Here is a 134,939-nt window from a genome sequence, read left to right as displayed (position 1 = left end):
CCAGCATGGTGAGGGGGAACAGGGTGCATTTTCAGGGGCTGGGACAGGGAAGTGACAGGGTAGACCCTGGGGCTGAGTCTTCTTCATGTGCAACTTTAAGGTGATTAAAACAGACTGTGCTCTCTGCTGCCCAAGGAAGAGGGACCCATGATGGTTATCTTACTTTGTGCTGCCTCAAAGATGTAGAACTTCCTACCAAGTTTTCCATCTGTGTTTCTTTTTCCTCTTTTATTTTTTGTTTTACCTTTTTTTTTTTAAAAAGCAGTTTGTTAAAATTCATTAAAAATACTGTATAGTTTAACTTGATGTCATACTGAATCTTTAAAAAGCAAAAGAGATGTGGTAACTTGGATTTTTAAAGAGCTCTTTAGTTCTAGGTAACTGGTTTTTGCTGTTTAATATGTAGTAAGTTCAGTGTATGCTTTACTGTAGGAGTAAAAGAGAGTCCAAACAAAGGAAGGCTAATCCTGTCTTTGCAGAAGGGCTTGGTGGTGATGGAGGCTGCAAATGTGGGACCAGATGAGGACTGTGGCACTCACCTGAACCCTTGCTCTGTTCCTGCCTTGGGCCATGGTTCCTCTGCTCTTTGCCAGCACAGCTGCCAGGGGATCAGTGGTCACTGGCAGCCAGGATCAGTGCCCAGGGCTCAGAGCTTGCAGAGAGGCTCAGCTTTGCTAGGAGGGCATTGTGAGATGGAGTCAGCTGCAGCCTCCATGGGCTGTTGTGGCTCTGCTGTTTCTTTCTGGAGCAGCAGAGGAGGGTTTGGAGAAATCATCAGCTGGATGTGCCCTGCTCTCTTCCCTCCCAAGAGCCTGGGGAACTGCCTGGGTGACTGCCTGGCACTTGGAGCAGAGGAGGGTGGTGCTGAGCCCCAGACACAGCTCCACACTTTGCAGAGCCTTGGTACAGCTGGACACAGGGACTGTTGGGGGGTGTTTCTCTTCTGCTGAGCAGCTGGGAAAGCCCTGGATATCCCAGTGAGGCTCTGCCTAGGATGTGGCAATGGCCAAGCAGTGCCCTGGGCAGAGAGACTCATCTGGGCTGTGTGCATGGGACCCATGCCAGGGAGAGAGGGGAGAGCTTGGCAGGGGTGAGCCCAGGTCCAGGTCATCAGCTGGTGAATAGGGGCCTCCAGGTTCAAAAACATCATGGTGCAGGATTAGAACATCATTATTAGGCCTGGCTGTGAGTCCATGGTGGCTCAGTCTCTTGTTTCATTTGCTGCCCTGCAGGAGCCCAAATCCAGCTGAAGCCCATGGAGAACATGCAGCTGGAGCACATTGCTGTGTGGGGTGGGCACTGAGTGGCCACAGAGAGCTTTGGGTATATTTTTATAGGAGCATTTTCTAGCTGGAAGCAGCAGTGTTGCCTACAGGGCTGGGGGAAGCAGGTCCATCTCCATTGCTGTGCCTTTAGGTCAGGTTGTGTCAGTGAGGTGGGAGGAGGTGGAAGCAGCAGGAGGCACAGGAGGGTCAGGAGCACTGTGCTGCTGTGTGGGGAGGCACAGGCTGCCCTGGGAGCTGGTGTCCCTGGGACATCACACTGCAGGGCTCTGCTCACTGCTGGTGTTTCCTTTCCAAACCAAAGAGCAGCTGGGGCCAAAGCCCTCTGGGGAGTAAACCATGTCTCTACTCTGTGCCTGTTGCACTTCACTTCTGGTGTTTATTTCGAGCAACTTTCAGGCTCCAGCCTCTGCTTGGCCCCTTGCATTCCTCAGTGCCCTGCAGCACCCCAGAGAGCTGCTGTGCTGGAGCTGGTGTGCCATCAGCCCCGTGGCAAGTGCTCCAGGAGTTCAGGACCTGGCTGCAGCCCACCTGAAGATGCTGAGGGGCTGGGTAGGGGGGTCCCTCCCAAAGGGTGGCTCTCCTTGGCAGGCAGTCTGAGTAGGTGGAGAGGAGGGTTAAGTTGGGCAGAGGTTGTGTGGGTGTTCTCCAGGACGTAAGTCCTGCTCTCTAGGGCTGTTGTTCCTCTGGCTTCCTGGGTCCAGGAAAAGGTAGTCTGTAACCTGGGCTTTTATTGATCTTCACTTCCCCTGACCCTACCTACAGGATGCCTTTAGCTGTCTCAGCTCTTTCCCTTCCACAGCTTATACTTTTAAAAGACATTCTCAGCTTCTTTTCTTTGTTCAGTTCTTTATTTGTAAGCAGTGGTTTGTTTTTCATTCCTTCTTCCACACTGATTGTGAAGTCCCTTCCTTCCTTCCCACCTCCCTCTGCTCTCCCCAGCCCCAAATTCCTTTCCCAGGCTGAGGCTGGATCCCAGTGATACCAAACCACTGATGGTGAGATCAGGTGTTTAGGACCTGAGTCTTGCTGGAATGCAGTGGTCCTTCCCCCCAGCAGGCCATCCATTTCACTGGGCATGGGCAATGCCTGTGACCTGGCAGCTTGGCATGGGGTCCTGCCCATGCTCTGACAAGTGAATCCAAGCCAGGACCAAGAGCCAGAGCAGAGCTGTAGGAAATGGAGACTGGGATGGGAGCTGCCATTTCCATCTCCAAGGCTGGGGATTAGGTCAGGGAAGGACTGTCAGCATTCCTGGGAGGTGTCCTGGCACTGGGGTGGGCTCAGGCAGTGCAGTTGGTTCCCCTGGGAGTGCTGTGGAGCAGCTGTGTGCATCAAGCAGGCAGCTGAGCTGAGTTAGCTGTGGCAGGGACACCCCTGGGACCAGGGGCATGCTCAGGTGGCCATGCCAGCTCTCTGGTGAGCAGATGCCATCTCTGCAGTCTGGGTGGGAAGATGTTCATGCTCTGATCTTGGGGCCCATGTGCTGGACTGGGGGACAAAGAGGAAAGCATCCTCTGACTGAGTTTTGGGACCATCTCTGGGCACTCAAGCCTGCTCTTGCAGGGAGGAGGGAGGAGAACACTTTCTGCACTTCCCTTGGGTATTTACCATCAACTCCAGGCTGCAGCTGAAGCCTGGCCATTACAAAATAGGCAAAACCCTCTTGTTTATCTTGTTATAATTCAGAGTTTGACTCTCTCCATTGGGTGGTGAGTTCACCTGTGGGAAGGTTCCTGTGCATGCAGGTGAAATGCTGAGGTTCAGTAAGGGCAGGCCAGTGAGGTTTGGGGCTGCAGCTCCCCCCAGGCCCAGGTGAGGACCCAGCTTCTCCCCAGCTTCCTCTGCAGCATCTCCTGGCAGCTGCCCCTGGCACTTTGTGGATGTGAAGATGCTGCTCTCACAGCGTGCCTGGGATGCTCAGTGGGGAGAGCAGGACCACAGGTGGCAGCTGGACCGTGGGCTTGTTTCTGAGTGCCTCCAAGCCGTGGATCTGAGGGACTTCATGGTCAGGGAGATTCCTGGGCACCTCCCAACCTGTGCTCATGACTCCAGCGGAGTTTCTGGGGCTGTCAGGAGTCACAGCCAAGGTTGCTGAGGTTTGTGTGGCTTGCAGTGCCTTTAACACTGCTCTCCATGTGTTTCTAAGATGATACTCCATGTATGTGTGTATATATATTGTAATAACACATCCCGCTCTTCTGTGTGAGTGTCAAATGGTTTTGCTTTACTAATAAATTTATAGTTATTTATACCTTCCTGTGGGTGTGTAAGGTTTCTGGAGAGGTGGCCCTGTGCCAAGCACTGCCTCCTCATCTGTCTTTATGCTCTGTCTGGCTCTGCTTGGGGTTTTTTTTCATGTTTTCTTTCTTTCCCCTGAACTTTTTCAAAGTAGAATTGATGGTTCATCTTCCTGGTAACCAGAAGATGCAGGGTATGAGCAGGCTCCCTGGGGCTGAAAGCAAACACAAGCAGAGTATGCTGAGTGGTTTTGCCCCTGCTAGAACTGGAATGATCCCTCCCCAGGTCAAAACTCCTCCCTGGGAGCTTCAGGGCAGGAGCAGGCAGGAGTCTCTTCCTGCCAGAAGGGAGCAGCTGTTCATGGGGCAGAAACTGCTGCGTGCTGTGCTCTGGGATCCCAGCCCCACATCCAACTGTTCAAGCTTTTCCTGAGGGTTTGTTCTGCATCCCTCATCCTGTGACAGCAGGAGAGGAGCCTGCTACAGAGCTCTGGGGCTAGGCAGGATGGGTACTCGTTGCCCACCCATGGAGCCAGGGAAGGAGGAAGCAGGTCAGGAAGCTCTGGGCGTGCAGAAACATGCTGGACATGGGCACAGAAGCCATGTTGGCACCTGGGTTCCAGGGTGTCATTGTGGCCAAGATTAGGGGCAGTGGGAAAGGCTGGCAGTCGTGCAGGGCTGGAGGTAAACGGATCAAGCAGCAATTGGCAGGCTCAGCAAGGGCAGGCTTAGCCCAGCCCAGCGCAGATTTGCTGTGGTTGCTCAGGAGCTGGGGCAGAGCTGTGGGTGGAGCACCCTTGGCACATCACCTTGTGTCACCCCACGGGGTTTCAGCAGCTCCAGTGCTGCTCCTCTGCACATCCCTGCACCCCCTGCCCATGGGTGAGACTCCTGCCTTCCCCACATCACTGCTGGTGAGTGCCTGGGGTACCTTTGGGATTTTGAGAGCGCTCAAACCTGTTTGATTTTGGGTTTGTTGTTTAGTTTTTTTTTTCAGCACCCTGCTGCACCGAAGGCAGGCAGGCTGCTGGAAGCCGGGGCACTCAGGACAGCTGGGTGGCAGTAATCCCATTTGCAGGCAGCACAGGGCTAATCCCCGCAGAGCCCTGAGCCGATCGGGGTGGCTGGGGGGGCAGTGGCGAGCTGCAGTGGTCAGGGGAGCCCTCCGACCCAGCGTGGCTGCCCAGGGAGGCAGTGCTGAGCCCGCGGGGGTAAGTGGCAGCCAGGGAGGCGAGGGAGGCTCTGCAGGGCCACCTCTGCCATCCCAGGGGGTTTGGGGATCTGAAACAGCCGGGGGAGGAGCTGTGCTGGTCCATGGGGAGTGATGCTGCGAGGGCTGGGTGGTATGGAGATTTCATCAGCTGCTGGGGGGGAAGGAAAGGCCACGGTGCTCCCTGCTCCAAATGGGGCTGTGGGTCTGTGCCCTTCTTGCTCTTAGAAATGAGACCAAGGCCCTTTGCTGGCTGGCAAAAGAGGCTGCCACAACAGGTGGTGGCACCGCTGGGTGCCTGCAATGCAGGGTGCAGAAGGCTGCCGACTCTTTCATGTCACTGAAGGCAAATCCTGGCTCCTTATTCCTATTTCTTTCAGCAGCTAGTTTTGCGGGGACCCACAAATGTTTCTGCCCATTTCTTGTTCAGATCTGGCAGAGGAACAGACTCTGCCCTCCACTTTCTCTCCCAGACCAAGGACAGGGATATGGTCCAGGCTTTTACAGCTGCACAAACTCATGGTGAGGGAGGAGGAGCCCTTGGCTGACAAGGGGGGCACTCTGCAGCCTCAGGGGACTTTCTCCAGGATTGTTTGGGCTCAGTTGTGCCCATGGACCCTGGGCTTCTTTGGAACCAAAACATGGGTGGAAATGCCTCTGCTGCAGGCACTGGCAGCTTTTCCTTCCCAGGGTGTTCACAGCTCCTTAATCCCTTGTACCCAGTGAGATACAAGGTGATTTAATTGATTTCTGGCTGTCAGGCCTCAGGAGGTGTTTTACAGCCACTCTGTCCAGCTGTGGGGTCTGGGGGTCTCTGAGAGACTGCATGGAGTTGCAGGCAAGCAAAGGGCTGCGGGCACACATCACCCTTCCTGCAAACCCCAGCCTGGAGTTTGGCTTTGGAGAGCCCCCAGTGAGCCATCTCAAGGGAACTGAAGATGTCCTGCAGGCCTGAAAGCTGCATGAGGGGTTAATTCAAAGAGCCCAGTGCTGAGCAGCTTCCAGCCTCTTCCTGCTGCATGTGGGACTGGGATTGAAACTCCTGTGCAGTCTCCTGGCCAGGCTGGAAGGAGCTCAGGGCTCTGCTTCCTTTTGCCCTTCACAGGTATCACCTGGGGCTGTCTGAGGTGCTCCTGAGCCCTTCATTTTGGGCAGAGTGGGGTATCTTTAGAGGGGCATTTTGGGCAAAGCACGACCCTCCAGACAGACAACAAGAGGTGACACCCCCAGTTTGAGCTGGCTGAGAGCCCCCAGCTCTTGTGCAGCATCACTTGGCTCTGTATCCTGGCCTGGCTTCACAAAGGGAAGGAAGGGACCCAAAAAGACCAAGCAGCCAGAGCTTGGACAGCTCTGCAAAATCTCACTTTTCCCTGCCCTATCAACATCACAGCAGCCAGTGCTGGGTGCCTTTGCTGCCTTTGCCAGAGCACCCAGCAGGTGCCCCAGCAGCCACCAAGTCCCTGGGGTGTGGCTGAAAGGTGGTGGAGCAGAGTTGTTTAGCAGGGACAGAAAGAGGGGATTTGTGTGTTGTAACATGAACTTCCTCATAAAAAACATCTTCAAATTACTGTTCAGCTTCCCTCAAATGAAAAATGATGGGGAGAGTAGGGCAGAGCATCACAGCTTCTGTGATCTATCTGCAATGGCTTCCTAGTCAGGACAGGTGTGAAAATAAAACATCTAACTGAGGAGCTACCTTCAGGAAAAGCAAGTTTAACTGAGATGGTGAGAATAAAAGAGTGTTTATTTTGCTCCCAATAGCAGTGAGGGATGAGGGTTGAGCTGGGGTTTGCTCTGGCTGTGCTGCAGTGCCGTGTTTCCCACGCAGGACCTGGAGGCAGAGGGACACCAAGGACCTTCTCGGGCTGCTCAGGAGACAGCCCAGTGAGTGGCTGGTGTTCCTGGGCAGTGTGCACCCCCGTGCTGGGCTCCTGCCAGCTGGAGAGCCCGGGCAGTGCCCACAGCCAGCGGGATGATGGGCTGGATTGACCGGGTGGTGCCCCAGCCCCCCGTGCCCCACGTGGCAGAGGAGACCCCTGTGCAGCCAGCCAAGGTGAGCAGGGAGCCAGCCTGGGGGTGATGGGGACACCATGAGCATGGTGAGAGGTGCCTGGTGCCTCTGCGTCCATCCCCAGCACTGCAGCATCCCCAGCAGGGAAGGGGGCTGGGATGCATTCCTGCAGGAGCACGGGGAGTCCCTGGGGTTTGCAGCCACCTTTGAGCAGGGACAGTGTCCCCTGTGCCTCATTCTCTGCCACCTCCTGCCTTTTGTCCTGAAGGCACCGACAGAAAAAGCTGCTGGCCCCACAGATGCTGCTGAGCGGGCACGCACGGAGGGTAAGCCCCACATGGCTCAGGCTGCACATCAGTGCTCCTTTACCCTCCTGTCCCACTCCTGCCTGGCCTCCTGGGGCTGCCAGAGTGGTGATAGGAGCTTGTCTTATTTTCCCCTGCTGCTATTGAAGAAATAGAAAAGAAAGTGACCTTTGTGGCTTCTGAGGAATCAAGTTCTGTGTTTGACAGGTACAGCTCCTGCACCCTTTGTGCAGCATGATTTCTTGGGATTTTGCTTTTTGTTGGGGATGCCTTGGATGGTGTTCCCAGCTTGACTCACCCGTTTCCCTGGCAGTGTGGGGAGCAGTGTGCTCTCCTGGCTCTCCCATGGGCTGGAGAAGGTGATTCCCCAGCCAGCCCCAGCCCCAGGGCTGCAGGCACTCGGGAAGAGCTTCGAGACAAGTATTGACATTGCTGATGAGGTAGGAAACAGATCTGGGAAATGATTTGGTATATTTGAGCTTCTGCCTCTTTTTACCTTTTCTTCTTTTTTCCTTCTTATCACTCTCCCGGTGCTAACTGGGAGCACTAAACCTGCCCTGCATGGGTTTCTACCTTCATCCATCCCTGGGGAAAGGGCAGGTTTTCCCCTTCTTGGGCTGTCAGGTTTTCAGACAATATGTTTGGCTTTTCAGACAGAGGTCCAGGTCATTGGAGATGAGGATGACGATGGTCTGGGTAAGGAGATCTGGGGGTTTGTAGTGTGCAGCATCCTGGGACTCCCCATCCCACTCCCCGGCTGGTGACGCCGGCCCTATTGTCCCCTTGCGCTGGCTGATGGGGACACCTGAAGCTGCCAGCAGTGCAATTCCCCATGGCCACAGCAGTGCTCTCCTTGCAGAGATAACTCCCTTCGATGCCGAGGAGGACGTGTCCGAGGGGGAGCCGGAGAGCACCCCGGAGCAGTGGTGGGTGCCCGGCCGGGCCGGGGAGATGCGGGAGGGCAGGAGGGAGCAGGATGAGCTCCCCGGAGCAGTGGTGGGTGCCCGGTGGGTGCCCGGCCGGGCCGGGGGGTGTGGGAGGGCAGGAGGGAGCAGGATGAGCTCCCCGAGCGCGGCGCTCTCCCCGCAGGGCAGGACAACGAGTGCTCAGCTGGCTCTCACAGGGCTTCGAGAGGATTTTGCCGCAGCCAGAGGGGATGAAAAAGCCGGAGGTGAGCGCTGCCTAGCTCGGGAGGAGCGGGGGCTACCGGGCAGAGAGGAGAATGGGGCGAGCTCCCTGCCTTCATCCTCTGCACACCCCAGCTGGGACCCTGGGGAGGAAAACCCAAGGGAATTCCGCAGAGCAAAAAGAGACCTTTGGTGCTGTCCCGGTGTTCCTCCACCCTGATGCAGGGAGGATCCTTCCTTTGGGACTGACGGGCTGGGGTCAGCAGGGTTGGTGTCTGGGTTAACTGCTTGTTGTCAGGACAGTGGGGCTGAAACCAGAACGGGCGGTGTGTGGGGCTGAGCATGAGGAGCTGAGCGTGTGGGCATGAGCATGTGGGGATGAGCATGTGGGGCTGAGCATGAGGGGCTGAGCATGTGGGGATGAGCATGAGGGGATGAGCATGGGGGGGTGAGCATGTGGGGATGAGCATGTGGGGATGAGCATGTAGGGATGAGCATGTGGGGCTGAGCATGAGGGGCTGAGCATGTGGGGATGAGCATGAGGGGATGAGCATGGGGGGGTGAGCATGTGGGGATGAGCACGAGGGTCCTGTTGCACCGGGGACATGTCCACCTGGGGTGGCCTGAGGCCGTGGGCAGTGCTTTGCCATGTTCATCCGTCCCTCTGTCCCTCTGCAGACAGAGCCGAAGGAGAAGAGCGAAGGCACAGTGGAAGGTGAGCGATCCGATCCGATCTGATCCGATCCGATCCGCGACCGCGGCTGGGCCGGGCTGGGCCGGGCCGGGCTGGCCTCGTCTCCAGGATTCCCTCTGTGCCAGGAGGGGTGGGGACATGGGTCCCAGGGGTGGGGACAAAGGTCCTGCCATCCTGGCACAGCCCTCCACAGCCTGTGTCCCCATCTGTCCCCATGTCCTCGCCCTAGGCAGGCTGCCAGGGGAGCCCTCGAGGCCTGTCCCTCTGCGGGACAGGGCGACCCTTCCTGGCTTGCTCCACTTACCAACAATTTATGACAGCTCCATTGCCAATCCTCCTTCTTTCCAATAAACCTGAGCAGGCACAGAAGGGACTAAAACCCAGGAGAAGTCTAAACCCAGCGCTCCAGGCGCTCCAAGCACCACAGCGGCAGCGAAGGCAGCGGCAGCCCAGGGCCAGCCGGAGCCAGGGGCTGCCCTGAGCCCCCAGCCCGGGGCTGGGGATGGCACCAGGTAACCACGGGGGCACCTTCTGCCAGGCTCTGCTGGCCACAGGGACGGCTGGTGCTGGAGAAAGGCTCTGGCTGCCAGCCCCACCAGGGGTTTCTTGTCTGCAGGATGTTCAGCTGGTTTATCCAGGGGCTGGAGAAGGTGATGCCGCAGCCGGTGACCAGGGAGAAGCAGGACACACAGGTAGGCTGCCTGATGGACAGGGAAAGAGCACGGGAACACCACATCCCTGATGAGCAGGGCGTCCCCTGCCCTGCAGATGCCATTAGATCAGTGCTGGGACCTGCTTTGGGCTGTCACCCAGTTCTGTCGGGAGAACAAGTCCCCATGACCTGCTTAGCTGATGGAAGCCAATGTTTGGCTTCTGAGCAGCAGGAGATCCTGTAGCATGTGCTTTCTTTACTGTTCCCTTGCCTTTCTGTGCAGCACTGGCTGGTGTCCAGGCTCTGGCATCTCGTGCAGGTGTGGTCCCAGCTCTAAGGAGAAGCACCAGTAGCTTTACAGAGTTCTCCTTTCCTTCCCTGGCCCCCAGGCAAACTCCTGCTCTGTACCATTGAGTGTGGGGATGCTTGTGCCCCATCCAACTTGCCACAAAAATGGGGTATTTAGAGTAAAAGGGCTACCTGCACTGAAAGGGGCATTGAGGGTAAAAAATTAAGGGTTATTGAAAATGAGCGGTGTCTCATGGTTCCCTTCTCCCCTTGACAGGGAGTGGCCACAGCAACCTCGAGTCCTGTGGAACAAAGTAAGTGATGGCTCCATTTCTTCATGGTGGTTTGACTGCCAAGCTCTTTATTGGCTTTGGTTACTGGGAAGAGGGGGTCACTGGCATCTTTATCCCCTGGTCTGCCCTGGGTGCCAGCTCAGGAGCCCCTGGAAAGCCATGGGAGGCTGTTGACACTTGAGAAGAGGGAGCTATTGCTGAGCTGTGTTGTGGGCTTGGTAAAACTCAGGCTGAGGGAGTCTCCAAGTGCAGCATGCCACAGCCTCAGGTCCTGGGTTTTCAGGTTAGTGCTGAAATCAGGGTCTGTCCTGAGCTGTGCTGGAGCTGGAGGGATTTGATCAAAGAATTACAAGGGAATTCAAACCTGATGCTTTCTTTCTCTCCTTTGGTGTTTGCCAGACCTGGTGTGAGATGTCTAGGAAGGTACCCCAGGAAAGCAAAATGCTGGGGTTAGATGTCTTAGAATGGAATCTGCATGGTTGTGGGAAAACCTGCAGGGTTCACACTGCTGCACGCCCATGGAGGGCATCAAGCACCAGCTCTGCAGGCAGGGGGGGCTTGGCTCCACTTTGGGGGATGCTGGACAAAATGCAGAGCCACAGCTGCCTCTGTGGATGGTCTGAGCAGGGTTACACACCCCTGTGCAAGTGCTGTCCCTTGAAAGGAGTGGCTGGTTGGGCTGTGGGAGCTGCTGATGGCAGCAGGGACAGTTGAGGCACATGGAAAATGCACACCCCCAGGGATATGCTGGGAGATTGCTCCCGAAGGCCAAGAGCCCCTTAGCAGAAGCTGAGAGAGGGAAATCCTGGGGGAAGGCATTTCTCCATGTGTTTGTACAAACTGGAGCTGTGTGCTGCCATGGAGCTCGGGAAGAGGCAGAGCCAGGGATGCTGCTGGGTGAGCACAGCCCTGGTGCCCAGCTGGCTTTGGTGCCTTGAGGCATCTCCAGGTCACTTAACCTGCCCAAGGAAGGGAATTATTGAGTCAAGCAAGAGATCTGCCCTGGCACCAGACTGCCAGCACGCTCATTAATGTTTTCCTTCTCCTTTTGTTTCAGGGGGCAAAGGGGCTTAGCGCCTCTGAAACAAACGGAAAATGAAGACCCAGCAAACCAGCCCTTCCCACACCCCAAAGAGACCAACCTGAGGAGAAAGCACAGCTGGGGAGGAAAAGCAAAGGGGAATCTGCAAATGGTGTCCAGCTCCTTCCCAGCTGGGGCAGTGGGGACCCAAGGCTGGCACAGGGACCCAGCCCCAGGGCTGTCCCACTTGGCTCCCTCTTTGCTCTGGGAATTGGAGCTGCTGTTTTTGCAGGATGGTGTCTGTGAGATGGGAGCTATAATTTACAGGATGGTAGAAAAGCATCACTCAGGACACCTCAGTGGCAGAAAGCCTCTTGCTGCAGTCTCCCAGCACCCCTGGCCCTCTCAATGCCCCCACATCTGAATATTCACCCCAAGACCCCCAGCTGAAATCTCCAGGCTTCTTTGAGTCAACTTCTGCCTCTGAGGTGTAATGTTATAAACCTCTTGAAGCTCTTGTCAGCTCCTTGTTGCTTTTCTTCCATAACTGAGTGTTTCCTCCCAGCAAGTGGAAAGGGGTCTGATTTGCAGCAGCAAATCAGGAGGGTGAGGTTATCTCTAGGTGAATAGGTTGGAGTTCATGGTTAAACATATTTGCCCAGGCTCTTCTTCTGAGAGAACTTACCCCAAACTCTCCTTACTCCCAGCTATGGCTGCTCCCTCCTGAAGCTCTCAGCTCCATGGATGCAGCAGCAGGAATGTCCCAGCAGGGAGGGGATTCCAGGGGCTGTCTCCAGCCCAGAGGTTGCAGGCAGGCATGGCCAGGGCAGGCACGCTGGGCTCAGGGCAGTGGGAGCCCCAGGTTTTGGATACAGACCTTGGAGTAGCAGTCTGGTTTGGGTTGTGAGTGACCTTTGAAGATGATCTGGTCCAACTTCCCTGTCCATTGGACAAAGTTGCTCCAGGCCCTGTCCGACCTGGCCTTGAACACTTCCAGCATGGGGCAGCCACAGCACACTATTCCTTCCTTTTGTCCAATATGAATGTCCCTCTTTCAGTTTAAAACTGTTGCCCCTTGTCCTTACAGACCTTGGTAAAAAGCCTTTTTCCATATTTTGAATAAGCCCCCTGATGTATTGATAGGCCAGGTTAAGATCTCCCACTGCTGCATCTCTCAAGGACCATCCAGGCAATTCTAACAATGAGTTGTGAGCCAGGAGACCCCTTGAGATCCACCCCCTGTGTTTAAAATTAATCTTGCTTGTACCAGGACACAGTTTTAGTATTTACCACATTTTCATATAATGTATCCAAAAGCCATGGTGTGCTTTAAAAGCCATTTCCGTGATTGCTGCCCCATGTTTTAATTAATGGAAATCCAGAGGGAATGGGCTAAAGGCATTGTGGACACCATGGGGTGGGTAAATAAGCCACAGATATGACACTGCACAGGTTTCCTGCCTTTCTGTAGTTCACTTTGCACATTTCCTATTAGCTTTGCTGTGGACATGTAAGTTTTGCTGTCAGGCAGACCTCAAAATAAACTGGTTTTCCAGCGAGCGGATGTGCTTCCTCCTCCTGTTTGTCTGGTGTGAGCCTGATGTGGCAGGATGGGCACCCCTGGGACAGGGAGAGGGCTCCTCATGGGTCAGACTCCTCACTCTGCAGCTGCCTAAACCCAGTAACCTGCTGTGGGTTTTGCCCCAGAGATGCTGGGAAGTGCTGTGGGATGTTCCCTGGGGAGGGTGCTCAGAGCAGGCAGGACATGGTGCTCAAGTGCTGTGATGTGGGCTCTGGGTTGGGTCTTGCAGACCCAGGGCCCTTGGGCTGTGCTAGGGCAGAAATTCACAGAGGGGAAAGGCTTTGGGCTCTTCCAGATTGCAAGGAGGGTGAAAACATGGCCTGGAGGTGGGCCAGGACACTGCTGGTGGAGGAGGCTGCACGTGCAGGGCAGCCAGCACTCATCTGTGTGCACAGGATTGTGGCTTTCATAGACTCACAGCATGGTTTGGGTTGGCAGGGCCCTTAAAGCTGAACCAGTTCCACCCCCCTTGCTGTGGGCAGGGACATTTCCACTAGATCAGGTTGCTCAAGGCCTTTGTGGGGTTTTGGCTGTGCTTGGCAGAAAATGGTGAATTTTCTTCTTCCTTCTGACAAAGGAGCCCAAGGCACCTGGGCAGCCCAGCTCAGGGGTGATGCTGTTGAGTCAGGGACAGAAAGAAAGACTCCAGTCTTCAGGTGGATCAGAAGGTCCCTTTAGTGAAAGTTGTGGGTCTTTTTATCATGTGGCTCACTAAGGTGATCCTTGACTGGTCTCAAAGTAGAAGCATCTCACTCACACTATTGGCATACTTTGAACAGCACACTTTGGAGAACCATAACTGTAAACAATGGTTACAGAAAGAGAGATAATAATTGTTTTAATTCTTTTCCTCTAAGATTCCCAGGCTCTCCCAGCCTGGGAGAAATTGTCTCTGTTCTTTCTTGGACTGAACTGGGAATATCCACACAGGGGCAGCAGGGCTGCCCAGCTCTGGCCGGCTGAGAGCTGCTTCAGCACTGCCCCACTGAGCAAAGCAAACCTGGGCCCTGCCCTGGCTCTGGAGAAGCTGCTGCTGTCCCTGTCCCTTCATCACCTCCCTCTCCCCGTTCCTGTTTCAGTTCATGCAGCCCCTGGGCAGCAGGAGGAAACCCATCTCATCCTGGAAGAGATGGAGGATGGCCAGATGAATGAAGAGATGACAGCCTGGGCTCAGGAGGCTGAGCTGCAGGCAGATCCTCATTCCCTTCCCACCATACAGGAGGAGCCTCAGGAAGAAGAACCCAGGTAGGGGAAGGGAGATGCTGTTGATGGGCAGGTCTGTGTGCTCTCCAGCCACCAGTGTGGTGCCCATGGGAGGGGACAAGCCTGTCCCTGGGCATCCATCCTTGCAAGGGCTGGTGCTGGCAGCCAAGGTGCCTGTTTCCAAAAAGGAGGACATCCCCCAGCAGGATCCAAAAGGTGCTTGATCAAATATCTTTTTCTCCTGGTGTCTCAGGTTAGTGCAGAGCCACGGGAGCAATGCTCACAGTGCCTTGCAGGGGACAGGTGAGGGAGGCTCTGCTTGGGCTCCTGTGAGTAGAATTTGGCCCCAGGGCAAGAGGCTTTGTTCCAGCAGTGGTGCATGCAGCTGGAATGCCATTCAGAAATGGAAGCTGTCTCTGTATAATTCATCCTTGCTTCTGCCATAGAAACCATGCTGGGGTCTGCCCAAGGGCTGGGCAGTGTGTTCAGAGCTGGGGGGCTTCAACTCATGAGCTTCTCCTTTCCAGAATCTGTTTGTGCTCCCCAAACACTGTCAAGGGGGATGAAGAAAAGGAGGAGGAGGAGAAGAAAGAGGAGGAGGAGGAGGAAGAGAGGAAGAAAGAGGAAGAGGAAAGGAAGAAAGAAGAAGAGGAGAGGAAAAAAGAGGAGATGAAGCAAGAGGAAGAGGAGAGGAAAGAAGAGATGAAGCAAGAGAAAGACAGGAAAGAGGAAGAGGACAGGAGAAAGGAGGAAAAGGAGAGGAAGCAACAGGAGGAGGACAGGAAAGAGGAGGAAGAAGAGAGGAGGAAAGAGGAAGAGGACAGGAAAAATGAGGAAGAGGAGATGAAGCAAGAGGAGGAGGAGAAGATGAAGCAAGAGGAGGAAGACCGGAAAAAAGAGGAAGAGGAGAGGAAAAAAGAGAAGGAGGAGAACAGGGAAAATGGGGAAGAGGAGAGGAAGATAGAGGAGGAGGACAGGAAGAAAGAGGAAGAGGAGAGGAGGAAAGAGGAAGAGGAAAGGAAGATAGAGGAGGACAGAAAGGAAGAGGAGAGGAAGGAGGAGGTGAAGAAGAAAGAAGAGAAGAGGAAGAAGGAGGAGGTGAAGAAGAAAGAGGAGAAGAGGAAGAAAGAGAAGGAGAGGAAAAAAGAGAAGGAGAAGAAGAAAGAGGAAAAGAAGAAAGAAGAAGAAGAAGAAGAAGAAGATAAGAAAGAGGAGGAGCAGCAGGAGAGTGCAGAGTGAGTGGCTCCCGTTGCCTTTAGGGCTTTGTTGGAAACGAGCGTGATTGCAGCTTTTGTTTCAAGTGCGTTCACCAGCTGGAGAGGCTGAAACACCCACGGCAGAGCAGAGCTCCCAGCCTGGCAGGCTGGGCAGGGATGGCTGTGCTGGGCAGGGATGGCTGTGCTGGGCAGGGATGGCAGGCAGGAGGGATAGCAGCAGAGAGGGATGGCAGCAGAGAGGGATGGCAGGCAGGAGGGACGGCACGCAGAAAGGATGCTTTGGCCACCGGCTGCCCCAGGGCTCGCTGCTGACGCGGCACCTGGTGACAGGAGCGTCTCCTGGTGACTCGGGCTCCATCTCCATCGCGGCCGCCCGTAGCAACCGCAGCCCCTCCTGCGCCTTTGGGAGGCGGGAGCTGCCAGCTCCGGGAGATGGGCCGTGCTGTTTAAACCGTGCCCATTAATTCAAGGCACTCGAGATTATTTTGAGTGCTACAGAGCTGAATGTAAAGACAGGATTGTGTGTTGATGCTGCTTCATACAAGTAGGTACAATTTTTCATTTTTTCCTGTTGTAGAAAATAGCCGAGGTCTAGTGGAAGGTGGTGACTTTGGTCTGGATGCTATTGGGAGACATCTTTCTGCTCAGATTAGTAGTTTGCTCTGATTTCACATGAGATAAACATTTAGGGATTTATTACCTAGCACTACAATATTATTCTGTGTTAATTCCTCTAAAGTAGCTAGATTTTCAGGAAGGAGCTGAAAACACATGATTACTCACTGTTAAACCCATATGTTTGTATTTCATCAAAATCTGTTCCTGGAGCTTCATTGTAGAAACTTGAGCTTCAGTTGTGGGGTGAATGAGATGCTACTCCATCCTTCAATGTGTTTGTTTACTGGGAAAAGAGAGACCAACAGGTCTCCCTTGGTCTAGTTTAGGAAGGAAAGATTTTTTTTTTTTTTAGTTTAGATTTTCTAGTTTAGGATGGAAAGATTTGTGACCACATTTGAAGGGAGCATAATTTCAAATATGAAGGGGGGAAATTATTCAAAATAACAAAACAAATATTTTCATGCATTTAGCTGTCATAAAATTCTCATTATGCCAAATCCCTGCTTTGCATTTCTTGCCAGGAAAGAGCAAATCAAGAGGTAAATGCACAGAGCAACATTTGAGGTGCTTTTATTTCAGTTATGAAGTTATATTAAAGCAACAAAATCAGTCTTGAGAGCCCCTTTGTCAGAATGGTGGAGCTGAGGCCTGTGCTTGCTTAGGAAGGAAAATGAGAATTATGTGTCCTGGTGGTGTCTTGCACAGGCAAACGTGGGATTTGAATAGTGCTTGTGGGAAAGCCTTACTGGAAATTAGATTTTGGCTTTTTATTTGTCCCATTTTAATTATATGAGAAATGATGCACAGGAGGAGAAACATTCTGCCTGGATCTTTCTGCCTGTGCAGGTTTTGCCCATGCCCATGCAATGCCCTGATTTATTTATCACCTCTCACCTGGTCTCCCATGCAGTATTTTTTCTCTCCCTTCCAGACCCCTGCTGCAGCCTCCTTGTCCCCCTGCTGATGAGGATGTGGATGAAGCCTGCCTTGCCCAGGAGGCCCTCAGGGCTGAGCAGCTGGAGGAAGTTGAGATAAGTAATCTGCAAGGTGCCCTCGTGCAGGTACAGCACCGCTCCCTGCTTGGCTCCCTGCACTGGGCTCCTGCTCTGCCCGGGGGCTCAGAGCTTCTCTGAGGGATGCAGTGCCCTGGCAGGAGCAGGCTGGGCTGGGCACAGGCCATGCTGCCCACCAGGGTGGCCCCATCCCTGAAGCTGGGCCAGCAGAAGTGGCTGTGGGTGGAGGGAAGGCTCCTCTCACCCTCCAGAGTGGGCACTGAACAGGCTGAGAGTCTGAGCAGGAGGGACATGGGGCAGCCAGTCAAGCTGCAAAGGCTGCTCTTGCACTGACAGAATGGGCTTTTTCTCCTTAAAATGGCTTTCTTTTTCATTTTGAAGGTGGAAGAGGAGACAGCTGAAGCTGCTGAAACTGATGCTGAAGGTACAAGGTGTATGGTGCCAGACTGGGATGGAGTGAGGCAGGGATGGGGGGAGAACCCAGCTTCTCCTCTCCTGCTGGCAGGGAGCAGGGAGCTGACTTCTCTGCAGCCTGCAGGGCCAGTCAGGGCTGTTCACAGGGCAAAACATCCTGTGGGCACAGCACAATGGCAATATTGGCATTGTCTGGAGCTAGCTCTGAATGTACAATGCTTAGTCCTGTTGATTCAGCAATCCCTGATATGAAATAAGGGTTTCTCCTTCAGCTGGAGGATGTACAGGGATAAAAGGTATTTTCTCTACCATTTTTCTCCCTTTGGGAAATAACCAGTGGCATAAAACACATTTTAATATAACATTTTAGGAAGCAACAGTTGGTAATGAAAATTAGGTGGTGAGTTCCCATTGCAGCCTGACTGAGCAGAGGCACATCCTGGCAGAACTCCACTGGCATCAGGAAGTTGCAGAGGGAATGGCTTGCCCTCACCCCTGAGATTCTCTGCATGCAGCCCTTGCAGAGGGACAATGATGCTGGAAAATGCTGATTTGTCAGGAACTGTAGTGATAGGACAAGGAGTAATGGGTACAAAGTGAAAGAGGGGGAATGTAAGTTAAATTATTAGGAAGAAATTCTTCCCAGTGAGGGTGGTGAGATACAGAAACATGTTGCCCAGGGAAGTTGTGGATGCCCCAAGCTCAAGGCCAGGCTGGATAAGACCTTGACCAGCCTGGAGTAGCAGATGTCCCTGCCCATGGGACACGACCTTTAATGTCCCTTCCACCCCTTCACCTTCTATGACTCCATGAAAAACACGTGCTGGGATGCCCAGCACTGCCACCAGCCCCTGTGAGCAGCAGCAGCAGCCCCAAACCCGGGTCAGCCCCACATCCCTGCCGTGCCACATCCCTCCCTTCTCACACCACTCTGTTCTGTTGCAGCTGCAGATGCCTTGTCCCTTGCTTGAAGCTCCCAGCAGCCGCTAGCAGCATGGCCAGGCGGGCCCAGGACGTCGAGCTCTTCCAGCTGGTGCATGACAAGCCCTGGGCTGGCAGAGCCCCCCCCCCTGCTGGCCACGGGGCTCTAGAGCAGCTGCCCAATGTCCCCAATGTCCCCAATGTCCCCAATGTCCCCAGCTGCCGAGTCCCTGCTGCCACCCCTGTCCTTGCCACCAGCAAGCTAAAGGCTGGAGTTGTCAACCCCAATTTTTGCACTGAGGAGCACTCCCCACTAGGTATTAGAGATGTTGGCTTTGATGCCTTGTGTAGCTAGAGGGGTGCAGGGGGGGGTCCTGGAGTAGTTGCTTTTTTTGTTGCTTTCTGGGAGGGGGGGGGAAGAATTAAAAAAAAAAAAATAAAAGCATGCTTCATGTTGCAGCACAGAGGCTGGGGAACAAAACCCACGTGTTTGTCTGCTTCTGCCTCATCACTATGTGCCTTTTTAGCCAAGCCTAGAGAGTGTCTGCAAATGCTGTGTGTTTAGAGCTGCTCAGAAAAGCTCTCCTGAAGGAGCTGCAGGCAGAGGGTGCAATATCACCACACACAGTTTTCTCTCCAGCATTTGTGCAGCCTGCTCATGCTAATGGGAGAGGAAGGTGGAGGTTTGCTGCTCATGGCTTTCTGCCTTTTCTGCAGCTTTGCTTTGCTTTGTTTTTCACCAGCAAGCTGAATTCTGCTGCTTTTCCTGACATGCAACAGGATTTTAACTTTGCTACCCAAACAGGCTTTTTCTCAGGCATTTAATCCAGCCACACTGATCCCCTAGCTTCACATCAGTGTGAGGTAGGAGGAGGTGCATGCGGTCTCTCAGATGTGTGAAAAGAAAGAAATCCTGCAGGAATTAATTTTATTTTGTTGAATAGGTAAGAGAGACATCACACTTCACAGCCAAGTGACTGTGGGGTCTGGCCAAGGTAGCCCCAGTGCCTTTCTCCTTTGGACAACTGGCGTCTTTCTTTACCCACTATAAACATCCAACCTTCCTGCTTCTGACCTTGCCTGTGGCAGGAAGCAGTTATTACCTCTGCAGAAGAAAGAAACCATAAATGCTTATTGAAATAGTGCCTTATTCTGCATGAAAAGCAAACACTGTGTGGTTCAGGGCTGTCACAATCCATGTGTTTGCATTCAGAAGAACCAGGAGAATCTCTACACCCTGGGAGGCAGGTTTGCTCCTGGAAATCCTGGGTTCCTGCATGGCACCTGCAGCTGGGAATCCTAATTTCCATGGTTTTCCAAACCACAGGAGCCCAACACTCAGATGGAGTAGCTGCAATCACTGCAAGCTGGGCAAGCAGAAGGGCAGCAGATGGCAGTTCTTAGACTGTTAAAAACCGGGGAAAAAAAAAAAAAAAAAAAGATAAAGAAGTGCTCCAAATGCTTAGGAGAAAGGAGAGCCAGGCAAGAAGGGAAGGGAGGGAGAAGGAGAGTCCTTCCCACACTCTGCAGGGCCTGGGGGCAGCTCTGGGCTCTGGGGAGCCATCCTGGCTGCAGGGGGGCCCTGTGCCCCCCTCACCTGCCATTATTGTCCTTCCCCACGGAGCAGGTCATCCCCCCACCGTGGAGATCAAGGATGTGGACAGCCCAGAGCGTGCTGTGGAGATCCACGGCACCTATGGAGAGCTGCCTGCTGCCGGCGCTCCCAACCTGCTGGCCGTGCCCGGCGCTGCATCCCCCAGGTACGGCTCTGCTGGGGCTGCATCCCCCAGGCACAGCATCCCCCAGGTACAGCATCCCCCAGGTACGGCTCTGCTGGGGCTGCATCCCCCAGGCACAGCATCCCCCAGGTACGGCTCTGCAGGGGCTGCATCCCCCAGGTACAACATCCCCCAGGTACAGCATCCCCCAGGTACGGCTCTGCAGGGGCTGCATCCCCCAGGTACAGCATCCCCCAGGTACAGCATCCCCCAGGTACGGCTCTGCAGGGGCTGCATCCCCCAGGCACAGCATCCCCCAGGTACGGCTCTGCAGGGCACAGCATCCCCCAGGTACGGCTCTGCAGGGCACAGCATCCCCGAGGCACAGCATCCCCCAGGTACGGCTCTGCAGGGGCTGCATCCCCCAGGTACAGCATCCCCCAGGTACGGCTCTGCAGGGCTCAGCATCCCCCAGGTACAGCATCCCCCAGGTACAGCTCTGCAGGGCTCAGCATCCCCCAGGTATGGCTCTGCAGGGCACAGCATCCCCCAGGTACAGCATCCCCAGGTACAGCTCTGCAGGGTACAGCATCCCCCAGGTACGACTCTGCAGGGGCTGCATCCCCCAGGTATGGCTCTGTAGGGCACAGCATCCCCCAGGTACGGCTCTGCAGGGCACAGCATCCCCCAGGTATGGCTCTGTAGGGCACAGCATCCCCCAGGTACGGCTCTGCAGGGCACAGCATCCCCCAGGTACAGCATCCCCAGGCACAGCTCTGCCCAGCACAGCATCCCACAGGTACAGCCCTGCTGGGCACAGCATCCCCCAGGTCCAGCATCCCCAGGTACGGCTCTGCCTGGTGGTCCCAGCTCCCCCTGAGGCTGCCAGCACAGGAACATTTATTATCCACATTTTTCCATGTGGAGATGCTCATTCCCAGCAGATTTGGAGAGTGCTGTGTGTGCAGTGGGTGTCACCCCAGTGCACAGCAGAGGAGATGGCCAAAGCCTTGCCTCTTGTTTACATTTTTAAATTACATTTTGTTTAAAGCTTCTGTGGTCAGGGACAGCCCTGTCTGTGTGTCCTCCTGGAGATGGGCTGAATCCCCAGGCCATGGGCAAATCCCATTTGTCTCTGTTCCCAAATTTAGAGCACAGAGGGTCTATGTGCTCGATATGAGCTTGCATCTTAAAAATAATCCATCTTCTTCTTGTATTTTTGCTGCAAGGGTTTGCAGCATGTCCCCCCTGGGTTTGAGCTTTCAGAGGAGTGGTGGAAACTCCATCCTGCAAAGTGCTTCAGGCCAGGTTGGATGGGGCTTGGAGCTACCTGGTCTAGTTGGAAGGTGTCCCTTCCAAGCCACATCATTCAGTGATTCTATGCTTGGAGAGAGGGAGGATTAAAACTGAGCTTTAAAATTTAGGCTGGAGGAAGCTGATGGATTTTCTTCTGTGACGGCACTAGGCTTTTTTGAGGCTCACCCTTGCTGAGGATTCAAAATAAAAGCTAAAGTAGGATTCTTTTCTGTGCTGTAATCCAGGTGCTGTAGTCATTCTCACTTAATAGTTTGGATCTTTTAGTTTTTGCTCCTGGAGGAGCAAAAAAAAAAAAAAAGCAAAAATGTCCACAATCTGGTTTGTTGAACAGCTTAAAAAAATGGCAAAAATGTCCACAATCCCGTTGAACAGCTAAAAAAAATGACAAAAATGTCCACAATCCATTTGAACAGCTATTTATACTGGGACAGCAGAGCCCAAGGCTTCATGTAAAATACCTGCAGTGAAAATATTGCCAGCATTAAACATATTTGCAGTTACACATGTGAGCATATAAACCCTTCTGCTGGGTCTCCAGGGAGTGTCTCAAAACAACACTGGGTATTTTGAAAAGCAAGGAACTCCTGTTCTCCTACATAAAGAAATAAAAATTAATTCTTGTGAGCCAGAAGGAAAATGCTCATGTCCTGCTGGTGTTTCCAGAGGAAGAAGACATAACTGCACTGAGCAGTCACCCAGCATCTCTAAATCCCTTCCACTGGCCACAGCCTGGAGTGATTTCCTACATGGCTCTGGCAGGGCCCATTTCTTGGGAAATGAAGGTTCATCAGTCTTGTTCACCTGCTCACCTCCCAGCAGGACACACCTGGGAGCCAGAGAGGCTGAAGGTGGTGGGTTCCCAGCATTTGAATCCCATTTGACTCCCATTTCTTTGGGAGACTTGTGCTGGCAGGATGACCTCCCTCAGCACCCTGCCTTCTCCTGCCCCACACACAGCACTGAGACATTCTGTGCCATGGCCAGTGGGATCTGCACTTGTGGTGGCTGGAGACAATTCCCTCATCACAGCTGAAGTTCTGGGCTTGCCTGCCGGTTTGCAAACCAGTCTAGATTTTTGCTGGGAGTGCTATCTTCATATTCAGCTTCCCTTCTGACACCTTTTGTGCCCACATGTAAGGAATTCACCTGAGAAACCCATCTGTGCCAAAGGGAGCCCCGGCTGTGGTAGGACACAAGCTCTGGGTGCTCTGACATTGCATTTTCCTTGCCCCTTGAAGTGCAGTGATGTGGAGCTGTGGCACTGGGGGCAAGCACAGGATGATGCCTGCCCTCTGTGCCTGTTGCCAGCCACCCAAACTGAGTTGGAAAATGGGCCAGGTGGCTGCATGTGCATGGAGCCAAGGGCTCCCTGGTGCTCAGGGAGAAGCAGGGCCTCAGCAGGAAAGGAGCAGGGGGCTCACTCCCAACTACCCCAGGCAATGGCAAAAATTAGGGGAAACTGACCCCAGTAGGAGAAGGGGGAATGGAAAACAGGTCACACCTGGGAGGAGGAGGAGGAGGAGTGAGAGGAGCCAAGCCAACCCTTGGTCTCTGTGTTTGTGTCTGCAGGAGGAAGCAACTGCTCCCAGAGGATGCTCTGGACAAGGGGCTGGTGAGCCAATCCCCCAGCCAAGGGCTGGGCTGGGACCAGGAGCAGAGGGAAAGGTGAGAAATGGGCCCAGGGGCTCCAGATCAGCCAGGGGTTCACATCCTGGGGTTCACATCCTGGGGCTTGGGTGGAAATAGCAAACACCCCAAATATCCTTTGGGATACCAAAGGGAGAGGGAGCCATGCCAGTTTGTGTTCTTCTCAGTACACAATGCCCAAACAAACACAGGTAAATCCTAATTCAGATGCTGCAGGTTAGAGAATGGGTGATGACTGGGTCATGGTTCAAGGCCAGGTTGGATGGGGCTGGGAGCAGCCTGGTCTAGTGGAAGATGTCCCTGCCCACGGCAGAGAGGCTGGAACGAGATGAGCTTTAAGGTCCCTTATAACCCAAACCATTCCAGGTTTCTATGACCCTGTGAACCTGCCCTGGCCTTCCCTTTCCCTTCTAACTCAAACCATTCCAGGTTTCTATGACCCCAATAACCTGTCCTGGCCTTTCCTACCTCCATGCAATGCCCTCTGGTGTCCCCCAGCCTCCCTGAGCGCATCGGCTCGGCCTCGAGCCTGAGCAGTGCCATCATCAACACCCGGCTCCAGGAGCTGGTGAGGCTCTTCAAAGAGAGGACTGAGAAGGTGAAGGAGAAGCTGATTGACTCTGATGTCACCTCAGATGATGAGAGCCCCGTGGCATGTGAGTCCAGGTGGGGCTGGGAATGTTTCCCTGGTGGGTCCCCATACACGCCGTGTTTTCTGGGAGGCAGCTGTTTTATTAACAGTTCAAAGACCTTAAGAAAAACTGGCATAAGAAGATTTTTTCTTCCCTTTGAAATAACTGTGTGGCCTCTCCCAGCTCCCACCAAGCCAGCACCTGCAGCAGCAGCAGTGCCTGCCCCAGGAGGGGAGCTGGAAGGGGACAAACCTTTGGGGGATGACCACTACTGCGAGATGCTGTGCTGCACGTTCAAGCGCCGGCCCTGGCTGGAGCACCTGAAAAGTTACCAGTTCCCCAGCAGCATTGACCCCCTGACCAGTGAGTGATGGAGCACAGCCTGGGCTGGGGGCACGCTGGTGGGACTGGGGAGAGAGGGTGATGGGGTGGGGGGAGAAAAACTAAGCAAGAAGAAACTTAGTTTTTTCACTAAAGCTCAGATTTTTAAATTTCTCTGCAAGGCAAAGGCTTTCCTAAATAATTCCAGCTGTGGGTGTCAGCAGCAGGACTGGGCATTCTGCTTTCCTTGTGGTGTGGATACCCTCCCAAAAAATTAAAACCACAAAAGAAGATTCTGTGTGGCCACCCCACTGAAGCCCAGCTCTTTCCTTAGTCTTTCATATTCCTCAGTCCTTTGGAAGCCTCTGGGCTCAGGCAGCCAGCCACTAGCTCAGCATGGCTGGAGGGTAAAAACAAAAACAGGGAAATTGCAGTTGTGAGAGCAGAGCAAAAGCAAATATAGCTGAATGAGCAAAGTTAGAAGAAGCTTCCTGCTAAAACGTGGTATGTTCTGTGACCAGGGGTGTTCACTCTGTGCTAGAGATCAAACACTGTCACCAAGAGGCTTCCTGCAGGTTTTCCTTTGTGCTGAGGGCAGGTCAGGGGATGGAAGCTCCCATCCGAGAGGTGGGATGTGTTTCCAGCTGATGGTGGTGCTGTTCCCTGTGTGCAGATCTGATGTACGTGCTGTGGCTGTTCTTCGTGGTCATGGCCTGGAACTGGAACTGCTGGCTGATCCCTGTCCGTTGGGCCTTCCCCTACCAGACCCCAGCCAACATCCACTACTGGCTGCTGGTGGATTACCTCTGTGACCTCATTTACCTGCTGGACATCCTCATCTTCCAGACCCGGCTGCAGTTCGTGAAGGGGGGAGACATCATTGTGAGTGGCAGGGCACTGCATCCAGCACTGGGCACCAGCTGGGGCACCCCCACCCCATCACCCTGAGGGTGCTGCTGGACCCTGAACTGAGCCCTCTCACCATGGCCATGGCCGTCAGGTGCTGCTGGACCCTGAACTGAGCCCTCTCACCATGGCCATGGCCGTCAGGGCTCTGTCCAGTCCCAGACACCACGAGCATCTCTCCTGACACTGACTGGATAAGCCAGCAGTCTTTTTATCTGCCCAACACACTGTTTTCCCCTATGAAATCAGTTCCATCCTATCCAGTACTGTGTGGCATTCCTGTTGCTGGGCAGGGATGCCTGCAGGGTGCTGCTCCAAGGGGTGGCTCTGCCCATGGTGAGGGGCTCACTGACTGGCCCTGGCACAGCCGTGTGGTGCCAACCTTGGGCATGGGTGTAACAAACTCTGGGGTTAATTTTCAGGAGCACACCAGGCAGGATGTGTTAGCAATTGCAATCTGAACACACAGATCACTCCCTTGAGATAAGGGAAGCCCTGGATTTCATTTCCATATTCAATTAAACAAACTGAAAAACCACACCTTGAGGGTGCAGCCTTCCCATGCCCATGCAGATGCTCAGACAGGCAGTTTCCCCTGCAAATGCTGATTTTGTGGTGCTGGCACTGTGATGTGCTTTTCCTGGGATGCAAAATCAACACAGGATGTCCCAAGGTAGGATGGGAAGATGGCATACAGCCAGGGCTTCTCTGCTTGCTCTTCTCCCCTTTCCAGGCACAAAGGGAGCATCTTCCCTGTGGTGGTGCAGAGGAGGAAAGCCAGGCATGACCACACTGGCCCTAGCTTTCCTTTCTCTAAGCAATAATCAATATTCTTCTCTCTCTCCCCTTCCTGTTCCCCCCAGACTGACAAAAAGGCCATGAAAGAGAACTACCTGCGATCACAGCGCTTCAAGGTTTGTCAGCACTGTCCTTATTCACCTGAATCTTTCCCCTGCCCTGTGGTTTCAGCCCCACCTCAGGGCTCCTGCAGCTCCCCACAGAGGTGTCTCCCTGTGTGGATTTCAGATGGATGTGCTGTGCCTGCTGCCCCTGGATTTACTCTACTTCAAAGTGGGTGTGAACCCCCTGCTGCGCTTCCCCCGCTGTCTGAAGGTGAGCCAGGGCTCACAGAGCCAGAGCAGCACAGGGCACAGAGGGGTCCTCTGCTGCCTGGGTGAGCTCTGCCTGCTCAGACCCATCCATGATGACAGGAGGATTACAAAATGGAGGGGAGTTTTGTCCCAAAGGCTTTGCAGGTCACACACTTAATTTCGATCCTAAACCACTCACGTTTGACTAGAAGGGCACTGAAGGATGGAGACAAATCTGCCTGTGGCAGTCCATGCTGCAGAGGGGCTGCAGCAGGGAAATGAGGGGGGTTTTATGGGGAGGGGATTCTCCCAGGGGAACCTGGAACCTGCAGCTCTCCTTCTCCTCCCAGTACATGGCCTTCTTCGAGTTCAACAACCGCCTGGAGGCCATCCTGACCAAGGCATACATCTACAGGTGAGGGTCCTGGGGGGAAGGAGGGAGCGTGGAACTGCTCTTTGCCACTGGGGAGGAATGTTCCCTTCATTCTGCACTGTTCTGGCCCTTGATTTCTTTCCCTGCTGTGCCTGGGCTGGCTGACATGGACTTTGGCTGATGTGGTGGGACATGAGGCTGCCAAAGCCTGCATGGGTAGGAACACCTCTCTCCAGCCCACAGGGACAGGGGTGCTGGCAGTGAAAGAGAGCCATCAGCAGATAAACTGCTTTTCCTGGCACTTCTGGAGCTGCAGGAGGCAGCAGCAGGGTTGGGATGCTCTGTCACCTGTATGGTCACCGCTTCAAGGCCTGGCAGGCCTCATGTCCCTTCCTGCTCTCTCCTGGGTTTTTCTGCAGAGTGATTCGCACCACTGCCTACTTGCTGTACAGCCTGCATGTGAACTCCTGCCTCTACTACTGGGCATCAGCCTATGAAGGACTGGGCTCCACCACCTGGGTCTATGATGGGGAAGGAAACAGGTACAGGCCAGGGCTGGGGGTCTCACACATCACAGCCTGCTGGAGCTGGAGCAATAGGGAGGTGTTGGGATGCAGCTGGATTCATGAAAACCCCTGAAGCAAAGGGTTGGGAGTGCCAGGAGATGATGTGGAGCCAGGGAGAATGGCAAGGACAGCAGGGATGGGATGTGCAGTAATACACAGTGCTGCAAGATGAGGCTGCAGCTGGGCAGAGGTGGAAAGCAGCTGCAGGTTGAAGGGGCTGGGATCCTGGTGCTGGGAAGCAAAGAAATGCTCCCTGGTCAACCAGGAGACATTCAAAGCATGAATCCTGCTCCTGTCTGTGCTGACTGTTGCCAGGCTGGGATGGAGGAGGGTCCCTGTGTGTCCCTGTGCCCTGTGCCAGGCCCCCCAGACCTGTGGGTCTCTCTCAGAGTGTGAGATGGGGACAGTGGCCAGCCCTTCCCCTCACCATGGCAATACCTGTGTTAAATGTCCTCTGTGCAGTCAGTGATTGATGCCACAGGCAGAGTCCTTGGCTCACAAGCTGAATGCCCACACCTGTGGGTGCTGCTAGAGAGTTATTTTGTATGATGCACAAATCTGTGTCCATCTTCAGGTGGAAACAAAACACCCAAGGGAATGCCCAAGACCAGGGAACCAGGAATTCACTTGGCTTCTCTTAAATGCTATTCCAACAATTTGTTCACAAACATGTTTTTCCCCCTGATCATTTCTAAAAGTGTAAATTTGGCTGAAAATATGTTGCTGCTTTATGGCAGAGGAGCAGAAACCCAGAGTATCCAGAGCTGAGCCTCCCAGGTGGAGGTTCCTGGAGGGACCATAGGTTCCCCTGCTCCTGTAGCATCTCCAGAAGCACCTGCTGGTGTGGTGGGGAGTCTGAAGCCCTTCAGTTTTTCCTTTTGTCATCCATAATTACTCTCAGCAGGCTCTGGCTTGCCATGGCCAGAGGCTGTGAGCTCAGTGCTGAGGGGTGAAACAGAAATGCCCTCAGAGCTGCCTCCTCTCCTCCCTTCTCCTCCTCTCCTCCCAGCTACATCCGCTGTTACTACTGGGCAGTGAAAACCCTCATCACCATTGGGGGCCTGCCAGACCCCAAGACCCTGTTTGAGATCGTCTTCCAGCTGCTGAATTACTTCACAGGGGTCTTTGCTTTCTCTGTCATGATAGGGCAGGTGAGTTGGAGTCAGGGGGGATTTACAGCCTCAGGTGGGGGTGGTTTTGGTGGGTTTGATCCACAGGTTTGCCTCTCTGGGTTTGTTTTCCCCATGGGAGGACAAAAAGGGTTTGGCAGATGCTGGTAGGGCTCAGCTTACGTCCTTAACCTGCTGATGGATAAGTGACAGCAACCTAAAGTTCTCCTCCACCTCTTCCTTTCAGATGAGAGATGTGGTTGGTGCCGCTACTGCAGGACAAACGTACTATCGGAGCTGCATGGACAGCACCATTAAATACATGAACTTCTACAGGATCCCCAGGGCAGTGCAGAACAGGGTGAAGACGTGGTACGAGTACACATGGCACTCCCAAGGCATGCTAGGTGAGATCCAGCCACTGCAGGGCTGAATGCTTGAATCTCGTGTTTTATCTCGTGTGGTTATTCTGCAGAGCTGAAATGTTACTGCCAAACAGCACTACAGTTTGGGGGTGGAGGGTGGCTTATTGTAATCTTCAGTGTAGGGGCTGGTTTGCCCGCCCATGGAGCTTACAGACTGCCACTGGGTCACAGCAGCACTTTGGTGACCTGGCATCACCCACAGCACATTGAGTCCCGTGTCCCAGGTGCCCTGGAGAGAGGACAGTGACTGTCCATCAGTGGCCAGAGTGTGCCCAGCAGCAAAGCCTCCAGCTCACCCTACAGTGAGTCATCAGGCAGGACCAGAACCTCTGTGCCCATCCTCCTGGATAAGGAAAATGCTGATTTGGGCTTGGTGGTCTGTTTCTGAGAGCCATCAGGGCAGGGATAATGCAAGGGTGATTTTCCATCACACTTCAGATTTAGACCTGCAAGTTGCTGGGTGGGCAGAGGCTCCTGCCCTCTGCCACCACAATGTGGGCTGCTTCCCCACTGCCCCACGAAGGACACATTCCCAAATCCAGCGCTGGAAGCAGCCACTTTTCTGTTCTGTCTCACAGATGAGTCAGAGCTGCTGGTGCAGCTGCCAGACAAGATGAGGCTGGACATCGCCATCGACGTGAACTACAACATCGTGAGCAAAGTGGCCCTTTTCCAGGTACCCTCTGCAGCACAGCCCTGCCTGGCACAGCCTGCCATGCCAGCACACACTGAGGCTGGCATGTTTTGGCTCTGTTTGGGCCCAGGGCTGTGACAGACAGATGATCTTTGACATGCTGAAGCGGCTCAGATCGGTGGTGTACCTGCCCAACGACTACGTGTGCAAGAAGGTAAGGGGATGCTTGGGAGTCACAGCCAGGCTGTGCAGGGCACAGGGAGAGCCAGGCCTGGCCCATCACCCTGCTGAGCCACCTCACAGGGAGGGAATTTGGAGCAAAAACACCCTCAGTGGCAGGTGGCCTTGTACAAAGCAGTTCTGAACAGCAGGGGAAAGCTTGTTGGGTGTGGTGGTGTTCATAGGGGTCCTAGGAAGAGGGAAGAGATGAGGATCTGACTCCATGTTTCAGAAGGCTTCATTTATTATTTTATTATATATATTATATTAAAACTATACTAAAAGAAGACAAGAAAGGATTTCATCAGAAGGCCAGCAAGCAAGAAGAAGAATGATAACAAAAGCTTGTGTCTGACCGAGACAGTCTGGACAGCTGGGCCGTGATTGGCCATTAATTAGAAACAACCAACATGGACCAATCACAGATGAATCTGTTGCATTCCACAGCAGCAGATAATCGTTTGCATTTTGTTCCTGAGGCCTCTCAGCTTCTCAGGAGAAAAATTCCTAAGGAAAGGATTTTTCATAAAACATCATGGCTACAGTTGGGGTCTTGGGGATGCTGAGATGAGGATGCTCAGGGGTGAGCACCATCAAGATATTTTGGGAGCTTGGAGAGGGCAGTATGGCCATGGGGATTCCCAGCAGGGTGCTCCTTAGGGCATCCCTGAGGTGTCCCTGTTTCTGGGCACCCCAGGCAGCTCCCCCTTCCTTGCAGGGAGAGATCGGCCGGGAGATGTACATCATCCAGGCGGGACAGGTGCAGGTGCTGGGGGGACCCGACGGCAAATCCGTGCTGGTGACTCTGAAAGCTGGATCTGTCTTTGGGGAAATCAGGTGAGAGAAGCATTGCCAGGGAGCTGGGGAAACACAGCCTGTGGGTGAGCAGGGTGGGAAGTGGAGGGATCAGCAGCATCCCAATTAATCTTTGTGACTGAGAGCCATGAATGCTGGGCAGAGGCTGAGACACAAATCACAGCTTTCCTGCTGTTTCTGTCATCGTGTTGTCTTCTGCCTGGGGAGCTGGTGATGGTAAACAGGGGAATATGGATGGAGGAATGGGAAAATTGATCAGAAAAGGTGTTTCACAAATACAGTCTCCCAGCCCTTCCACGGGAATGAAAAGCCCTGCACCGGTTGGTAACACAGCAATACTGCTGCCTCCCCACAGCCCAGTATTGTGTAAAACGCAATATTTAACCCTTCAAACCCACAAATAATATTTTATATAGTACTCCATGCAAGGTTTCCCTTTATCATTCTTTAAAAACAGCACGATAAATCCCATCAGGAGTGAAAATTAAAGTCTGAGTCCCCTGAAAGAGAGAGGTGCAGACGTGTAAAGGAGATTTGCAGTTCCGAGCCTGTCAACAGAGGTGTTGATGTCTCGCATTGTCTCTCCCAGCCTGCTGGCAGCAGGAGGGGGAAATCGCCGCACAGCAAACGTCGTGGCCCACGGCTTCGCCAACCTTTTTATTTTGGAGAAGAAAGACTTGAACGAGATTTTGGTGCATTACCCGGAGTCTCAGAAGCTGCTGCGCAAGAAAGCCAAGTGCGTGCTTGGGCTGCTGCTCTCTGGGGTGTAAAACCAGCAGAGCCGGGGCTTCGCAGTCTCGGGGGGTTTTTCTCTCTGTGTGAAGCCCTGGGATGCTCCTGTGCGGAGCCCCCGCTCCCGCCGTCCCTCGGCAGAGGGCACCCGGCCCCCGGCGCTGCTCCGGAGCCTCCGCCGGCCAAAATCCGCCTGGCACAGCGGCCGGAGCTGGGCAAGGAGCGTGGCCAAAGTGCCTTCGCTTAAAAACCCCTGTAAAGGTTCGGTTTGGTTTTTAGCATCGCTTAGATTTGTTGTTCTGTCCTCCCTAAGACACACAAAGCTCCTTGTTCTTTTAACGCCTGGGTTCTCTGCATTATAAAATCCAGCTAACAGAATGCTCCCGGGCTGACATCACCTCTCCCTTTCCGTGCTGCAGGAAAATGCTGAGAAGCAACAACAAACCCAAAGATGAGAAGGGAGGCCCCGGAGATGCCCTGGTCATCCCCCCGAAAGCTGAGACCCCAAAGCTGTTCAGGGCTGCCCTGGCGGCCACGGGGAGGATGGGGGGCAAGGGGCCCCTGGGGCGGCTCCGCTGGAGGCTGCGGGAGCTGCAGGAGCTGCAGGCGATGCAGGAGGCGCAGGCGATGCAGGAGGCGCAGGTCAGCACGGGGAGCACAGAGATGCGGCTTTGCTTCCCTTGGTGCCAAAAGTGCCCTCCCCACCAGCTCTGGAGTGGTTCAGGCGCCTTAGAGGACCGAGCTCAGGATGTTGGGGTCTGTCAGAGCGTGGGCAGACAGGAAGGGGTGACCCAGCATCTTGCACAGGGCTTTGGTGGAGTGCCAGTGTCCCATGTTTTGCTATACAAAAGGGAAATACATTAAATTTTTGCCTGCCTGCGCTAAGCCTGAGTCCAATTTCTAGCTGGGCTATAGCCATAGATGAATGAATGTCTTTTCTATCCTGCAGAGACAGGATAATTAGTCATAATTAATAATTATGATTAATAATTAATCAATTAATCAATGTACTGGCACCCACAGCCCAGCTGATGTCCCAAATCTTTCCCCAGGTGGCCAGGACAGGGGTGCCCACAGCCTGCAATGCCATCCTGCCACCTCTGCGGGAACCCCCTTGCTTTTTGCCATGGGCAGCTGAAAAGGAAAATGGCCCTGTCCTTTTTTCCCCCTTTTTTATTTCCAGCTGTCTCAACTAAACTTGTAAGGAAAGTTTTGTCTCCGTGCAGCCCCTGCTGTTGTTATTCTCAGCATGGAGCCAGGCACACTTATCACATGTGGATGTGCACAGGGAGGGCAGTGACCTTGAGGCTGGGTAAACACCAGGCTGATGCCAAGCACAGCTGCAATTCTGCAGCCCTCCAGAGGCTTGAGAAGCTTCAAACCATGTGGTGTTTAACATTAATCCATGACCAGCAGTGAGCAGTGGCAATGAGGGCTCTGAATGAGGGAAAAGAAGCCCTGAAACAAGTGCTGAAGGGTGAATGAACTGGGAACTGACCCGACTGGTGGGTGAGCAGGACCTGCTGACATCTCTCTCCTTGGCACATCCCTGGGGCTGGCCTCGAATGCTCCCCTCCAAAGGAGGACAGGGCAGGCTGGGCTGCTCCCTCACAGCAGCTCTAGGGCCAGGTGTGGCCAAGACCAGCCCCTCCAGAAGCTTCAGGAGCAAACCAAGAGTTAGTGCAGAGGTGGGAGAGCTCTGCTGTGCTCCTCTCTCTGTGCTGCTCTAGACAGGCAGGATGGAATCCAGCAGCCCCTCTTGCAGGGAGCAGCTCTGGCATCAAGCTGGCATCCCAGGGTGGAGATCCTGTGGTGGAACCACAAACTCCTGTCCAGCTTTGCCATGTCAGGGGTAGTGGGCAAGGATCTGCTAAGGTTGTTTTTGCCTCTTTTTTAACTTTTCATTGCAGGGTTCCAGTGTCAGCCCAACCCCACCGAAGTCACCAGTGCACCAGAGATCTCCTGTCACATCCCGCAGAGCACAAACCCGCCCGGGAGAGGAAATATCCTCAGAATCTTCTGATCATTCAGTCACCATTCGTGTGATTTCCACAGCAAAAGAGGATGAGGAAATCCTTGCTGCTGAGATTTCAGAGAAAGATGAAAAGAAAGAAGAGCAATGAAACAGCAGCAGGGCCCAGGGCAGGCGTAGGAGTCAGGCAAATGCCTGGGCCAGCAGATTTTTGTTGTAAATGATTTCCATGCAGTGGCTGTAGGTTTTGCTATGTGCTGTGGGTAGGATCTGCCTCTTTCTTCTGCCCAGACCCTCAATCACTGCTGATAAAACCCTCTGCCATTTGACCCAGAACCATGTAAGGTTCCTCCACTCTGCAGATCTATTGAGCACCTTTATGAATTCCCCACTAAATCTCAGGTCAGCCCTCTTGCTTTGAAATCTGGCCTTGTGGAAGGAGAGCTATGTAAAAATTGCTTTTTATGGCGCTGGATGGTTAATGAGTGTTCAGACAAAGCATGAAGAGTTATTCACCTCTGACAGCTGAGTCACCACTTGGCTAGAAACAACCAAGGGGAAAAAAAACACAACAAGGTTTCTCTGTTGGGCTCCTCAAGGTTGACAGCAGCAGTGGGGAGTGATTCATCTGAAAAGGATGTGGGCTATGCTCACAGGCCAAGCTTGATTTGCTCACAGATCAAGCTGTGATGAGAATGCCAAGCTCTGTCCCCAAGTGCACAGACTGCAAGATGCCTGAGGGTCCCCTCGTGGTGCCAGGACCACCTTGGCTTTGCCACTGGGAAGAATTCCTGCTGGGAAGGTGGTGGGCTCTCCATTACTGGGGGCTCTTTTGGGGAGATTTGATGAGCATCTTTCAAGGATAGAGAAGCACAATCCTGGATGAGATGGATGTTCCTGGAGTTCTTTTCCAAACTTGGGATTTTTCTGTGCTGCCACTGCTGGCAGTGATAAACAGAGAGCAGGAAGGGAGAAGCAGAGTTGGCTCCCAGCTGAGAGGGGAAAGAGCAGTGTAGAAAGAGCCCTCCTGTCCCAGACAGTGCTTCAGAGTCAGCTCTGAGCCTGCCATGTGCCCTCAAGCATGCATGAGCATGCAGGGGCTCCCCTGCACTCCGTGCTGGACCTCAGTGGCATCCTGTTATAGGAGCCCCTCGAGCCAGGTCTCACCAGCTCTCAGAGGTCTATAACACTCCCAAGATAGCTCAGCTACCTTTGGAGGCATAAAAATCAGCAGGATGGCTTCTGTTGCAGTGTTGGAAACAAAAAGGTTTAATAAAAGGCAAAAAAAATAACAAACAGAGAAAAACCAAGCCAGGTGCAAGAGGTTCTTGTTCCTCATAAAACACCTCACAAGAGCAATTACTTTCTCTGTTCACTTCTTTTTCTAGTCAATTGCCCAAGTGAGACTTTTTGGCTTCTGTCCAATTAGCTATCCTTGAGTTTGGGGTGAAGTCCCCTAAGCCCATGAGGTGGCTTTTCACCTCATTGAGGAGAGAAACTTCTGGGCTTCTTTCCTTTTTGAGGGGACAAAGGAAAATTTTGCCACTCCATCAACAGGGGTCACATTCCCACAGCATCCCCATTTCCAGCAGGCAATTCCCAGCCCTTCAGCCCCCTCAGGCTGGCTGCTGGCCACATTTCCCAGGGGAGAGAAGCCACCCTGGTGCTGCTCAGCTCTGAAGTCATGAAGCCACTGTCCCACTGTGCTGGGGCCGGGTGCTGGAGGGGAAGGCAAACACCTGCTCAGCACCCAGCTCATGGCTCAAGGTGCCCCAGCTCCCTCCTCATCCTCCTGCAAGGCAGCGCCCAGCAGAGTGAGCTGAGAGGTGGTGAGGAGCAGTGCATGAGGTGGTGCTGGGTGAGGTTTGCAGATCCTCCCCAAGGTTTTGGCTGTCCATGTTCCCACAGAGGGGAGCCACTTTCCATCCTCGGGAGGAGAAGCTGGGGCAGGTTTAGCTGCAGGGAGCAGCCCTGTCACCGTGGCCAAGGCGCTCCCCAGGTGTTCAGCAAACGCAGGGAGCAGTGCTGCAGGTTCCACAGGTCTGGCTGGGACACAGGGAAGGGTGGCAGGGCTGCTGGCACCCCCTGGCTGATCCCTCTTCCCATCCAGGGCTGACCTTCCCCTCCTTTGGGATCTCCTTTTGCTGCTTTTTCCTCCCTCTCTTGCAAAGTGTATGGGTTTCTGTGGCAAAAAATAAAGGCAGAATAGGTGTTAGCATTAGTTAATAATGCCTTGCTTTCTTTTTAAACAAATTTAATGAGCTCCATTGTACTGCAGGAGGGTCTGAAGGATCACATTGCAGGGGAGGGCCTGCACTCACCCAAACCTCCCTGAATATTTCTCATCCTCAGACATTTGCAAGTGGTTTCCTGCCAGCTAGAAGATTTTGATGGGGAGTGAAAAGTTGTGGGTTTTTTACACTCTTTAAATATTTATATAATCAAGCCAGGAAACGTGCAAAAATCGCACTGGGGCTCTGATTTACTTCTGTGATTTAATATTCTTTAGAAAAAGCATTTAAATAAATAGTGGGCTGTAATTGCTCTCATAATTCACTGTATCTACAATAAACACCATGTAGATTACCATTTATTTGGTGTGGATTTATTTCAACATTCCAGCTGTTATTTTGACTTCTTGCTCACTCATGCACTGACAGAGCCAGAAAATCCTCACATGCAGTTCAGATTTCCCAATAAATAATTGAGAGGCTCAGGAGGTCACATAATATTGGTAGTAGGATTGTAATTTGTCTTTAATCACCAATAGGAGGGGGAAAAAACTTTCTTAAATAGAAAAGATTGCTTGAAGATCTTAGTTTTCAGCAGGCAGCATGAGGTGGTGATGGATACACAACTGGTAATTCTGGAACCATGGGGAGATCTGAAATTATCCTTCTCTGTGATCTGTTTATGGCTTTAGTTCTTTGGAGAGATTATTCTCCAGGTAATAATTAAGGTCAAGGTAGGGCTAGACTTGCAGGCTGGGCTGGGAGTTGAGCTCAGGTCTGTTTGCTCTGCTCTGTTTAGAGATGACAGAGGACAGAGACTTCAGTGCCTCTTGTTTGGGGGTTGCCATGGCTTGGATTTCTTCTGTTGCATTTTTAAATTCCATTCATTTACCAGTTTTGCTGTGTTTGCAATGGGCTTCCTTTGCACTGCCTCCAATAAATACCTTGCAGAGGGCACTCATCACTCAGTGTTCCCTCCACTGCCCTTGGAACATTCCTGATGGCTTTGGTAACACTCCATGTACCTTTACTGCATTTCTTATTAGCTTTTGCTCATTCCTCTTGGTGTCCTCAAGTCTGGGGTCAATCTGATATGAGATCCTCTCTTCTATTAATGCAGCACTTAGGGAATCTTGACAGGCAGCTGCTTATTGCCATAGAAACCAGGTTTTCTTGCAGTGATATTTTAGCTGTTGCAGCTTTTTAGTGAAATGAGTGGAATAGAGAAGTGCTGAAGGAAGAAGAAGAGCTTGTCTTTGGAGCTGTAGGAATGTGGAAGGTTTTGCATCACTGTCACCAGTAGCATATATATGCTGTTTATATTTTTATATATGGAATTTTTTTATATATATACTGGGGGTGTATTCATATTCCTTGTGGCCTGTGTCTTTCAGAGAATTGACACTGATTCAATGTTCTGTAGGAAGTTAGAGAAGACAAATGTCTCCCATTAGAAAAATCAGCTGACAGAAGGAATAGTACAACCCACCACAGACACCTGGCAGTGAGGGAGGTTATTTTCCCCTGGACAGAAACAGGGCAGGTAGCTTCTCTGTATTTATAGCCAGAGAAATCTTTTAAAAGGATTAAGTGCAATTGCAGGTTAATCACTGATAAGGTTGTAACGAAAGTAAAAGCAAATAAGCAGGTTTGGGGATTAGACTCAGGTCCAGAAAGAAATTGCAGGATAAATGGAAAGCCCAGTTAAATGGTGTTTAATTAGGAAGCTTGAAATAAAATTAAGCACTTCAACCTTGAAACCTGCAGACCTTAGCCAGCAGGACACTCCTAGTTTGGGAACAGTCTGTAACCCACTTTTTCTGTCTATATATATTTTTTTCCTTTGTGTAGCTCTGCTTTGAGTGACACTTGCATATAAATCTGTCTGAATCCCTTTTGCCTTCCCCTGAAATGGAGCTGATACAAGTCTGGTTTTCTCTGCTCCGAGCACACAGCTCCTTTTTAGTGCAGTAATGGTCCCACTGGAGTTAGCACCCTGAAAAAACACCAGACCACCTTTTGGAAAGGGGCCATACAGAGGCTCACAACCAATAGATGCCCATGGCAGCTCCTGTTAGCAGCAGCTGAGGCTGAGCTCAGGCTCAATGACCTTTCCTTTTCTCATTCTTTCCTCATTTACCTGTTCTGGTTTTGGGATGAAACTTGCCCGCTTTGGTTCATGCCCTAGGGTGAATGTCTAAGGGGGATCTGTGCAGTATCAGGGTTTGGTCATCTGAAGAATTGAAGACTAGAAACCTTTGTTCTTTCATGCAGTTTTCCCTGCTCTTAGAAGTTCCTTGAGGCATGAGAAGAGCTGGAAGTGGAACAGTTAAAGGCTCAAAACTGTTTTCTTGGATAAACTGGAAGAAATTTGAGAAGAAATGTAAACAACTGGGGGAGTGAGATAAATCAGGTCGTGGGGATGCCAGGGAGCACCCCTGCAGCTCTGGGCTGTGACATCCTGGGGACAGCCAGCATGGCCCAGATGGCTTCCCAGGGTTTGCAGATGCTCGTTTTGCAAAGCTGAGCCCAGCAGGACGATCCCTGCTCCCTCCCCTGCTCTGTTTGCCAGCAGTGGTGGGGAGGGCTGGCTCTGCCTCCCGCAGTGGGGTCGATTCTGGGGCTGGGGAGCACCCGGGGCATCCTGGAGCCCCCAGGGATGATCTGGATGTGTCCCAGGGGAGCATCGCCGGGACGGCCCGAATTGGCCCCATGGTGAGCATCCCATGAGCTGCCCCACGATGCCTCAGCAATAAGCAGAGGAATGAAGACCAGCCAGAGCAGTCACTCATTCTAGATAAGAGGCTCTTTTGTGCTGCAGAAATGCCAAAATCACGTGCAAATCCCTCCGCTGCCATGGTTACTGGCCACCGGCAGAGCCGCGGGCAGGCGAGAGAGGCTGTGGCATTGACAGGGCTCCTGCTCCTCCCTTTATAGGGGAAAACCCATAAAAGCTGCATTCTGCCCCCAAAGGGAGGGGAGGTGGCATTGACAGGGCTCCTGCTCCTCCCTTTATAGGGGAAAATCCATAAAAGCTGCATTCTGCCCCAAAAGGGAGGGGAGGCGGCACTGACAGGGCTCCTGCTCTTCCCTTCATAAGTGAAAACCCATAAAAGCTGCATTCTGCCCCAAAAGGGAGGGGAGGTGGCACTGACAGGGCTCCTGCTCTTCCCCTCATAGGTGAAACCCCACAAAGCTGCATTCTGCCCCCAAAGGGAGGGGAGGCGGCTGCAGGGAGCCCTCTCCTCACCTGGCATCCCGATGCTCAGAGCTGCCGATGGAGGCTCTGCCCGGCCGCTGGGCTTTACACTCTGGGTTTTCTGAATTCCTCACTCACAGCCTGAGATATTACTAAAAAAATGAGAAATTGGTGCTGCGGCTTGGGTGGGCAGAGATCAGCTGTGCCCCATTTCCTGTTTTTCTGGCATTAGGAACAGCTTGACCTCTTGGCACTCTTGCTTTTTGCACTAATGCTCTTCTCATTAAAGTGCTTTCCTGAGCACTAATTAGGGCGGTTTTCCTTTTGTAAATTAGCCTGATACGATCTGTGTGTCTTGGCAGACACCCTCGGAGCAGGAACCCAGGGCTTTGCGTTTGATCGCTGTTTATTTTGCAAATCTCCCCAGTTTCAATGTTCTTAACTGCCTTCTAGAAAGTGCTGGCAGGTGGAGATAATTGGGAGGGAAATGGGGCTTTCCAGCTGGCCTGCCTTGAGAAACAGGAGATTTTTTGGTGCTACAGGGGCCTTCCAGTGGGTGGCTGGGTTAATGGGGTGCTGTGGGCACCCAGAAGCTCCTTCCCATCCCATCTTGGCATCCTTGTGCAGGAGGAGCAGGGCTGCAAGGAGAGGCACTGCCTGAACCAACCTCTTAACAGGCAATAGGAAAAAGAAAATCAAATTAACACATTCATTTTCTGCAGTTAAAGCACTTCTTGTGACCACAGGAAACGCTCAGACCCCAAAGCAACCCCAAACCCATCTAGCACTGGGTGTCTGTGGGCAGAGGGAAGTCCACCTGGCCGCCACTGCCCCCACATTGTGGTGTCAGCAATTTGCTGGGACCAATGGTGCTCGGGAGGGGATGGACTTTAATCAGCTCTCGTTTTCCTAATGCGCTGGCAGATGGGAGCAGAGGGCACAGAGCTCTCCCTGTCTCTGGCCACGGATGGGACAGAGCACAAGAGATGGGCTGAGCAATTCAGTGGGGAAGGCAAGGCTGGGTGCAGAAGCCATCCTCTGGCCTGGCTTGCTGGGGAGGCTGGAGCATCCCTGGGCAGCGCCACCACCCTGTCTGCACCAGCACTGGGACCCTCCTGGGACCAGGCACCGTTAGGGACCATCTGCACCACAGCATTTACTGGTCCCCAGTAGGGAGGAACTGCAGGGGGCTGCACTCAGAGACCCCTGAGGCTGGGACAGAGCCAACAAAGCCCCTGATGAAAAGCCAGCGATTTTCCAGTGCTGCTGTGCCAGCCCTGTGGCACCAGGTGTGGGAAAGCACAGGGAAGGATCCCACCCCAGGGAGCTGCTGCCAGCATCAGCCAGCCCAGCTCGCTCCTGGTGCCTGAGAGGGGCTGCCCACAGACCAGACCCCGAGCTCAGGGCCCCTTCCCAGGCTGTGCTGAGCCATGCACACCCTGTGGGTGCTGGCAGGACTGTCCATGCAGGGCTGGAGCAGCAGGAGGAGCAGGATGCAGGCTGTGGAGAGCATCCCTGCCCACGGCGAGGAGCACTGCAGACCCATGGGCACCATGAGGACACTCACCTGTGCAGGAGGATGCTTCCAGAAAAAGTGCCCAGGACCAGGGTTGGCCTGGATGGCTCCACAGGTGAGAGCAGTGGTGGGCGCTGGGGGCAAGCAGGGCATTGTCTGTGTCAAAATCAAAGGCTGGGGATGAAAACCAGCACAATGCCTTTGGGTTGGAGTTGTTTCCATGGAACATGCCTGGATGTTTGCACACAGGCTCTGTGTTTATTTTGCTGTTGCTTCCTGGGGGGTTAATTCAGCTGCACATTTTGTCTGGTGGGCTAAAGATGAAGGTAAGTGAATAGAGATGCCTGAGCCCCAGAGAGCCCTGGTCCCACCTCTGCTGAGGTGGGAGCCCTGGTCCCACCTCTCCCACCCTGAGCCCCAGGGTGCCCTGGCCATGCCTTGCTCCCACCTTGTGTCCCATTTCCTTCTCCATCTCACCCCTCTTGGATGTGCAAACAGATGTGGAAGCCCAGGAAGCTGGCAGCTATTCATTCCACCTCAGCCTGCACAAACCCTGCCTGCACTGCCAGCTTTTCCTTGATGTCTCCTTGTTTTTCCAGTTGGGAGTGATTGCTGAAGGGATCCCCTGGCAGAGAAGACTCAGGTTCACCCTTCACATCCCGTTCACCTCTGAGGCACATGCATGAAAATCTGGGTGTGGGTCTGCTCCTCTCCATGAGGAGGAATTAAATCAGCTCAGGCAGCAGAGTGAAGCGTGTGGCTCTTTAATATTCATTGGGCGTAGATGTAAAACTTTTCTGTTCTAAAATAGCCTTGCACAGCACTGTGCTGCTCCTTCCTCCCTAAACCACAGCAGGAGGCTGGAATTCAGTGTTTCCTTTGCTTGTCTTCTCCAGTTTTCCCTGGCTCAGCCAGGAGGCAGAAGACCCTTACTGGGTGTAAAGCCTGCTTTGAGGACAGATCCCAGCACTGTGGGTGCAGTTTGTAATTCTAGAGTCTGCTGGGAAAGAAGCTTTGAAGCACCAACACAGGAACAAGAAATTTTGCTTTTGTTTTGTAACAGGATGAGTGGCCGTGGTAGTTATGGATCTATTTTTGTGTTAACAAGAAAACATAGTTTTTCCTGTAAAATTTTGGCAGGTAGATTCATGGATCTCTTTGGTGACTCACTCAACTGAGTGCAGTTTTCTTCACCATCTCAATTGCACATTAGAATTAAAAATAAAAAAAACTAAAATTTGGTCACAGTTAGGTCCATAATAATTAAATTACCACGAAATATCCTCCAGTAAGTTAAACTGGAAAAACCTCAGCCTTTTTCCTTGGTGAGTGGGAAGCTGTGATAGCATGGGGTGGGCTGGAATGCTGCAGCTCAGTGTAGATAAAAGCAGGGCCGAGATCACCCAGCAGTGAGTGGAGGCAGTGGGAGCATTCCCCTGGAAATGGGGACTGGATGGAAATGGATTCAGTGCAGTACAACAGACCCTGGGCAGGGCAGGGCAGGGCCCAGGCCGTGGTGCAGGATCTCTGCGGGTGCCCCACTGCTGCCAAGGGGCTCCCTTGTGAGCTCTCTGTGAGCACTGGGACGTTCATTGTCCCCAGCGGGTGTGGGTGATCCAGGGAGGATCCTGATTCCATGCCCCTGGTGCCAGAGCTGCAGAGCAGGGTCGGTCCAGCATCCCAGGGCACAGCCCAGCCCGGGGCCCTGCTGAGCATCCCTGGGGCACGCAAAGGTGACACGGAGCGAGCCCGGGACCCGCGTGCTGTGCCCGTGCCAGGATGGCCTCTCAGGGGGATTCTGCAGAGAGCTGGATATCGAGCAGGCAAAGCCGGTTAGCAGCAAAGCTGTTTAATTCCGCCGGTGAATATCCCCCCTCGTTTGCATATTCATTCCTTTGTTGGGCGCAGCTCTCGCGATGCAGCCGGGATGCAGCTGAGCCCATCGCTCATCACGTTATTTTCCTTTGCATGGCTGCATTTGCTTTATGACCACAGGGACATTTCCCTATTCCCTGCAGAGGCTCTCACTGATTTACCTCTGCCCATGCCTGGATGTTATTAGCAAGCCCTGCATTCCTCCAGCCCCTGCCCCAGCGTAGCACAGCCATTTACTACAGCCCCAAAACTCTGTTTCCTAAATTATTCAGAATTACTGTTTGCTTCGTTCCTTCTCCAAAGACAAGCACACTTTGGAGGGCACTAAAAATAAATGGGTTTGCTGAGAACTGAATCTATTTCTTAAAGAGATGGCTCCCCTCCTTTCTGACTGTGCAGAGGGAAGCCTCCCTTTGCACACCTTGTCACCAGTGTCACCCAGCCAGGGGAACAGGCTCAGTGGCATTGTGGGGGCTTGGCTTCAAGGAGAAAATGAGCACCAGAAGTGGTAAAATTCTTAAAAGGTTCCAATTGCCCACCTGCAGCTTCTATCTTCAGATATTTATTTAGTTAGAAAGAACTGCAGAAAGCACCCAAGGTCCCAAGTGAGGGTCCCAAGGATGCCCTGTAAGCACTGGCTGGGGGAGTGCTGGTGGGCTTCTTCCAGACCAGGAGGAGCAGGATCTCCTCCTGACATGCAGCCATCTTTCCAGTACAGCCAGAATTTTCATTTGCAGGTTGAAACAGCCTGGATGGAATTCACTTGGTGTCAAGCTGCTCCCTCTCTGGGTCTGCTCCAGCCAGCAGGGGCATCCCCCAGCCAGCAGAGAGGGTTTAGCCTCAGCAAGGACACCTCGTGCTTATTCTTAGCCTTGTTTCTAAGAAGTGCTTTATAAGCAGGAGCCTGTGTTGATTAATGCCATGAAACATTAATGACTTAGGAGGTGAGCTGCAGTCCTCCCACAGAGCAGCTCCCCATCCCCAGCAGCCACAGAGGCACAGGATGAGCCCAGAACTGCTCTGCTTAGGCAAGGCCCAGGCATTAAAGCCAAACCCAAGTTGTTCCTGAAGCCAGCTGAAAAATATGACAAAGATAAAAGGTAGGTGAAAGGGAGAAGGAGGCTGAGGTTTGGTTAGATGGTGTGTGTGCACTGAAGTCCGAGATAAGAAATTTGGAAGGGTGAAAGAGTCACCCTCCCAAAGGCTGCTACATCTCACATGGCACTGCCCTGGCTGCCAGCACAGCAGAGCCTTTGTCTGCCTGAATGCAGCAGGTTGAAAAAGGTGTTGCTTTTGCCATTTGCTTGATCTAGAGGAGATTTGCATGGGGCACAGGGGCAGAGCTGAGCCAGGCATGCAGCAGCTCCCAGCTGGAGCAGCCAGATCCTTGGCTGTGGACGGGCTCTGGGCTGCCCTGGGCTGCCCAAACCCAGCCCAACTGGCTCGAGGGGCTTGGCCAAGGTGCTGAGCTGCAGAGACAGCACCACCAGCCGAGGCAGCACCCCAGTGTGTTGGATTTTGGCAGCGATCCTTGGAACACCCCTGCCCAGCTCCTGCTCTCCACCCAGTTCCACACAACCCTATCGCCAGGATCAGGGCCTCGGGGTTGAATTAATGCAACTAGGGAGCTTTAAAATGAGTATTAAATTTCTCAGGAGCATGCTAAGACTTAATTAAAACTCCTGTCATTGTGTGAAATGGCAATGTAGGAATGTAGGAATGTAGGAATGTAGGAATGCAGGGGGCTCTTCCTGCTTTGCAAAGCATTTCATGTCGGCTTGGCAAAGCCGAGAAATCCCCTCACCTCCTCGAGGAGGAGCAAAATTAGAATAATGAGCTGGTTTATAATTAATTGTGCTCTGGGGACACTTTCTCACGCTGTCTGATGCTTCTGGTGGGAATTTTCTACAGGGAGCATCCCAACAGACAATAGGTTTCAGGTATCAGGTGTGCTCTCTCGCCTGCATTCCTAGACCAGGTTATCAGGTTGCTCCAAGGGAGAGTAGGAGGAGTTACATTTTTTCTGGCATTCGGGGGATTTTTTAGCTGTCTTACAGATGTAGGTTAAATATTTGCTCAGGGCAGAACAAACACCCAATACAAAGGGCCCCATTCGGTGATGTGTTTCGATCGCTGGAGCTTCCCTCCATCCAAGTAAAAGGCAAATTAACCTGCCTGACTTCACCACACCACGGCAGCGATGCTTTTCAGCTACAGCACAGGGGCTGGGCTAAAAGCAGAGCTAAACCCGAGCCAAGGTCACTGTCCCCGGGCAGGGTGGTGCTGTCCAGGCAGGGCAGATGTTTTAGCCCTGCTGGTCACGGGTGTTTCGAGCCCTCCCTCTACCTGCTGGCTGTGGCAGGAGGTGCTGCTGGGCCAGCCCCGCTCCTCGGTGCCGCTCCTCTGCCTGCCTGCAAAGCGGCATTTCTAAAAATACCTCCGGCGATGTCGTCAGCCGGTGCTCGCTCAGGTCACGGAGACGTGACAGCCAAGGGAAGGAGGATGGGAGAGCATCGCTGGGGACCAGGCTGAGCTTATCCCAGCCAGCGTGGGTGAATCCCTGCAGAGAGGGGGCACGGGCAGGGCACCTGCTGCCTGCAGCCCCCCAGAATGTCCAGCAGCAAGTGGGCATCCCCTGGATCCACAGTGCTGCCTTGAGCCAAAGAGTGCAGGGAAAGGGAGCTGGTACCCGGCCGGCAGCCAGAGTAACCCCACCTCTGGATCCCTGGAGAGCCTGCTCCTGGTGTGCTGGGCCTGCCAGAGAGCCACGCTGCCCTTGCCAAAGACAGCCCAGCAGCTGGGAGGGCTGGGTTTTGTACTGCTCACAGGTGACTGTTTGAATAGGGCTGTTGGCACGGAACCCTTCCTGCAGCTCAGATTTTGTTCCATGCTTATTCATTGAGTTATTCTTCTAAACTGAGGAATTCATGCATGTGCCTGCTTAATGTAGACTCACTTGATGTAATTGATACAACTTATGTGCTTTGCATAATTGCAATACCATTAAAAACCTGAAGCATTCAAAAGCCAGGAAATTACTTCCCAGTTAAAGTAAATTACATAAACATTTATTTTACTCTTTACAGCTCATAAATGAAGTCAGCCATGATATGGCTTTACAGTTGCTATCAGAAAGGGGAAAGTAACTTTCTGTGTGTCAATATTATCCCCAAACCAGCCTCAGGAGCTGCACAGATAATGGGTTACTCATGCAAATTAGACACTGCTTAGGGCCTCTGTGGGTAAATGTATGTGGATATGGCTGTGTGTCTATAGGCACACACACCTCTATCCATCCATGCCAGGATCCATGCTGGGAATGCCAATAAACCTCTGATGAAGAGGGGGAGGCTGGGAGGTTTTCACTGGCTGCAGGGGAATGGCAAATGCAGTGCAGAGCTGGAGGCAGCTGCCAGGCCAGGATGGCATTGGCTTCTCAGGGGCAAGTTTCTGTGCCAGGGGCATGGGGACATGGAGGTGACCCTTCACAGCGCCCTCTCTCTGGGCTGAGTGCCTAGAGCAGCCTGTCCCCCCCAACACCAGTGGCTGCTTGTCACCCCTCACCACGGGGCTGGCTGGTGACAGGGAGTGGAGCTGTGTCTCCTGGGGGGTCTCTGAGCTTGTCCAAGAGGGACAGGCAGGATGAAAGGACAAGGTTGAATCCTGCTCCAAACCTGGCCAGGAGTGAGCAAAAGGCTGGGACTGAGCGTGGTGAGATCAGAGGTGCAGAACACGTGGTCTGAGGGGAGCACAGCACGGGGCTGGCATCAAACCCTCCTTTCCCAAGGGACACCACTCCTGCGTGCCCAGACCCACGTGGGACACAGGTCTGGCTGCCATCAGGTGTGCAGATGTGAGCCATGGGCACGGGGCACCTGCTGCCACCACCAAGGATGCCAAGTTCAGCTCTGGTATGGGGAATATCCAGTACTGCCAGTTCATTACCCTGAACCAGTCATGAGTGACTCGTGTCACCCAAACCAGCCATTACTGCGAGGGCTGTGTGTGCAATACAGGGAGGCAGGTACAAATCACACCCTAAAAATTCATATATGTTATATTTAAAACAGGATCTTCTGTTGCCTTTCCGACACCAGGGTTTTTGTAGAGGTCTTGGCACACGAGGCTGTTCTCTCCATGCCTCTGGGTTAGAAAAGGGTTGTTTTTCATGTGATATCCGTGTCCCTGAGCCCAAAGAGCCTGGGGTGCCAGCTGGCATTGCTCCCCGGGGATGTTTGGGAGCAGTGGGGAGGTGGCAGAGTGTCAGGGGGGCATAGTTTGGGTAGGCAGGTCCTTGGTGTGTAGGACATCAGCACCACTGTCCCCATGGTCCCCCAAGGTCCCCGAGATGAGTGATGCCAGGAGGGGTGCACAGGTGGGGGGCAGTTACACTGGGACTCCCTGGAGAGCTCGGGCTTGGGGTGGGAATGGCAGAGACACACGGGGAGTACCCGGGGCACACCGGGAGTACCCGGGGCACACCGGGAGTACCCGGGGCACACCGGGAGCCCCAGCGCTATAGCAAGGGAGGCTCAGGGGAGCACGGCCGGGGCGGGCTGCCCTGAGAAGGGCCCGGGGAGCACCGGGGCTCCCCTGTGCTGCCAGGGTTCCGGCCAGAGGGGCCGGGGTGCCCCGGGGACGCGCCGGGAGCCCACGGCAGCCGCCCGGGCCGCGCTCCCGGAGCCGGTGCGGGAAGGGGAGCCCCGCCTCCGCCGCCGTCGGGGGTTTCACGCGTTTCCGTGGTAACGGGTGCGGGGCGGAGCTCGGCGCTTCCGTTACCGAAGCGCCCGGGAAGGCGGGGACGGGCCGGGGCTGTGCCGGGTGCCCCGCTGCTGCCGCCGCCGCCGCCCCGCGCCCGGTGAGTGGCCCCGCGGGGCGGCACCGGCACCGCCGGCACCGGGGAACCGGGCTGGACCGGGCAGGACCGGGGCTCCCTTTGTCTGCGGGCTGGGAGCGCTGGCACGGAGCGCGGCGAGAGCGCGGCTCCCGTTAACCCGCGGCGGGCGGCGCCACCGGCACCGGGACCGGGGCTGCGCGGAACGGGGCTGCGCCTCCGGCACCGGGACCGGGGCTGCGCGGAGCGGGGCTGCGCCTCCGGGACCGGCACCGGGACCGCCCCGCTGCAGGTCCCGCCCGCCCGGAGCCGCCGGTCGGGAGAACAAGGGACCCCACGGTGGGCTGGGCGGCTCCCCGTCCCGTTCCCCGCCGGAGCGGCCCCGGTGAGGAGCGGCGAGTGCGGAGCGGAGCGGGCGGTGCCGTGCGGGGCATTGTGTGCACCGAGATGCGGTGGGTGCGGTGCCGCCCGGCTGCGGGGCTGCCCCTGGTCCCGGAGTTCCTAACTCCCTAAAGTCAGCCCCAGCCCGAGGTTAGGAGGGGCCTGGAGAGGCTTCAGGAGTGAGTAAATTAATTACAGACACCGTTTATGTCACATCCGCTGGGAGCACGGAGGGAGCCCGGGGCTGTCGCCTTTTCGGGAGCAAAAAACGGGATTGATGCAACTTCCTGCGGGTTTCGGGAGTCGGAGCTGGTGTTACCGCCGTGTTTTGCTCCAGAACGTCCCGCTGGGATTTACAGCTGGACACTGAGACCGGCTGAGATGTCCGTCCTTGCGCTTCTCCGCAGAGGTGCTGCTGTGCTCGGGACCCCCGTGCCATGATCACATCCCGCTCCGCCTGGCACCTGGGATCCGGGCCCTCCGCCGGAGCCGCCTGGAACACCAAGGACCTTGCCCCGGACGGTGAGTACAGCACGGTGGCTTGTCCCTTGTCCTCGCCCCTTGGGGCTCAGCCTGCTGCACTCACGCCCTGCTCGCTGGGGAAGGAGAGGCTGGGAACAGGCCAGCCTGCATTTTTCACATTTCTTTCCGGATGAAGGTCAAGATTTGAGAAACGGGGACTCAGAAGCAGGCACAAAGCTCTGGGCAGCCTGCTGGTGAGAGGAGAGGGCTGCCTCCATCTCCCTGCTGGCCCTTCTGAGCGGGAATCGTAGGGAGAAAGGTTAAAATTTAACATGTAAGACAGAAAACAGAGTGATCTGCATGACCTGCCTGAATGCAGGCCCTTTGCCTTTTCCCAGCCTTGGCTCCTTGGAAAGGTTCCTTGTCCCTCCTTGGCACATGGACCCCATGGGTGAGTTTAGCTGGAGTTTGCTCTGTGGAGGCTGAGCTGCTTTGCAGGCAGCTCAGCCTGCAGCTGCCTGCCCCAACCTGCAGCCACTTGCTGGGAAACAGCCCTTCCCTTCCCATCTCCCTCACCAATGGTGCTGAATGGGGCTTGGCAAAGGGGGAGGCTGAACCCCCCGATTTGAACTTCTTTTGCTCTTGGCTTCAGCATTTGCCTTCATCCCTCCGTGCTGGCAGACACTTCTCTGGGCACAGCTTCTTCTCTGGCACTCAGGCCAGTCCAGCCAAATGCTGGTTGGCACCAAAGCCTCCAAAACCAGGGTTTTCAGCTCATTTCTGTGCCCAACGGCTGCTGCTGCCCGTGCCAGGATGGGGAAATCACCTCCTGTTATCCAGCACTTTGGAAATGCTCGATTTTCATGGCGTGTGCAAAATGTTATGAATAATTAGAGGCTGGGAAGAAGTCCAGAGTGGTGGACTAACTTCATAAGGGCACATCTCCCTCTGGACATTGGTTCCACCTTTGGCCCAACTTCCTCTGTGTGGTTTTAGGGGGAAAAAGGCTGCATTATTGAGGTTTGATTTGTGAGCGATTGATTTTTTCCCTGCCAGCTGGAGAAGAGATTTGGCCACCCGCAATGGTCACAGCACTTGTGGCAGACAGGCTGGGGGGCAGAGGGTCCCCAAGCAGTGGGATGGAGCCCTTGCCACCTGCTTTGCCTGTAGCAGAAGAGGGGACAGCCATGGGAGAAGGCTCCTTGGGTTGCTGTTTCCTTCTGTGTGGCTCAGCAGGACAGGGAAGTGCTGCCCTGGCTGCTTTCGGGTTTGGCTGCCTGACAAATGAAGGAAATATTTGGGGGCAGTGGAGGGAGGTGAAGCCGCCAGGGTCCGTCTGTCTGGTTTTGGTGATGCAAGCTGGCTTTGGCAGCTTTGCCAAGATAGGATCGTAGGAAGTGGAGCAGCTTGGCCAGGGGTAGAGCTGGGATATCCCTGGTGGGGGCACGGACCTGGTCCTGCCAAGGCAGACGGAAGCTACACCCTGAATTCTCATTACTAGTCATTGGCAACCAGTCTCCGCCCCCCGGAGGGCTAATTTTTCAAATTAACATAATTAACATTTTTAATAAAAGTCATGCGCTGTCTCTGCCACGCTGGTGTGGTGGCAGCAGCAGGGAGGAGGAGGGTTTGCTGAGCTGGCCGAAGGCTGTGTCTGTGCTGGGCTCCCAGGTGGATCCAGTGATGCTCTTTGCTCCCTCTCAGGCCGTGGGCAGGACAGGCTCGGCGCTGGGGGCGGAGCAGGCGCCGCTCCCCGGGCTCCTCTGCTGCCGGCGCTGCTTCACCATAAAATCCTCAGCGTGAGCTGGCCGGACACTGCAAACCCCCGTGGGCTCTGCCGGGTACTGCAGGTGAGGAATGTCGAGCCAGCCATGGCATGTACGGGGAGGGCAGTTTTAGGGTGATGGGGAGGGTGCCCTGCACCCATCTGGGCCGTCCAGGTGGGAGCCAGCTTGTTCCCTCCCTCACCACAACCAGGTTGTGTCTGGAGGCCAGCAGCGTGTGCCTGGGTGGAGGGAAAAGCATCTCTGGGGAGTGAAAAGGCATCAATGGGGAACACTGCTCATAACAGAATAGCATTTCTGGGTCACTTATGGGTCATGCTGGCAGGAGAGCTCAAGGCAGAGGTGGGATAAGAAAATGCAGGGCCATGAGGTGGTGTTTGCCAGTGGGATGGAGGAGAAGGAGGTGGCAGGGTGCCACGGCCAGGGACAGTGTCGGGACACCACGTACTGGTGTAGCTGCCACGAGTTCATTCCAGGCTTCAGGCAAATCATTCAAATTCCCCTTCTTTGAAAAGAAGGAAAACACCTTCTTATCACACGGCAGCCTCAATGAATTCCCTTCGGCAAAACCCCTCTGGAGTCTCAGATGCAGAGGCACCGCAGACACGCAACTTCTCCAGGAGGATGCTGCCACCTCCTTCCAAATTACTCCCAAATTACTGGCATGTACCAAGTATCTGCCCCTCTGCTGGAACGAGGTTTCCCCAGCATCGCTGGCCTGTGGGGTGATGCCACAGGCTCTGAGATAAGATTTGAGAAAGAAAAGGCATTATTGAGCAGGGTGAGCTTGGCTGATCATCCCCTTTTATAGCAGCCTTATGAAAGCTCCTTTCAGATTTCTTCTGATTTTTTTTGAGTTCCATCACAAGGCATGAGCCATGCCTCCAAGTCAGAGTCTCTTTCTTTTGAAGGCCATAGGGAGAAAAATAAGAAATATTCAGTACAGGTGTGTGGCCAGGCTGAGCAAAGTTTTTTATGTGGAGAACTAAAAACATGATAAGTTCATCGTGGCAGCTTCCCAACACAGAGCTCCCTTGGAGGGAGGGTTTCCCCAAGCTCTGCTGTTCTGTCTTCTGCACTTCCCGCCCTGCTCACTCCTCCTGGCCAGCCCTGGGTGGTGCCAGCTGCTGGCACCGTGTCCAGCCCGGTGTGGCTGTCACTGTCTCAGCTCCCTGACCTGTTTGTGCCACAGGCCCTGCGGGACACGACGTGCAAGCGGCGGGAGGAGCCGCGGCACCGGGCCCCGGCCACGGCCACGGAGGAGGAGCCGCCCGCAGCCCCCCGTGAGCCAGGGGCGGTGCAGGCAGCCTCCACCATGAACCTGGAGAAAACAGGTGAGGGGAGAGCAGGGATGCAGTGCTGGGTGCTCAGGGCCTGGAGGGATGGGATGGAATGGGATGGGATGGGATGGGATGGGATGGAAGGAGGGCTTGGTATCTGCCTGTGGGTATCGAGGAAACCTCTCCTCTGTTGGGGTGCATGTAGATGTGTGGCTGAGCTCACTGTGGGAACAGGGCACAGGAGAAATCCAACACCAGCCAGCTGCTGGCTGCTGACAGGGACTGATGAATTATTGAGCTGGATGAACAGAGCAGGTGAGCTCTGATGAACCTGCTGCTGTTTCCTCCTTCTTAAGGAAAATGTAACGTGTGTGGAAACGCTTGCAGCGTGCGTGGCTGTGCCAGGATGGGGAAATCCCAAAGTCCCATAGTCTCCTGTCTTTTTTGGTCAGGATTGGATTGTGTGAGATTGTCAGGACACATCTCGGGAGCTGCTCCTGGCCTGGTCCCCAGCTGCATCCCAGAGCAGCTCCTGAGGTGGGGTAGTGGCTGGGAAGGGGCAGGGGTGCAGGAGAAAGGGGGTCAGGGTCTGATTGGCAGTGGTAACAGGGCAGAGCTGAGGAACAGGTGTCTTTCCGAATTTTGCAAATTTCTGCATTTTGGAAAGCAGGAGGGTCACTGTGCTCCCTGCCTGCCACGCTCAGACCACCCATGGCCACCAGCACATCTGCCCAGGGGGAGATGTAACACAGAGCTGGTCGGCATCTCCTCTCCCATGATGCTGTCACAGGAAGAAGGTGCTGGAGTGTGGAGGAAGGCATGATCTGAGGGGGATTTTCCTGCCTGGCAGTTTGACTTGCAGCTGAGTGTTGCAGCTCTCAACCTGGCTCTGCCTTGGGTCTCAGCCCAGGATTAGTGTGAATGATGTGTGCAGACATGCAGTGTGTCCACAGGAGCCTGGTGCTTCCTGGAATTTTGTCTTACCCCTGCACACTCCCCAGGGGATGAAAGCTGGTGTTCCTGGCAACTTTGGAGATTTTGGGGTGGGACTTTTGGTTTTTGTTTGGGATTTTTATGTGTTGATTTTAAAGAGAAGACCACGGTCCTCTGCCTGAGCTGGGCTGAGCTTCCAGCATGGAAAGAAAGAAAAGCCAGCAGTGCTGTTTTAGGGTGTCCAGCCCATGGCAGGAAGACAAAACCTGTTGATCACTTCTGCAACCACTGCTGGATAAGTCCCATGGCATGCAGTCAGCAGCAGAGTTGTGGTTTGGTCCCAGCACTTCATCTTTTTGCAGGTTATGCTGCCTCCTTAACTCCATTTAGGGGTAGAAAATCTGACTCACAGACAAAAAAATCTCTTTTTGCATTCAGGACGTTTCCCATGAAGCAGGCAGCATCTCCCCACAGGCAGCACAAGCGATTCCCAGCAGCAGCTCCTGCCTGTGAAACCTCAGGTTTCTGGTGGCAGCAGCTGAAATCCACAGCAGGCAGGGAAGGGCGCCGGGCAGCCGGGATCCTGTCCGTCAGTCCTGCCGCCTCATCCCACACTGGGGATGAGTCACGCCAGCTCATTGCTTCTTGGGAACTACCAGGTCATTTGGTAGGCTCTGATGTACGGCCAGGTTGGCTTCTGTCAGCACTGGTGGCTCTATTAACATGCAGAAAGTGATGTTTAAAATAATACTAGGAAGGTTAGAAAGCCAAACACACAAGGATTAGGCAATATGGCCATTCAGGGTACCTGTATAATTTAAATTTTGCTTCCATTATGTTTGTGTGTAATGACGCAGACGTTAATGACATGATCACACACTGCTTTTCCACGGGCACCTGCTCATTCAGAAGAAAGGATGCTGGGGTGAATCAGCGTCCTGCTGAGGGCAGTTGTTATCTGAGCGAGGCAGCAGCATTGCAGTGTGTGATGGGGCTGGGTCACGCTGCACTGCTGTGGGCAGCTGCTCTGTGCTGTGGCCTGGGATGCTCTGCTGGCACCAGCAAATCCCTCTGGCTCCCACCCAGCTGGACCCCAGTGCTGGCCAGGCCTGCTCTGGTGAGCACCTTGGCACTCAGGATGCACCTCTGACACGTCACTGCGTTCTCTGGGACCTGTGCAAGTCCAGTTTCCTGCGTTCCCATCTGCAGCTCAGCCCCTGGGGACTCCCATGGCTGGCATTCTGCTCCCCAGCGAGGTGGCTGTGTCCTGACCAGCTCCATCTTTGCTCATGCTGCAGGAGGGAGGCTCTGTGGTGGGAAACGTGCCAGCCTGTCCACGGCCCGGCCCTTCCCCGTGATCCAGGAGGTGATGGCCTCCATGGCACATCTGCAGAAGGAGAAGCTGCGGCTGCAGGAGGAGCTGCTGGAGCTGCAGGAGAAACTCACTGCCCAGGAGAACAACGAGCTCTCCCTCTCTCTCCAGCTGCAAGGCCAGGTATGAAGGGGACAGGGTGACACAAGGGGGTTCATCAAGGTTTTCAGCCTCAGGCTGTGGCTTGGCTGGAGCTCTGTGGCAGTTGGTGATGGCTGCACTTGGAAGGAGCATAGGATCTCCATCATTGAGCATCTTCTTCACTGGGTGCCCCTGAGCACCAGCTTTGGCTGTGCCTCCCTTGGGATGCTTGCAGTCCCCAGTGACACTGCAATAGTGCTGACAAGGCTGTGTGGCTCTGTGGACATGACATGGCCAGGAGGGCTTTGAGCATCAGGATGCAGCTCTGCAGTAGTCATCCATCCACTTAGCACAGGACGGCTGCCATGGGGTCTGCTTGTTAGCCTGACCTAGAAGTTTAATTCTAGGGACTTTCAGCAGGTGGAAAGTGAATGTGAAGGCACAGAATTGTCTGATGAAGGTTCAGGTTTTGGCCACTGTGACACACTCCCCCAAAACCACCTCCTGCACTGATGCAGGCGCATCCTCAGCACAAGTACTTGGGTCGTCTCAGGGACATGGAAATTTTGGCTGCTCGTAAAGAGATTTGCATGTGGCTGTTGTGGAAGCTGTTACAGTCAGGTTCTGCTTGTTCCACGGGTGTCAAAAGGAGGAGGTAATTGTCCTGCATTTGGTTGGCATCCTCTGCATGACACAAGCGTGAGCGCAGCGGGATCTGGCCCTGCGCTCACCACTTCGGCAGCAGGCGCAGCCGGCGCCAGCCGGAGCCAAGAGCTGCCCCAAACTTCCAAAGCTCTGGGATGGCCGGGCCACGGCTCGAGCCAGACCCAGCTGCCAAAGAGTCCCTGTCACGTCCAGAGAGCAGGATGCAGCTGGAGATGCCCGAGCAGGTAGGGGAAGGAGGAACATTGACGGCACAGGGGATGGTGGGCAGGCTGCGGCGTGTGTGCCGGCTGATCGGGCTGGCGGCTTTCCCGGAACAAGCCGCGACTCTTTTCTTCTCAGTACCTCCCCTCCCTTAAAAATACTTATAAAAATAGCTTAATAATCTCCTTCAGTGGATATGGAGATGGGGTTTTCCCACTCAGGCGCTCACTCGGCCCCCAGCCAGAGCCAGGGAGATTTGCTGTGGAAGGAGCGGGATCCCGATCCTGGCTGGGAGCGGTTGCTGTTCCCCACCTGTAGCTGGGGTGCTCCAGCTCCCAGCTGTGCCAAATGCAGGGCACACAGAGGGGCTGCCCACTCTGCTGCCATCTCTGCAAGGGTGTGGCTGAATAATTTACCAGATTAATTACAGCCCCATGTCAGCACATCTGCATTGGTTATTAATCAGCAGTTCCTAAATTATGGTCCATGGAGAGCCAGTTGCTGGCTGGTTATTGGGATGGGGCAATACCCAGGCGTGTCCCAGAGAGGGCTTTGGTGGCTTTCTGGAGTGGGGAAACTGGGAGCTGGGCTGGGATCTGGGGGATGGTGGTCAAGTGAGGGACAGAGCAGGTGGGTAAACCCCACTATGACACAGCCCATGAGACTGCTGGCTTTACCATGCACTCACTGCTGCTGTTTATTCCAATAACTGCAGATTTTGGGAGAGCTTCACTGGTCTCTGCACAAAAAAAGGTTGAAGATTTTTGAGATCCATTTGGTTTTGCAGGGAGGGCAGCCTGGTTACATGAGATGGGCAGATGCCCAGATGGGGGTTGATGGAGAGCTTCATCCCATGGGACTCAGACATGTGGCCTTCTTGAAGAGCTCTTGCTCCCTCTTTGTACCAAGATAACTTTCCTAGAAAGAAAAATAGAGAAGGTAGAGCAAAGCTGGTTGTGAGGGCAGGACAAGGCACTTCTGGCTCTTCAAGCACAGTTATGGATGGGTTTGTTTTTTCCCTTCTCCGAAGACGATGCCTTTTTATTTTTTTAATAATTGTTTCTGCTAGTGCTCAACATGGACAAATTATACCCGTGGTTGAACAAGGTCAAAGCAAAGCTTTCATTAATGCTCATTTTAATCTGCTCGTGTGAATCAGGTGCTCAGAGCCAGGTGGAAAATTAAAGCATAACAAAAGTGTGAGCCAGACTGGACATGTGTGGCTGGGGCAGCACCGCAGGGTCTCCTCCAGAAGCTGCTGAGGTGCCTCCTGGTTAACCTGGTCTGTGTTGACAGGTGGAAACTCTGAAGGAAAAGCTCCTGGAGCAGGCACAGGAGATCAGCCGGCTGCGCTCGGAGCTGGTGAGCTGCCACTGGGATGGGACTGAGCCACCCCTGCCCTGAGGGACGCTGGAGCTCTGGGTCACTGAGAGGAAGAGGGAACACGGGGTGGGCAGAGAAGGATTAAACCTCCCCAGGGTCACAGTTTGGACCATGCAGGCCAAGAGACACTGAGGAACAAAAATGTGGGATTTTCTGTGCAATGCAATGCGGCACTGGTGACCCTGGGGCTCTCACCCTGTGGGTGGGAATTGAAAGCCCCTCTGTGGGTTGGGGCTCCCTGGGGGCAGCAGGAGGCTCATCAATGCAGCAGGCTGAGTGATTCCCAAAGGGCAGGCAGGGACTCCCAGGGAATGGCACACTGGGGGCTGGAGGATCCCTGGGGGCAGCTGGCTGGGGTGCGTGGCGATTCCATGTCCTCTCCCATCCACTCCAGGGTGGCACCGATGCGGAGAAGCACCGGGACTTGCTGGCGGCCGAGAACGAGCGCCTGCGGCAGGAGATGAAAGCGCTGGAGGGGGAGCTGCAGCGGCAGCAGCAGGCACCGTGCCGCGACTGCCCCCACCTGCAGGTGACTCGCCGGTGGTGGCAGTGGTGGTGGCAGGGTGACGGGCACCTGTGGGTGACACGGCCCTGGCTGTCCTGTCCTTGCCAGGAGAACGCTGAGCTGCAGGAGCAGCTGTCCCAGCTGCAGCGGGAGGCAGAGGAGACGCGGGCCAGGCTGGTGGAGCTGGACCTGGAGGTGCAGCAGAAGACGAACCGCCTGGCTGAGGTGGAGCTGCGCCTCAAGGACTCCCTGGCTGAGAGAGCCGAGGAGGAGGAGAGGCTCAGCCGGCGGCTGCGGGACAGCCAGGAGACCATTGCCAGCCTCAAGTCCCAGCCCCAGCAGATTAAGGTGAGCTCTCCATTTTTCCTGGTTGGGCTGGATGCTTTGCAGTGCCCGGTAGGTGCCCTGCAAGTGCCACCTGTCTTTCTACCCTGAGCGCATCAGCATAGCACCATGATTTTCTAAATTATCTCCCCCTGGGCCAGCAACAGTTCCATCCCAGGCCCTTCAGGTGCTGTTTCCCCAGCACACCCCATCTGTGGGCGCTTTCCCCTGCAGTACATCATCAAGACGGTGGAGGTGGAGTCAGCCAAGGTAAAACAAGCCCTGTGCGAGACCCAGTCCCGAAACCAGTACCTGCAGGAGCAGGTGGGGATGCAGAAGCAGGTGTTGAAGGAGATGGAGCAGCAGCTGCAGAGCTCCCAGAAGACAGAGGCTCAGCTCCGAGCTCAGGTCTGAGTGTGACTCCCCCCTCATTCTCTGCCTGCCTGGTGCTTGCCAGGTTATACGGTGTGGCAGTGGGTGGGTGCTCACTCAGTGTCATCCCCCACTGCTCCTCTCCCAGATCATGATGTATGAGGCTGAGCTGGAGCGAGCCCATGGGCAGATGCTGGAGGAGATGCAGGCGATGGAGGACGAGAAGAACCATGCCATTGAAGAGGCATTTTCCCGTGCGCAGGTGGAGATGAAGGCGGTGCATGAGAACCTGGCAGGTGAGGAGGGTGCAAGGGGCTGGCAGGGTTGCCTGACTGGTGTTGGGGTGTCACCATCTGCCCCTCACCCTGCCTCACACCCGCAGGTGTCCGGACCAACCTGCTGACGCTGCAGCCGGCGCTGCGCACCCTCACCCACGACTACAACAGCCTGAAGCGTCAGGTCCGCGACTTCCCCCTGCTTCTCCAGGAGACCCTGCGCAGTGCCAGGGCCGAGGTGAGCCCCCCAGGACCACCACCCAGCACCCTCCATGCAGGTGGAGGTGCTGGGGGCTCACTGAGCCTCTGTTCTCCGCTGTCCCCAGATTAGCCAGGCCATCGAGGAGGTGCACAGCACCAACCGGGAGCTGCTGCGCAAGTACCGGCGGGAGCTGCAGCTCCGCAAGAAGTGTCACAACGAGCTGGTGCGGCTCAAAGGTGTGCGGGGTGTGGTGTCCCTGAGGTGGGACAGCAGGGACACAGGAGTGTCCCCATAAGCTGGTTGGGTTGGCTGCAGGATGCTTCAGCCCACCCCGTGTTTGATGGCTGACTCCCTGCTTCTCTCCTCCAAGGAAACATCCGTGTTTTTGGGAGAGTCCGCCCCATCACAAAAGAGGATGGGGAGGGCCCCGAGGCAGCCAATGCTGTGACCTTTGATGCTGACGATGACGCTGTCCTGCACCTCCTGCACAAGGGGAAGCAGGTGTCCTTTGAGCTGGATAAGGTCTTCCCCCCACAAGCGTCCCAGGAGGAGGTGGGTGCTACTGTCCACTGCTGGTGTGAGGGGGGCAGGCAGCCACCTTCTCCTCACTCTCCCCTGTCTCCCCCAGGTGTTTCAGGAGGTTCAAGCCCTGGTCACCTCCTGCATTGATGGCTACAATGTCTGCATCTTTGCCTATGGGCAGACAGGGGCAGGAAAAACCTACACAATGGAGGTGAGTTTGCTTGGCTTTGTTTCCAGCTTCTTGCTTGGCTTCCCACCCTGCAGTGCCCAGTCTCCATCACCGAGGCTGGTGGTCAGCTCAGACCTGGTGTGCTCTGGTGATGGTCACTGCTGCTCTACATCATCCCCCTGGGCTTTGCTTCTGCTCAGAAAAAATACAGAATAAAATGCCAAAGGGTGTTTTTTCCCTGTTTGTCACCTCAATTCTTCAGGGGACGGCTGCAAACCCAGGGATCAACCAGCGGGCCCTGCAGCTCCTCTTCTCTGAGGTGCGGGGCAAAGCGGCCGACTGGGACTACACCATCACCGTCAGCGCCGCCGAGATCTACAACGAGGCACTCAGGTACGGGGACGGGCAAGAAGCTTTTTGGACATCACCCCACGCTGCTCTCCCCCACATCCCTCCACCCCTTCCTAGGCCTCACAGCTTGTCCCAGGGCACTGCATTTGGCCCTGCAAGGATTTATTTTTAATTTATTTGGTGCACACTGCCCTTCCCATGAGCTCCATCGCTTGCACAGGCTCCCAGCTGTGCCATCACTCCCACTCTCTGACCCTGATGCAGTGGTGGGGGCATCTCCTTCTCCTCCCTTTCCCTGCCCACAGACACTATATTTAGGAATTTGTAACTGGGAGCTGAAAGCATGAGAAATATTTTCCTTCCTAGTCCAGCCACAGGAGGGGAGGAGCCTGGGTTCTCATCCATGAGAGTAACTGGGAACAGGGATGGGAGTGGGGTCTGAGCTGGGTGAGAGGAGGCACATGGGAGCCAAGAGAGTTGAGGTCTGTAAATAGGATGTGCAGCTTTCCCGGGAAGAGATGGCTGCTCTGGCAGTGCTGGCACACAGCCCTGAGCCATGGAATGGATGCCAGCACTCCCTTGGGATGGGAATGATAACGAGTGCCCCTTTGCCCAGGGACTTGCTGGGGAAGGAGCCGCAGGAGAAGCTGGAGATCAAGCTGTGCCCTGATGGCAGCGGGCAGCTCTACGTGCCCGGGCTCACCGAGTTCAGGGTGCAGAGCGTGGAGGACATCAACAAGGTGTGGGGACATGGGGGCAGCGGGCACAGGAGGGTGCCAGCAGGGGTGCAGTGAACTGGGGAGGGGTCTTTGGTGTGTGACTCCTGGATTTGGGAGCATTTCTGAAGCCATGGGGAGCAACAGAGACCAAAATAGGTCCCTGGGTGTGATGTGACGGTCACTGTCCCATGGGATGAGCCACAGGGGGTTAAAAATAAAAGCGTGGGGCCCAGAGAGTTCCTGAGGGATTAGTGGGGTGCGGCTGTCACCGCAGTGCCCTGCCTGTCACCCCTGCCTTTGGTGCATCACCCAGGCTGAGACCTGACAGGGGTCATTACCCTGCTGGCCCAGCACCCCGTGGGGGGCTGATGCTCAGGTTACATCCCTGGATCACAGGGGATTTGTGGTGGGGCTGAGGCGGGTTGGCCTCACCCCCTCAACTCCCCGGGCTCCCTCAGGTCTTCGAGTTTGGCCACATCAAGCGGGTGACGGAGTGCACCAACCTGAACGAGCACAGCTCTCGCTCCCACGCCCTCCTCATCGTCACCGTCCGCGGCCTGGACCGCAGCACGGGGCTCCGCACCACAGGTGGGTGTCCCACAGCAAACCCTCACCAGGGCACCTGGGCTGTGCCATCCCAGGGGTCTGTAGGGCTGGGTGCCAGCGATGGGGTTTGGCTGTGTGCCCTCAGGGAAGCTGAACCTGGTGGACCTGGCGGGCTCGGAGCGGGTCGGGCGGTCGGGCGCGGAGGGCAGCCGGCTCCGCGAGGCGCAGCACATCAACAAGTCCCTGTCAGCGCTGGGCGATGTCATCTATGCCCTGCGCTCCCGCCAGGGCCACGTGCCCTTCCGCAACTCCAAGCTGACCTACCTGCTGCAGGACTCGCTCAGCGGTGACAGCAAGACCCTCATGATGGTGCAGGTAGGGGCTGTGACTATCCCCACAGGCAGTCACTGATTTCTGAGCCCCTTCTCGCCCCAGTGGGAGGGAGGCTGGAATCAAGGGATGGGCCTCACCCATGGTGAGCAGTCTGCAATCATGGTGCCAGTGAAAGCTCTCTCCCTGTCTCTGCACCCTAGACAAGGCCAAGGAGTGGGGAATTAACTCAGAGGTCCACAATCCTGCCCTCCCTGCCTGCATGTGGATGCTATCCCTATGGGCAGCATTATACAACCTCTTCCTATATTGCCATCTCCCCATCCCCTCTCTTTCTGAGAGGATTTTAAGCTCTGGTAGCTTCTCCAGCCCTGCCCTGTGACCCCCCACTCCCAGCTGCTGGGACCCACACTGAGCCCTGGAGGGCTGCCTGAGCCCCTGCACCTGCCACAGCTATTCCTGGCTGCCCCTCACACTGGGGCAGTTGGTGACAGGGAATCCAGCTGGCTCAGACACCAGGGATGGACGGGGCTAGCCTGGGAGGGGCAGGTTAATAATAGCATCTCACCGGCCAGCAGCAGCAGGTTTTGCAGGGGGGAGCCCCCGGGGTGCACAGGCAGCTGCCAGGGTGACTTCGTGTCTCTCCCCCCTGAGCACAGGTCTCCCCTGCTGAGAAGAACACCAGTGAGACGCTGTGCTCCCTCAAGTTTGCCGAGAGGGTTCGCTCTGTGGAGCTGGGTCCTGTCTCCCGCAAGGCTGAGCTGGGCTCCTGGCCCAGCCAGGAGCACCTGGAGGTACTCAAGATATGCTGGTGCCCTTCACCCTCACCCCAGGGATTGCCCCTGTTTTGGTCCCACATGTCATCCCCAGAGTGTTGGATTTTCCCCTAGAGCCACCCCCATTGGGGACAATCACTTGGTGGGATGCAGGTTGTCCCCACACTGCAGTGTCCAGCCAATGCTGCCACCTTGGTTGTTCCAAGCCCTGTTTTGCAGCAGCCCCATGGTACCCCCTGAGAACATTTGGGCACCACTACCCAGGCATGAACTATCTGCCTGTGAGCCCATGCCCATTCCTTCCCTCTGGGGCCTGGCCTGGGCTGACCCTGGGGCTGTGTCCCCTCTCCTCCCAGGGTGACTCGCCGGGTTCCTCAGCACCTGCAGGCCGGGGCCATGCATCCCCCAGCCCAGGGCAGCTCTCCAGTCGCTCTGCCTCCATCCGCAGGAAGCTCCACACCTCAGGTGGGTGGTGGGACAGCTTGAGAGCCCAGACAGAGTCCCTCTGTCCCAGGAGGCTCCAGCCAACAGCCCATGGCAAAGCCTGCAGTGGGGAGTACAGAGCAGCTCTACAGAGCTCTCTAGTTAATAGCTAGCTCATTAGTTAATAGCTAATTAGCCATGGTTAGCACTTCCCCAAGAGTGCCCTGGTTCAAAGGCACTGCTGATGGCTCGGGGGGGGGGCAAGGGGAGGGCAATGCCAGCAGGCTGAACCTCTTTCCCCTTCGATTTCAGCCTGACTTAGGGGCAGCCGTGGCTGCCAGGTGAGTGCCTGCCGCTGGTGCTGGTGGAGGGCTCTGCTTTCACCCCGCTCCCCACACAGGGCAGGGCTGCTGGACTGTGCAGGGATGTTCCTGGGAATGCTTGTGGTACCACCTCCTGCTACAATGCCACCAGACAGGCCTGGGGCACTGGTGGCTGTGCCCCTGCCTGCTGTCACCTATACATCTCTCTCCTCAGGGAAGCTGAGGCCCATCCCCCTGTGATGAGTGCCAGCCATGGCATCCAACCTGCTGCAGGACCCAGCCCCTCACAGTGACACAGAGACGGCTACTGGAAGACATGAAGGCTTTGGTGCTGTTCCCTTGGCCACCAGGACCCATGACCAGAGGGTGATGGCACCTCTTACCATGAGCAGCACGGGGTCAGGGTCTCCCAGCAGCCATGCCCCCCTCTAAGGGTAGGGGACAGTGGTGCTGGGCAGAGATCTGCCCCCTCGGATGCTCAGCTGTGTGAGTTTATTTTTGCTGGACAGATGTTTTTAGCCAGAGCAGGGAGCTGCTGGGTGCTCCCTCCATCTCTCCAGCTTTGCTTTTACAATGAGATCTAGCTGGAACGGGTGCACAGAGCCAGACCAGTCCCTGGTCCTGCCTCTGCTACTGCCACAGGCCCATCCTGGCCACAGCTCCTGCAAGACTGCATCTGGACAGCTGCCCAGTGTCTTTCACAGCACTTCCTCCAAGTTAAGAAATCCCAGCAGCTCTGTTCCCTGTCAGTGTCTCAAGCCCTGTTGTTGCATGAAGGCCCCCGGTGCTGTGCATGAGCTGAGCTGCTGCCAGGGCCCCACGCTGGCTGCCTGTGGTACCTGGCACCAGGGGGGATGGAGCAGTCTCAAATGAAGCTATTGTAAAGTTATTTACCAGTTGTCTTGTCAAGAGAGATCACAGTGTGGTCGAGATGAAAGTGTTTGAAATATTTATACTTGTTTACATGGTCTTGGAATGGAAAAGTAGTGGAAAACAAACAAAAAGACCCCAAACCTCCAGTCCAAAAGCCTCTTGGCTTATGTATGGGGATGGTGGTTGGCAGGGGCATGGGAGGGGATGACACTGCCCTTGGACCTCTCAAGACCCACTGTGGGTACATTTCCTCCTGCTGCAAGCCCCTGCTGGATGCACTGATGGCTCTTTCCACCACTCTCTCCTCTCGCGCTTCCACAGCGTATTCTATTTAAAAACAAAAAAGGGAAAAATAAATTTAGCCTTTTGTAAGATTAGATGTTTCTATGTATTTTAATAATTAAAAAATACCCTGTTTTGTAACAAAACTTATTTTAAATAAACTCTTAAAGCTAGTCCTCCTGTGCTGCACTGTTCTTGAACCCTGCTTGAGGAGGGGTGGGTGCTTCTTCCCTCCTCCCATAGGACTGGAAAAGCCCATCATATCTTTCTCCTTGCAGCTGCTCCTGGGGCCAGCCTGGCAGCACAGTCCCCACCCCAATTTGCAGCTATCAGGCTCCTGCAATTAGTGGGAGAGCAGTGGTTAAATCCAAAGTGAGTCCCAATGTGCCCATGTCCTGCCCCACCTTGTGCTGCCCCACCTCACATCCCAGCAATAGGCTGGTGGCTGGCAGAGTCTTTTCACACCTCATGGGGGTCCAGGCATGGGATTATCACCAGATAAAGCAGGAAGCAGCTGCAGAGCAGGAGGACACACACCCTGTGAGTGTCCTGGTGCTCGAAGCAGGCAGCACTCACCGTCAGTCCTGATGTGGCTCAGTGCAAGGGCCTCTTGCTGTACAAGCCACTTTTGGAGCCACCTCCTCCAGAGCCACAGAGCAGAGCAGGCACTCCCCTTTGTTCCCAAAAGGTGACTGTTTGGATGAAGCATCAGCAATGTGGGGACTGGCTTTAGCTTTCCTGATGGCCCCACTCCAGCTCCCCAGAACAGCCTTCCAAACGAGCTCCCCGGCTCAGAGCTCATTGCCACTCTGCCCAGATCCACAGGAGAGCCAGGGGAGGGAGATCTGTGTGCAGCCAGGGAGAAAGATGAGCCCTAAATGATGACACTGCTCCTTGGGCTGGGAATGACCCAGCAGAGTGAAACTGCCCCTGGGTTTTCCACAAGCCACCTGGCAAGTGCTGGCTCTCCTGTTGTTCACCACAGCCTCCCAGGAGGAAGGGTGAGAATGGTCAGCTTCCTCTGGGACAGGCAGGGAACACAGCCCTACTTTTCCTGGGCACTCCCAGCCAGGAGCCATGCCAAGGTGAAGAGCACTTCAAGAGATTCAGGCATTTAACACAACTTTAAAAAAAATTACAAATATTTTAATAAAATTCATTATAAGTTACAGATTCCTGGAGAACAGGCTCCAGTGTATAAAATGGGAGACAGGCTGGGAAGAGCAGGGAAAGCACCAAGAGGAACCTCTTTCCCCAGAGGAAAGAAGAAAGAGGAACAGAAAGGTTCTGACAGACATTTATTGGGGGAAAAAACCAAAAACAAACCTCTAAGAATGGTCCAGTGGATGTAGAAAGACATAACTCAGTCCATGTCCCTCTGTTCCTCCACCCTTCCAAATCCTCACCCCCAAAGGCAAGCACATACGCCGAGTCCTGTTTAAGTCACATGTTTTACCAGGTCCAGGTAGACCTCAGATCCAAGGACAGTCTGAAGATAGTGATCCTCTGCAGCCCTGGCTGCCAGCAGGGATGGCTGAGAAGCCAAGAGAAAATCTCTCGGTTCAGGTCCTTGAGATGCACCAGCACAGTGGCACAGTGTCCTTGCCCATGTCAGATGAAGCCAAAGGGGCAGATCCCCCATGGCAGTTGAAGTCCCTTCTGTATGGAAAGGGCATCACCCCACAGCAGGCGTTTGAGGGGTGGTGCCTGCAGTCCTCAGCAGCTGCACAGCGAGAGCAGGGCCCTGACCCACAGGGCCAGGCAACAAGAACTGACAGCACGAGCGGGAAGGAGGGGTGACAGCAGGCTCAGAGCCCTCCTGCAGGGACAGGCCAGCACACAGAGCAGCCCAGAGCTTGATGCTGAGATGAAGAGCTGAAATGAAGCAGCTTCCCTACAGGACTCTGTGGGGCCCTCCACCCGCCAGGGCCCCTCCCACAGCACACACATCTCTCCACTGGGGTCCTCCATCCAGCCCCTAAGGCACCAGGGCTGGCTGGGCGACCAGCCAGGCAGATTGCACTTCCCTACCATGCTGGAGAGGGGCAGGGGGAAAGGACGGACACACGGAGAGATCTGAAATCCAGCCAGACCACGAGCAGGGGAAGCTTGGCCACCTGTATTTGTACATGAGGAGGTGGTGGCTGTTAGTCCAGGACAGCCATGAGGAGCAGCAGTTCCCGAAAGGCACTACCATGGCGGCCACTGAGCCCAGACTTGTTCTTGACAACGTTGCTGATGTTCTTCAGTTGCTTGTAGCACAGCTTGCATTTGTGAAGCCTGGAAAAAAAGGACAGCAGACACAGCATGAATCCCTAGTTCCCTGAGGTGTGGCAGTTCCTGCAGTGCCAGAGAGGCAACTCAAGCAGGAGAGAAAAGCCCTGAAAATGGCCTGGAAGAGGGTGAAATATGAGCACAGCTCTGCAAAAACACCAAGCAATTCAGCCCACGTCCTGACGAGACAGGAGAACAGCATCCACATAAGGGCTCTTTCAGCCCTCCTCCCCCTTTGGCAGTACAGTCTGGGGAAAAAGACAGTGCTATTTTCCAAAAGCCAATTCCCAGAGAGGAGCTATCCTGTGAATGAACTCAAAATCCAGGGCCTGGCTACCAAATCATGTTTCTCGTGAGGCAGAGGGGAAAAGCACAGGGTGGTTTAACTCCCGATACTTTGTTTATGTATGACTCAATGCACAGAGGCAAAAGGCAGTCCTTTTCCTCTGAGCACGAGGGATTGGTGCTTGCAGACAAAGGGAAGGCATGTCCAGTCTGGTAGCAGAGCCCTGATGGCAAGGGCAAAGCTCACCCAAGAGAAAGGCTGGTCCCAGGAGGGAGCAAAAGAAGTGTGTGCCTCACCTTTCCTCTCTGCTGATGTCCACTCCAACAGATGGTGGTGCAGCGAGGATGTCTGTGATGAGTGGCAGGAATCTCTGGAGAATGAGTTTCAAGGATGTGCAGCCAGTCTGCACGTAACTGAAAACAGAGAATCAGGTCCCACTTGAATGCCATTCCTGTCCCCCCAGCACACAGCCCCCAAACAACTCCACTCCACCACCTGTAACCAGGGAAGGAGAGCAACAGCCAAGTACCAACAGCACATCTCAGTTCCAAAGCTTTCACAAAGCAAGTCTGTTCCAAAGGTCCTGGCACATACCCCACCCAAGTGGGACCTCTCTGCTCAAGGGCAGAGATGTCCTGCCAAGGGAACCTGGCAGGAACCTCTCTCCCAGAAGAAAGGAAGAGTAGAAACTCCATCCTAAGACAGGCTGCAATTTTTCCCCCTACAGATGAGTCCCCAGGGCTGTTGCAGGACTTCCTTCCTTGTCCCAAGCTGACAGCTTCACTCCCAGCAGTGGGCAAATTCCCATTTGTTTTACATGACCCCTCCTGGCTGCCAGAGCTGTCTTAAACCAAAATCTAGGACAAATCCCACTATCCTGTTTTTCCTGCCCATGCATACTTTCTGTATCTTTTCCCACACACACCTGGCAACTCTATCATTCTTTTTCAGGCATCATATCAGCATGAGACTGTATCTGCAGTGATTTCTCAGGATTTTCCTTCAGGTACAAAATACCCAGCACAGCTCCCCTATCACTACCTACACCCTGTCCCTCAAGCACACTATGTTCTTGAGGCCTCACCTTTCATATTTACTTTGGAGTAGTTTTTCTATCTGTGGCAGGACTATAGTACACAAATCCAGCTTCCAGAGAGACCTGAAAAGAAAAGGACATATCCTGAGACTGGAAACAGGCTTTACAAAGCCAAAGTGACACAATAAGAATTCCTGGCAAATGCCCAGACAGACACACTCAGGTTCAGAGAGCAAGTTCACTGACTCCCCCTCGTGAGAGAAAGTGGAAGGTTCGGACATATTTCTTTGTCAGCAGAATCACTTTATGAAGCTCCAAGACTGACTTTGATTTTCCTTGGCCCCAAATAATTCCAGCAGTTACTGCCACTGCAGGCCTGAAGATGTGACTACAAGCACATGAATTTCATGCTGCCACAGCCCACTGGACATGGGGCAGGTACAAGGCAGAGCTCCCAACTCCCAACCAGGCAGCTCTGGCACATCCCAGGGGCTGACCCCATCCAGGACTCACGCTTTTTGGTTGACAATATTCAAGAGATCCACGACAACAGACAGATCATTGATAGCCACTGCAGAGTCCAGAGAGTTCTGAGAGAGAAGGGGAAGGAAAAGGTCATCTATTGCAGAGGTCAAACTGGTTAGGCTAATGCAAATTAGTATCTAGTGCTGCTTTTCCAAAACAAGGTAGAGGAAACATGAAGTTGGCCAGGGAAGAGAACTCTCTCATGGGAAAGTCTTCTCCATGTGAGTTTCTTTGTGACCATTCAGCTGCAGCACTCTGTGGTGCATGCCTGGGGACAAAAGCTGCAAGACCCCTGTTTTGTATGAGGCAGAACCAGCCCCAGAGAAGCAGAGAGAGCTGCTCAGCTGCTCCCTTTATGAGCCTCAGGCACGTCCCCATGCTTGCCTTGATGTCACTGGTGCTCCACACGGCGCGCACGGCGTCCAGGTTCTTGTGGCGGCTGGTGAGCACCACACACATGGTCTCGTGGCCTTTCCTGATCTGGGACATGGCCTCCTCATCCACCAGCTCTGTCTGGCTTTGGTTCTTCACAGCCTGCAAGTACAGACACCACGAACAGAGCAGGATGGCACAGAAGGTGGGAGCATTCTCTGGCCTAGGTGAGAGCCAATTTTGGTGCAGAGATTGTCAGTGAAGACTGACTTCCTTGCAGATGGCTGTAAAAACCTTTTGAAATGGAAATGCTCAATTTGTTCTGATTTCAGTTACTTATTTCCTGCTTTTTTCTACTACATCAATCACAAACATGTTTAAAGCTTTGGGAAAACTCTCAAAAAAGGTGAATTTAAAGTAAGTTTTCAAAACCAGTATGTGTTAATGAAGAAACGTTTTCACACAAACCCAATTTTTTTATGTGAAACACTTGTCTGGGAACTGCAAGTTTTATTTCAAAGCCAAAATCTTACATAATTCATTAGACTCTCAATTTGCTTCCTGCCCAAGCCATGACAGAATCACTAATTCCTTTACTCACATTTAGTTTGACATCATCAGGATGCTCTGGTCTTTCCCCCTTTTTAGAACAAGGGAAGACCCTCCCCAAGAGAGACCAAGAAGCCTCCAAGATGCAAGAGGCAGAGATTCCTGTGAAATTATTATGTAATGGCAAACACCAATTTTTAAAATTAATCACTGTCTGGTGCATAGAATAGTTCAGTGACTGTCTCACCTCTTGCTCTCTGCTTTGCTAAGAGCAGGGCTCAACTGCTGTATTCATACCTATCACAATGGGGCACCCCATTTCTGATGCCACCCAACACAGACATTGGCTGGAAAACATTGTCCAGAGACACTTACTGGGAGAAAGTCAGAGGCCTTCAGGCCAATGGGCTCATTCCTGGCTGCAGGAATCACTGATGGCTCTGTTCTGCTCAAAGAAGTTGAGGAGGCATTCATTGGCCTCTGGACTGGATCAGGCTGCAGGAGAAATTGGGATAAAAGCTCTAGCAGGAACAGTTTGGCCCTAGTCTGATGACCTTTATTTCTGACCTGCTTTCTTCTCACAGCAGGGCCCTAACACAGAAGCAGTCTGCAGTTTGCTAGCATAATTTAAGAGGCAATAAAGTGACTCTCAGGTACACACCACGATGTAATTAAGGTTTGTAAAGAACATGGAGATGCCCCAGCAGAAGTGCCAAGTGCTCTTATTGTTATCTGAAATTAGGGCAATGGGCTGTGGCCAGCCTGAAGGCTAAGGGAGAATTCTAAAGAAGGCAGTAAAATGAATACTGGCCCATCAGCTACTTGCACTTTTGGCAACAAAACAGCCTCTGTTCAAGCACTGGTAGAAACCTGGCACTTGATTCTCTGAGTGCCCCAATTATGAGATGCAAGGAGAAGCACCACTGCAAGCACAAGCAGCAAACAAAAACAACAGGCCTTAGTTTCACTGCTAAGGCAAGACACTTGGCAGCACAAAGCCTGGAGCTGCACTTTTACTGTCCTGCAGTGAAGGAATCAGCCTGAGCAGAAATCACAAATTCTCCAGCTCTGCACATCCCTCACAGAGCACACAGAACGTACGAGCTCCTGCTTTGGCAGCGAGGTCTGGACATCCACAGCTTGGCTGGGCTTCACTGCTTCCTTTGCAGTTCCAGGCTCTACCAAGAGGGAGAGAAGTGGGAAAGCAGAAACTGATTGTTACTTTCAAGAGTTGAGAGCAACGGTTCTGTTTAGCAAGGGGTAATTTCTGCCTTCAGGCAGCTCTCCCTCTTTGAGGGCCATTATCCCCATCCCCACCAAGGGGTCATTTCCACACTCACCATCCTCAGGAGGGGCAGGAAAGGGCTCATTTCGAGGAGGAGTTCGACCTACAGAAAAAGATTTAAATAATAAACAAATGAAGGAGCATCCAAGGCTACAGATAAGTGGTAAGTCAACCTTGGAGCAGTGAAATCTTCAACAACTCCACACATGAGGGTAATCAGTGATACAACAAGCAGAGTTATCTCTTTTGGACCTTGACACTATTGTTGAGCTTAACTAAAAGCTTTCAGCCTTCATGGATAGAAGGGACAAAACTGACCCCTGTGGTTCACTGCTGCTGTAGAGGTGTGAAGCATGAGACAAGGCACTGTCACAACAAATGATATTAGGCAAAATCCACCTCCTGTTATTGATTTTTATAAGTAAATAAAAATAATGCAATTAATTCCTCAGAAAGAGTATCTCATTTTTATCATTTGCATAAAAATGAGATACAGACACTGCACAATGCCTCCTAAACAACAGTCTTTGCTTTAACAAAACTTTTGCCTTTCCTTCTTTAAAGAAGACTGCTGATCTTATACGTATCAAAATTCTAAGCTAATAAAATTCATTAACACTCTAATCAGAACAGGCAGGCAGCACATTTACAATGAAGCTCTGGATTCTGAGCCAGGCTTCAAATAGACATCACTGTACCCTAGTAAATGTGCCTCCTATAAGTCATTTACCAACACGATCTGTGCATCAGTGTCCCAGCACAGAATATTAAAGAAAAGCTTTCTAAACTCTCCAGTCACAGGTGAAGCCTCTGTTACAGTAAGCCAAAGGTCAGTTCTATCGAATCACTTTAGCTCCCTGATCTCAAACCCAAATACTACTCAAAAGCACTATAAACCCTGGTACTGACAGATTGCATTCTTGGGCTGGAAGATCTCTTTGTAATCCTCCTGGTTCTGGATCTCAGCCTTTGATTCCTTCTCATCCCGGTCATCTTCACTGCTAGGACTGTGCCTCTCACTCTCAGAGTTGTGCTTCACTCTGCTGTGGAAAAAGAGTTGCTGTCAGGGGAAGCCATATTGTCAGAGAGAGAGAGAACACTGAGTGTGAGGGATATTTCCTTAAAATCTGGAAACTCAACAAGCCAGCAGACTGCCTCACCTCTGGGGCTTGCTGCAGCTCGTTGAGGGCCTGTCATAGATGCGGCGAAGGGAGGACCCTGTGGGGGTAGGTGGCACAAGAGGCTGGTCGTCCCTGATCAACCCTTGAGGAACAGAATCTGACTTTGGGACTCTGCTGAGATCCACAACGAAGGAAGAGACTGTGCTTTGTGCAAAGGAAACTCCTATCTGCAGAGGCAAAAGATCAAGATAATTCACCAAGGAGTGGGGTGCACACCAGCCCTTTTGAGAACAGGCACGATGGAGTGACCCTGAGCAACTGTGCTTGAGGACTGCTCAGTTCAGTGCTGCAGATTTTCCAACCTGAAGTTGCCAGCAATTTTGAAAGGCTGGGATAAAATTTTTGCCAAGCATAGCTTCTAAATATTAGTCAAACTAAGCTCCAGCTCTTTCCTCCAGATGCCAGAGACACAAAGTGGAGCACAAGGCACACAGCCTTTGGGTGTGCTGCAAGCCCTGACACAAGCTTACAGGTCTGAAGGCCTGCAAGGAGGCAACAGGATTTTATCTTGTGTTTCACAGCTGCCTAACCCTGCCTCAGGAGCAGTGGCTTACCAGCTGGTTGTTGCTGATAGACAAGTCAGCTACTTTTCCCCAGTTCACCAAGACCACATCAAAACAGCGCTCTGGCTCCCAGCCGTACACTCGCAGCGAATCCTGGAAGCCGCTGTACAAGCAGCAGCCATCAGGGTTGAAGAGCACACACCTGGGAGGAAGGCAGGAGGAGAATCAGGCACAGCATTCCCACCTTGCTCAGTCCCTGTGGATCTCTGACTACACTGGACATCTTCAGTTTTGTTTCTAACAATGAACTTTGCAATGTGGTGTTCACCTGTGCAGTATCTCCAGCAGGCCAAACTTCTCCCCAGGAAAGTTTCTCTCTGAGGAAACCCCCCCTTCAGCCCACCTTTAGTCTCAGCCTAGCACATTTCAGTAGGAATGTAAAGTACCTGACAGGAGTGGCCTCCTCTTCAATACAGCTCACAACTTGAAACTTCTCCAAGTCCCAGAACCGAACAGTCCTGTACACACAACACAACAAAATTCATTGCTCATCATTCTAGAAAACAGACTAGGATCCAGATTTTAAACAAAACACTAACAGTTAGAATGACTTTTGCTGTTGTGCACATACAGTGAGCCTACACAAAAGGCTGGTCTAGCTAAGATCCATGAATCCAGACAGAGATACTTAGAGGCTCTAGACACAGACAGGCATTTAGAGCCAGCCCAGAGCTAAGAGAACACCCTGCCAGCTGAGCAGGGCTGCCTGCTGTTCACACAGGATGTCAGCTGGATTTATGAGAGGCTTGGGGCTACACATTGGTTTCTAGTGTGGCAGAAGGTGCCATCAATTTTGGATGAGAAGGGAAGATCTCCATGTTCTGCCCATCACAGATGCCATGTCCTGCTGTCTAGATGTCTGGCTCTCGCAATGGCAGGATTGAATTGAGTGACATTCCTCTTGACATGCCCTTTTACAAGGAAAGGCACCAGGAAATGGAACAGACATATACATTTCCCTTTTTTGTCCCTCCCATTATGTACCTGTCAGAGCTGCCAGAAGCCAAAAGGTACTCATTGGGATGGAATTCAACAACATTTACTGGGCCGGTGTGTCCTGTAAACTCAAACATCAACTTCCCAGCAGTCAGATCCCACAGCTGAAAGGAGGAAAGAACAGAGACTCTTGAAGAGATTAAATGTTACAGATTTCCAATACACCTGGGATTTCCTTGTACTGGCAACCTTCTAACACTTCCCCCCTCCAAGAACATACCCAAGTCTGTCAAAGAAGTCAATAATCAAGGAAAGAGTACCATCCAAATAATTTAAGGCTTTGTTTTGGTTTTGTTTTTTGTATTATCTTTTATTTTCCACATAACTTGTCCCCTAGAAGTTTCTGGTTTATATTTAGAGACTGAGACAAAATATAGCAGTTCCATCTGTCCCCACAGACTGTATCTCAAAAGTTAACAAAAATCCAAAGCTCTGAATCCCTTAGCAATTCCTTCTTCTGTGCTCTACTCTCCACTCAAAAATGCCATGAAATAACTGTTCAGTTAATTTTATGTGAAACTGAAAATAAAATCAGTCCTCCATCTCCATTCCTCTTTACTCCATATGAAACAACTGAAGTCACTACTTCAGCCAACACCTTCCTGATCTCCTCCTCTTGCTCTGCTCAGTCCTGACAGCAATTTTCAGACTGACAATCACATGTAGTGTGTATAACACAAACAGAGCCAGAAATTAGTCTGGTGAAGCAACGTGCTGTGGACAACTCATTTGACAATGTTTACTGAGGCCAACATTCAGGTATTACAACTCTATTACCATCAAAACATTGATTTTTCTGTGCATAGTCTCTCCCAATGTGTCTGCTGCATAAGGGCATTTCAACCCATGCAGCTCTTCCATGGGTGTTGGGAGCCATCAGACAGGACCCCCATAGGAAAACCAATCTCTGCAACCCCATAGGCTCAGCCAGTTGCCAAATGAACTGAGGGTATTTATGAGTGAGTGCTGGTAATGCCTGGAAAAAAGCCAATCCCAGCATTCCCATGTGCCACAAGCACATAAGGAAGGTGTCACAATAAATTACCTTTACAGTGTGATCATCAGCAGCAGAGGCCACCCATTTCCCATCAGGGCTGAAGCGGAGACACCGAACTGCTTCTGTGTGACCCTGAGATGAGCAAAACCAAGAGTATTCTGGCTTTTGTCTTTCAATCCTATGCAATATAATAACCCAAAACCAATCAAGTGTTTTACAGAGCTCAAAGCCTGCAGAACACAACACTGCACTCAAGCCACATTAAATGTCTGTAATCTCTCTCACCTAGTCATTTATGCTATCAGTTTAAGTATGGTAAATACAGATCTGGCTTCACTAATAAGAATCAGTTCTAAATTACAGATGTACATATGGTCAGATAGAAGTGCTGTGACACTTAGTCTCTGGTTTCTACATGAAATTAATATACAGCAAGTTCTTCAGATAGAAAAAGGTCCCAAGAACAGAACCATCTCAGTGCAGTGGTAATACCATTAAGAATATAAAGAAACCCTCACAGATGCTCTCCATCCCCCACTGAAGGCATCCACACTATAGCACAGATACCCATTGATATCCTGTAATATACATTTCATATTCCCATACAGCTTGCAGAGGCCTGCTGAGGATTGCCAGGCCACATCACAAATCATGCAGATCTTATTTTCATGCTGGAAAACCAGGAAGTCCATTGTACATAATCACATTTAGGTTTGTTCACAAGTCCTCAAAATAAATATTTCTCCCCTCTTTGCCAAACCTAATGAAATATTTTACCTTGAATGTGAAGATACAGCCTTTTCTTCTTACATCCCAGAGCTACAAGGAAGAAAAGCAAACAAATTGTATGTTTAGAGCAGTATGTTGGGAGCTCAAGGGTCCTGCCAGAACAAGGGATCTCTGTGTCACCAAGCTAACAGATACTGCAGAATGAATGGGCTGCTGAACCCCTGCAGGTCTTAGGGGTATTTTCTGACTCCCCAAGTGAGAATCACTCCTGGAAGGTATCTCCTACTACAGCAGCTCAGTTCTGACAGTCAAACACAGTCTGAGGAAGCAGATACAATCCACAGCAAGCAGGACATCTGTGCTTGCTGACACCAGGCACCTTACTCAGAGCCACATTCCACAGCAGAGGAGTCACATTCATGAGCTGGCTGTGAAAATACACACAAGGATTTCACAAGCACTCACAAACACACCTGCCCACACATAGAAATGATGATGGGCAGCATCCACCAACAGCTTGACACAAAACATGTTCTGGCACTCTTCAAAACAAAGAGACTGCAAGTAAAGAGGGAAATCTCTGGTGGAAGCTGGGTTTTACCTTAATGTTGGTGTCCAAAGAGCCAGATGCCACAAAGCTTCCAAAAGGATGGAAATGAAGGCTGCAGATATTCGCTTTGTGACCTGGTAGAGTACGAAGAACTGGGAAAAGGAGAGGCAGAGCAGAGAGAAGGAATAGGGGGAAAATATGTAATAGTTCATTTCCACCAGACACCATGCAGATGTGTAGCCATACTATTCCCACCATTATTTTATGGAACTATACATTATTTTGTGGAAATGCCTCTGACTTTACCCTGGCAATGCAAAGAAACAGCAATAGAAAGCCCATGATCAATGAGCTTAATGACAGTCCTGTCCTTAGGTATGGAAACTACAGGCAGAACTCCAAATATCTCCATTCTGGAAATGAGGCAGCTGGCAGGCAGTGCATCTTTCCATTTGTTACATAGACAGCAAAATGGGCCAGAGGAGGAACAGTTTTGGCTGGGAAGTGAAGTGAAGTGAAACAGCCTTGACTGCCTGCAGCATTCACCTTGCAGGTATTAGACAGACCCTTTCCCAGGACTCTGCACCCCATCCAAGCACCACCTCTTAGGTTCCAACATTCACCCTGGAGTCCTTCAACTGCCCCTTGCTAGAATCCCCACAAAGACAGGAAATGGATGCTTAGGGAGCAGGAGACAAAGAAAGGATCAGTGTTTCAGCAAGTCATCAAGTAACACCCCTGTAATTCTGGAAACCAGCAAGGACCAGTAGAACTGGTACATCGTATCTCAGCAAGCAGTGACAAATGCAGAGCTCAACTCTAAGAAAAACTGCTCAGATAATAACAAGGGCAATCCCTCTCCCTCATCCCTCACCTGGAACAAGCTGATGATTCCCCTGGCAGGAATTAGCTCTTGAGCCAGAGATGGGGTGGTCATTTGCACAGACACTGGCTCATAGGTCTAATAAATGCAGCCAGATCAGCTACTCCCCACGGGCAGAGCCAACCTATTCCATAACTGAGCTGATTCTAACTGTCAGAATGACATCAGTGCTTTCCATTATTGATGCTGCCTGTGGTTTGCCTCCTTAGCTCAGCCAGTGTAAGTCTATTTTCATTACACATTCCTTCTATGAACAAGTAGTAACCCATAAGAAATATTCAGTCATTTTCTGGTATTCCTCCTGGAATGCACTCAAGTGATTTATGATACTTTTGCAAACTCATTCTAGGATTTGAGGAAAATGCAATAAATAAAGCATGACTCAACAGTGGCCTTTAAAGGATCAGAGCTTGATGAGTTCATAGCTTTTACAGTTTATTAAAAATTAGGTCTTTGTCTATTTATGTGGCCATGCAAGAGCAGGACAGCAGAAAAACTGTTAGAGGAAAAAAGAAAAGTTAGAACCTAAGAACAAGAAGACAACAAGCAGAGGATTCCTGCATTTGTGCAGAATCTAATAAACTTAAAACTTCCAATCTGGTTTGGGATCCTTTTATTAAGGTTGACAATTCTAAGCTGAGACTCTGAATACAAATTCTGTATGCCTAGTTATCCATACATGCACGGAAACTGATCTGGAATACAGATTTTGACACACTCAGGTCAAAACCATAGAAACTAGTTCCTCAGATCACTGTCCCCAAAACATGCCCAAATTGCTGCTCAAGCATGAATACACAGCGCTATAGCCTCAATAGAAGGGCAAAAAAGAGATACAGATGAAGACAAAAGCAATGTCAGGCTCCTGTTCCCTCTTAAATCAGGAACCTTCTGGGTCAGTATAGGCATTAAACATAAGGATTCCCCAAAAAGTGTGCATGACCAGAAGCACAAACCCATGGGCACATACCTTTGGCAGCTTCCAGGTCCCAAACTCGAATGGACCCTGAGCGGGACCCTGCCACTATGAGCTTCTCATTTGGGTTCACTTGTAGGCTCTCAATGGGGGTTGTGTGGCCTGTCAAGCTCTGTAAAGAAAACCATCAGTGTCAGTGAGCAGCTGCTGGCACAGCCCTGCAGGAACCATAGGAACCATGGCATTGTTCATCATCGAGGGGTAACTCTTGAGCCATGAGCTAGGACCACCTGGCTGTGCCATAATCCTTTTTCCTCAGCAGCCACCAGGGTGGCAGAGCACTCTGAAGGCCATCACTGCACCCAGCACAGCACAGCTGTATTCCCACACTGTCTTTGGAATCCCTTTCTGGGGCACACTGACTAAGTTTTAAAGGATGCATCAACAGAGACACAGGTAGTTAAACATTAGGTGCGGGTGCTCAGACAAGGCTGACACATTCTTACATCATACAAATTATGCTGTGGTAGCACAATGCCACCGTTTTTGCTCTAAATGGGTCATGTAAGTGTCATGAACCAGTTACAAAATCAAAGCAAGAGCAAAAGCAGGGCTACTTTGAAAACTTCACACAAGCACCAAGCCATAGGTTGCTGCCAGCAATGGATGTCACAGTGATAGCATGGTGCTAACACTGAAGTACTGACTTGAGGCATAAGGCAGTAATTCACATGAAGTTCCTTTCATCCCTGAGCACCTGAAAGCTTACAAATTACATCAGCATTTTGAAAAGGCCTGTATTTTAGTAAAACACAAGAATATTTAAAACTAGCTCTAGAAAACAAATCCCACCATTGCAGACTTTCTGCTTGCCAACCTGCTTTAGTCCATCCTCAAATGTCTTTTTAAATAGCTGCACTAGCTCTGTGCCTCCCACACACAGAGGCTGGGAATGCCAGTTGGAAGTTGCCTGTTCTGATGGAGCTTTCTTAGGAATCCATGTGCAATTGAAATCCTTTACAAAATCCACAGTAGCAACTGCCATTACTGAGAACTAGAGCTCACACTTAAACCAAGTCCCAATGTTACTTGAAAAGTCCCTCTTCTCCCTCTTTCCCAACACGAACTTCCATAATCATTATAATACAAACACTAAAAATGAACTTCGGAGGACAACCCCAAAAATCAAGATTTTTTTTTTTTGATATACAAGAATGGCACAAGCAGCTTCAGTCAGTCCCTGCCTCTCAGAAACAGCAGCTCCGTGGCTGCCAGGGAGTGCAGGAGAGGTGCAGCTCTGCCACCACAGAAAGGTACAGAGTTAGTCCTTCAACCTTCTCTAGTAAGGCAATAGTCCAGTTTCAAACTGGAGTCATGCCACCACCAAGGGCCTGAAAAGACACTGTTAAAGTACACTATGCAAAAAGCACAGCCTTGCTAAATCATCCACACACTTAATGAATAGAAAAATAAAGTGGACAAATTCTCCTTTTAGCCTTTTTGACCTGACTTTCCTTTTTTCTCACAAGGCTGGAGCAACGCCTTTGATACCACAACATTATTGTGTTGTTAATTAAACAAATGACAAGAGATGTGCTAAAGCTGGTTTTACACAACACACAAAGTGATGCAGGATAGGTATCTGTTAAATATATATTTATGGTGCTCTTTAGTGATCACTGCTGGGGTAACCCTACCCTTGCTAACACACTGCAACCAGAGTTACTCCTCCCCAGCCTACAGCAAACTATTGTGGCAACCTTCATGGTGACAGTTAGGGAGGGTGGCACAGGTGGGAATGCATCCTGCTGGGGATATCTCCTGCTGTGACTGCAAACCCCAGGGTATATAACTGGCCCCTGTAGCCTGCACTATAAAACCAGCTGTTCTTGTACAAAACTCTTCCTTTCATTATTTGTAGCCTGGTAATGCACAGGCACAATATTTATTATCTGAGTAAGCACTAGTCCAGCTCAAGTATTCCCACAATGTCTCTAGAGAGAGCAGTGGTCTCACCAGGCACCCAGTTCTGTCCCTATCTTTAGCTAAAATCTGGTTACACAGCTTTGTGTTGGCAAACTCTATTCAAAAGTCCCACAGGCTCCACCCCAACAATCTTTCCCCTCATTCTCTACCCTCCAAACCTCAGAATTAATATTCTCACCCCTCACAAGCTGCAAACAGGCCTGTCCTTACCATGATGCAGTTGGGCTTGCTCACTGACCATATGTTGACCCGACAGTCGTCTCCTCCAGTGGCCAGCATCCGGCCTGAACCTTTTCCCAGGACTACTGAGGACACATTGCTGCTGTGGGCCATGATCTCTTCTGCACAAAACAAAGCAAACACTTATTACAGATCAGTTATAAAAATTTTCATCCTTCCAAAAGGTCTAAAAAAAAAATTCTTTCTCCAGAAACACTTTCCAGTTTCCAGTGGACAAGCTGCAGCAGCCCACTGCTCAGATAAGAAGTCACACCATTATCTTGCTTTGAACAGTCCTTCTTGGCTCTTCCTGCTGCACTAAAACATTTGCTGACCGAAGTTTCACTACTCCAATGCTCACATGGCTTACAAAAAGCATCTTCTCTCACTTGCAGCAGCTCAGGAGCTTTTAAAGATTTGCTCAAGTGCAGCAAAGCACTTTACCTGCAGCAATGCACAGCAGCCAGAGTCATCTAGTGAAAGGCCCTCTAATCCTGTTCAAGAGAGCAGCAGCAGACAGTCCAACCTGAGAGGAACTGGCAGAGGAGCAGCAGTACAGTTTGTTACCTTACCCAGGAAAAAGCCAGACTCAGCAGTGGGGAGAGGTGGAGCTCCCTTCCCTGAGCTTTGGCAGAGACTTTGCTACATCCCCACCAGGGAACACAGGCAAAACTGAGCACTGCAGGGCATGCAGCTGTGACAAAGGAGGGTGAATATCCATCCAAATGGGCAGAAAATAACAAATCTGATTGATGCTACATGACTGGTAAAAAACTGAGCTCTGACACTGCAACAAATGGAAACCTCATCATAAAGAAACCAATTTGGGGCAAAAAAAGAAGCAAAATTAGCATATTTGCTTACACATCTCACAGTGGAATTTTAAATTCATTCAGAATTTTGTCAGGGGCTTTTGGCAGATGCATTTACCAATATCTTCATCTAACTGTTCTCTTCTTTGAAACATCACAGGATTTTCATGCCTAATAGTTATGAAACCGTAAAAATGGTTCTGAGTCTGTAAAAAGGCTAGGGAGCATCAATTCAGCTTCCATTCAGTGTTTTCCTGGGAGGAGCAATGTGATCACTCTACATGCAACACTAATCCAAAAGGATTTTAGGTGGCTGCAATAATAATTACAGGTACTTTGATCTCAAACTCTCAAGAGTGTTTTTCTGAAAGCAAAACTGCGCAACTTTCACTTGGACTGGGGAAACACCTTTCAAATGACAAAGGTGACTGGACCATAAATTACATGTGAAGGCCAAATCTGAAAATCCACCTGCATTGTGTTGAAAGACCAAACTTCCACATAAAACTGCTAAAATAAAGCCTATATGGATACACAGACTATAAGGTACACAAAAGTACAATTAGCATTACTAGACCAAGTCACTAGTTAAAATTGCAAGGACAGATGCTGAGCATTGCTGCTGAAATGAGTGTGTCAGCACCTCCACTTCTTCATGTCTTGATTTCCTTCTTAATAATATATTGTAAGTTTAAAAGTCATTGTTGAAGCACCCAACCCTCTGTTCCTAAAAGCCAGGTGATAAACTGATGTCTGCCTTGGGCAGAGAGGTTCATTTGCTCTCCCCCAAGTCCCTTAAACCCACAATTTTTTTTATTTAATGAAATTCTTGTCACCAGCTATCACCTACCAGCCCAGTAACACTCAACTCCTAATTAGCATTGCTGAAACATCCCTAACACTCAGAATGCTTTTCCCTCCAAAGAGGATGCTAAGATGGGGCAGCAGCCAGCAAAAATGAAGATCAAGAACCTCTGCCCATCTATGGAAAATGGAGATGGACAGACTTCCAGCTCTTCCTGCAACTGGAGTTTCAGGGATGGGAAGGTAACAGCAAATTGGCTTTCTGCTCAGAAAGACAGAAAATTCCTAAGTCAGTAATCTCAGATGACTTCATGTGTTACCAGCCAAGGACACTATTTCTGACAGGCAGTTTCCAGAGCCCACTCATTGACTAAAGCAACTGATCGCATCCTATTGCTTCTAAGAATTCCTCAATGAAATAACTCATCAGTGACCAGCTAGAAATTGATAGTCAGCAACTGTCTACTGCTCCTTCAGAGGAAGAATAATGGACATGAAGCCAGCAGATTCTTACTGTCTCTTGCAAAGCAATTTCAAGAGGGTGGGACACAGAGGCCCTGCAAAGATCACCTCACTTCTCCTGCAGCAGAGAGCTCATGAACCAAGTGAGCACCAATGAAGGACAGCCCCATAGAGGCTAAATTTGAGGCCTACTCCCTGATACTGAGGGGATGCCCCATCAAAACTTGGCTCTCAAGAGCAGTTTCCATTGAATGACAGAATATTCTGAGTTAGAAGGGACCCATAAGGATCATCAAGTCCTACTCCTGCTTGTCCTACACAGGACAATCCCCCCTTTCCCTGCAAGCATTGGCCAAACACAGACTTGGTGCTATAAGTACCTCTCCAGGGAAGCTGTTCCTGCTCCTGTGAAGGTGAAGAACTTTTTCCTAATATTCAACCTAAACATCCCCTGGCACAGCTCCAGAGGTTCACTCAGGTCCTTTCACTGGTCACAGAGAGCAGAGATCAGAGCTGTCCCTCCAATGCACTCAAGAAGCTGCTGCAGCTCATGACAAGCTCTGCCCTCACTCTCCTCCAAGCTGAAGAAGCCAAGAGACCTCAATCACTCCTTTGCATGGCTTCCCCTCTAGACCCTTCACCATATTCACAGTCCTTCTTTGGATGCTCTCCAAAAGCTTTATAATCCTTCTCAAACTGTGGTGCCCAAACCTGCCCCCAGGACTTGAGGTGAGGCTGCACCAGCACAGAGCAGAGGGGGACCATCACCTTCCTCGGTGCACCACAGGGCACAGCCAGCCCTTTGGGCTACCAGGGCACACTGGTGACTCATTTTCAACTTGACATCGACCAGGAGTCCCACATCCCTTTTTGTGGGGCTGCTGTCCAGCCTCTCATTCCCCAGCCTCTCCGTACATCCAGGGTTATCCCCTGGCAGGTGCCCCATCCCTCACTGCCTCGGTTGTTCTTGTAGTACAGCAGAGTCATGTGGGGTCAGACAGGCACTCAGCTCAGCACTGCAGCAACTATCCAGAAAAAATAAAGACAGTGACCCTTTGAAAACAGCACTGACAAGGCCACGCTATTCACTGTGCCGCTATGTTTTCCAACAGGACTTCAAGGAGTTAAAAATTCCAGTCAGCAATGTAGAAAGAGGGCCGGGGCACCATATCCAGGGCAGGGATGAGGTGGCTCCCACCCCTCCCCGCTCCCAGCCGGGGCGGCTCCCCCGCCCGCCACTCACGCAGCTTCCATGCCGTCTTCGTGGTGACGGCCACGGCCATGGCTCCGCGCGGCGCCTCTGGGGCGGGCAGCGCCTTCCTCCTCCCGGCGGGGGCTCCGCTCCTCTAGCGCGTCCTACGGCCGGGCCGTGCACCGGGGCTGCCGCGGCCGTCCTGCGGGCACTCAAACACGGTCACGGCGAGACTCTCCTGAGAGGCGGCGCGGCGGAGGACGAGGCCTCACCGCTGACGAACATCACGGGACGAGAGCGCCGTTCGGGGTTCGGGCGATCGCCTGGACGCTGGCGGCGGCGGGGTCCGGCAGTAGCAGACCGGGACCCCCTGGCCGCCCCCGCCCCGCAACCGGCCCTTCACAACAACCCCGCGCCGCGCCGGGCGGTTGCCCGGGCTCCGCGCGCCGCTCGGCCAATAGGAAGCGAGGGCGGGGTGGTTGCCATGGCGACGGCAGCGCGGCCTCCACTCGTGGAGCGGCTTCTTGGTGGAGCCCCGCGGGCGCGGCCAATGAGGAGGCGGCGCTCTGGATGGGGGCCGCCATTTTGCGGGGCCGCCCTGAGGGGCGGGGGCCGGGCTACTCCTGCTCTGCGGCCGCTCCGGAGCTTCCGTGAGGGCGGCCGGGGACTCTACCGGGCCTCGGAGCTCACGGCCCGCCGGTGGTTGAGGCCGTCGTGCCCTGTTAGGCGGCTCACGGGTGTCTCGCCACAGCCCCGGTGGGAGCGGGACTCCTGCGAGGCTTCTGTGCCTCCCCCGCCCGGCCGAGGGGCGGTCGCGCCGCTTGTGCGTCTTTCTCGGAGTCTTTGAAACCGATTGCTCCATCAACAGAGAAAAATCCCATTAATTTGACGCTACTCCTTGATAATGACCTAAGAATGAAGGCTGAATTTCAAGGATTATATCCTTCAAGCTCAAGAGCGATGCATACCGACAAGAGGGAAATCAGGCAAGAATGCCAGGAGGCCTTCGTGGATGGATAAGAAGCTGCTGAGCAGCAGAGAAAAAAAATATGGCTGTAGAAGAGTTTTTTTCTTAGAAAGAAAAAAGAAACTTTAAAGAAGTGGATACGAGGACAAGTGGCCTTGGAGGACTACAGGGAAATCCCCTGGCCAGGGGACTTGGGGCTAGATGATATTTAAGGACCATTCCAACCCTGTAATGTTCTATGATTCTATAATATGCATTTGCTGATGGTTTGGCAGCTGTGCCCCTAATGCCTGTAAAAGGATTTTAAAATTAATTCATTCTGGTGTCTTCTCTAGTATTGAATTAACATTTATGAGTTCATATCCACAGTGTTATATGGGGCAATGTTTTGTCATTACAGGGCTCTAGATCAGGTCAAAGAAATGTTACATTTGTGAACTCACCAGTTCAAAACCTTTGCTTATGAAAAACTGACTTATAAATTCATTAAACTATTATGTTGGAAAAGAATCAGTATTCCTAAATAATCCTGCTCCTGCTGCCAGCAGCTACGGAGCAGATTTGGAAGAGAAAAGCCCTGAAAGACTGTGCATGGTTTGTCTCCCCTCTGAAGCAGACCTTAGGGCTAAGCTCTCATTCAGACTCAAGTCTCAAACATGATGGAGTTTCATGAGGAGACAATTGATGTAATTGCAGATGGGCCTTAGAAAAAAATTAGGGAAAAGGAAAAGGTGCAGAATGGTGTAAATTTATTAAAATGTCTGCAAATCTGATAATACTGAAAAGTTTACTGTAGGCAACTCCAGAAAAGGAAAGAAGAAATCAGTTATGCCTGAGGTGCCCAGCCAGGTGAGGATTCCTGAGCAGCACCTCTTTAGGAGAATGGTTTTTTCTATTGTGCCAACTGCTTTTTCTTAGAACAAGAAGGGGGAAATCAGAAGGAAACTGCAGTGGGACATGAATTAAAGCATTTCACAGAGTAGCTTCTGTTCCAGGTTGCCAGGAGGCTGAGTTGTAAACGTGCCGTGCTCAGGCAGTCATTCCCAGCCCCTGCAGAGGCTCCACTTCACATCGTGGAGTTGGTTGCAGTGTGGTGGGTGACGGATTCATCCTCCCCTCCCGTTTGCTGACTCTTCTTCTCCAAGGAACTCTGGGAGCTCTTCTGCTCCTCTTCCAGCAACTGTGAGGGAACAAGCAACCAGAAGTCAGGGAAATAAGAGAGGAAAGTGAGGAGCAAAAGCACAACTCAATTCACAGAGCTGAGATGAAGGAAACAACAATCTGGAGCTGATTTATTTTTTGGAGGGGGCAAAAAGTTTGAGATGAGGTCTCATGAGAAGAAGAAAACAAGGAGAATCAAAATGTGGAACATGAAGAGGCAGCAAATCCAAATGTTTTGCCTCACTAGAGTCAAGAAGCCCTGGAGAACCAAATAATCTGTGATTGGGCTAAGGACTAAATTTGACCCTGTGGCTATTTTGTTCTTTGATGCTAATTACAAATAAAAGTACATATATCTGTATATATACAGGCATATTTATGGCTCTTTTAAAATACTCCCCCCACAATCCCTATTATCAACTAAACATTCTTAATTGTTTTCTTTATTAACTAAACAAAACACAGTAATCTTTCTCAGTGGTGCAAGTTTTTCCAGAAAGTCAGAAGATGACCATAGCACAACCATGTTATATTTCCCTGGGAAGGCAATTGAAGCTGACTTACACCATACTATGATTTGTCCCAATATATTTTAATGATATTAAAAGCTCTTCAGAGATAATGCCTGATAGAGACAAAGCTGACTCTGGATATCTTTGAGTGCATGTACTGAATGCTGCCATTAATGAGGTTTACCTACCGTGGCTATACGCTGTTCTCTCTGTGCAGCGCTGTATATTGAAACTGTCAGTTTAATATTGGCTTCTTCATTCTCACGGACCGTCAAAATATTTAACATCTTCCAAGAAATCAGAAGAAAGACCCCTCAGCTTTCCCACAAAATGAATGTACCTCTACAAGCCTGACCTGCTAACAGAGCAAATGCTGCATACAAGAATTGTAGAATGAGATTAAATATAGATCTGTGCAAACATGTCTACATCCTCCTAGATCAAGCTCATAGTCTTAATTTTAGACTGCTACTGTGTATGAAATTCTTGAATGTAATTACTGATATTAACTGATAAAGCTTTTCTGGAATCACAGTTTTGGCACTACTTTAAAAATGGCACTGATAGCTTTGGCTTATTCTTTGTCTTATATAGGATATGCAGTACAAGCAATGGGAATATTTTGTCTGTTGATACATCAAGACTGAGAAATTTGGCAAGGTAGTTCATGAGGTCACAGTGAACTTGTTTCAAATTTCTGAGAAAAAAATGTGATTTTTGCCAAGTTGTTCTTAATTACTACTAATATTCTGGACTAATGTAGTTGAGCATTCCCTCTGCAGCTCCTTCAGGGATTTCTCTTCCTCAAAAAAACATTACAAGAAATCCAATAGCTGTGGCTCCATCTGCTAGAATGATTATATTTATCATGAAGTAATTACAAAAAACACAGATCTGTTACACCAGTCAGTGTGATCAGCAGTACAAGCAAAGTGTTTTATGAAGTATTTCCCTACAGCTGCTCATGCAACAAGTCACTTCAGCATTTGGGATAGGGTTTTCTGCAATGCCTAGCACCTAGATCTAGCATTACATACAATATCCTTCCTTTTTAGCCTCATTCCTGGGCAAATGGCAGGTAGGCTTCCAGATGCCCCAATTCATATCTTGTCATTTGCTCTCTGAAATGTTTCCTCACAGGGAAGGAAGACTAAGAGCAGGAGCAGGAGAGTGTGTGACCCTCCATAAATATATTACAGCTACATCTTCACTGAACAATGCCTGAGTAGCAAGCATAATAATTCAGCATGGACACCAGCTTTGTCTTATTTTATCACAGTTTATGCTGAGGAAGTTTTCAGTCAGCTGAAACTATTTCTGCACCTGATCAGCTCTGACACTGGACACCTCCCTGTTACCTCTGCTTCAGAGTCCCGCACCAGCTGCTTCAGATCCTTCTGTTCTGCTCTCAGCTCCCACAGCAAGTTGTAGAGGTAGCGCATGTTCTTGTGCTTCTCTGAGGACCAGGGCTGGAAGCAGATCAGTCAGTGAGAAACAGCAGCACTGCCAGGGTGCACAGATCAGGTACTCTGCTGGCAGAAACTGGCACGATCCTGCTACAGCCAGTAAAGCAGCACTCATTTCCATCATTGAAACATCAAAGCCATGGTCAGCATGGGTTTATCAGACTTCATTTTGATTTAGAATGCATCAGTAATGTGAACCAGATGGCACACTTTGCTGATGCTGCTGTTTTACAGTTGAAATGAGATGAATAGGAATGTATAGAAATAGAGATGAAAAAAATGGAATTCCAGCAATGCTTTCTGTGTATTCTCCCCAGTGGGAAACGGGAATTTTAAAAACCCTATAACATTAAAAAAAACCCTACTTTGTATTCTCTATTTGGTTTTCCTAAGTGTAATTGTACAGCATCACCAGAATTTACTGGCAGCCTTCTGCCTCTGGTTACAGACTTGCACTGATGCTGTTAGTGGGGTAACCCCTCACCCCTGATGAGATCATTTGCCTTAATGGCAGCACTCCACTTCTTTTGGAATATCTTTTATTTAAGGCTATCTAGCTAGCTAGCTAGCTATCTGCAATGTATTAAGCCTCTGCATCTGCAGAGTAAACACTGGGCTATTTAAGGAATGATAGGACCCAAGAACTCCACAGCAGAAACAGAACCAGAACAAAGAGTGTCTGCCTTTGCTGCTCTGCTCTTGCTCTTTTTGAAGAGGGAACAACAGAGGACATTTCAGTTTCCCTGCTATGAATCTCCAGAAATGAGTCCAACAGTGCTGAGCCTACATTTTGCAGGATCCCAGGGGATGTAGAGTCTGCCTGATGACCAAATCTAAGAAGATGACCTCAGGCATGGCCAGAGCAGGCCTGCCATGTCACCTGTCCTGCACTCCCAGCATGGCAGTGCATCTCCTGGGCTGTGGGTGTTGTCAGCCTGGAGCTGTGCAGGTGGAGTAGAGGGGCAGCATGGAATCTGTCATGTTTGTAGTTCTTTCACTGACATTTCACCTTTGTGTCTTGTGATCTTCATACCTGGTATTTGACAGTGTTTTCTCTGCTAAGGAAGATTTCGCCTTCTCTCTTCTCCCTCCCTATTACTCTAGCGAAAACCACCTTTGAGGGGATGATGTCATAGACCTCAAGGTGATATGTCAGCTGGATGACATCGTCTATGACCTTAAAGACACGTTCCTCTACATCTTCATCAGCAGGCTTTTTTGGATTTCTGTGGAAATACTCCTTGATTTGCTAATGGAGAGTGAAAAAAAGATACAGAATCAACTTAGACAACACAAAACTGGAAAATTTACAGATTTGGGTAAAACCCCAAGGTAAAAATTGTGTTTTTCTGCCTGGACTTGCATCTTTTGGCCAATGGTCCTACTGTTCTTGCCTATGTCTTAAAAAAACCCAACCACAAAGCTGCTTAAAGCAATACAGAAGTTTCCTATTTGTGGATCAGAGTATGCTTTCCAAACTCCAAGTTAGCTTGGGATGCTTCCCTGCCTGAGGGACCTGCACGAAGCAAGGTATTTTGGAGGAAAGCAAGGTTTCCCACATTTCCCAACACAGGGGAGGAAAAGGTAGCATGTTTGGTGCTAGTCCAAAGACAGACCACTGCATGGCTCTGTCTTGGCAGGTGAAGTGTCTAAGCCATACATACTGCCAGATGTCAGACTTTCTCCTTCTGTTCTGCAAACCTGACCTGACAAGAGGAAGAGTAATATTACCTGCCTGTAACAAATCAGAGTGATGAGACAATTCAGCAGGAACCTAGAATGATACTAGTTTGGGCTCAGCACACAAAATCATTTTCCTAGTTCTGAATCTTGTGAAAATTTTGTTCTGAAATCATAGTCACTTTTTTTTTCTTTCCTCTGACACACAATTTCCAAGCCTTAGTTTCCTAGTTTAATTCTAGCTGCTCAGTACAGCTCCTGACAACTGCTCACACTGTAGTTCTCTGTCAGGGAAGCAACTGTGAGACACAGCAGCTGAACAACGCTTGGCTGTCTCATCTGGAGACATCAGCCTCAGCCGTGCGCACTGCAAATGAAGTGAAGCCCCAGGCAGTGTGTTTTGCATAGTTTAAATATCACAGTGACACATATTTTCTGTTCCTGCCTTGGCCATACCACTATGGGCCGGGCGTTAGCCTCAGCTGTGCCTCCAGCCATTTCCATTCCCTGGTCTCTTTCACCAAAGTTTATGTGCCGCTTGTGCAGGAGGTCCTCCCGCTCCTCGAAGTACTCTGTCATCTCTGTAGCAGTTTCAGACCGTTTCCAGAGGCCATCAACTCGTGCTTTGTGGTAAAACTCCACTGTGTGCCCAGTCTCAGGTTCCAGTGATGTGTAGGTGTGAGCTAAGGACAAATCAGACACAATTTCAGAGTTAGCAGCTGTAATACACTGAACACAAGCATGGCCAGGGGAGGTCTCATTTTCTGCAGCTTTAGCAACAGATCTGATGCAGGAGTTATCCTCAGCTGCACAACACTGAGAGAACAAACATAATCCTAAAGAGAAAGTTTCAGCTTCCATCAATTCTACTGATAAAAGCAGAAATGTATCACCCTGATACACATGACAACTATGTATTTTTCTAACACACAGAAAACTACATAGCTGTGGGAGCACTGCCCAGGACTGCAAGCCACCAACCCAATTCTCTACTCTTCACTGGAGATCATTTTATTTATCTAGAAAATTTATCCCACGTGTATCCTGTCCCCCATGCCTTTCAGCTTTGGGCTTTTGCCGCTGCTAGAAGGGAGTCATGTGAAATCCCATCAGCTGCAGTGAGCTGGAATACCTTTAAGAAGGAGGGGGTGTCCAGGATTAAAATGGTCTGTGATCAGCTGTGTTTGATGATTCACTTCTCTCATATACAGCAGGTCTTTTCGGTGTTCGAACCATTCCTTCACCTCCAGTTCTTCAGTACCTGGCAGGAGACAAGTCATTTTGCAACCTTAGGTCACCCTGTTGGAGGTGGCAAAATTCTGATGGGCTCTGAGTGTCTGTGTCAGCACCCTGTGCTCCTGATACAGCCTCAGTGGACAGAGTACGGCCACTGGAACTGCCCCTGTGCACAGGGGAATTTTGGATGTGAATCCTGATCTACATTTGTGTAGATGAATTGTACCCTAAGGGGGTCTATTCCTCTTCATCAGAACTGGAGTAATGAGCTCAGGAATAGAACATGGCACAGCAAAGGGCTATGGATAGACAAGAGAAATTCCATCCCAAATATTTATTGATGGTGTCAGGAGATCGGAGCATCACACTATCCAAGAAGGCTGAGGGCAGAACACTGTATATCCAGTTTGGAATCTGCATGGTTTCTTGAACCAGCTGTTAAAAATAATGTTTTCAACTACAGAGATATCCTCAGACTGTAGCTGCCCCTTTCTATGGCCCCTTTTGACACCAGTGAGGAAATGAAGATAGTGACACTATTGGATCAAATCCAACCAGCCTTCCATTTCTCTGAAGACTGAAAACCCAAGCAGATGACCTGTGACACTGAACAGTTTCACTGGTGTATAAAACAGATTCAAACTCTTGTGAAAACCCCCAGCAATGCTGGAAAGTTCAGAGGCTCCACAGACTAAGCATGACAAAGAGTTAGATAGAGTAAATAAATTCCCCCACAAAGCTGAAAGGAAAATGAGAAAGCCAGAGAGACTCTGGAAGAAAGGGAACACCTCCCCCTGTCCATCAGCACGGCCCAGGCTGTGTGCTCAGTGTGTGGAGTGTGCTCATTCATCCCTCTTACGGTCAGAGTCTGCGTAGACAGTGAGGCGTTCCACCAGCCCGTCTGCATTTGCATACGCCGCCCATTTCTCCTGCTTTGCTTTATCGTACAGGATCACCTTCTTCCCCCGGGGAAAGGGATTCTCATATTCTGCAGTGGGCAAGAGAGATGTCAGACAAATTGACTCCTCTGTACTCAGCCCCCAAAAAAAAGAATTCAAGAGAGGAAAAAAACATGGTGTAAGGGACATTATCCATTCATTTACTGTGTTCTGCTGGCAATAAAGCTGTTCAGATTCTGCCTGTTGTCCTTTAATGTTATAATGGTATAATAACTCTTTTCTCTCCCCAAACAGGTATTTGATAATGCAGGAGCAGTTCCTTGTGCATAGTAGTAAGAGAAAGACCATCCCAGGCAAAATTCCCAGCTGGCAGGAAAACACAGTGTGGGGTATGTGTCTGTGGGGGATGAGACAGGGCAGCACTGAGGGCAGCCACTGGAACCAGTGGGTGTTGTGGCCTTCATCTATTGTGCTTCACTGTTTGACCACCTGAAGGGAGAACCCTGTGAGACAGACAAATGTCCCAAACCCACTGAAAGGTCAGCTGGGGGCAAGCAAAAGGCAAAGGAAAAATACCTACCTTTGCAAGATACCTTAATTCGGTCTACCCATGATAGTGGCATCTCAAAGCTCCTGCCTATTTTCTTCTTTTCTTGCTGAAACAGAAGCAGAGATTTGTGGTTTTGGCAGCATCTTTTACTGTGCCAGGAAGCATTTTGGTCCTGGTGAACTGCAGTGATGAGAGCTCAGCTCATGTGAGGCTGTGTTCTGGTGAGCACCATGGCACAGCTACAACAGCACATCCCTACTCGAGTCTGATGAAATTATCTTCTCCTGGCTACTGCTCATGCTGGCAGGGAATGAATGTGGCAATCACCAGATTATTTTATGTAGACCCTGGAGGACTCTTTGCTCCCCAGTTATGGGCACAGGCTGAGAAGAGTAGATAGCAGGAGGGAATTATTATTTGCATTCCTCTGTCCTGCTGTGCAGGTGCAATGTCTGTTTTAGCATGCTGTCTTCTCCCAACACAACAACATTTTGTACTTCTAGTACATGGCATTTTTTGTATTTTAGAGGACACACATTATTTCTGCATTTGGTTGGCAGGTTCACCTTGCAGCCAAGAGGGGAAGGTGACCAGCATAGAAAGAATGTCCACAAAAATCTCATTCTGGATTTTATTTTTTAAAATTATTTCACCCCAAAGGCCAATGCACTGGAGGCTTACACAGATCCCTAGCCACTTATGACACCTAAAGTACCACTTGGAGTCCTGCTTCAGAAATCACCAGAACTCTCCTAGATTGAGAGGGAATCTAAACCTGGCCAGAGTAGAAGGGATGTGACCTGGAGAGGGCAGCAGGCAGGCAGATATTCACTATGGACACACTGGTTCCACACAAGGTCCCCAGTGCTCAAGAGCATTGCTTGGGTCACTCACCATTTCATCTGTGCTGTTCTTGGGTGACTCTGTGGGCAACTGAGAGGCCTCGTCGCTCTCTGGAAACATAATTTCCCAGCAGAAACGATTACTCAAGTCAAAGCTGAGATCCTAGGGCATATAGAAAAAACTCTTTAAACTACAGGGCATTGTCAAGGGCCTGACACTAAATTTGACCACTGCATCAATATGTCTGTGGTGCTCTGGACCTGCCTGGGTGCCAGAGACTTTAGGAACTCTAGGGAGTTGAGCTGGTGGGACCCCAAAGACTGTCCCTGTGCCTTGAGGTTGCAGAACCCCTTCCTCATGGTGCCTCTTCCTCAGATGAGAGGAAATGGCTGGAAATGCTTCTGCCTCCTTCCTCTGGGCAAGTATGGCCCCCAGGGCAAGCTGATCTAACTCAGACCCTCACCTCCCAGACTCTGTGTCTGCTGGGGGGTAGCTGAGGTGTGGTAAGAGCTGAATCAAGATTTTACCTTCCTTGAGCTATGCCTGGCAGACCCAAAACATCCTCTGCTTCAAAAGCTGCTGTTTGAGAGAAGGAGTGCCTAGGCAGCCTTAAAAGCTGAAACTTTTGCACTGTAGGGATTTAATAGATGTGATCTGTATTTACCAGCTCAGAGTCTGGGATGCCCTGGAGTAGTTCCATAGTCTGTGCAATCAGAGCAACATGACCAAAACCAACACAAGGAATGGTTAAGTGGAAACTGGAGCACTCCTGCTCTTGGACTTCCCCAGGACTCAGGTGAGCCCAGCTGTCCCTCAGTGCCCAGGCAGGGTGCTAAGGGCTCCCTACCTTGCAGCCTTTGCGGCAGTCCTGCATGTTCACCCAGTAGTTCTTGTCGTTCCAGATGCTCTCAATCCCAAGGAAGCACTCATCCTTGGTGCTGTGGTTGTTTCCTGTGAAGGGGTTGATGAAGAAGGTCTCGGGAACCTTCCTCTTCCCAGACAGAACCAGAACCCAGGCGTGCACCCGTAAGCCATGCAAAGGGTCTCGCTTGGGCTTTTCCACCTCCTGTAGCACAGAGGATAGAGCAATAATTATTGCCATTTCACTGACACTTTACTCCAACCCAAGGGCCATCTTGTCCTTTCCTCTGTCCACTTCTAAAGAACTCCAGGCTCTTAATGCTCTTTAAGAGTGAGGTACATAGTCAGCACATATTCCTGTGCCAGCCCACACTGTGCTCCTGGAGGCCAGGTGCTCATGGCCATGATCAAGGCTGTGTCATGCTTCAGGAGGGTGTGAGCTCTTCTCTTTGGCCAGCCATTACCTCTGTCTCAGCTACTTTTCCTGAAGCTCACAGGAAGGTGGACCTTGCTAACTCACCTCAACCACCTCCTCTTCTCTTTCCTCCTCTTGTGTGGATTTAGCTTCTTCCTCCTCCTTGGCCCTCTGCTGAAGCTCAAACTGGCTCTTTGGCTCTAAAGGGTACTTAATTCTATACTTGTTGGGATCCTCCTTTACCGGTACCTGCAAAAGCAGGAAATTACTGTGAAACCCAGCAGAGATCAAGAGAAGTAAGTAAATGTATGGCTTACAGGTAACCCCCAGTTCCCAACATTTGGCAGTTTGCAATATTGCACCTGGTGAGCAGAAATTCAGTGAAGCCAAAAAGGCCTTGTAAGGAGCTGTAGAAAATCACTCAAAAGATTCCTTTGGTGGGCACAGACTGAAACCCAGTGTGGACCTGAAGCTGTTCCCCCTAGCTCAGCTCTGGAGCTCACTGGACATGAACAGGCTGAGAGTGTGTGCTGGACTCCTCTCTGCCCACTGCCTGCAGATCTCACCTCTGGGGGCTTCCTGAGCCGTGGGCACACCTCCTGGGTCTGGTCCAGGGAGCACATCTCGAGGGTGGCATATCCATGTACACAGTAGGCATCGTAGCCAGCCCCCACCAGCAGGGAGCACAGCAGCACGCTGAAGTCAAAGCAGTTCCCTCGCTGGTACTTCACAATGGTGGTTGGGGAATAGAGTGAGCTGGGCTTGAAAGAGAGAGATGACATTCACAGTGCTTGTCTTGTGGAGCTGAAACGTGCACCAGGCAGAGAGAGGCATTCCCCACATCCCTGGGCCCTGCACCCTATGGGAATCTGTTATGTAACATTTCTTTAAAAGCCACTGACTCTAAAACTCCCCTTCAAAATGATCTGGGGAAACTCTGACCTCAAATCTGGTGACAAATTTAACCACAGGAAGGGAAGGAAATGACAAACTCATCAAACTGCTGAAAACCTAATGCTAATCCTGGAATGGGATTTCCCTCTCTCTCCTGCTGTTCTGTCTGCAGGTCTTCCAAGGAAAACACCCATAAGCTAAATTATAGTTCACAGGAGGAAACATATTTCTTTCTGGCCCTCGCTGGTGAGCAATAAAAAGTATCACTACACACATACTGCATACAGAGAGATTCTAATCCCACTCAGTTTTCAGACAACACCTAAAGTGATCAAGGCAGTCTCCACCTGCTAAATGGAGATACCTTCTGTGTAGTCAAAAACTGCCAGAGCTCCTTTTGAGACCCTGGGGCTCTTGGGACAGCCTGTGCCTGGTGTAGATTGTTTAGGTCACTCTGCAGTCCTTGCTAGCAAGGAGTGTGTTCTCTTAGCTGATTCTCATCAAGAACTTGTCCCAGCTCTGGCATCATCCCTTTTTTGCTAACCTAGAAATCTCCCTTCATCCCAAAATATACCCAGATATGGGAATATAAAAGTCAAAAAGTGCCTAAGAACAGGTCACTGAGGTCAAGTATCATCCCCTAGGGTTTATGTGCTCCTCTGTTCCAAAGTGTCTTGGTTTTCAGAGGGGAGGCTTGTCGGCCATTGCCTCCCACTGTGCTCCAACTGTTCATCTGGGCTGGCTGAAGGCAGGGTCTGGTCTTGAAGAAATGGTGCTTAATTACTTAAAAGGTATCACACTGCACATGCACTGGGACCGTGGGTCCAACAGCATGCACTGGGTCTAGGAAAATCAGGGGGCTGCCTAAATAGTGAGGGGATGGTGGAAGTGTCAGAGACCTTTGTGATCCCAGCCACTGGGACCTGCCCACCGTGTGCTGCTGAAAGGCCCTTCTGTCACCTCTGTTGTGTCTCTGCTGGGGCTGCAGCCCCTTTCTTACCGGTGTGACTGGGCACTTGAGGGGCTCCATGATGAGGTAGTCACTGACAAAGCTGGCACAGCCTGACCAGTAGTACATGTCTGGGTAAGGCAGCAGGGTTGGCCTCACTGTTGTGCTCACAAACTTCTGTAGGGCAACAAGAGGAGTTTGGTTAGCCAACAGGGCCTTGGCAGAGTGTCCTCTCCAAAGCCATCCTCAGACCACCCCTGGATGTTGCAGATCAAATTCAGGATCTTTCTACAGCATATCAACAGCATCAATATCCCTTCTCTCCAGTTCCAGGATGGAAATTTCATGGGGCTGAGAGGCCGTCTGCTTGCCTGTGGCTGAAACTTCAACCTCATCTCAGACACATTCCAGAGGGGAGCCAGTTCTTCTCTTCATTTTCAAGCAACTCAAATAACTACTGCCTTTTCTGGCTTTTACATCCTCCAGCATTCTTTTTTGCCTTGCATGTTAATGATACAACAAATTTTGGGGAAAGCTAGTACAAACTAGCAATTCCAGGTGCCCAGGGGGAAGGGGGGAAACATCAGGTCCAGAACTAGACAACAGTTGTGCAGCTTGGGCCCAGAGAAAACAAAACCAGACCAAAAACTTCCACATTTACTCCTTCCCTGTAACTTCAGAGAAGTTCAGAGTAAGTCCTTACTCTGGATCCCTATCTGTGGCTGAGCCTGAGCTTTATCTAGTTCATGTATTTCTTTTCCTTCCCTTTATGTTTCTGTGGTCTCTCCTGTTTCCTAAGCATCACACTGCAGCCCACATGGCAACACCAACATTTATATGGCTCATGGATTTGGACAGCCATGGTGTTCCTGGGGCCCTGTGTGCTCGCTCAGGGGCTGTGGGTTCAGCCAGCAGCTTCCCATTCCCTTTAGCCAGGAGGGGCTGCTGCTCTTCCACAGCATTTGGCACAGTGGAATCCAGGTGTTCCCTGTGCTGTGCCCAGCCCCAGGCACCCCATACCTGCACACCACACTCGTTGAGCGGGTGGATGAAGAGCGGCTTGCGGTCAGGGCACAGGTGAGAGTACTGCTGCAGGAAATTGTCAGCCAGCTGCAGCAGCTTCTTCTCCTGCCGGGAATTTGTCTTGTACGAAGATGGTAAGTTGGATGTGTCAATGGAGCTCCAGTCAAAATCACTTATGTAGAAGGGGGAGGCAGAGAGACACAAGTAATAAGCCAGGAGCAATACAGGCAAGATGATCTGATATCAAAACATGGCAGGGCTTCCCTTTTTCACAGGTACAAAATGGGGGCCATATCCAAGGATATGATTTTGACATAGCCAAACATCTCTCGAGCAATGGGAAACTGACATATACCCAGAGTCTTGGGGGATCTTTATACAGTGGTAAACTGTATATGTATGTATATATGGATGTACAACCAAATGAGTTACCTTGTCTTACTTGCACACCCACAATCTTGGACAAACTCATCAGGCACAAGAAACTTGCTCACTCCCATCACCATGTAAGGGGGACCACATGTGCCATCCACACACGTGCAATCACCCTGTGGGGCCCAAAGGGAACATCTCTGCTCATCCCAGCCATGGGCAGAGACTTACGATTCATTGCTTATGACAGAGGCTTCCTCCGCATCTAGTTCCAGCTCATCGAGGTAATCACTGATATTCAAAGAGATCACATCATCTGGTGTTTGCTCCACTTCCTCCTTCTCCTCCAAGGCCTCCATTCTGCGGGGCACTACAGGAATGCACACACCAGGGTGAATTCAGGGGTGGGACCCAGATACACAGGAACAGAGAAACACTCCCATTGTGGCCGCAGTGCTTTGGTACACGAACATGGCTGAGGCAGCCAGAAAGGGAGAGCACTGAGTTTGGGCTGGGACAAACTGTCCAATGTTCGTGGACACCCTAAGCGTGCAGAGCAGGCAGAGCCTGGCTCCGTAGGGCAGAGCACGTCCCCACATTCAGACCGCATCCCCCGTGTCCTCCCTCCTGCCCGGGCTGCTGCTGGCGGAGCAGCAGCTCCATCAACCCGCTGGGCACCGGCCGTGCCCCAGCCCGCGGCCCGCAGGGGCCTTGGAGGGAGAGGCCGCTCCGCGGAGCCGGCAGCCCCCAAGGGCAGCGCCTGCCGCGTATCGTTTGTATGCCGTCCCTGCGGTCAGGCTGACCCCGAGCGGGGCACACAGGGAGCCGCAGACCTTGCCCAGGGGCCCCGCACCGCCCCCGGCCGTCCCCTCACCGCGGCTCCAAGGGCAGAGCGGCCGCTCCGGCCCCGCTCGGCTCCGTTGCTCACCATGGCAACGCCCGCGCCGCGGCTCCGGGGACGGGCCCGCGGCTCCTCGGGGACGGCGCCCGCGGCTCCTCGGGGACGAGCCCGCGGCTCCTCGGGGACGGGGCCCGCGGCTCCTCGGGCTCCTCGGGGACGGCGCCCGCGGCTCTTCGAGACGGGCACGCGGCTCCTCGGGGACGGCCCCGCGGCTCCTCGGCACGGAACCTGCGGTCACCGGGGTCCTCCCAGACCTTCTGCCACAGCCCCCGGTCGCGGAGGTTCCCCGGGACCCCTGCGCTGCCCCAGCCCCGGCGCCTGTCCCGGCCCTGCCGCCGGCACCGTGCCCCGGGCCCGCTGGGAGAAGGGGACAGAGCGGAGCAAGCAGGGGACAGCGGCCGGCCCTGCCCGCCACCACGGCTGAGCTGTCGCCCTCCGAGACCCGCTCCGAAACTCACGAGTTCGGCTCTCTTAAAATTAAAGCCACCCCCAGTGATCCTTTGTTGCAGAGGCACTTACCCAAAAGCTGGCACCAAGGGATAGCGAGACGCCTTGTTCTTCTTTTCTTTTTCTTTTCTTTTTCTACTTCTTTTTCTTCTCCTTGACCATTTCCTTTTCCTTTTCTTTTTCCTTTTCCTTTTTATATTTTCATTTTCCTCTTTTTTCCCCTTTATTTTCTTTTTATTCTTAATTGGCAGTTCATTAGACTGTAAGCAGGGTCAGATGCTAAACACTTTTTTTTCTGGTTTGTTGTTGTGGTTAAGAAAAAATATGGATTGATGGATGGATGTTCACATTAGGCACTCTGTTAAGGGGACTGTAGCAATTAAAGCTATGAGGATGAACAGACCACAGTCAAAATATATCAAGAAGCATCATTTTGAGTGATTAATGCAGTTTGCAGCTGGTTACTGCTGCCCAAATGGCATGAACCTGTATTGAGGGCAGGGGTTTAGGTTGGATATTAGGAAAAGGTTCTTCTCCCAAAGAGTGGTTGGGCACTGGAACAGGCTCTCCAGGGAAATGGTTGCATCCCCTAAGCTTGCCAGAGTTCAAAGAACATTTGGACAATGCCCTGAGAGGCACAGGGTGGGACTGCTGGGGTGGTCCTGTGCAGGGACCAGGAGCTGGATTCAGTCACTGGGGTTGTGTTTCACATCTGGATATGAAACAAAGTGGGGTAGGATCCTCCATCTCTCACCAGTACTTCTCAGCAGTTCTTAAATGCCAGAAGTCAATAAAAAAAAAAAAAAAAGGATAAGGGAAATGTATGTTGTGGTTCCAAACTCCCTGTACTCAGCACCCAAAGTTATCTGGCCTTGGCGTGTGCTGCTGTGGTATCTGTTGTTATTGCTGCATCAAAAACAGATTCCACAAAACCAGCTGGATGCCCAGACCCCAGATCCTGGAGGCTTTTGCTGACACTCCCTGTTTGGGCCCCTGTCAGGGCTGTGAATTGGGTCAGCACCCACAAGCTGTGGGCTCATGGGCACGGAGGATGGACTTTGAGAGTCCTTTCCTCCTCCCCGGCCCCGAGGGATGCCCAGCGGGCTCTTGTGCAATCCCAAAGGCTGCGTGTTTGCCATGAGCTGTCGGGAGGCGATAAAAGGCACACAGAGGGAGGCACCGAGCCACCCCCGAGGGGAAGGAACATGGGTGGAGGAGCAGAGAGCAGCCTGGCCATGGTGAGCAGGGGGAGAACAAGGTGGTGGGGTCTCTCAGGATGGATCTCTCAGGATGGTTGAGCAAGGAGCAGATGGGGCATTAACTCTTCCTGTCCAGCTGCTCAGGGTCAGTGCAGGGGGGTGTGGGTGAGCTGTGTGAGGGGATTTTGGCACTGGCTTTGTCCTGCTCTCAGCATTGCCCAGACACCAGTCCTGGCTGACTTGCATCCACATCTCTGATAAGGAGTACCTGGTGTCCAGGGCTGATCCAGCATTGTGCCAATAGTTTCCCTAAAGAAATGCATTGTCTGTACCAACAGAAGAGATTGTCCTTTTGACACTAATTTTAGTAGTGTTCAAAGCTTTGGGTTTGTTTTACTATCCCATTGTCTCCTTGTTATAGTTATGATTTACCGGAACAGTGAGGATCCTCTTGCAAATCCTAACTCTTCAAAAGAGCTGTAGTGGGAAGAGGATAACTTCTTTCCTCTTTGGGGAGTCCAGATTGATGTCCCATCTGTGCAGCTTTACTCAAATTGCCACTGAAATGTGCCTTTATCACTGTCAGCACATCCCTGTGGGTCTCAGGGCTGGTTTCTCCCACCTCCTTTCTGGAATAGCTACCTAAATTCAGGATAGTATTTGACCCTTGTGTTAACCTGATGGAGGAAGGCTGATCTGGACCTTTGGGATGGGAAATTACTTTGCTTCATGGAAATACAGCACAGAAAATATTGCAGCAGTGCTTGAGGATTCAGCCTTTCTGAATGACTGCAAACATCTCCAGTGAGCATGATAACAAATCCGAGTCTGCTTGTTTTTCAGGACAGGATTGTGAGATGTTTGCTGCTGCTCTCTGTGCTCTGCCTGGCTGGCTGTGAAGGCAACAAGAGTGAGTGTCCCTGTGCTCTGTCCCTGCTGGGTCATGGATGGGTAGCATGGCAAGGAAAGGTCAAACCTCCACCTGATCCATGTTCAAGTTCCTCTTTCAGCACACTGCTGAATGCTAAAGAGGAACAATAGAACAGGGCTCAGAGAGGCAGGAACTGGGCTCCAGGAGCCAGCAAAATTGGCAGAAACTGCAGGCTGTCCCCCCCAGGCACGAAGGGTGTGTAACCCATGGTGCTGCAATGTGCCACCATGCTCCTTGGTGACAGTGACAGGCCCCTTAGCTCTGGTCCAGATTACAGCCAGGCTGAGGAGGTCTCACAGCCTCCCAGCAAGCTGAGGCAGCAGGTTCTTCCTCAGATGTGTCTGCTCTGGCTCCAGGTGAGGATCTCAGCCCCTGAGAGCTGTGCAGAGCTTCCTGCTGTGGGGTGAGTTCTCAAATCTCTCATCAGGGAGAAATTCTTGCTGCATTTCATCTTTTTTGCCTTTCCCTTGCTGCAGGTGAGCTGGCCAGCACCCATGGCCTGAGGTCAGGGGTTGCCCTCCGTGTCAAGAGGAGCCCAGATGCCTGCCTGCCCAACCCGTGCCAGCACCAGGGGCAGTGCCAGGTGCCTGTGGACAGACCAGTTTGCAGCTGCAAGCCAGGCTTCACAGGGGAATTCTGCCAAGGTAGGGCTGGGAATGCTGGTGAGCCCTCCCCAGTCTGTCTATGGGCACCAGAGGGAAGGGAGATGGGCGCTGGTGTTACCATTGCTCTCCACCCCTGCAGCACATCCCAGCTCCTGCTTCAGGTGTACTGTGCACCTCTACAGCCATATCCTGGCTATGTGCTGGTAGAAAACCCAGCATTTTCTTCTTCCCCAAACGCCTGAATTGCTTGGCTGTGCCATGGTGCAGCAGGGCACAGCTCCCTCACAGTTTCAGAACAAGCACATCCACCCTGGCACAGATACAGTGAAGCCCCTTCCAGACACTGGCCACAAACTCTGTTTTCTTCCTCTGAAGGAGAGGGTCCCTGTCCCTCTGGTGCCCTAGACACACTGTGGGGGTTGTGTGGACAGCCCTCCAAAGGGAGCAGCCTGTCTCCTGCCCAGTGTCTCTGAAGAGCCCTGCAGCCTGCACCGAGGCTGGGACAAGAGGCTGCTGAGCTCAGTGGGACTGTGCCACCCTCCAGCTGGCCTGGGGCTCCTTCAGGCCTCTCCCTCATTGCTATTGCAGATGGCTTTTTCCCCCAGATGTGGTGCTGAAGCTGGCCTGTGAGGAAGAGCACATGAAGATGATGGTGAGGAAGGAGGTGTTTGAGCTCTTGAAAATCCCACTGGAGCTTGTCCACTTGAAGAACCAGGCATGCAAGGTTTCAGAGAAGGAAGAAGAGGGTGAGCTGTTTTTTGCAGCCATTCTCACAGGTGAAAACCACACTGCCTGTGGATCAGTAATCCAGGTGAGGATGCATAGCTCCAAAGCCAGGAGAGGAGCGTGTGTGGTGAGGTGGGACAGCAAAGGGCAACCCCAAAGGCTTTTGCTTTTGTATCTGGGTGCTGAAAAGTTCTCATTCCCCTTGAAAGTCTTCCCTAAGGATGTCAGAAAGCTCTTCTGCCTCCACCAAACCCCTCCTGGCAGCACATTTTGTCTTATTTAGGAGAGCTTGGAAGTCTCATTGTGCACTGGTAAGAGCCCTCAGCTTTCTGGAGACATCCTGTGAGCTCTGCAGCCCTGTCCCCTTGGTCCCTGACTTGCTTCATGGAGCAGGAAGGGAGCAGACAAGGTGCTCGAGCTCTGCATTGCACAGCAGAGCCCTGTGCTGACCTGTGCCCACTGTCCTGACTGCTGTGCCATCAGCCCCCTGGCACAGGCTGAAAGCCCAGCAGATATCCAGACCTGGAACAGCTACAGCTGAGTTGTGCCTTCTGAACCTGCAGCTCTGTGCGTGGCTTTAGTCATGACCTTGATTTCTGTGTTGTCCCAGCAAAACAGCTCCCATGTCTCGTACTCCAACGCCATCGAGTCGGAGCAGGAGGCCCCCAGGGCCACCATCTCCCGCAGTTTTCAGCTGGAGGTGCACTTCTCCTGCATCTACGCCTACCAGCAGGTGGTGAGACTGCCCTTCGCTCTCACTGCTGTTGACAAGTGAGTGTCCCACTTCACCTGGCTGCTCACATGGTGTCTATGAGCTTGGAGAGAAGTAGATTCAGTGAGACAATTTGCAAAGGCTCTGGGGAGCCCTAGAGAGCTCTGAGAGCAATGGTGGCTTCACCTGTGCAAGGTCCTTCCCACCTCCTTGCTCTGTTTGTGAGCTCTCATCCTGTGCTCCCCTCTCAGGCTGGTACAGCTTGTGGTCAGAGAAGGACACTTCAATGTCAGCATGAGACTCTACAAATCCCCCTCCTACCTCGAGCCTTATCACCTGCCAAGTGTGGCTGTGCCCCTCACGGACACCCTCTATGTCCTGCTGAAGATGGAAGGGCAGCACCAGCTCAAGTACTTCCTGCTGAGTGTTCTGGACTGCTGGGCCACGCCGAGCACAGATCCACACCAGGACACGCAGCACAAGCTCATTGAGCAGGGGTGAGAGAGTGTCCCCAGCACATCCAGTCTCCTTGCACACAGTGTGTCAGGGACTAGACAGAAATAGGCCTGTGGGCTGCACCCATTCCCTGGGGGATGTGTTATCCCACAGGGATAACCCTGCTCCACCCTGTTTACCATCCACTGATCCAGCCCCCGTGTCCCAGGTGTCCCCATGACGAGACAGTGACCTATCTGAATGCCATTGGGGAGAGCACCACTGCCAAGTTCAGCTTCCAGATGTTTCAGTTTGTTGGTTACCCTGAGATGTTCCTGCACTGCCGTGTGCAGCTCTGTGTTCCTGACAGCCCAGAGCCCTGTGCCAAGGTGAGCTCCCTTGCTGGGCTGCACCTGCCCTGGGTGGCTGTGGGACCTCCCTTCACTGCCTCTGCTTGGACAAGGGGCTCTGCTCTGCTTTTGGGTGCCTCACAGAATAAACACTTCCAGAATCAGAGGCCCTAAGCACCAAAGGTGCAGGGGCCTGAACCCACCAGAGACCTCCTTTCCCTCTTCCCTGGGAAAGGAAGGGAGATCTACAGGATGGCCCAGGTGCAGGGTGCCCTCCCCTGCCCTCCCTTCACCCTTCCTTTGGCTTTGCTGACAGCAATGCCCCAGGCACTGGAGGAGCAGGCGGGCACTGGCAGATGACTATAACAGGATTGTCTCCTACGGGCCCATCCTCCTGCTGGCTGCTCCTTCCTCAGGAGCAGAGATCCACCATTCCAGCAGTGACCAGCAGGACCCAGCGGGTATGTATGTCCTCCTGGGCACCAAGGGCAGTCCAGGAGCAGGGCTGGTGGCAAGCCTACCTACAGCATGGCTCAGAGCAGGCGTGCATGCTGAGCTGTAGGCAGCAGGGGTGGGCGGAGGCCATTTGAGGTGACCAAGTCCTGTCAGCTTCCTCAGGATCCCAAAGTACCCCCAGCTCCTGTGGCTCCTGCCTGTCACAGGAGATGACCTTCCTGAAAGTATCCCCAGTCAGGAGATGCCTCAGCAGGGCTCAGGGGACCAGGATACACACCCAGTCTCTCTCCTCTTTGGCAGGACCCAGCCCGTGGCTCTCCAGGGCCCTCGTCCTGCTGGGTGTGCTTGCCGTGCTCGCTGTGGCTGCTGCGGCCGTCAGCGTGGGGCGGAGGATGGGTTAGGAAACAGCTGTTTCCCAATAAACATCACAGGAGCAGAGGGGCTCTTGCTGTGTCTCTGTGGGTGTTTTGGGGAAGGGGGTAATGGCTGGGTGCAAACAGTGCTTGAAGGATGAGGTGCATCACAGTGTTTCTGTTCCCTGTTGCATCTCTTGGACCTTCTCCCCTGCAGACCCATAGTCTATAAACCCAGAGTATGTACCCAGGGATGGGAGAGCCCTTCCTCCTGCTTCCCTCTCCCCCACAGAGTCACCCTGGCATGTGGGGAGATGGAAGTACCTCACTCTAGGTACCAAAGCTGGTCCTTGCATACTTCTGTGCCACACAAAGGCAGCGTTAGCAGAGAAAAGGCTGCTTTGTGCATGCACACGTGTGTGTGTGTGTGTGTGTGTGTGGGTGGGTGGGTGGGTGTGTGCACCCATCCATGGTGACTTCTCCCCTCATTCTTAACATTTCTCTTTTCATTCATGGCAAATGGCCAGCAAGACTTTTCCCATTGATACATCCCTAATATAAAGCAAATAACAAACAATAATTTAGGTATTAAAGACTAAATTCACAGTGCTCAGCCAGCGGGCAGGGATTTAATACCAAAACACAGATCAGGAGAAGACAGCAGTTGCCCTTCAAGGCAGCTGTAAGTGCGTTTTGGCTAGAGCATCATGTCCATGAGGGAATTGCTGCTGGCCCCAGAGGCTGTTTGGCATGAAGGACACACAGCAGATCTCTGCCAGAGAGCAAGGAGATGTTTTGCAAAGAAGCTCATGGATTTCCTCTTCTTTTTGCTGATTCCCAGATGCAAAACTCCCACATGCTGGGCTGGAGCAAGTCAACCCTCTCCCTCCAGTGGCAGGAAACTCCCTGCTGGGCTGGTTCAGCACCAAAAGCCACCTCGAGCAAAGAGGGTGATGGCTCCATCATGGCTGAAGGCAGGTGCTTTGGGGGCTTCCTCCTTGTCCCCTGGAGAATGACATCAGGGCCACCTTGAGACCATGGAGCTGCAGCCTGGAGGGACTTTGCAGAAGCATCATCTGTGGAGTTCCTTGCCCAGGGCAGCCCAGCAGGAATGAAAGGGACAAAGCAAAGAGCCCTGCTGAGGTGGATCATGCCCACTGAAGGGTAAACTGAGGCATTGTTAGCTGATCTCTCCCTCTGGGAGGAAGCTGCATCTGCCAGGATGGCTCTCGGTGGATGCAGGTGCAGGCAGGGAGAGAGCTCCAGCCAGGAGCTGCTCCAGCCAGGAGCTAGTCCTGGGAGGCTGTGGTGGTTTTGTCATGTTTGATGATGTAGGAGAGGGAACCAGTGCTCTCCTTTGTCTTTGGGTAGTAGAGGACAACCAACCAGATGAATATGAAGATTCCTGCAAGGAAAGGAAGACAAACACTCAGCAGCAGCAGGAGACAATGGGAAGCATCTTGCCAGGATGCTAATGACACTTTCCTTCCATTTCCAGGGGATTCCCTCAGCTCACCCCCTCCTTCACATGAACCATTTGGCTGGGAGTGGATAATGTCCCTAGTCCTCTGCAGGAATGTCTTTCTCAGAGAAAAACCACCATGGGTGGAGAGGGTGTAATTGGGGGCCATGAGCAGCTCCATGCTGGTAGTTGGGACCTTGGGACCTGCTGCTTGGTGTGCCCTGACAAAAGGAGGGGTATGGCAGTGCTGGGAAGACACTGGTGCCTTGGGATCCCTGGTCAGCCCACAGCCAGGCTGGCTTCTGCCTCCTCCACCTTCCCCACCCAAGGCCAGGGAACCCAGCTCAGAGTGAGTGCTGACCTTGCAGAGAGTTGAGGATGGTGAAGAGGTAGAGCACAGCTGCAGAGGAGATGCCATAGGTGAGGAATGCCAGGGCCCAAGTGGCTCCCAGCAGGCAGAAGAGCCCTGCTGCCACCAGAGCCACCTTCCAGGGCTTACGGTGTCCCTGCACTGCCCCAGTGCCCTGCAGGCTGCAGCTCTTGTGGGTCACCACCCCAAACACAGCCATGTTGAAGAGGAAGATGAGGCCAAAGTAGCCACAGTTGGTGATGTAGTGGACCAGAAGATATTTGGAAGTGATCCAGCACCTGAAAAGAGACAACCATGGTGCCTCCAGCAGCCCTGCAAACCTCAGCAGCACCCATGGGAGCCTTCCCCTGCTGGGATTTTTCAAGGCCAGGGTGAAGCAGGGGGACAGGGTTGGTATCCACTGCCCTCGTGTTGCTCAGCTGGCAGGGAGCCTGGACAAGCTCCAGGGGGACCTTGGACATCCCTCCATGACCTGGAGGGCTGCAGGCATGACTGAGGAGGCTCAGCATGAGAGCTGGGGGTGGCTGATGTGTGGCAATCACAATTAAGGAAGCAGAAGCATGGCCCAAAGCCAAAGCAGATGGGTGCAATCCCTGACTGCTGCACTCCTGGCAAGACTGAGCTGCCCCTCCCTGTGCCAAAGGGCCCCCTGAGCCCTGTGGGCAGAGGCACACGCACAGGTGGGCTATGGCCTGGTGGTCCATGGTCTGGATGCTGTATTCTCCATAGCTGCCAAGAGCTCCTGCCACTCCCACCACGAGAGCAGGGAAGCCTGGGAGAAGGGAGACACAATCACAGAATTGTTTAGGTTGGAAAAGAACTCTAAGATCACCAAGTCCAGCCATTAATTAACTCACCCACTAAACCATGTCCCCAAGTGCCACATCCACACATGTTTGAACACTTCCAGGGTTGGGAACTCCACCACTGCCCAGGGCCCCCTGTTCCAGTACCTAACCACCCTTTCAGTGAAGACATTTTCCCCAATACCCAATCCAAACCTCCCACTGCCCCTCTCACCCAGGCTGCTCACCCCAGCCAAGCAGGCACAGCTTTGCCAGGTAGTGGTGGATGTAGGTGCCGAGGACCTTGACAAAGAGGACGTAGAGCTGGCAGCCCTCCAGCGCCGTCCAGGTGAAGCAGCAGAGCAGGCAGTAGTGGGTGAGCCCCCCCAGGACCCTGCAGGTGCTTGGGGAGGCCCTGCCAGCGAGCCCAGTGTTGAGCAGGAAGGCCAGGTTGAGGAGGAGCAGGCTGCCCACGAGGTTGAGGTGCAGCCCCAGGTTGGTGCGGACGGTCTCCTCCAGCCTGAACCTGCACCTGTGTCCCCACAGGGAGCAGGAAGGGCAGGGTCACAGCTGAGCAGGGCCCTGGGCTGTGGCACAGCAGGTCCAGGAGAGGCACTGGCACTGCCTCACGCCTCTCCCAGCCTGACAAGCCCCCATGGAGCTGCTGGCTCATCCCACCTGACGAAGATGCAGAAGGCCACAGTGAAGATGGAGAAAGCCATGGCTACCCCACAGCCAGCGGTGGCAACAGCCAGCAGAGCTCTTGCTGTGGAGCCATCCAGAGCTGGGTTCTGCCAAACGTGCACATGTTGGGTTAGATAGGCCCTGCACCAGCCTAGGAAACCTGACTGCAGGTACCAGAGCCATGGGGCTGGTAGCCCCAGTGGGCTGCTGCAGGGACCCCATACCAGCCCCCAGAAGATCTTCAGGGGAAGCAGGGCAGTGGTGGCTCAGAGGAGATGCTCTGTGGGTGAAGTGGACCACTGTGAGCACCCTCCTGGGAGTCTCCACCAGGATCTGTGACCTCAAGCCTTGTTCTGCCAGAGCCTGAACCAAGCTGGGGCCTTTTCCAGCCTGCCCTGCCGAGCTGATCTGCTGCTGCCCTCCTGAGCTGGGGCTGGGCTTGGGTTTGGGACCTTGCCTTGCCTGGGCATATCTATAATTGTCCCTGTGTGGCTACTCATGACACCCAAGGGGCCACAAAAGTGGGCAGGCAGCACTGCCAGGGCACAAGCAGGAGCTGCAGGAAGTGGGATCGTCACCAGGAGGAGGGTGAAGAAGGTGAGATGGTCACAGGAGCAGACTGTCCCCTTGTCCCCGGGCTGTGTGACACATCCACTGCTGCGCCAGCCTCCTGCCTGCCCTGCAAGAGGCCCGGGAGCGGCTGTGAGCGCTGGGACAGCGCCTGTGCCCCGCCCCACACCTGCCCCGAGCAGCCGCACCTTTGCTGGCATCCCAGAACACGCATCGGGGAGTGACACCCTGCAAGGGGGAGAGCAGCGTCAGCCTTGTCATGGGGAGAGCAGCACCAGCCCCTGAATGGGGAGAGCAGCACCAGCCCCTGAATGGGGAGGGCAGCACCAGCCCCTGAATGGGGAGGGCAGCAGCAGCCCCTGAATGGGGAGGGCAGCAGCAGCCCCTGCATGGGGAGAGCAGCAGCAGCCCCTGCATGGGGAGAACAGCATCAGCCCCTGCATGGGGAGAGCAGCAGCAGCCCCTGTCCCGGGGAGAGCAGCAGCAGCCCCTGTCCCGGGGAGAGCAGCACCAGCCCCTGCATGGGGAGGGCAGCAGCAGCCCCTGTCCCGGAGACGGGCACTGCAGGGGAGGGCAGGGCAGCCCTGCGGGGCTGACTCACCTGGGGCAGCTCCCCGTGGGGGAAGGTGATCTGCACGGGCTCCTGCAGCCCCGAGATGCTGCTCTCGCCCACCGTGATGCCCACCACGGTGTTGTCCAGGACCTGCCCTGTCTGGTTGACTTCCTGTGGAGAGGAAACCCTGCAAGGGCTGAGCTGGTGGGTGGCAGGGGCTGGAGGCAGCGGGAAGGATGCTGGCAGTGCCAGCCTGTACCTTGAACATGCCAAGCTGCTGGATATTGAGGACTGTCACCACCACTCGCACTGTTTGGCTGCCCAGGGACTGGAATATCTCCCTGGGGAAGTGGATTTTACCTGCCTTCCCTTTCTCTGTGCTGTTCAGCCTGCTGGGGCCCTGCAGCAGAGAACAGTGAGAGGTTGTTGCTGCCAGGTCACATCTCTGTTCAGAACCCACCAATCTTGCTCCAGGCACAAATTCAGCCCTGCCCAGGTGGGTTTGCTCAGTAACATTGGCAGGAGCCCTGAGAGCAGAAGGAAAGAACCTCATTCCCAGCACTCAGCATCTATGGGGGCAGAGCTGGGAGTGGGACCCAGCAGATTCTCTACCCACACATGATCCCCTGGGACATCCAGAGCCTGAGAGAGCCTCTGGGTGGGCAGGAGGCACAAGGTCACACCTGTCTCTGCTCCTTTCCTGCCTCACACTCCCCCTGCCCACCTGGTCTGCTGGGAGGGCTCCTTGGGGAGGGCTCTTTCCTCCCAAGCACCACTTCACGTGACTCCTTGCCAAGGGATGTTGATGTGGGCCCATGATGCAACCCCACAGGGAGGAGGAAGAGCACAGCAGGGCACACCACGCCCTGAGGCAGGGTCTGAGGGATGCTTGGAAGGTGTGAGACCTTCCAAGCAAGGGAGAGGGAGGGGCACAGCTCACCTCTTTGGGGGAGAAGGTGATGAGGACATCACGGGTGACAGCCCTGCTGACATTGAAGAGCAGAGTCTTGAGCCCAGCCAGCCGACTTTGCCACCCTGACTGCAGCAGCCTGTGGGACAAGGGGGGCTGTGGGACACGGGGACATGGGGACTGAGCCCCCAGACCCTGTCCTGGCCAGCCCTGCCCCTGCCCCTACCTGAGCCAGTGCTCCCTCAGGCAGGCGCAGGCGCGGCTCTGGGAGCGCCACAGCTCCGGGCAGTGCTGGGACAGGTGGAGCACTCGGGTGCTGCTGCCTGGGCTCTGCTGCTCCAGCTCCACACTGCAGCACTCCCGGTGCTGATCACCCCGCTGCAGCTCTGGGCAGGGCGGCAGCAGTGACCACTGGGCACCACAGCACGGGTGGGCACTGGGAGCAAGGGGGGGAATGGGAGGGGACACTCACCAGAACAGCTGTCCTGTCCTTCGGCAACATCTGGAACAGGGGGATATGGAGAAAGGGGGGGAAACGCCAAAATCTGGGGTCAGCCCTCCCTCTGTCCAGAGGGAAAGGGGAGGAGAAGGCAGGAGAGTCTGGCAGCTGCCAGGTTTTGAAGGAACAGCCCTGCAGTTACGTGGGCTTCAAAAACACCTGGACAGCGATCAGAGCTGGTGAGGGCACAACCACTGTGTCCAGCCTGACAGAGGGGCTCACAAAGGAGACCCTGGACTGCTGAGCCCAGGTTTTAAAAAAGCCCCCAGCAACAAAGCCCCCAACTCTGCTCACCTCTGCACATCCCAGTGGGGCTGCTCCTCTCTGGCCTGTCCACGTTTCAGGATGAAATCCCCACTTGGTCTTTTGGTGAACACCTTCCCATGGGAAAACCTTCCCACAAAGCCCATGCACCACCCCCGGTGCTAAGGATGCCACTCACCAGGCAGCAGCAGGAGCAGCAGGACAGTGCCCAGGAACAAGTTCATGCCACTTTGTGGGGTCTCCTGGCTGCCCCCGGCCATCCCACCACACTCTGCTCCCCTTGTCCCAGCAGCTCTGCTCCTCCCCAGGCTCGCCCAGGGCTTGTGGCCACTTCTGAGGCAAGAGCTGTTCCTCTTTTGGGAGCCCCTCACGCCTTCCTGTGGGCTGGCAAGTGACCTCCTGTCCCAGCTCTCAGCAACGGCAGCAACCGCCCGGCTCCTGCCCCTGGCAGCTCGGGGCTCTTTGCTTTCCCTTTCTCCCCACACTCCTGATGGCCCTAACCAGCCCAGCAAATGCTGGAGCATCCTCATCCTAAACTGGGCACCACCACAGGCCTCCAGGATGAAACATTCCCCTCCTGCCCCAGCTGGAGCAGGCAGCTGGAAGGGGGACGGTGGGATGGGAAATGTGGTGTTTGCAAGAGGCACAGCCAGGACAGCCAGATTCTGCCTGGCCCCACAGGCACTGAGGGGATGATTCCTATCCTTTGATGTCTCCCTCTTCAGATCCCTGTCCTCCCTTTCTGCTGGGGAGTGGCAGTCCCTGGAGATTCCCAAGCCGTGATCCCTCCCTCCATAACCCCAGCAGCCCCAGGCAGCCAGTGCTCTGCCAGGAGCACCATCATCAGTGCCACTATCCTCAGCAGGATCCTCCAGGGTGAAATGCTGGGTCCTGCCCCAGAAATGGGATAACCCAGATGAGAGATGGATCCCATTGGAGAGCCCACCAACGCACCCAGCAGAGACCCCAGAGAGCCACACTCAGAGAAAAACCGCTTTAATGGGCACAGATCTGGTGTGCAGGCATGCTCACTGAGCTCCTACATCACTCAAAAATAGATATTAAACAAAACAACAAAAATAGATCATTTCAGCTGCCTGAGAGTGTGGCAGGGGCAGAGTCATTCTGTCTTCTCTGGGGAAGGACCCTCATGGCGACCATCAGCAAGGGCTGAAAACTGGGCCCTTCCCACCCATCAGTCCTGGCCTCAGGATGTGGGAGGGGACATCCAAAGGCACTGGGGACCTTGTCCCTGCCCCTTCCACTTTTTACAGCCCCCACTGCCCAAGTAAGAATCCCTCCCTCCCTCCCTCCTGCCCCAAGGGTGCCAAGCCAGTCAGGATGAGAAAATTGGGGAGGGGGCCAGCAGAGGGGGGGGTGGCTGGCCCCACTGTGGGTCCCTGGGCTCCCTGTGGCACTACACGGCAGGTGCAGTAGCAAAGCAGATGGTGTGCTCCTTCTTGTGGCCGTGCTTGGCATGGGGAGCTCTGGCACAGCCACCGCGGGGCTCAGCTGCTGCTGGGCTGCAGCTTGGCACTGTCAGAGCTGCTCTGGGAGTCAGGGGCCTTCCTCGCCTGCAGCACCATGGTCCAGTACCAGAGGAAGATGAGGAAACCTGGCAGAGGGGAGAGGAAGTGTCACAGACATCTTTTATGAAAAATCCTTTCCTTAGGACTTTTTCCTCCTGAGAAGCTGAGAGGCCTCAGGAACAAAATGTAAACAATTTATCTGCTGCTGTGGAATGCAACAGGTGCATCTGTGATGGGTCTCATGCAGTTGTTTCTAATTAATGGCCAATCATAGTGAGCTGGCTTGGACTCTCTGTCCGAGACAGAAGCTTTTGTTATCATTCTTTCTTTTTCTATTCTTAGCCAGCCTACTGATGAAATCCTTTCTTCTATTCTTTTAGTATAGTTTTAATATAATATATGTCATAAAATAGTAAATCAAGCCTTCTGAAACATGGAGTCAGATCCTCGTCTCTTCCCTCATCCTAAGACCCCTGTGAGCAGGGGCACAAGGAAGCGTGGGTGAGCCCCCTTGAGGGACAAACCACAGCTGAGAGTGAGCCACACCCAGGCTGCCAGAGCTCATCCTGCAACCATCACCACCCCACCAACACCCCGTGAAAATCCTGCTGCTCTTCAGAGGAGCCCAGAGTCACTGGCTCACCTTGGAGGGAGTTGATGATGGTGAAGATGTAGAGGGAGACAAGGCAGAACACACCAGAGGTAAAGGAGAAGAAGATCAGCGCCCAGGGGATGCCCAGCAGGATGCTCAGCCCAAGGAGGGCCAGGACATGCTTGAGCTTGTGACCCTTTTTGTTCTGCCGGAGGATCTCCCGCACCATGGCCCCCAGCATGACCGAGTTAAAGAGGAACACCAGGCTGAAGAAACCCAGGTTCACGGAGTTCTGGACCAGGGGGCTCGTGATCCAGCAGCTGGAGGGAGGAGGAAGGGCAGATTTATTATTTTATTATATATATTATATTAAGTTACTCTGTGTCCACCCACGGGGTCACGAGGAGGGGCTGGGAGAAGCACAGAAGTTTGTGGGGCCAGCCCAGAGCCCAGGGAGGGGGATCCTGCTGCCACAAAACCCCAGAAAAGGCCCAGGCCATGGTGAAGGTTTGGCCAGCTGACTTTACCTATGGCCAGAGACCAGGTAACCCATGTGCCATGACTCACATGGTTGCATTGATGGTTCTGCCATCAATGGATTCGTAGATGGGAATGGAGACGGGGCCGTAGTTGGTCCAGCTGGCCAGGAGGATCACCATCACACAGAAGATAGGGAGCCCTGGGTGGAAAGAGCAGAGGGAAGTGGCTGCCCTACTCCCTGGCCTTTGGACCTTCTGGAAGGACTTGCTGGCCCTTTCTCCCTGCACAGAGCACAAGCCAACATCCTCCCTCCCAAAGGGAAACCAGGGATGGAACACACATCAGGGGCACCTGGAATAAGCCCCAGCCTGGGAGGGAGTGGTGCTGTGCTGACCCCACCTGGGGACCTCCCAGGGATGGGGATCTTTAGGCCATAAATATCACAAGATCTTCCCGCCATGACCTCCAGCCCAGAGCATGGCAGAGAAGCATGGGCACTTCCTGCATCCAGCCCTGGGCTGTCCTGGATGTCTCCTTCAGAAAGAAAGGATCCTATCACTATTTAAACATCCCAAGTGGTAGCTCTCCATTGAGGTCTCCATTGCTGGCTGCTCCCCCAGGATGACCCACCCTTGCTTTAGCACCAGCTTCTGCTCTCAGCCTTCCAGTCTCACCAAGGCTCCTGACAGACAGCTGCTCCCCACAGCTGTGTCTCCATCCCCATCCAGGCCTTGTATCCCGTGGGAAAGACCCACCCCAGTGCCCCTCAGGGGGTCTCTGCCCCCCCATGCTCACCCCAGCCAACCAGGCAGAGCTTGAGCAGGAAATGGTCATGGTAGGCGTTGAAGACTTCGATCACAAGCCTGTAGAGGTTGTAGCCCTCAATGCCCATCCAGGTGAGGCAGCTCAGGAGTGAGAAGTGCAGAAACAGCCCCCCAGCTGTGCAGATGGCCTCGCTGCTGCTGGCAGCCAAGTGCTCGGAGATGAGGAAGGTGATGTCCAGGAGGAAGATGGCAGCCAGCAGGTTCATGTGGATGTGCATGCTCGTGATCTGGTCTCGCTGTTTGCTTCTGCAGAACCAAAGGGAGCAGGACTCACCACCCTGCCTGGCCAGCACCAGTGGTGCCCACAGCACCCCACAGCCCTCATGGGGCACCTTGCCCCAGCAGAAGAGCAAGGAGACCCTTTGGTAGTGCCAGGAACTGAGACACCAACCCCACTGAGAGACCACCCATCCCAAATCCAGCCCCTGCAGCTGACCCTGCATTGAAGATGCTCAGAGGGCTGAAGCATTTTCCTGTGGAGAGGCTGAGTGAGTTTGGGTTGTGCAGCCTGGAGGAGGCTCCAGACCTTAAAGCACCTTCCAGTGCCTAAAGAGAGCTGGAAAGGGACTTTGAACAAGGGCATGGAGTGCCAGGACAAGGGAGAATGGCTTCAGTCTGAGGACAGGTTTAGTTTAGATATTCTGAAGAAATTGTGAGGATGGTGAGGCCCTGGCACAGGCTGCCAAGAGAAGTTGTGGCTGCCCCATCCCTGGAATTGTTCAAGGCCAGGTTGGATGGAGTTCTGAGCAACCTGGTGTAGTGGAAGGTGTCCCTGCCTGAGGCAGAGGGGTTGGAAATGAATGATCTTTCAGTGCCTTCCAACCCAAACCATTCTATATTTTATGATTCTAAGATTTCAGGTCTGAATCATCCACTTAGGATCAGTAACATGACTCAGAAGAAGACACTCATGTTCTCCTCCAGGTCCTTGAAAAGATCTTTGCAGACTTCTGCTTGCTGCATCCATAACAATCAAGAAGATTTTCCAAAATCTTTGAAAAGAGCTGGTGTGTCTGAGCACCCTGCAGGAGACCTGACAGAGGGGGTGGACCCTGGACAGGAGAACTCTGCTTTCTTCAAACAAGGCTCCTTTGTGATGCTTCTATCCAGGCCACCAACTGCTTGGAGAGCTTGTGCCCAGCAGGGGTTCATGGCCAGGGACAGGGCACAGCAGGGAGTGTGGGGTGAACCATCAGACTGTACCTGAAGTAGAGGAAGAAAATGGTGCAAATGGAAGCCAAAGCTGAGATCAGGCAGCCAACGTAGCTTATGATACTCAGGTAATTCCTGTGCACAGAGGTGATGTCTGGAGAGGAAACCTGAGGAAGAGGAGGAGGAATGAGAGATGGTGAGGAAGAGCACCAGTGGGAATGAAGTGAGGGATCTGAGGGAAGGTGCTACCCACCATGAGCACAGCAAAGTAGGTGAGGTGGTTGCACCTGCATTCTGTCTGGCTGCTCCCCGTCACTGTGGCACAGCCAGAGCTGTCCCAGCTCCCAGAGCTGCCTGTGCAAGAGAAAGGGAGAGCATCTGCTGAGCAGCAGGAACATCTGCCATGGCCTAAAGGATCTTCAGGGCCACGTGTCTGTGGAAAGAGGGAGAACAAGAGTGGGGGGTCCCAGCTTGCCCCAGGCCAAGCACTAATTCTCAAACAGCCCCCTCGGCACAGCAACCCATCCCTAGGGAAGGGGAAAGCCTTAGGTTAGCTCTGGAGGGAAAAAAAAACCCTGACATCAGCCCTGTGGGGATGGCTTATGGAGATGGAGTGAGGAAGGGAGGTGCAGAGCAACCTTCACCCTGCTGGTGGGGCTGTGGTGCCTTGGAAAAGGGCCTGAGTTCACTGCCCAGGGCACTCACCAGAGGGGTCCTCCTGCCAGAACACGCACAATGGGGTCACGTTCCTCTGCAACGACAAAACCACAGGCCCTGCTCAGGAGGCAGCTGTGGGTTTGCTGCCTGCCCAGCACTGACAGGGGACAGCACAGGGCAGGAGACGGGATGGTCTCAGGAGACAAAGTATGACTTGGATAAACCAGACTGCCCCTACGATGGGAGTGGGCTCCAGGCAGAGACCACTCTGTTAACAGCTGATGGAGCAGATGCCTCCTTCCAGATCCTCTTTTCCAAACAAAGGGTTCAGTTTGAGCGGGCACCTGGCAGAGCCATGATGAGCCAAGGGCCTGCTGACACAGTGTGCCCCAGCCCTGGTGACAGTGCTGGATGTGACACACCTGCCATGAGGCATCTCCTGGAGAGGGGAGGGCAGTGCCACCACCAGCGCACACAGACAAGCCATGACTGTGTGTGATCAGCCCCAGAAGCACAGCAGACCCTGCACAGGCAGGCCATGGGCAGGGACCTGCTGGATTGTGAGCCCACCCTAAGCTGGCAGGGGCTGAGCCCTCCTTGCCCCTCCATTCCTGGTGGGATCAGGTTCTGTGGGGCTGTTCCCCACCTACCGGGAGCTGGTCGTGGAAGAAGGTGAGCACCACTGGCTCGGAGAGGTTGGCCACCACTGTGTCCACCAGGGAGATGCTGACCACCTTGTCACCCAGCACGTGGCTGCTGTTTTCATCCTGTAGGAGAAGAGGAGGCAGTGGCAGGGTGGGAAGGGAGAGCAGCCAGGTGAGAAGCAGGGGAGGGTGCCCAAGAAGGTCCTGTGACTTTACCCATCAAGCTTTTAGCTCATCTTTGAAGCATCTTCTCCCAGTGAGCAGCAGCACCCTGGTCTGGGGGCACCCCTGCAGCCCAGGACCACGGGACACCCAGCCTGCCATTCACATGGGCATTACCTGGAACATGGTCTGCCTGTTGATGTCCATGACGAGCACCCTGTGCTCCACCACCTCCTCCCTCTCCTTCACCACCATGAACAGGCTGCTTGGCAGGTCCACTGTGAATCCCTGGACCTCTCCACTCTCCTGCAAAGGGACACTCATCAGGAAAGAGGTGTAGAGGGAGCATGCTGGGCCAAGAGCACCAGGGCAGGCTTTGCAGGACCCACCTCTCTCAGGGGAGCAAAGGTGAGTGGCTGAGGAGCCCGGCTGGGCTGCACCCTCAGGACGGTGGCGTGCACAGTGGCCTCCCCAAAGGTCTGGTTCTGCCCTTCCAGCTCCACCTTGGCCAGCATCTTCTCCAGCTCCCCGAGTTTGCTGCTGGGCAAGGGGCACAGTGAGCTGGGTGCAGCAGGGCTGCCGTGGCAGCAGCAGGAATGGGGTGAGCTGGGACTCACCGCCGGAGCCTCTGCTGCTCCCTGGCCCCCGGGGCTGCTGCCAGGGGCTGGGCAATGAGGCTGTCCAGGACACTGAGCTGCTCCTCCACATCCTGCTCCCACACAGGCATGCTCTCTGGAGAGGCTGGAGGAATGGAAATGCCATTAAATGCATGGGCACAATTGGTTTCCTGATGCCCCAAACTAACTGGCAGAGCCCTGGTGGGAACAGAAAGCAGAGGGCTTCAAGGTGATCCCGAGCCAGGAAAGCTGATAGTGACCCCAACCTACAGGGCTTTCCTGCCAACCAGAACTCAGCTCCCACTGAGGCCATGGGGACCTCATGGTAGAGACTGGACCCTGAGAAACCACTGCAAAGACCTTAATTTTCTGGAATTTTAGGCAGCATTTTGAAAATCTCCACCTTTAGGGATGCTGGGTACCAGGCCTGTCTTTGGGCTGCTTCAAGAAAACCTACATCCCCTTCAATCATCCTTCACACCAGGCTAAACCACACACTGGGAAACAATCAGTGCTCTGATGGCGACTAGGGAACAGGCTGGGGACAAAACAACCCTTCAATTTCCTTAAAATAACATTAAATTGCATTTACCAGGGAAGAAGTATTCAGCTTTAGCATCCAGGGAGGTGTTCCTCCCACCCTTTATGATATAGGACACGTTGAAGATGTTGGCTCTGGTTCTTTCAGTCTTCTGACTCTCCTGTCCCCAGGAGATGCTGCTGGATGTGTCCCCACCCAGGGGGATGCTGTGCTTCCCATACACCAGCTGCAGGCTCCTGTTGGACTCAAACCAGAAGATGCAGAAGCGGTACCTGCCCAAGGTGGGGGGCAACTTGTACTTGTAGTAAGAGTTTCTCCTGCTTGGCAAAAAGGGCCTTTTTATGATCAGAGCCTGGGCCGTGTTCTCGATGGAGATGGTGGCAGGGCCGTGCTGGAAGATGGCAGAGCTCTCCTGGGTCTGGTTCCGGTCACCACAGAAGCGAAAATCCTCTTCCCTGTGGCCACTGGCTGCCAGCCCTGCATTGTACAGGCACACAGGGACAGCAGATCAGCTGCAGGCACAGCCAGCCCTGCAAGCACCCCAGCCCTGCAGCAGCTGTCACACGTGGCACACCAGGCTCTCCACCCCAGTTATCCCAACCCTGTCCTGCAGGCTGAGTGACACCAGCCACGTCCCCAGTGTCACACCCACGCTGCTGACAGGGCCCTTTGGGCAACAGGACCTCCTGTCCTTCAGGGACACCCTCTCCTGTGTGCCACCACCCACACCAGCACACCTGTCCATTCCCAGGAGGGAGGGAGGGAGGGAGGGATGGATGGATGGATGGATGGATGGATGGATGGATGGATGGATGGATGGATGGATGGATGGATGGAGGCCACCTCCTCTCCCTGGAAAGGACACATTCTGCCCAAGAGACCCACCAGAGCACATCGTCCCAGCAGATGTTTTACTTCTGTGGAAGCTTTGGTTGCACACATCTCATGGTGCCCCCCAGCCAATGTTTTGGGGCTGCCAGTTACTCCCAGCAGCCCAAACCCAGCCCACCATCCCAAGGCAGGACAGTCTACCTTGGAGGAGGGAGAGAAGGAGCAGGAAGAGGACCTTCATCCTGGATAGCTCTACCTTGGCTTGGCCTTCAAGGTGACAGCAGAGCCTGAAAGGGTACAAAGGGAAGGGACCACATGAGTATTTGAGTATCCCCCATGCCATGAGGGCAGGGATGGGAGCAAAGGCTGTGCAGGTGGGACACCAGCTGGTGTCACAGCCAGCTCCCTTTGCCTGTGCCTCTAGAGGAGCCAGGAGCACTGGGCATCCAAGCTGGCTGTGGGCTGGAAGGATGGCAGAGGCTGGGAGCCCCTGAGCTCTGAGCATGGAGAGGGTGCCCCAGCACTCCAACCCAAGAATCCACACAGGAGGGGTCCCAGGGTGCCCCAGCACTCCAACCCAAGAATCCACACAGGAGGGGTCCCAGGGTGCCCCAGCACTCCAACCCAAGAATCCACACAGGAGGGGTCCCTCCCCTCTTCCGCTCTCAGCTCCACATCTCAGTGAACACCCTGACTTGTTATCGTGATAGGAACAGAAGGAAACTGTGGTTTCCTAATTTTCCAGCCCTGAAATTATTTTCTTGTATGTTTTCAGCTCCTGCAGATTAGCTGAGGAGCTGGGCACATTGCAAACCACCCCATCATTTCAGCCTGCAGAAACAGGCTCTCTCTCAGGCACATCCTGGCAATGCCAGCCCAGCAGCCATGGCTGCCCAAATCTGCTGCTCACAACCAGCTGGGCCACATCCTGCACAGCCCCTTTGCCCATCCTTTCATCTCCCACCCTGCTCCACCACCCTTTTCTTTATCTTTGCACGTGGAAGAGCTTCTGTGACCTCCACCCAGGCCAGCCCTGAGCACCCTCAAGTGCTCCCACACCCCTGCACTCACCCAGCCACTGCCTTCACACATACAGCTTTTTTCATTGTGCTTTCCGCCTGCCCCAGGCCACAAACTGCACCTCCAGCTCTGCTGGGGTGCACCAAATGTGGCCTCCTCCTCACCCTGCTGTCACTGCAACCACGGGACACACCCTGCCAGGGTCTGTACCCTGCAGAAGCCCCTCAGGGTGGGACAGCATTGGTGGAGCTGTCAGAGCTGCTGGCCCAGCCCAGCACTTGTCAATGCCCAAAGTGAAGCCAGCACCCTTGGCCACTGCTGTACCCACTCCTGCACTGCTCTCAAACACCCCCCAAAACCTACCAAGCTGTCAAAACTGTTTTGTTTGCACCAACCAGCATCACCTGCAAAGGCTCACAGCTCTCCCAGATGCTCAAGGGTCATCAGATGCTCAATAACTCATTAGCAGATTTCTCCCACCAGCACAGGCTTTTCTGGAAGTTTCTCTAGCCAGCACAGATCCTGCACAGGTGTACAGCCCACTCCACATCCTTCCCCCCCTGTTTCTTGTGGCAATTTATCATCAGCAGACGGGGGCTTCGGGTTGTTAATTAACCTGCTGCTGTGGCTGTAGCTAAGTGACACTAACGAGGTCTCCCAGTGTGAGCTGGGAGGGTTTTGCACAGGCGTGACTTGGCAGGAGTAAATGGATTTGGATGGGGCTGGCACCCCAGTGCCTTGCCACACACTTAGGAATCTCACCTATATATCCAAAAAGCATGGACCTGGGGTGGCAAAATGCTGTGGGTAATGGAAAACACCTGGAGCACTTAAAAGCAATGGAGCTTCAACCATGTTGAGGCAGCACAGAGCTGGCAGGCCAATAAAGCATCGCCTCTGGATGGGGAATACTGAATCCTAATGAGGCCTCAGCCCACCCCACTGTGCTGACATCTTTAAGGTTTAATTGGGAAGGCTGGAGGAGAGGATCAGCCCCTTTCAGTGTTACTCAGCTGGGACCAGAAATCCCTGTGGGAAGCAGGGTGGGGGAGCCGGTATTTCGGTATTTCCCCTCCGAGCCCTGTGTGCTCCTGCTGGCCCGACACTGATTGCCGCTTCCTGAGCTGAACAATAGCAAGAGAAAATCCCCTGAAAATGGTTTCACTGTGAGAAACCAGGGCCTCCATCCACACTGGCAACAAGCACAGCAAAGGGAGCAGGATGTGCTGGGTTCTCGTCAGGGCTGAATCCTGCCTCGTCATCTTCCCATGCCCGGATGGCAGTGGGGAAAAATTCCTGGCTTGGCGTCAAAATCAACCAGATCACATACAAAGAGGTGGCAGACACTCTGCCAGGGCTGCACAGCTTGGAGCAGGCTCCCTTATCAGCAGAGAGGGAGGCTTATTCCTGGGCACCAGTTCTTATCCTCCCATCACCATTAAGGTACTGGCCTTGGGAAGAAAAGCCAAAGCATTACACTGAGGTCTCTAAACCTCAGGTGAATGGAGGGCAGGGGGAAAAGACTTAAAACCCCACAAACAAAGGTGTTTACTACAACCTTACTGCCTTCTGGGTGACTTGGCAGCAGGCATTTAAGCTTTTGGAGGTGGCACGTGGCTTCTGGACATGACGTTTTTCCCAAGGAGAAGGGAAGATGTTACTCCCAGCTCTGATGACTCAAACAAACAGAGGATGCAGGGAGATCCAGGAGCTTTTATCTGTTTTCCTTCCAGCTCCGTTAGGAAAGTGACGCTCTGTTCCTCGAGGTGTGAGTGAGTCTGAACTCGTCACCACAGTGGTTACTCAGGCACTCAGCAGCATGATGAGGAAACTGTGGCACAGAGAGGCAAGCCACAACAGGCTCCTGGAGATGCAAAACAGCTTTGGACAACCAGCCCCTCATTGTAGGGACCAAAACCAATGTGCTCTGGCTCTGGAGCTGCACAGGACGTGAGCACCCCATGGGGGTCCCCCTGCAAAGGGATGCCCCAGCGTCAGTGTCTGAGTGCTTCACAAAGTGCCCTTGTCCTTGGCCGGTGGTGCGTGCCCAGGGCCAGCCTCACGTTATTCATGGCATTGGCATGTGATTCCCAGCACTGGTGGGCTTGGCTGATGCCCAGGGAGTCAAGGGGCAGCTGCACTGTGCCAGCAGCCTGGCACTGCCAAGCTGTGCCTTGGGGTGCTTCGGCTTTTCCCGGGCCATGGCACTGCACAGAGCACCCAGCACCTTCCAGATGAGCCTTGCCAAGAGGATGAAAACAGATCTGCTGGTGATTCCCACGGGAACGGCACAACTCCCTGCCAGATCTGCTCTTTGCCAGCCACTGGCAGCCATCCCTTCCCACAAAGGCTGGCGTCCCTCCACACAAAGGCTGGCATCCCTCCCCACAAAGGTGGGGAGAACCAAGGGGAGGCTGGCACAGGCGCCTGCCAGTGCCTGCGGCTCCTGGGACGGAGCATTTGCTTAGAGCTGGGTCTTGACATTCAAAACTTTAAAAAAAATTTCCATTTCCTAAAAAACACCACAAACAGAAGTACCACAGTCAACTAACCCAGCACTTCCTCCAGTGCCAGGGCAACACGGCACTAGCTCAGCCAACACATGAAGCCTTGTGGCTCCAGCAGCAGCCACACACACTCTGCAAAGGACCAGGTACACCTAAGCTGGGCTGAGGCTGACGTGACACGGTTACAACACAGTGCAAGGACATCTCTGGCCACAGGGGTACAGACAGTTGTCCCTGCCACACGCTGCCACCACACAGTCTTCTCTGAGAGCAGCCCCATTTCCCCTCCTGCACGTCCCCCTTCCAAATCATTCCATTGGGTTTCAAATGGCTCCCAAAACACCCTGTCCACTCCCTGGGTTTCAAATGGCTCCCAAAACACCCTGTCCACTCCATTGGGTTTCAAATGGCTCCAAAACACTCAGTCCACTCCCGGGTCTTCCCATGAGCAAGGTCCTCATGGCCTGCCTGTGCTGCAGGTGCCAGGCAAGGGAAGTGCAAAGTAGCTCAGGACCACCCCAAATCAGGTTCCCAAGTATTTGGCATGGAAAGCAGGTTGCTGGAGCCTAAGTGAGGGCAAAGCCTGCAGCACCCAATGAGCCAGGTGACAGACTGTGGGCCTCCCAGATTCCTGCCAAAGCCCAGCTGTCGGGTGAGCTGATGGGAAAGGAGCTGGTGAGTCCAAGAGCTCCTGAAAAGCAGGCGCCAGCAGGCTGAGCCCAGCTGGTCCCGTGCAGACATTGGCACGCTGGGAGCGACCCATCCTGCTGCCTGTGAACCACAGAGCTCTGCCCCTGCACCCACGGGTGCCACCGCAAGGTGCAGGGATGGCCAGCCCCAGGGATCCCCCTTCAGCCAACACACAGTTGCTCCAAACCTGTTCCTCTGCAAATAGCAGCCCCCAGGCCGCAGGATTAAGAGCTGGACTGCAACCAAGTATGCAGCATTTTCAGGCCTTGGCTTAATTCACGTAGGAGCTGTGAACCCAGCAAGGGACACGGCAAACCCCACTGTGGCTGCAGTCCCGGGCTCAAAGGATTTGCCCCCTCCCCATCTCTGAAACACTCCTGGCTCCCTGATGGTGGGGGAGCTTGTGGGGGGTGGGGATGGGGGCTGGGGGGGTTACTGCAGCCCTCAGACCATGAAATGAGCTTTGGCTGCCTTTCCTCCACAACAGCCACTCGGACTTGCTGCCAGGAGGTTATTCCAGGAGACTTCATTTCAATTCTCCAGCTGGTCTCACTGAGCTGTGCTGGTCTCTCTGGAGGGGCAGCACAGACAGTGGGTAGAGACCACCCCAAGCATCCTACATCCCGTATCCCACAGAGACATGCCAGGACCGGCACGAACAAACTGGGATGTTGCAGGAGGAATCCCCCCAAAAGGCATTTTAGGGAAGGGAGATCACCCTGTCGAGACATGCCGGCGATCCCACGGGATGCTGCACCCTCCGCCGGGAGGGAGGAGAGGCAGGAATGAGGTGTGCAGGTGGTTCCCAAAAAGTGGGAAGCAATGGCCACACACCGGCCGGGGCTTCGAGGAGCTCAGCTCTGCCGCGGGCAGCAGCGCCGGTCCCGGGCAGCTCCGGGGCCTTTGCGGCCTCACGACCCAGGAATCCAGCCTGGCTGCGGGGCAGGCGAGTGCGAGCCCACGGCGCAGGGATGAAGGTTGGTTTCGCAGATCACTGGCACCACGGCCACCAGCAGAGTCCCCGGGCGCTGCCCAGCCGCACGCATCACCCCCAGCGCGGAGCGGGTGCGGCTCAGCCCCCAGAGAGACCCCTCAGCTCCATCCATCCAGCCGGGCTGCTCCCTGCCCGAGCAACCGGGGCGCTGCCGGTGCCACCGTCCGCACGGAGCCCCCGCACCCCATTCACTCCCGTCCCGCCGCTCTGCCCGCGCCCGCAGCATCCCCTCGGCTCCCGGGACCGGGCAAACGCCCCTCAGCGCGGCCTCTGGGACCCCCACGGGGGGCACCGGGCTCCGCGATCCTCCCCCGTCCCGGCTCAACCGCTCCCCGTTGCTTCCATACCTGGAGTCAGTGCGGGCTCGGCTCGGCTCGGCTCGGCTCGGCTCGGCAGGGCACCGCCCGGCACGGCACGGCCCGGTACGGCACCGCCCGGCACAGTTGGGCTGGCACGGCACCGCCCGGCACAGTTGGGCTGGCTCGGCACCGCCCGGCACCGCCCGGCACAGTTGGGCCGGTACGGCGCGGCTCAGCAGCCCCGCACAGCTCCGCCCGGCTCCGCTCAGCTGGGCTAGCACGGCTCGGCACAGCTCGGCCCCGCTGCCCCGCGCACCTCTGAGCGCGGCTGCTCAGCGCGGTGCCCCGGGAGCCGTGCCCCGCCCCGTCCCCCCCGGCCGGTGACTCAGCGGGGCGGTACCGGCACCGCTCCCCCCGCACCGACCCCTCCGAGAGCCCCCGGGATCGCTGCGGGGTCGCCGCCGTCCGGCACGGCACCTGCCCGCTTCTGCTCGGCCCGGTTCTGTTCAGCTCGGCGCGGCTCGCAGCGCCTCCAGCCCGGCTCGGCTCAGAGCCGTATCCCGGGACCGGCGGCCCCAGCCCGTTCCCCGGCGAGACCCCCCGAGATCGCCGCCCCCGGTCACGGCACCTGCCCAGAGAGCCCCGGGCCGGCAGCACCGGGAGCTGCGGCCCCCCCCCGGGCCGGTACCGGCCCCGGCACCGCCGTGAGCTGGGGAGCTCGGCTGGGGACAGCCGGGCGTGCCGCGTCCCGCCGCCCTTCAGCTGCGGGCTGGCGGGCGTCCAGCGGCGGAGCCAGCAGGCTGCACGCCTGACTGCCAACGGGATTAAAAAATAACAATTAATGGGAAAGCAGCCGGGACGGAGTGTCCCGGTGACCCCTGTCCCGCTCCCCTGGAGCAGGGTGTGAGGGAGGAAAGGAGCAGGGCAGGGAGCCCAGATCCCAGGACAGGCAGGAGAGGGACGCACAGCGCTCCCCTGGAGCAGGTGGGATGGGGTGTGGGGTGTAGAGCCTGGACGCGACCACAGCGCCCTCAGCACCCACCCCAGGGCTGGAGATGGCGGAGATGGGCACCCCGGGGCTGCAGGCAGCGCTGTTGGAGCGGGTAAAGCTGCTCCTGCAGCGCCTGCACCCAGCCCTTTGTGTGTGCCCCGGGAAACAGCCGGGCTGGAGAAAGCCCAGACCAGGGAGAGGAGGGAGCAGGGCGGGAGAAGTGCCCTGGGTAAATAGTTGCTCTTGCACATATTTTCAATGGCTTGAATGAGACTTTTCTTTCTGCAGGGGGAAGGGCGCGAACAACTTCCCTCTGCAGCAGGGAAGGTGATGGACCTTGATCCACGGGGATTGTGCCAGCACGGGTGCCATGGCTGCTTTGGGATCCCTGCAGCAGGGGGCATCCCGCAGTTTACATCACGCCACTGGGTTAATTTCCAGCTCCAAGCCTCAGTTTCCCCGGCTGCCACGGGACAAGGCTCCCATGGGAAGCAGCTCACATGGCCGGACCGTGCCTAAAGCGGCCGGACCATGGCTAACAGAGCTGCCTTTGAAGTCCGGCCGTCCCCACGCCTCGGGGAGCTGGGCGAGCTCTCAAACGCACCGCTCGGAGCAGCCAGAGCCGAGGGAGCATCGCGGGGAGCCAAACCTCCCTCCCACTGCGGTCATCCCGACCGGCTCCTTGGGAAAACGCCATAAATCCACCTCCCGGGAATAGCCCTGCTCAACCCAGGATCAGGCTCTCCTGGAGAGGGGAATTAGGTGCAGACCCCTCGGACCAGCGAGGCAAGGATTCTTTTTGCTGCTGCTCGTGGAACAAAGAGTCTTTTGTCTGCATCCGATGTTATCAGAAGTTATTTTTAGGTCAACGCCTGCACTTGCTGGTGTTGTCGGGATTATCTCTGAGTCGACAGACCTTCAAAGACTCTGCCTGAGCACGAAGAGGGAGGAAATCCTTGTGTTGTCTCTTGGAAGGGACATTTGCCCTTGTACTCGGCCTGATAAGGGTTTATTGCTTCAACTGGGGAATTCCTATGAAAGCCCTACAACTTCTTAAGAGTCCTAAGAGCTCCTAAATCCATTAAAGCACCTAAATATGCTTAAAGTTCCTGAAAGTCCTAAAAGATCCGGAAAGCCCTGAAAGCTCCTAAAGCCATAAAATGTCCCGAAAACCCTACAACATTCTAAATGCCCTAAACCCCCATAAGCCCAAAAAGTTCCTGAATATCCTTGAAGTTCCTAAAAGCCCTAAAAATCACTAAAAGCCCTAAGAGTTTCTAAACCTCTTAAAAGTTCCTAAAAGCCCCAAAAGTTCCCAAAACCCCTTCAATTTCCTAAAAGCTCTAAAAGCTCCAAAAGAACGCTAAGACTTCCAAAATCCTCTAAAAGCCCTAAATGTTGCTGAAAGCTCCTCAGGGCTGCGGCGGCGGGCGGGAGGGATCAGCAGATCGCGGCGGCGGGGCGAGGGGATGGGCAGACTCCTGCAGGAGAGGGCACGCCGCACCGGGGCTGCTGCCAAACAAGGGAGACAAGCGTGGGCAGGGGAGCCCTGGCGCCGTCTGCAGCCGAGAGCTGTGCCAGCCCCACTGCCCAGCAATGCCAGGGGGCCCAGACACCCCCAAAACCTCTCGGGTGCTGCCAGCAAAATGCCACCATAACCAGGGCTCAGCCCAGCTCCGGTGGATGGAGGAGGATGAGGATGAGGAAGCAGAAAGGGGCTGGTGGGAGGGGATGCCGCTAGATCTCTCATCCAAATCTGGTGAGCAATGCCAGAGCAGCCTGGGGAGTCTCTAGGGGAGTGTCTCAGCTACCTTTGAGCGGCTGTGGGTGCTCGTGTTCCCCCCTCGCTGCTGCTCCACCTCCTGAGCCTTCCTCCTGGAAAAAACATCCGGTGAGGAGGTGGGTCCGCCCCACCCCACGTCGGGATTTCTCCTTCAACGAAAACAGCGACACAACAGGTGCCAGGGCAGTAAAACCGAACCTGTAGGCACAGCAATAAACCGGATTATTTGTTTAGCTTCGGCTTTGCAAATAAACTCCCGATAATGTCAGAAAAGTCTGGAGGGAAACTGGTCCCCGCGGGTGTCTGCACGAGCATCGGGTGAGGATGCTCCCATGGGATGCAGTAACTGGGCTCATCAGCTTCCCAGCAGACAAGTCCCAAAAGCAGATCCCAAAATGGACCCAAGGTCTTCTCCAAACCTTCCATTTCCCACGTGGATTTACTGTTTTTCCTGGCTGCCTGTTTCCCCAAAATCTGTGGCATTTGCTCTAATTCCACAGCTTTGCTCCTGGAGCCAAGGCTGGCTCTGAAGCCTGAAGGCACCTTGGTGCCACCAACCCTCCTCTCCTGGGGAGAAAAGGATGGCACAGCCCCTCCAGCAGCCCAGCCCTGGCTCCTGCCAGGCAAGGTGCCCAGAAAGGGAAATGGCACCATTTCTCCTCGAGAAGGTCACAGGGGCCAGGCCCCCTCCTGCCCATGCCCAGGTGCTGGATGGAGCCAGCCCTGGCAGCGTGGCAATGGAGGGGTGGGAGGCTCCATCCCAACCCCTGCTCCCTGGGGAGTGCTCCAGCCTGCTCCTGGTGTGGCAGGCTGGGAAAAGGGTGACCGGCAGATAATCCCAAGAGCCAACGTGTCCCACCAGTCTCCAGAAGGTTTAGCTCCCTGGGGACCTCCCAGGGATGCTGTTCCCGCTGCCAGGAGGCAATCACCGAGCGATTGTTTTCCAAGCACCACCGGATACCGGAGCAAGGTGGACGCACGGCAGCCAGAGTGACTCACAGCACAAACCCCCAGATCTGGAGATGGGGAGAACGGGCACGGAAAGCGCTGGGATGTGACTCTCCCGCGATGGGGCTCATGGGGGAAAGTCGGGCGCTTGGCACCTCCCCAAAGCCGCAGGCTCTCAGTGAATAGCTGAAGTCACCGCCGGAGCGGTGAGCCATGCACAGCTCATCCCGTGCGAGCGGGGGCAGCGCGGGGCCCGGCGGGCAGCGGGGAGGGGACGCAGAGCCCCGGCGGGACGGGGGCACTGACGGGAACGCGGCGGCGCTGGCTGCCCTTTGTGCCCGGAACAAAGAACAACAGCCAGAGGCTTCCTTCGCTGTCCAGAAGCGGGAAGGAGCCAGAAAGGGAAATGTCACTCGGCAGAGAGGGGCAGCGTGTCCAGTGGGGCTCTGTCCCCTGCCAGAAACGGGCACACCGGCTCATGGCACCTCCCTGGTTCACCCTGCAGGGACAAGCGTGGGGGCTGTGGGGACCCTGATGTCGCCACAGGCGGATTTGCCATGCTGCGATGCTGGTCTGCATTCCAGCAGGCAGAACGGGATGTCCAGCTCCAAATCTCAGTCATTAGGAGAGGAAAAATCCCGGTAACATTTCCAGGTGATGTCCGGTTTATGCGGATGCACCATGGGCTCAGGACCGACTCGCTGCCCCCAGCTGATGGATTTTGTCCCTGCAATTTGTCCTGGCTACTTATTTCCACAGGCTGGATTGCTTCAACTCCTCCCGAAAGTGTTTGGTCACCTTGAGGAGCTCTGCTTGGCTCTGCCTTCCTCAGTGAGAGCGGGAGGAAAGCCGAGTATCAGTTCACTTACTCACTTGCCATCCTCTCCTCCACCCAAACTCGTCTGCCCGATGCCAAGACAAAGCCCTGCTCACCCATTTTCCCGCCGCCCCAGGGCTGCCTCCACCCCTGCGCTGGATTTGGGGCGAGAGGGAGGGCTTCTGGTGTGATGCTGTCGTGGCTGAAAACCCAGGCTCGGGGTGGTTTTGGGATGCCACGGCCGTACAGCCCCTCCTGCCTGCCTGCAGCCGTGCTGGCACCGAGCGGATCTGGGGGATGTAACCGGAGATCTCCCGCTTTTCACCGTGCCCCGTGAAACGCGCAGTGGCAGCTCCTCAAGGGGGCTCAAAGGTCCCCTACCATTTGTCAGGGGACACTTCGGCACCGCTCACCGCCACCGGCCGTCCCTGCGCCTGCACATTCCCGATGTGGGACCATTCCTGCGATCCTTGTGCCATCTAGTGGGACCTGCACCAACCACCCGGCGGGTGTCCGAGCGGAGCAGAGCCCGGCCACAGGCGCCCGGCTCAGCCGGCAGCGGAGGGGACCCACACGGGCAATGCAAACGCGCTGCTAAAGAGAAGCAGCGGCCACTGCGGGTCGCTAACAGAGACACCAGGGCAGGGGGGCAGCCCCGCGGTCCCCAGGACACACAGCACCCCAAGCTGCAGCCCCTCAGCAGCAGCTCCCACCACCCAGAGATTCAGCTTTTACCCCAGGGCTGTGCCCAGAGTGTCAGGGTGCTCAAACTGTCCCGCGGGGCAAGCTGTGCCTGGCACCCTCGCTGTGTCTGCTGTCTGTGCTGTGCCCAGCCTGCCTGGGAAATGTGGTGTGCCAGGGGTTCCTGGGGTGCACAGCGTGCTGATCTCCACTCTCTGTGAAAGGACACAGGAGGTGGAATGAAGTTGCTGCAGGGGAAGTTCAGTTTGGGCATTAGGAAAAGGCTTTTCACTGAGAAGGTGATCAGATACAGGGACAGGCTCCCCAGAGAAGAGGTCATGGCATCAAGCCTGGCAGAGTTAAGGAGTGTCTGGATGATGTTCTTAGCAAACATGGTTTGCTTTCAGGTTGTCCTGCAAGGGGCAGGGAGTTGGCCTCAGTGTTTCTTATGTGTCCCTTTGAACTCAGGATAGTCTGATCCTGTGATACCACAGTGGATGTTATTGCCAGGCTGGAGCCACAACACTCCATGACACCCCCAGTGGCCACAGCACAGCCCTCCAGCAATGCCAGCTGGCCTAGCTGAGGGAACAAAGGTCTTTTTTTTTACCCAAAATCGTTAGGTTTGCCCCAAAAGGCTTCATCTTGTGCTTCATCTTGGCTGCTGGGTCCAGCTGCCGGGGTGTGGCCATGAGCAGAGTTGCAGGGAGCAGGGGTGACTCAGCCACAGCAGTGCTCATTGTGGGGCAGCAGTGCCACGCTGTGCTTGCCCAGCACCTGCATCCACTCGTGTCACATTTCTAGCTCTCAGTTCATGCCTTAGGGCAATTCTCTGCTTCAGTCTGACCTGTCCCAAATGGGGGCCCTTTGGGAACAGATTTAAGGGACCTGCTGGCCTTGGCCAGGGTGGAAACCCAGAACTGGAGGAGAAGAGCATCAGGACGGTGATGCTTGGACCACAGACATGGGTCAGTGGCCACATCTTTTGGTGACACACACCAGATCAAGGAGGTTTGATTTTTGCAAGGGTAAGCCCCACAAATCCCAGGATGCTGCAATGCATCCTCGAGCCTGCTGGTGTCACCAAGCCACGCATGTCCGAGCAAACAGTAAAGACACGCTTGGATAAAACTTTGCCGGTTTTAGCGCCGGGAGCGGGTTAAAGCCGCAACCACGCACCCGCAGCTCTGGCCAAGCCGCCTGCAAAATCGCTTCACCGGCTGCAAGAGACGGCGCCGGCTCCCCTGGCACAAGACGCTGGGATAGGGGCGTAGGAGAGGAAAGCATCCCTCGCCTCCAGCTTTTTGGGGTTGTTTCCAGCTGGAAAAAAAAAAAAAAAATCCGATCTTGGAAAGAAGTTTTGCTTTAATTTGATTTGGTTTCCCCTGCCTCGCTCGATCCTGGAGGAGAAAAAGTTGCTGGTGTCCCATGGCATCGATTCCACATCCCGCGGAACACAAACCCAATTTTTTGTCCGAAAGGCATCCAGCAAAGGGAACCAGACAGGGGCAAAATGGTGGTTGGGGTTTTTGCCGCTGGGCCAGGAGGGAGCCAGCACGGGTGTGTGTGTGGGGATGCAGACACCACGCGGCCACCGCTCATCCGGGGTGCCCCGCGTCCCCCAGCGCGTCCCCGGGGCAGACACGTGTGCGCAGCCCCGCAGCAGCCAGGGGCAGGGTCCCCAGCCTTGGGAGCGCTCGCTGGCCGAGCCCCCGGGCCCGGCACGCTGGGCAGGGCTGTCCGCAGCCCCCGAGCGCCGGAGCCCCACGCGTGCGGCCGCCCCGCCCGTGCCACGGGGCAGGACACGCAGCGCGGCCCGGACCGGCCCCCGGGCGCGGGCGGGGGGCGGGAGCGGCGGCGGGGGGAGGAGGAGGAGGGCGAGGAGGAGGAGGAGGAGGAGACTCGGCCGCAGCGCCCCGGCCCGCGCGGGCCGCCCGCACCGCCGCCGCCGCCACCGCCGGGTGAGCGACCGGGCCGGGCCGGACTGGGTCGGGTCGGGCTGGGCCGGGCCGGGCTGGGCCGGGCCGGGCTGGGCCGGGCCGGCGGGCGGGCGGCGGCACCGGCGGCACCGGGAAACTTGGGAGAAACTTTGTTGGGGGAGGGGCCGCGCCGGGCCGGGCCGGGCCGCGGTGGGGCGGGCGGGGCCGTGGCGAACCGGGCGGGGCCGGGCCGAGCGGTGCCTCCCGGCCGGAGCGGGGGCAATTCCGGCGGAGCGGAGGAATGCGGGGCTCCCGCCGCCCGGGCCGCGGCCGGTGAGTGACGGAGCCCGGCGCCAATGCGGAGGAGCGGGGGCGGCCCCGCCGGGAGCCCCGGGGAGGGGGCGCGATCCGCCCGTGCCGGTGACCCACGCGTGATTCCCGCCGCTGTTCCGGGGTGTCCATGACCCACGCGTGCTTCCCGCGGGTGTCCCATGGGTGTTCGTGCTCCACTCGTGTTCCCCGTGGATGTTCAGGGCTGCCCTGGGTCCACTCGTGCCCCCCGTGGGTGCTGCATGGTTGCCGGTTCCCGGCATGCGTTCCGTGGGTTTTGCGTGGGTGCCTCGGCACCGTCTGTGCTCCCGTGGGCGTTGCTTGTGCCGGGTCCTGCCAATTCCTGGGATTCCTCCAGGAGCAGCCCAGAGAGCACGGGCCTGGGCTTGCTGCTGAGTTTTATCAAAACTTCACCATTTCAGCAAATATCACAGGACAATTTAGTTCTTTCTCCCGTGCAAATCCCACAACTGCTATCGGTCTCTGTTCCCGCTGCTCCAGCACCGGCTCTCCCAGCCCAGCCGGATTTGGTAGCAGGTCTGGGCTGCACCGTCCCAGAAACCTGCCGGGGCTGCGGGCAGCCGCGGCTGGACCCTGTACTTATCCCATTAGGACGCGCAGCAGCCTCCCATTGAGGTTTCCTGGGGCGGTTTGCCTGCCCGGCCGCACCGGGTGTGAGATCCAGGGCGGGATGTGAGCTCCATGCCGGGATGGGGACACTCAGCACCGGCCCTTTGTTGCGGCATCATCGCAGAGCACATCCAGCTGCCGGGACACACGTCCTGCTGCCACGCCAGTCCCGCAGCTCCGGGCTCTCCTTCCGGAGCTGTTCCTGCCTTGCTGGCGCCGGATCCGGGCTGCAGCCCTCGCTGGAGCTGCTGGGGTGCAGCCGAGTACCCCAACCCGAGCAGCAGGGATGGTTCTGGAGGCTCGCAGATGATGATGATGTCATCAGATGACCTCATGCAGATGACATCATGCGAATGACATGTAGATGTCTTCCCTTCATTGTGGCGCGCTGGCAGAGGCGCCTGCAGAGCCAAGCTGAGACCAGATGCCGGTGGGCTGTGGGCTGTGGTCTTCATTGAGGACCTCACTGGTGTCTCCACTGGGGATCTGGCTGGGGCTGTCACTTGGCTGCCAGCTGGGGACCTGGCTGGGGCCATTGCCAGAGTCCTCACTGGGGACCTGGCTGGGGTCCATCCCAGGGATCTCCTCACTCAGTGTCCCGCTCCCCAGAGCCAGGGACCGTGCCCCTGCCACCCCTTCCCTCCCGCCAGCTGTGGCCGTCCCCAGCTGAGCCGCGGTGTCTCCTGCAGGTGCCCGGGTGCAGGACGGTGACGGCCATGCCCTAGGGGAGCCCCGCCATGAGCCAGAGCGGGGCTTCGCGCCTGGCGGGCTCCCCGCCGCTGCCGGGGGGCTCCCTCCTGGCCCTGCTGGCCCCCGAGCCCTCCCCGTCCCCCCCCAGCGGGACCCCCTCGCCCGGGCCCCCGCCGGCGCTGCTGGAAGGGGACTGGGAAGGGCGGGAGGAGCTGCGGCTGCGGGAGCTGGAGGAGGCGCGGGCGCGGGCGGCGCAGATGGAGAAGACGATGCGCTGGTGGTCGGACTGCACGGCCAACTGGCGAGAGAAGTGGAGCAAGGTGCGAGCCGAGCGCAACCGGGCTCGGGAGGAGGTGCGGCAGCTGCGGCACCGCCTGGAGGCCCTCACCAAGGAGCTGGCCAGCCTGCGCCGCGACCGCGACCGCGAGCGGCCCGACGAGCGCCCGCCGCGGCCACCGGGACAGGCACCGGCACCGGCACAGGGCAGCGCCGGCAGCGCGCCCGCCGACGGAGCAGAGGGGGACACCGGCCCTGAGCAAGAGCCTGTGCGGGATGTGGGGGCTGAGGTGCCCCAAAAAGCCAAGGTGGGCGTGCGGGGCTGCCCTGGGTGAGCAGGGAAACAGGGGAGCTCCTCATCCTTGTCTGCTGCCCATGGGCACCCCCAAACCAGCACTGCCTGTCCTGTAAAATGGGCAGTGTGGGGGGACTGCTCTTGGGGCAGGACTGGGAGGGACAGACCCCTCTCAGAGCAGAACAGGGTGGTCAGACCCCTCTTGGATTAGTGTGGGGGGTGTCAGACCCCTCCAAGCAGCACTTTGGGCTCAGTTCCCTCTTGGAGCAGTACAGGACAATCAGATCCCTCTTGGAACAGCACTGGGGGGGATCAGACTCCTCAGAGCAGTGTCATGAGGAGATCCAGAGCCATCACAGCCCCATGCAGTGAGATCACCTTGGCACTGGCACCAGTCCCTTTCCTGGGGCTTTCCCTTTGGGGACACTAGGCAAAAATCACTGTGCCAGTACAGGGGATGGTGGCATTGGCAGTGCTGGTGGCATCTCCCAGCCACAGTTTGATTGCCAGGGTGTCCATATGGGCTTCTGGCAGGGGTTTTTGCTGAAGGAAAGAGAAGGAGGAGGAGGAAGGGGGGAGCACACTCAGGGATTGTTCCAGCCCTGCAGCCATCCCTCCCCTGCTGCTGTTAGCTCTGTCACAGCACAGAAGTCACTGCTCAGGGTGCATGCTGTGACAGTTCAGTCCACCTGACAGCACAGCTGCCAAGTGACAAATCTGAGACTAATGTGAGCATCCCCCACGGGCTCCACACTTGGTCCCCAGGGACATCCTGTCCCCTGGAACCCCCTGCTGCTCATTTACTGTGTGCTCAGAGTGCCTGTAGAAGGTCACTCGTGGCAGTCCTGGGTGAGATCGGTGTCATAAATTTGTTTTAAATTTTTGATACCACATTTCCAGCATGGCAGGGAGCTGGCAGCAGAGTGTGGTGACATGTGGGAGCTCCCCTGGGTGGGCAAGTCCCTCTTCATCAGCCTTAGGGGATCCCCGGGGGATGGAGGGAGAGGTGCCCTTGTTATGGAGTGGGAGCTGGGTGCTGTAGGGCTGGGGAGCCCTCTCACCCTGTCCCCTGTGCTGGGCCACCCACGGCGCCACAGGAGCTGGAGCTGATGGAAAACATCTTGACGAGCAAGCAGGAGGAGAGCTGGGAGCAGCGGGGCCCCCGGGCCTCCTTCAGCCGCCAGGAGCGGAGCCGCCTGCTCTGGGAGGACGTCAGCGCCATGGAGGAGGACGCCACCAAAGTCACCGCCCTGAAGCTCAGGCTGGATGAGTCCCAAAAAGTGCTGCTCAAGGAGAGGGAGTGAGTGCTTGGGGCATCATCCCTGCAGGGTGCCAGCTGATGCCAGCCTGGTGCCCACTGGGGTGACACGTCCCATGGGGTCCTGCAGGCTGTCACTTTCACTGCCTCTCCCCAGGGACAAGCTGGCACTCAGCAAGAACATTGAGAAGCTGGAGGGCGAGCTCAGCCAGTGGAAGATCAAGTATGAGGAGCTCAACAAGAACAAGCAGGAGGTGATGAAGCAGGTGAGCAAGGTGCCTGGGGACAGAGCTGCCCCAGGGGGTGGCCTGTCCCTCACAGGGTGGCACATCCTGATGGGCATGGTGGCCCACAGCCACTTCCCCAACTCCAGGTTGCTTGTTAAGGGTTTTCATTAGCGCTATTGATGCAGTGGGTTCAGCCATAGAGGTTGGGTGGATGTGTGTGGGCAGGGCTCAGGTGGAAGGGGGATGTTCACAGCCCCCTTTGGTGCCACGTCCCCCCACAGCTCAACATCCTGAAGGAGATTCACCAGGACGAGCTGGGGCGCATCTCCGAGGACCTGGAGGATGAGCTGGGAGCTCGCTCCAGCATGGACAAGAAACTGGCTGAGCTGCGTGCAGAGGTGAGGCCAGACCCCAGCCTGGGGACAAAGGGGGCAGAGAGGGGGGACCTGCTGCCCCCCAGCCACCCCCTGCCCTGTCCCAGATGGAGAGGCTGCAGGCAGAGAACGCGGCTGAGTGGGGCCGGCGGGAGCGGCTGGAGACGGAGAAGCTCAACCTGGAGAGGGAGAACAAGAAGCTGCGGGCACAGATCGAGGACCTGGAGGAGGTGCTGGCTCGCAAGCGGCGCCAGACAGCCAGTGCCCTGGACACTGACCTCAAAACCATCCAGGCTGAGCTCTTCGAGAAGAACAAGGTGCCACAGGGGTGTTGTCCCCCACCACCGCATCCCTGGGTGACTCTCTTGTGGGGCTCAGCCTCCCCAAGGACTCCCTCAAGCCCAAATTTTGCCACCACCCTTCAAGGGATGGTGGTGACCCCATCAGCTCCTGGGTCATGGGGTGTGGCAATGGGAGAGACCCCTGGGGAGGGAGGAGGGGACACCCAGTGGTGGGGTGGCTGTCCCATGCTCAGCCCCCTCCCCATGGCCACCACAGGAGCTGGCTGACCTGAAGCACATCCACACCAAGCTGAAGAAGCAGTACCAGGAGAAGATGGCCGAGCTGGCGCACGCCAACCGCCGCGTGGAGCAGCACGAGGGAGAGGTGAAGAAGCTGCGCCTGAGGGTGGAGGAGCTGAAGAAGGAGCTGGCCCAGGCTGAGGATGAGGTGGGAAAACTCATGCTGGTGGAGGAGGTCAGGGAGCTGTTCTGCTCCCTACACAGCCGCTAACAGCACCATGCCATGCCATGCCACCCCATCCCATCTCATCCCATCCCTTCCCATCCCATCCCATCTCATCCCATCCCATCCCATCCCATCCCATCCCATCCCACCCCATCCCATCCCATCCCATCTCATCCCACCCCATCCCGTCCCACCCCACAGCTGGATGAGGCCCACAACCAGACGCGGAAGCTGCAGCGGTCGCTGGACGAGCAGACGGAGCAGAGCGAGAGCTTCCAGGTGCAGCTGGAGCACCTGCAGTCACGGTGAGCAGGGGCTGGGTGAGCCACGTGGGCACCAGCCAGGATGGGATGATGTTCTCCTTGCCACCATCCCTCAGCCAGCATCTGCCTGGTTGAACCCAAGTGCCTCTGACATCCTTGGAAGGGGCACAGCCATCCTCTGAGCAGTCTTCACCCCACCTTGAGCTGGGTGGCATTCACCTCCCAGTTAAACCAGCACAAGTTTGCCCAGAGACCAGCACAGCTCGGTTTTATGCTGCTTAGGGTTGCACCCACTAGTACCCACGGCCAGGGCAGGCTGCTGGCATCCCACACCAGTTTGGGGATGTGGGAGCTGAGTTTTCTTGCCCTTACAACTTTGCCTGGCCCTGCTTTGCCTCTCCAGCAGTAAAGAGCTGAAATGGCCGTGGGATCGATGCCGTGGCTCCAGGAGGCACTGGGGGGTGTTTATAATCATCCTTTATTTTATTGGGACATCTGCATTAAATCAGGGAAGCATAATGGAGGATTCATCACCCCCCTCAGACTCCCTGTGCAATCAACCCTAAATAATTCATGCTTTCCAGTAAAGTGTGGTGGACTGGTTGGATCTCACTGGATCCTTGGCCTTTAGATTTCAAATTTTGATTCATAAAATTTCCTTGATGAATTTTCACACAAGGGCAAGCAAAGAGCTAAAACCACCACAGGGCAAGTAAAAAGCTAAAACCACCACAGGCTCCTGGGATTTTTGAGGGTTCCTCAGTTTAGGGGGATGGCACCTCCCTTCTCTGCAGTCCTGTCTGTGACAGGGATGTCCATCCATGGAGGGGTTTAGCCTGTGCCCCATCCACAGCTCCCAGTTCCAGGCTGGCCCCAGGCTGCGCGGGAGCTCCGAGCTTAGCGAGGGCTGCAGGAAGGGATGTCTGGGGTGCAGCCATGCTGTAGGGGGGATGCAGGGCAATGCAGGCCCCCAGGGCCATGCTGCCCCCAGCCCAGCAGCTGTCCCCGCAGGCTGCGGCGCCAGCAGAGCGCCCCGCTGTTCGGCAAGATGCGCAGCGCCCGCTTCGGCCCCGACGACGCCGGCGACGGCACCAGCGACCCCGACGAGGATGAGGACCTGCAGATCCAGGTGCCCTAGAGCCCAGGGCAGTGCCACCACCGCAGGACGTGCCACATCAGTCCCCTGCGTTCAAGTGTGTTGTCACAGGGCCCAGCTGTGCGGTGATCCTTGTATAGACGGGGAAACTGAGGCACAGAGCGGTGGGGAGGAATTTGCCCAGGGGTGCTCCAGAACCCACTGCCTCTTGGACAGTACTGGATGGCCCTGCAGCCACTGGCGTCTCCTGGTACACTGGTGTGGCCACCAAAGCCAGCATCACCCAGCAGCCCAGGAGGAGGAGGCACAGGCCAAGATAGGCACCAAGCTTGGCAGCCACAAACTGCCCACTTCTTTTTATATATATTATATATATGTATGTATTTGTATATGATTTTTTTATTATAAATACAGAGCCCAGATGGGCCCCAGGCTCTGATGGTGGTGTGAGGTGCTGGTCTGTCCCCACACAGAAGCGAGGGTGGGTGGGGGACACATCAGGGATAATCAGCATTTCTTCACCAGCCACACACGGGCCTGGATGTCACCCACTGGCATCCCTGTCCCCATGCCTGGATTGCAGCCCAGTGTGGGGTAAAGCCTGTCCCTGGGCCTGTGCAGTGAAAGGGGCTCAGCCAGGGCTGCTCACCCTGGGGAG

At 54.1% G+C, this 134,939-nt stretch overlaps 8 protein-coding genes across 15 annotated transcripts in view; 5 read left to right on the top strand and 3 right to left on the bottom strand.

Moving 5' to 3' along the window:
- The window catches only part of ZNF319 (zinc finger protein 319), an 8,921-nt gene extending 5,384 nt beyond the window's left edge, over window positions 1-3,537 (top strand). For both annotated transcript variants that reach the window (XM_071440711.1, XM_071440710.1), the window contains exon 2: window positions 1-3,537. This exon is cut by the window's left edge and continues 3,848 nt beyond it. The gene's annotated coding sequence lies outside the window, so the exon portion shown is untranslated.
- Window positions 3,538-4,342: 805 nt separating this feature from the next.
- On the top strand, window positions 4,343-35,159 carry CNGB1 (cyclic nucleotide gated channel subunit beta 1). The gene is made up of 33 exons (XM_071440707.1): window positions 4,343-4,437; window positions 6,562-6,786; window positions 7,013-7,070; window positions 7,199-7,256; window positions 7,363-7,489; window positions 7,703-7,745; window positions 7,909-7,975; window positions 8,139-8,220; window positions 8,855-8,891; window positions 9,232-9,382; window positions 9,487-9,562; window positions 10,088-10,124; window positions 13,786-13,951; window positions 14,437-15,144; window positions 16,676-16,805; window positions 17,139-17,181; window positions 19,720-19,852; window positions 22,697-22,792; window positions 23,273-23,430; window positions 23,590-23,769; window positions 24,401-24,609; window positions 25,497-25,547; window positions 25,660-25,746; window positions 26,075-26,139; window positions 26,517-26,639; window positions 27,673-27,814; window positions 28,020-28,179; window positions 28,776-28,873; window positions 28,962-29,045; window positions 29,769-29,887; window positions 30,456-30,602; window positions 31,018-31,240; window positions 32,509-35,159. The coding sequence occupies exons 2-33, from the start codon at window positions 6,706-6,708 to the stop codon at window positions 32,719-32,721; spliced, it is 4,152 nt and encodes a 1,383-aa protein (XP_071296808.1). The 5' UTR covers window positions 4,343-4,437; window positions 6,562-6,705; the 3' UTR covers window positions 32,722-35,159.
- A 10,948-nt stretch (window positions 35,160-46,107) lies between these two features.
- KIFC3 (kinesin family member C3) lies at window positions 46,108-61,933 on the top strand. 4 transcript variants are annotated; one of them, XM_071440702.1, is made up of 21 exons: window positions 46,108-46,249; window positions 47,014-47,128; window positions 48,773-48,918; window positions 50,045-50,186; window positions 52,364-52,560; window positions 54,682-54,747; window positions 55,163-55,297; window positions 55,382-55,621; window positions 55,832-56,005; window positions 56,118-56,265; window positions 56,352-56,482; window positions 56,571-56,682; window positions 56,817-56,998; window positions 57,075-57,179; window positions 57,400-57,530; window positions 58,105-58,228; window positions 58,666-58,795; window positions 58,899-59,128; window positions 59,743-59,877; window positions 60,216-60,324; window positions 60,820-61,933. In XM_071440702.1, exons 2-21 carry the CDS (start codon window positions 47,044-47,046, stop codon window positions 60,843-60,845), a joined length of 2,748 nt encoding a protein of 915 aa, XP_071296803.1. In that variant the 5' UTR covers window positions 46,108-46,249; window positions 47,014-47,043; the 3' UTR covers window positions 60,846-61,933. The 4 variants fall into 4 exon arrangements, with proteins under 4 accessions (XP_071296803.1, XP_071296802.1, XP_071296799.1 ...); XM_071440701.1 differs by lacking the exon at window positions 46,108-46,249 and adding an exon at window positions 46,256-46,610; XM_071440698.1 differs by lacking the exon at window positions 46,108-46,249 and adding an exon at window positions 46,464-46,785.
- Window positions 61,934-62,884: 951 nt separating this feature from the next.
- On the bottom strand, window positions 62,885-80,846 carry KATNB1 (katanin regulatory subunit B1). Of its 2 annotated transcripts, none has more exons than XM_071440705.1 (19): window positions 80,429-80,846; window positions 77,099-77,229; window positions 74,957-75,074; window positions 73,155-73,255; window positions 72,602-72,643; window positions 71,873-71,956; window positions 70,816-70,931; window positions 70,218-70,289; window positions 69,823-69,973; window positions 69,248-69,435; window positions 68,997-69,130; window positions 68,143-68,190; window positions 67,904-67,980; window positions 67,178-67,297; window positions 66,266-66,415; window positions 65,870-65,946; window positions 65,405-65,479; window positions 64,617-64,733; window positions 62,885-64,040 (listed from the first exon to the last, which is right to left on the bottom strand). In XM_071440705.1, the coding sequence occupies exons 1-19, from the start codon at window positions 80,466-80,468 to the stop codon at window positions 63,908-63,910; spliced, it is 1,974 nt and encodes a 657-aa protein (XP_071296806.1). In that variant the 5' UTR covers window positions 80,469-80,846; the 3' UTR covers window positions 62,885-63,907. The 2 variants fall into 2 exon arrangements, with proteins under 2 accessions (XP_071296806.1, XP_071296807.1); XM_071440706.1 differs by having other exon boundaries at window positions 68,997-69,127.
- Window positions 80,847-81,874: 1,028 nt separating this feature from the next.
- On the bottom strand, window positions 81,875-95,544 carry DRC7 (dynein regulatory complex subunit 7). 2 transcript variants are annotated; one of them, XM_071440704.1, is made up of 16 exons: window positions 95,080-95,544; window positions 94,437-94,575; window positions 93,831-94,005; window positions 92,862-92,987; window positions 91,534-91,728; window positions 91,073-91,216; window positions 90,539-90,757; window positions 89,743-89,853; window positions 88,879-88,954; window positions 88,259-88,387; window positions 87,296-87,424; window positions 86,620-86,846; window positions 85,517-85,732; window positions 84,376-84,486; window positions 83,206-83,304; window positions 81,875-82,524 (listed from the first exon to the last, which is right to left on the bottom strand). In XM_071440704.1, the coding sequence occupies exons 2-16, from the start codon at window positions 94,562-94,564 to the stop codon at window positions 82,411-82,413; spliced, it is 2,199 nt and encodes a 732-aa protein (XP_071296805.1). In that variant the 5' UTR covers window positions 94,565-94,575; window positions 95,080-95,544; the 3' UTR covers window positions 81,875-82,410. The 2 variants fall into 2 exon arrangements, with proteins under 2 accessions (XP_071296805.1, XP_071296804.1); XM_071440703.1 differs by having other exon boundaries at window positions 95,134-95,544.
- A 1,214-nt stretch (window positions 95,545-96,758) lies between these two features.
- Window positions 96,759-101,368, top strand: LOC139596126 (uromodulin-like). The gene is made up of 9 exons (XM_071440158.1): window positions 96,759-96,791; window positions 97,596-97,662; window positions 98,160-98,327; window positions 98,894-99,099; window positions 99,625-99,785; window positions 99,978-100,223; window positions 100,391-100,550; window positions 100,828-100,972; window positions 101,268-101,368. The coding sequence occupies exons 1-9, from the start codon at window positions 96,759-96,761 to the stop codon at window positions 101,366-101,368; spliced, it is 1,287 nt and encodes a 428-aa protein (XP_071296259.1).
- A 552-nt stretch (window positions 101,369-101,920) lies between these two features.
- LOC139596125 (uncharacterized) lies at window positions 101,921-121,174 on the bottom strand. Its single transcript, XM_071440157.1, has 27 exons — window positions 121,005-121,174; window positions 115,648-115,733; window positions 114,667-115,092; window positions 114,075-114,198; window positions 113,847-113,997; window positions 113,635-113,763; window positions 113,302-113,418; window positions 112,700-112,745; window positions 112,248-112,348; window positions 112,046-112,161; window positions 110,814-111,088; window positions 110,106-110,217; window positions 109,590-109,858; window positions 108,937-109,032; window positions 107,596-108,159; window positions 107,127-107,156; window positions 106,881-107,040; window positions 106,685-106,793; window positions 106,004-106,144; window positions 105,793-105,915; window positions 105,380-105,419; window positions 105,200-105,300; window positions 104,616-104,728; window positions 104,186-104,469; window positions 103,831-103,924; window positions 103,144-103,430; window positions 101,921-102,725 (listed from the first exon to the last, which is right to left on the bottom strand). The coding sequence occupies exons 2-27, from the start codon at window positions 115,685-115,687 to the stop codon at window positions 102,610-102,612; spliced, it is 4,164 nt and encodes a 1,387-aa protein (XP_071296258.1). The 5' UTR covers window positions 115,688-115,733; window positions 121,005-121,174; the 3' UTR covers window positions 101,921-102,609.
- Window positions 121,175-128,038: 6,864 nt separating this feature from the next.
- CCDC102A (coiled-coil domain containing 102A) lies at window positions 128,039-134,720 on the top strand. Of its 2 annotated transcripts, none has more exons than XM_071440691.1 (9): window positions 128,039-128,137; window positions 129,745-130,329; window positions 131,414-131,616; window positions 131,732-131,840; window positions 132,083-132,199; window positions 132,283-132,492; window positions 132,734-132,904; window positions 133,124-133,227; window positions 134,197-134,720. In XM_071440691.1, exons 2-9 carry the CDS (start codon window positions 129,793-129,795, stop codon window positions 134,321-134,323), a joined length of 1,578 nt encoding a protein of 525 aa, XP_071296792.1. In that variant the 5' UTR covers window positions 128,039-128,137; window positions 129,745-129,792; the 3' UTR covers window positions 134,324-134,720. The 2 variants fall into 2 exon arrangements, with proteins under 2 accessions (XP_071296792.1, XP_071296793.1); XM_071440692.1 differs by lacking the exon at window positions 128,039-128,137 and adding an exon at window positions 128,175-128,428.
- The last annotated feature ends 219 nt before the right edge of the window (window positions 134,721-134,939 follow it).

Source organism: Agelaius tricolor, unplaced genomic scaffold, assembly GCF_023055355.1.
Source record: "Agelaius tricolor isolate 1412-34295 unplaced genomic scaffold, bAgeTri1.0.p SCAF_15, whole genome shotgun sequence".
Taxonomy (NCBI): Eukaryota; Metazoa; Chordata; class Aves; order Passeriformes; family Icteridae; genus Agelaius; species Agelaius tricolor.
The sequence above is the reverse complement of the archived record's forward strand: the minus strand, read 5'-3'. Positions and strand labels throughout refer to the sequence as shown.

Excerpts from the sequence above, each read along its gene's own strand:
- CCDC102A (XM_071440691.1), top strand. The coding sequence starts at position 129,793 with ATGAGCCAGAGCGGGGCTTCGCGCCTGGCGGGCTCCCCGCCGCTGCCG. Across the intron at positions 130,330-131,413 it reads AGGTGCCCCAAAAAGCCAAG|GAGCTGGAGCTGATGGAAAA; the intron begins GTGGGCGTGCGG and ends ACGGCGCCACAG. Across the intron at positions 131,617-131,731 it reads GTGCTGCTCAAGGAGAGGGA|GGACAAGCTGGCACTCAGCA; the intron begins GTGAGTGCTTGG and ends GCCTCTCCCCAG.
- DRC7 (XM_071440704.1), bottom strand. The coding sequence starts at position 94,564 with ATGGAGGCCTTGGAGGAGAAGGAGGAAGTGGAGCAAACACCAGATGAT. Across the intron at positions 92,988-93,830 it reads TCAACGAGTGTGGTGTGCAG|AAGTTTGTGAGCACAACAGT; the intron begins GTATGGGGTGCC and ends GTTGCCCTACAG. Across the intron at positions 88,388-88,878 it reads AATTAAGGTATCTTGCAAAG|AATATGAGAATCCCTTTCCC; the intron begins GTAGGTATTTTT and ends TGCCCACTGCAG.
- KATNB1 (XM_071440705.1), bottom strand. The coding sequence starts at position 80,468 with ATGGCCGTGGCCGTCACCACGAAGACGGCATGGAAGCTGC. Across the intron at positions 73,256-74,956 it reads GGACCTGGAAGCTGCCAAAG|TTCTTCGTACTCTACCAGGT; the intron begins GTATGTGCCCAT and ends TCCTTTTCCCAG. Across the intron at positions 72,644-73,154 it reads CTTTGGACACCAACATTAAG|CTCTGGGATGTAAGAAGAAA; the intron begins GTAAAACCCAGC and ends TCTTCCTTGTAG.
- LOC139596125 (XM_071440157.1), bottom strand. The coding sequence starts at position 115,687 with ATGAAGGTCCTCTTCCTGCTCCTTCTCTCCCTCCTCCAAG. Across the intron at positions 113,419-113,634 it reads ACAGGCAGACCATGTTCCAG|GATGAAAACAGCAGCCACGT; the intron begins GTAATGCCCATG and ends CTTCTCCTACAG. Across the intron at positions 106,794-106,880 it reads CTGAGGGAGCACTGGCTCAG|GCTGCTGCAGTCAGGGTGGC; the intron begins GTAGGGGCAGGG and ends CTTGTCCCACAG.
- LOC139596126 (XM_071440158.1), top strand. The coding sequence starts at position 96,759 with ATGGGTGGAGGAGCAGAGAGCAGCCTGGCCATG. Across the intron at positions 98,328-98,893 it reads CACAGGGGAATTCTGCCAAG|ATGTGGTGCTGAAGCTGGCC; the intron begins GTAGGGCTGGGA and ends TTTTTCCCCCAG. Across the intron at positions 100,973-101,267 it reads TGACCAGCAGGACCCAGCGG|GACCCAGCCCGTGGCTCTCC; the intron begins GTATGTATGTCC and ends CCTCTTTGGCAG.
- KIFC3 (XM_071440702.1), top strand. The coding sequence starts at position 47,044 with ATGATCACATCCCGCTCCGCCTGGCACCTGGGATCCGGGCCCTCCGCC. Across the intron at positions 52,561-54,681 it reads CTCTCCAGCTGCAAGGCCAG|GTGGAAACTCTGAAGGAAAA; the intron begins GTATGAAGGGGA and ends CTGTGTTGACAG. Across the intron at positions 58,796-58,898 it reads CACGGGGCTCCGCACCACAG|GGAAGCTGAACCTGGTGGAC; the intron begins GTGGGTGTCCCA and ends GTGTGCCCTCAG.
- CNGB1 (XM_071440707.1), top strand. The coding sequence starts at position 6,706 with ATGATGGGCTGGATTGACCGGGTGGTGCCCCAGCCCCCCGTGCCCCAC. Across the intron at positions 7,746-7,908 it reads TGAGGATGACGATGGTCTGG|AGATAACTCCCTTCGATGCC; the intron begins GTAAGGAGATCT and ends CTCTCCTTGCAG. Across the intron at positions 28,180-28,775 it reads GCACTCCCAAGGCATGCTAG|ATGAGTCAGAGCTGCTGGTG; the intron begins GTGAGATCCAGC and ends TCTGTCTCACAG.